Source organism: Eutrema salsugineum, unplaced genomic scaffold (genome assembly GCF_000478725.1).
Source record: "Eutrema salsugineum unplaced genomic scaffold, Eutsalg1_0 scaffold_12, whole genome shotgun sequence".
Taxonomy (NCBI): domain Eukaryota; kingdom Viridiplantae; phylum Streptophyta; class Magnoliopsida; order Brassicales; family Brassicaceae; genus Eutrema; species Eutrema salsugineum.
The window spans coordinates 2,006,672-2,148,826 of record NW_006256895.1 but is presented as its reverse complement, the minus strand read 5'-3'; the positions used below and the strand labels follow the sequence as shown (position 1 = coordinate 2,148,826).

The following is a 142,155-nucleotide window of genomic DNA, read 5'->3' as shown; positions in this document are numbered from 1 at the left end:
AACAATTATTATATTAACATGTTACCAATAATTACACGTTATATATTATTCGTTAACATATTTAACATGATAATAATTATATATGTTAACGTGATAATAATAATATATGATATTTGTAACGTGCTAACAATAATATTCGATAATTATAATGTGATAACAAAAATATCTGATACTTATAACATGTTAATATATAGTAAATCTGAATAGTATTTGTATTAACTTTGTTAAGATAATATTTATGTTAACTTTCAATTTATACAGTATATTTACGAATATAATTGCAAAGTTAACATGATAACATTGTTAGAGGCATTATTAGCACATAGAGACATTATTAGCACATAGAGACGAATGTACTAAAGAGATTCGTGAAAATATGAGATTTGTGGTACTCTTTTTTGTGTTTTATTGATTGTTCTAATCTTAAAGTTTGTAATAGCTCATTTGATGTATTTATTTTCGTTTGTCAGAGAAAAAAAATAGAAAAAGAGATAAAAATAGATATTAAAAAAGAGTATTAAAGATAAAAATAGATATTAAAAAAGAGTATTAAGTAAACTCCCATTTAAAAATACTGTAAAAAATTGTGTCAGAAAGTATCACCTAATTGACATTATCCATGGTCATTGAGTTGAGTGATAATACTCGATAAAAAGAGTGATCACCAAATAAAATCTTCAAAACTAAAGCAATAAACTTTATTCTAAAGCTTGTTGATTACTCTATTAACTTACTATGGTGGTAAAAACAAATAATGGACGGAAGAATAATTGGTGAGACGAATCCTGAAGAACAACTTACAGTTCGTGGCTTCGCCGGCGGTGAGATTGCGGCAAACAGCCTCCTAAACCCTAATAAACAAAAATGCTAAACCAATTGCTCTATCGCTCTCTCACTCCTTCTCTACTCTTCTCGAGACCCTTCTCCTCTACACTTTTCGTCAAAGGTCATTTTCCCTCTCTCTCTGTTAATTTCAGCGACTAGGTCTCTCGGATTATCTGATGCTTACTCCAACGTCCACGAATCTGATTTCCCATTTCTTGATTGCTAATTCCTTGAATCGAGAAATTTCCACTATTTTGATTTGATGTTGTGTATGTATGTACGTGTATATGCTGTAATTACCAATTCTTAGGGATAGAGTTTTTGATTTGATGTTGTTTTTGATGCCACACATTGTCGTACCAATAAGGTTTATCTTGAAGTTTCACACTTTCGATGTAAAAGCATCATCTTTCTCTTTCTTGAGATCTTATGAGCTTTGTCTTCTAATCTTCGTTTCAATGACTTCTTTTGTTACTGTCACTGAATCGAAGGCTTTGTTTTCAAGTTTTAGCCAAAGTTTGCGTCTGGTGAGATTATGCTATAACCATTATTATGATTTGCTATTGGTTTCTGTTGTGTCTGTATGTGTGAATTTGCCTCTTAAGCGCCACACATTATCTTTACCAATCATAAATTTTCAAACTTTAGATGTAAAAGCATCTTCCAGTTGTGAGCAGATCTCATGAGCTTCTTCTTATCTTAGTCTCAGTGAATTTCTTGTGTTACTGTCACTGAATCGAAGGCTTTGTTTTCAATTGTAGTGAAAGTTGCGTCTGGTGAAATTATTGCTTTGTTTTCAATTTTGATTTGGTATTGGTTTCTGATGTGTCTGTATGTGTGAATTTGCCGTTTAAGCGCCCTACATTGTCTTCCCAATCTTTAAGTTTCAAACTTTAGATCTAAAAGCATCCTCGTTTGGGGCAGATCTAATGAGCTTCTTCTCCTTATCTGAGTTTCAGTAATTTCTTGTGTTACTGTCACTGAATCAAAGACTTTTTTTCTTCAATTTAGCGAAAGTTGCGTTTGGTGAGAATAGGCTGTGACCACTATTTTGATTTGGTATTAGTTTCTGCTCTATCTATTTGTGTCGATTTGCCGTTTAAGCGCCCCACATTGTCTTCCCAATCTTAAAAGTTTCAAACTTTAGATGTAAAAGCATCGTTTATTTTTGGGGCAGATCTCCTGAGCTTCTTCTTCTTATCTGAGTTTCAGTGATTTCTTGTTTTAATATCACTAAATCGAAGGCTTTGTTTGTTCTAGGCATATCTTTCTCAAGCACAGAAGAAACATTAACCCAAGCATTTTCTCAATATGGTCAAGTTCTCAGAGGTGAGCCTCTTAATCTCAACGGCAGTTAGTTTTTCACGTTTTGTGACACAGATTCACTTACAAATCTCTTTGTCTTCTTCACCTTTTTGGTTGCTTCAGTGGATGTTATAATGGACAAAGTCAGATGTAGACCAAAAGGGTTTGCTTATGTCACATTCTTTTCTAAAGAAGAAGCCGCAAAGGCTTTATTAGAACTAAACGGCCAGGTATAAACTCCCTTCTCCATTTTATTCCCTCTTTTCAGAATTCTTCATTGTTGTTTAGTCTAAGAATCGTTGTGAATCCTTTCACTGTAAAGTTCTTTCGAACTTATAGCTTTGTGAATCTCCTGGTGGAGCGTTAGAAGAAGATATGACAGAAAATAGAATTATTTGCTTGGAATGACTTCTGAACTCACTGAATCATAAACTCTGTGAATTGGTTATGTTACATAAACTTCATGAAATCTTGTTATTTGGAGCACAGTTGGTAGACGGGCGGGTCGTGATCCTGGACACAACAAAAGCCGTAAAACACAATCGACCAGACAGCAAGCCAGATCAGACAGGTGGTGACAGCTGCTGATACTTCTCTTTTGTCTTACACAACTTGTTAGATGAAATTTTGAGTACACTTCAAATCATGATGCATAATCCTAATTAGCCTTTGTGAGACTGATATGAGTATTTGTATTCAATTTCAGTCATCATGGACCGGTTTATCGAATTGCTAAATTTGTCTTCACTTTTGTTTGACTTAGTGGAAGGAGTTCCAAACAGCCAGAACAAGGTTATTCCAGAGAGTTAGGCGAGAAGATCAGCAACATTATATTGTTTTGCGCGGTAGAAGGAAGAAGAAGAGAAAGCCTCTGACTTATCAAGAGTTTTTTGATCATGTGAAGTTACTCCAGGTCTAGGCTTACTTATGTTATGTGACCTGAGAATATGATTCTTGTAGATGATTATGCTTCTTCTGTCTCCTCAAAATGAATCAGTGTTCTCTTCACAAGTTTCTTCATGTCTTTGGTATCTTCTCCAGATTACATCACTAAAGCACCTTATAGTCTCATAAATCATCTATTGTTCACAACTTTTGAAGCATGCATAACTGACAATCAAATGCAGAAACCACATCAAATGAAAAACTGAAGAATATATGAATCGATAGTCCTTTAATGTTTTTTAGTTTTTAGTCAATTTTTGATTGAATTGCCCATGAAAATCATTTATGGCAGTTTTATTTTTAAATAAATTTGAAAATTTTTGAAAAATTCAGAAAATACCAAAAAAGGAAATAACTATATTTACAAAAAAAATTTTAAGAAAACAAATATTTAAAATAATATTTATGTGGTGATGATTGAGGATTTGTGTTCTGGTTTTCAAGTTTAAGTTTTAAATAGAGGTATAACTTTGTTTGTTGGTACTTGGTAGTATGCAAATCATATGAATGTTTAGATATAATAATCATGTAGGATTTCAGACATTTTTTAAGATTTTTTACCAAAATCGTGCTTGTTTGGTAAGAGCTTTTGATGTTGGTTTTTATTTATGACTTTTGACTTTAAAAATTTTTGACTGTAAAGCTGTCTATTATTTTAAAATTGAAAAAATAATTTTTTTTAAGAATTAGTTTACCCTAGATTTAACAAAGAGTTTTAGATATTCTGAAAAAATATGGTCAAACAATAAGAAATAGATCTTAAAAACAGAAAAAGATAATAATTAATCAATTGAATTTTGTTATGAATAAACTATATAGAAATCTACAAATAGATTTGAATAATTTTGGAGCAAAAAAAAAAGAGAGAAAAAAATAAATACTTTGATTTTGTAAAAGTTTCTCCTACGTAATTTTTGGAAACCAAAGCAAAAAAAGATAAAGTATGACTTTTGAAACTTTAGACTTAATAAAATATAAAAAAGTATGCTTGGTAAAAAAAAAAACTTTAAAAGCTGTTAAATGCTTGAAAAGTCTAGAAAACCGAATGCCTATGAAATAGATAAAAAAACTAATTTTGCAATACATATCTGGGAGAATTGATTTTATAGTGCTAATTGAAACCAAAAATTTCCATTTAGTGTTTTTTAGTTTTTGGTCAATTTTTGTCCAAATTGCCCATAAAAATCATTTATAGCTGTTCTATTTTAAAATAATTTCACAACTATTTTTGAAACATTCAGAAAATACCAAAAAGGAAATAATTATATTTACGAAAATCATTTAAAGAAAATGAGTATTTAAATATTTATGTGGAGATGATTAAGGATTTTTGATCTAGTTTTCGAGTTTAAGTTTTAAATGGAGGTTTAACTTTGTTTGTTGATGGTATTTCTGATGAATGTTTAGGTACAACAATTAGATGGGATTTCAGATATTTTTTAGATTTTTTACCAAAACCGTTTATGAAAAACATGAATAAATTAATTAATTATGCAAATATATATTTAATTACCTCTTTAACATCATTGGTTTCGCTTATAAGCTTCTACTAGATTCTAACCCGCCCATGGGTGGGCGGGGGTGATTTTTTTTTAAAAATATTTAAGAAAATATATATTAGAGTATAGTGCTTAATTTTTTCTTTATGATGTATATATTATATATGTATATAGATATGTGTATAAGTTAGTTGAAATTAAGCAGAAGTACATTCATTTATGGACGGTGATGCCGTGTAATTTTTAAAATTTTCAGATGTTTAAGAGATATTTATTTAGCAGATAGCATAACAAGTTTGAGATTTAAACATCAGTTGATATTTTATATATTATACATATGAGTTTTGATATTTTGAATCACTAAATAGTTTAGTTTATTTATATAATTTGTGATTTGGCTGATAAAAATAACAGGGATCCAGACGTTCAACATATTTTATTGTTCTATATTCGATCAGAACCATTCATAAAAAAAAACAAATATTATTTATAGTATAATGAAGGAAAAAACAGTTTTACGAAAAATATTAAAAACAAACATGGCAGCGGATCTATTACGGAAGACGACTGCCCTAAAACAATCTCGGAGTATGTTTGATGATAAAACACATAAAACTTAACCCTTGGTTTTTAAACAACCACATAGTTCTTGATTCAACTTACGAACATGCCTCCTCTGCCTTAAAGATTTGTTGCTCTAGATGGGCCGCTTTTTTCAGATGCGAGGTTCTTCTTTAATTGAAATTAACCACAGAACATAATTTGAAACTCTACACAAATACAGTAGTTATCAGTTTATATATGTAAAATGTAAAAAAAAAAACAAACCATTATAGATAAAAGAAGAAAATGTAACATAATAATTAAACAGAAAACACACTAAAGAAAGTAAAGATTGAACAAAGAAATGAAGGTCTTTATCAGATCTAAGTGTTTGTGAGTTAGGGTTTATACAGTTTGAGTCGTGTTCATCAGCGCCGCTTCAAATACATAAACCCTAGTTTTCTTAAATCATTAGTGAGAGCTTGCTTGAGTATTCTGCAATGGTAAACATAGACAAGGCTCTAATGGCGTTGTCGCTGGAGGAAGAAGAGGATACCCCTTTTATTATGCCAAAGGATCCGAAATACTGTTCGAGGGAAAGGAATGTAATGAGTATCATGGGCAGAACGTTGAATCCTGATTGTCAAAATATGGCGGATTTAATTTTGGACATGCCGAGGAAGTGGCAAGTGTATGAACAGGTCAAAGGTGTGGCATTAACAAAGGATAAGTTTCAGTTCATCTTCAAATATGAACACGATCTAGAAGAGGTGATGAGGAAGAGAGTTTGGACTTTCAATGAATGGTCGATAGTGATCGACAAATGGATGGAAAATCCTCCGGAAGATTACTTGCAGTTCATGCCGGTGTGGGTTCAGATCCGGAGTATTCCGGTTAACTACTATACGGAGGCGGCTATCTATGATCTGGGGGATCTAATCGGAGAGGTAAAGGAGGTGGCCTTTGATCCTGATAAACCACAAAGTAAAGATTACGTGAGGGTTAAGGTAAATTTTGATGTCTCTAAACCGGTGAGAAGATCAAAAGCTGTGGTACTACCAAATGGGGAGACAACAACTGTGTGGTATGACTTTGAGAGGATTCAAAAAAGATGCTACCACTGTCAAAGGCTAACACACGAGAAGGACAAATGTCCCATCTTAATCAAGTTGCGTATGGACAAGGCTGCAGCTCAAAGACAGAGCATCTTAGAGGCAAAAAATATTCAGGAGCCGGTGCTGAAGGATAATGACCCTCTTTTTGGAGTACTATCCGAGGATCAGGTGGGGATCGATCCATTGACAGGCAGGACTCGGATCAACCCAGAGGTTTTACATGAAATGAGAACATATCTGTTGGCTGAAGAAGGACCTGAAAGGAAAGTAAGAGAGGAACGTGTTAAGAAGTCCATCTTGGATCTGAAAGGTGATCGAAGAAATCAAAACTTGATTTTAAGACTTGAAGCGCCCCTACAAGTCACCACAGATATCGATAAAGGAAAGGGTCCTATATTCCATTACAGCGAGGATAGGAATGATTGTAAGCGGGAGCCTAGTGACTGCAGTGGAGGAAAGTTGATGGGTGCTGCGATTAATGTGGGTTTAGCTATGAGAAGAATGCCATTGATTGATGGTATTGCGTCAGAGAGAGAGCCGCAGCAAACTATGAATCAGAGGGCTCTGTTTTCAGGTCTTTGTCCACGGGATTAAAGATAGGATCCTCTGAAGCAAGTTCGTCAGGAAAGACAGTTATAGCCACTAAGCATCGAAGGAAGCTAACTCTGACAAAAAGAAAGTGCAAAAGGACCTCAAAAGGGAAGACTGGAGGAAGAGGAGTTGTTACCGAGGGTGTATCAGTGGGAGTATCACCACAAAAGAGGAAGGCAGAGGAAAGGAAGGTGGAGTCAACCAAAATCGTTAGGCGTACTAAGAATGAGGCGGTCCCGCATGAGGGACTGCCGAATCCCCAATGAGTATAATGAGCTGGAATTGTCAGGGCTTGGGTCGGGCACAAGATCTGACAATTCCCAGACTAAAGGAAATGCGTCAAAACCATTTTCCTGATGTCTTGTTTTTGATGGAGACAAAGGGTTGTAGAAATGCTTTGGTGGATTTACAAGTTTGGTTGGGGTATGACAGGATCTACACGGTTGATCCTATTGGATGGAGTGGTGGTTTAGCTTTGTTATGGAAAAACGGTGTCACAGTTGATGTGGATTTCGCTGACAAAAGTCTCATCGACGTTAATGTACATATGGGTTCTTTCAAGTTTTATGTGTCTTTCGTATATGATGATCCAGTGGTCAAAGGTCGAACTCGGGTGTGGGAAAAACTAATGAGGATCGGAGCTCAGAGACATAGGAGTTGGTGTATGATGGGAGATTTCAATGCAATCTTACACAATGGTGAGAAGCTCGGGGGCCCCAAGAGGAGTGATGCATCGTTTCAGGATTTTGCTGAGATGTTGAGGACTTGTGATATGACAGAGCTTCCGAGTTGTGGTAATGGATTTACGTGGGCAGGTACCAGAAACACTCACTGGATCCAGTGCAAGCTGGATAAATGTTTTGGGAATAAGGCGTGGATGTCACTCTTCCCGATTGCCAATCAGATTTTCCTGGAAAAATTGGGTTCCGACCACAGTCCTGTTTTGGTTCAACTGATGAATAGACCAACTGTGGGAAGAGGAACCTTTCGGTTTGATAAAAGAATGATCGGAAAACCTCAGGTTAAGGAGACCATAAAGGAAGCTTGGACCGGAGATCATTCCTCTGCTCCTATCTCTCTAATGGACAGAATTGGGAAGTGTAGGAAAGCCTTAGGCAAATGGAAGAGAGAGAATAAACACAACTCTATGGAGCGAATACAGAAGCTACGGGTTGATTTGGAGGCTGAACTCGCGTCTATGAATCCCAGATTTGAGCATATTAGACAACTGAAGATGGATATTGCCAAAGGGTTTCGAGAGGAGGAGGTTTTTTTGCGCCAAAAAAGCAAAGAGAAATGGTTACTGGATGGTGATAAGAATACAAGTTTCTTTCATGCCTCGGTTAAAGCTCAGAGGTCACAAAACAATTTGGAGAAGCTTATCGATAACCAAGGCAGAGAAGTCACGGCAGTGGCTTCGATGGGAGATGTTGCGGGCAGTATTTTAGAGACCTGTTCTCTTCGACGAGAGAGGGTGAACTGGAAAACCTTTTTGATGATTTCCAAGCGAAAGTCAATGATCAGATGAACAACCAGATGATTAGAGAAGTAACTGCTAAGGAAATTCGTGAAGCCGTTTTCTCGATCAGAGCTTCTAGTGCGCCTGGAGGTGATGGCATGAATGGACTATTTTTTCAGACATATTGGGATATCTTAGGGGAAAGTGTGACTAAGGAGGTGCAAGGTTTTTTCAAGACTGGTATTCTACCGACGGAATGGAATTATACACAGATCTGCTTGATTCCGAAGGTAAATAAGCCATCGCTGATGACAGACCTTAGACCTATAAGCCTCTGTACGGTCCTGTACAAAATCGTTTCAAAGGTTCTAGTGGCAAGAATCAAGCCGTGGCTAAATGACATTGTCTCTCCGACTCAATCGGCTTTTGTATCGGATAGGCTTATCTCCGACAACATCATTATCGCGCATGAGCTTGTACATGGCCTGAGAACTCACCCGAGAATTTCAAAAGAAGACATGGCTATTAAAACAGATATGTCAAAGGCTTATGATCGGATTGAATGGAGGTATTTAGAAACTCTGCTGAATGCACTGAGCTTTCATGAGAAAGTTGTTAAATGGATTATGACGTGTGTATCAACGGTGACTTACACTGTCTTGATAAATGGTGAACCCCATGGAATGATCAAGCCGGAGAGAGGCCTACGGCAAGGTGATCCGCTGAGTCCTTTTCTTTTTGACCTGTGCACCAAGGGATTATCTCATCTATTAAGACGAGCTGAAGCTGAAGGAAGAATCCATGGGATAAAGTTCTCAGAGAATGGACCAGCGGTGAATCACTTGCTGTTTGCAGATGATTGTTTAATTCTTTGTCGAGCAAGTGATGAGGAGTGTGCAGTGATATACGATGTTCTCCAGCAGTATGAGAAAATGTCGGGACAAAAGATCAATTTTAACAAATCCTCAATCACTTTTGGAGCTCATGTTCATGCTGATGTCCGAGGAAGTATTCAGGAAAAGCTGGGGATTGTGAATGAAGGTGGTGCTGGGAAATACCTTGGACTTCCGGAGTGTTTTAGTGGTTCTAAAATCGAAATGCTTCAATACATCCAAGAGAAAATGAAGGCTCGATTTCATGGCTGGTATGATCGATTCCTATCGCAAGCGGGGAAAGAAATTCTATTAAAGTCGATAGCCATGGCAATGCCAATCTTTGCAATGTCTGTTTTCAAACTTCCGAAAACAAGATGTGCAAATCTCAGGAGTGCGATGGCGCAATTTTGGTGGAATGCTCAGGAAGGACAGAAGAAAATCCATTGGGTTTCTTGGGAAAAGATGTGCTTAGAAAAAAGATCTGGGTGGAATGGGATTTCGAAATATTGAGCTATTCAATCAGGCGTTACTTGCAAAACAAGTATGGAGGGTTTTGATGTTCCCTGATAGTTTATGTGCTCAGGTGCTTAAAAGTCGATACTTCCCTCACACAGACATCTTGAAGGCGAGACTTGGTCACCGTCCCTCGTATGCGTGGAGAAGCATCTTACATGGCCGCGAACTACTTCAAAAAGGTTTAAAACAGGCCATCGGATCAGGGGAGAGGGTTCATGTATGGCTAGATCCATGGATCTTTGATAAAAGACCAAGAGCCCCTTTTCGGAGGAATCTGTTCTTCAACTTAAACATGAAGGTCAAGGAGTTGATAGATCCTCAAACGAAGACATGGGATAGAGGCAGGTTTGATAACACCGTATTTTGACCACTTTTATGGATCGTTTTGAAATACTTTTTCTATGTTTTTAATTGCTTTTAAGTACTTTTATCACGTTTTTCTAGTATTTGTAGTTCCAAAACTCTTTTCAGGTAACTTAGGGAAAAGCTTAACAAAATGGATAGAAGACCAGATTTCAGCTCAGAGTCAAACCGTCAGAAGTTCACCCCTGATTGAAGGCCTTCTCACCGTCTGATCCAGCTCAAATTTGGAGACCTTAAAGATGGAAGTATCAGCTTTCCAGTATACTTTACAGCTTGGTAATCCAACGGTTCAATCAAAAGATACGCGAAGAGCAAGATGTCTCGTAAACCAGCCGGCAAGCACTTCCACCCGCGGCCAACAAGCAATTTCCCGTGGTCAGGAGCATCCCGACCGCGGCAAACACTCATTCCCCGCGGTCAGAGCACTTCCGACCGCGGCCATCATCCTCCGAGCCCAAAAAGCCCATTTCTGAAGCCCACATTTGGAGAAACCCTAAGTGACGTCCAGAGAGGTCTTGAGCACTATAAATACATGTCTTAGGAACCCTAAACGAAAGACACCATAGAGAACCGAAATATTTACTTCATATTCTTATTGTTTTTGCTTTAGCTTTTAGGGAGAGAGAGATTTGTTCTCTTAAACCCTTGTTCTTTCTTTTTCAATTTCGGTTTCTATTCTACTTCTTAATATTATGTCTTTGATTTCGTTAATTATGTCTGAGTAGTTTTATTGTTGGGATTAAGGGATTTTCGATGGGGATTTATATGTTCGATGAGGATTCCATGAGCTTTTGAGCCGAATCTTAGAACTTTTTCTTCTGAATTCGTTTTTACTGCATGAGAGTAGCGTCATGAACTACAATCTGATCCAGATGCTTGGTGACACGAAAGTGTTCACCAGGTATCAGATCTAGTTTGGGAGAGCAAAACAAACATAGGAGTGGAAACCTACTTATGGGCGATTTGTGAATTAGGACGAGTCTTAAACATAATGCATTTATTCTCTTCCAGGGCCAGAGTGGAAACCTACTGGTCAGGGTTGAGAGAGATAGTTGTCTATGATCACGACAGTGGCGTATTCATACGTCCATGACTCCAGTTCGAAAAGTTTAAGCTAAGATCTTACCAATTTACTCTCTAGCAATGTTTTGAATCGTTCGTACCCATGAGAAAACTTCCCTGAACCCCAACGTTTTCTTTTCCATTGATTACACCGATTTTCTTTCAAGCTTTAGTTCAATATTGCCTTTCCTTTTTAGTTCATTTTCATTTAAGCAATTAGAATATCCGTTTTTCGCATTTTTAGTTATTTTCGTTAAGTTTAGTTATTACGCCATTTAATTCCCGTATTCTCTTTTAATATTTCGTTTTTACATTTTAAACATACCACCAAACCCCTACAAAACCGTTTTGGTTCTAGACTTCCTTACTTTATACAAAGGCTTTTTGCAGGAAAAGATCCTCCTTCCCTGTGGATTCGATCCCTAAGTACTACAATCGATCAGCTGTGCACTTGCGGCTATTGATTTCAATTAGGGTAAAACTTGACAACCCTCGACACCACACATCAAGTCACCACACCATCATCAAGGTTGCAAGAACATTTTGTACCCCATGATGTGGAGATTATTTTGAAGACTAAACCAGCCTTTGGAAGCGATGATAGTTACGAATGGGTACACAATCGCAATGGGAACTATTCAGTGGGTTCAGGATATTGGTTAGGGAGGAAAATTGAGGAATCTGATGTCAGAAGGGAGGCGATGGCAAGCCCCTCTCTGAACCACATTCGAACAAGGGTATGGAATGTACCTGCAGCACCAAAAATCAAGGTCTTTATGTGAAAATGCTTAAGTAATGCGATATCAGTAGGGGAATGTTTGGAAAAACGTGGACTCAAAGCTGATGAGGGGTGCCATATATGTGGAGAACGCGATGAGACTATTAACCATGTGCTTTTCGAATGCACGGTGGCAAGACAGCTTTGGGCACAGATGTGCTTTCCCTTTCCACGTACTGGCTTTGAACCCCGATCAGTCTACGAGAATATTCACTACTTACTTGAATGCGGGGGTAATAAGGATATACCAGAGGAAATGAGAATATGCTTTCCTTGGAACTTGTGGCAATTGTGGAAGAACCGAAATCTGTTTCTCTTTGAGGGGAGACGATTCACGACAATGGAGACCGCAGCAAAGGTATGAGAGGACACAAATGATAACACCGTATTTTGACCACTTTTATGGATCGTTTTAAAATACTTTTTCTATGTTTTTAATTGCTTTTAAGTACTTTTATTACGTTTTTCTAGTATTTGTAGTTCCAAGACTCTTTTCAGGTAACTTAGGGAAAAGTTTAACAAAATGGATAAAAAACCAGATTTCAGCTCAAAGTCAAACCGTCAGAAGTTCACCCCCGATTGAAGGCCTTCTCACCGTCTGATCCAGCTCAAATTTGGAGATCTTAAATATGGAAGTATCAGCTTTCCAGCACACTTTACAGCTTGGCAATCCAACGGTTCAATCAAAAGATACGCGAAGAGCAAGATGTCCCGTAAACCAGCCGGCAAGCGTCTCCACCCGCGGCCAACAGGTCATTCCCCGCGGTCACAACCACCGCGACTGCGGCCAGCCATCCATTCTCCGCGGTCACGCACATCCTGACCGCGGCCAGCTAACTCCGACTTTGAAGGCCCATTTTTGAAGCCCGTATCATTTTCCCAGCCTCAATTCCGGAACCCTAGACACCAGAGAGTATTGGAGACTATAAATACATGTCATTTAGGTCGTTTTTAAGGAGAGAAGAGGTGAGACCAAATACTTTACAGAAATTTTACTTTAAGCTTTGTTTTTAGGTTTTAGGGAGAGAGAGATCTGTCTCTTGAACCCTTGTTCTTTCTTTTTCAATTTCGGTTTCTATTCTACTTTTTAATACTATATTTTTGATTTCGTTTATTATGTCTGAGTAGTTTTATTGTTGGGTCTAAGGGATTTTCGATGGGGTTATATATGTTCGGTGAGGATTCCATGAGCTTTTGAGCCGAATCTTAGAACTTTTTTTTTCTGAATTCGTTTTTACTGCATGAGAGTAGCGTCATGAACTACAATCTGATCCAGATGCTTGGTGACACGAAAGTGTTCATCAGGTGTCAGATCTAGTTTGGGAGAGCAAAACAAACATAGGAGTGGAAACCTACCTATGGGCGATGTGTGAATGCTGACGAGTCTTAAACATAATGCATCTCTTCTTTTCCAGGGCCAGAGTGGAAACCTACTGGTCAGGGTTGAGAGAGATAGTTGTCTATGATCACGATAGTTGCGTATTCATACGTACATGACTCCAGTTCGAAAAGTTTAAGCTAAGATCTTATCAAATTTACTCTCTAGCAATGTTTTGAATCGTTCATACCCCTGAGAAAACTTCCCTGAACCCCATCGCCTCTTTTCTTATAGATTTACACCGATTTTTATTCAAGCTTTAGTCTAGTTTACTTACTCTTTCAATCGATTTTTACTTAGCAATTAGGTTTAGCCGTTTTTCTTGTTTTCACCCGTTTTCGTTAAGTTTAGTTATTAGGTCATTTTAATTCCCGTAGTTTCTCTTTAAAATTTGTTTTTACGTTTTAAACACACCGCCAAAACCCTCACAAAACTCGCCTGGTTCTAGACTTTCTTACTTTATATTTCTTTCGAAGGCTTTTGCAGGAAAGATCCTCCTTCCTTGTGGATTCGATCCCTAAGTACTACAATCGATCAGCTGTGCACTTGCGGCTATTGATTTCATTTAGTGTAAAACTTGACAACCCTCAACACGACAGCACATCAAGTTTTTGGCGCCGTTGCCGGGGAAGGCACACGTTTTCTTTTCTGCAAAACCCTAAGAAAGGTTGGTAAATCGACTCTAGAACCACTTTTTCTGCATATTTCCATTTTTCGGTTATTTTGTTTCCATTTCAGAAGATATGGATCCTATAAATCGAAATCCACACTATGAGGAAGATTTCTATAACACTCCTCAAGCCACCAGACGCAGAGAATAACACCAAGCCCGAGATCTTACCTACATGGATCGATACAGCCAGCCAAATCATCCGTACCACCGGCGCAGAGAGCCTGTTCGACGCCGGAAAGATCCTTATGGTCCTCCTCCGACCTACTTCGAGCCACACGCCTATAATCCTCCAATGCAGAACCCTAGTCACCAAGAGGAAAACTTGAGGATTAGCAGACGTTTGGGACGCCTCGAAGGAATGATAAACCAGTTCCTTGATCAGCAGATTCTCACCGAAAACACCCTGCTTAAGAGAATTGATTCAATCTCTGAAGAGTTCAACAGTAAATTCGATGATCTGGCCAATCATGTTCGAGTTCTGGAAGAACAAACCCACAAGGACGCACAAACACTAGCTGGGATGATCCACCAAGTCGCAACAGAGCAGACAAGACAAGGGTATGACATCATACAAAACTCAAACGATATTGTCGAATCGAAGCAGGAGATTAAAGAAGTCAGAGAATCCGCCTCCTGGTATAGAGAGAAGACAGACGAAGAGTTGCAGGAGATCGAGCACAGGCTGAACAAACTCGAGCTCAAAGCACGGGAGATTGATGCAAGAATGGAACAGATGCCCATCATTGAGCAAATTGAGAGATTTTCTAAGAAATCTCCCAAAGATCCTGATGAAGATGCACAACAACACCCTGGTATGAGTTCATATGATGCTGTTCTACCAAATAAAGAAGCTGGAGAAGTTCGTGTCAAGTACAAGAAGGAAGAAACGGACTATGAGCAAATTATATTCGGAGCCGCGGGTCCGAGCGTTCCGACCGCTGCCAAGGCTCCTTTTCCCGCGGTCGCGACACCTCTGACCGTGGGAGTTGGTCGTTCAGATTCACCTCCAGGATTTGAGAGAAAAATAATACATCTTCTATCCCAACTTCAACCTCCAGCACCTAAAAAAGCAACTCAGGAAGCAGAAAACCAAGTTTCAGATGAAGAAACAGATTGGCAGGAATCATTACCTTGTATGATGGCAAAGGAATGTGTTGAAGATTCAGCTGACTCTTCAATTCAAGAAGGCCCGATATGCAGCAAGATAAAGATGCCATACATCGATTCAATCATTGAATACGACGCTGCAGCTTTTTTTTGTGAATCCTATTCTGCGTTTGAAACACCAACCAACACCTACAGAGAAAGGCAAGTTCGAATTCTCCATAAGGTCAAGACTACATGTCAGTTCCTTATCTCTTGTTCTATTAGAGGAGAAATGTTTAAAAACGTGCTTTGTGATTCTGGAGCTTGTCTTAACATGATATCCAAGGCAATTGCTTTGAGACTTGGTATTAAACACCTGCGCAGGACTAGAGCAAAGATTAGTCTAGCCGATGATTCCAATACAACGCCTCAAGGAATAGCTCATGAAATTCCTTTGAGAATAGGAGATTGCATAGTGCCTGTCGACTTCTACATTGTCGAAACGAGAGACGCAACATATCCAGTGATTCTTGGATGGTCTTTTCTAGCAACTTCCAGAGCTAAAATGGACTGGCCAAACCGGAGGATTTCATTTGCTAATATCGACAAAGATGTCTTCACAGAAGCTGTCCCATACAACAGCAAAGCAGGAAAACGTTCTGCAACAGAAGAGTTTTGGAATGATATAACAAATGAAGGAAGTACCAATGCAACCCAGATGATAGCTCCAAAAAATGGGAAGCGCCAGAGGGGAGTGATCTTAAATGCAATATCGGAGTTTCCTGGTCTAGAAGAACTAATATGGTGGGAGCTGCTTGGATTGTTAGGAACAACAAAGGTGATGCAATGATTCATAGTATAAGGGCGTTTAGCAACATCAGTAGCTTACTTGAAGCAAAGGAAAAGGCTTTATTGTGGTCCATTTAAAGTATGTGTAGTCTCAAAGTAAGGAAGGTTACCTTTGCTTCGGACGCTTCGGAAATGGTTGGAGCTATCCAACGACCAAAGGCTTGGCCAGCTTACCGTGGCATAGTAATTGATCTGCATGAAGCCTTGAAGGGGATTGATGAATGGAACTGGATCTTGGAATCGAAACAGACAAACTGATGTGCATCTCTTATAGCACGAAGTGTAACAACGGATAACAGATGGCAATCGTATGTGGCTCAGGGAGAACCGATGTGGCTAACGGAGATGATATCAGTAGAAAAACCTCTTACCTCGGTGTAAGAGTTGGTTTTTAAATTTATCGCTTGTTTCGTTATGTACGGATTTGGGTAGAACCTTGCTTCAATAAAACTATTCTTTCAGGGAAAAAAATTTGTTAGGTTTGTTATATTAATTAGGAAGATATTTCAGGAAATAATAAATATAAATTTTAAGGAAAAATATTTAAATTTTGATTCTTATGAATAAGAGGGAAGATATCTATTAGGTAATTAGAATATTGTGATTATATTCTCAATTTTTGTTAGATTGTTTTGGTAGTATCTACTTTTGTAAAGATTATGATATTTTGTATTTAACTATTTTACATTTTTGATGTCTTATATAACTATAAAAGAATATATATATATGTTAAATATATATTTAACATATATAAATCATTAGTATATTTATTTGTTCTTGCAAAATTAGATGATTGAATTGACTATTATAATTGGGGAAACGTTGATTGTGTAAAAAAATGATTTCTTTGAATATTCCACTAAATTCCATTGAAATTTTGTAAAACCAGAATTTATTTAATCCAGAATATACATTATTATGTGTGATTTAGTTGTTAATATTTTAACGTTAATTTCAATTATTTTATAATTTTTGGATATACAGATAATATATTGGGACCGATTATATTTGAGCATTAACAAATGTATTAGTGTAACATGGTTGTTGTTTTCTATTAAGAAAAATGATTAAGCTACTTATTTCAAGCACAAATAAATTTGAGAATAAAACCAAAAGAAAGTAGTGCAACAAACCAACCAAATCGTTTGAGAATAAGTTAAAAAAAACAAAAAAAAAAAACAAAATTTTTAAGGAGTGGATCATTTTTTAGTCTTCTCAAATTTCATCTTCTTGGATTTAATCTTCTCACCATCAACCTTTTCATCCTTAATCATCTCAAGCTTGATTGTTTTAGTGGAATGTTTATTCGTTGTGATGTATATCTCAGATGCATCTACAATATATTATGATCTTAACCTGCCAAAGACAATACACAAACGTAGGGTAGAAAAATAGTTATAACTAAATCAGAATCATTTTATATTAATCAATTAGATGACTAAGCAATGGATGTAGATATTAAGTTTGAGATTAGGTTGAATGCAGAATATGGCTGGAGATCAAGTAAAATTACTGATTTTTATCAAATCGAAGTAAGAACTATTACGTCAGAAGTCAGCTATAACTTTCTCAAGGAAAACTTCTCAAGCTATAAGAGCAAGGGCTAAACAGATCCTGGAAATCGAAAATGAAGGAGGAGTAGGCAAATACCTAGGCCTACCTGAGCATTTTGGAAGGAAGAAAAAAGATCTTTTCAGCTCTATTGTGGATCGAATAAGACAGAAAGCAATTGCTAGATCAACAAAACTCCTTTCCAGTGCGGGGAAGATGGTTCTCCTCAAATCTGTCCTATCGTCAATGCCAACCTATGCAATGTCTTGTTTCAAGCTCCCGATCAACCTATGCAACAGAATCCAGTCTGTGTTAACGAGATTCTGGTGGGACGCGGATCCAGATACTAAAAAGATGTGCTGGATCGCCTGGCACAGGCTCGCGAGAAGTAAAAAGGAAGGAGGACTGGGATTTCGAGAGATACAAACCTTTAATGACGCAATGCTAGCTAAATTGAGCTGGAGAATGCTAATGAACCCAGACTGTCTCCTGCACCGAATTCTAAAAGGGAAATACTTCATGAGCTCTAATTTCTTGGAGGCAGATTTGCAAGATGCATCATCACACGGATGGAAAGGAATAATAGTGGGAAGAGACTTACTGAAGAAAAGGCTGGGAAAAGCCATTGGTAATGGCAAAACAACAAGTCTATGAGAAGAAAACTGGATATCCACGTCCCAGCTCCGTAAGCCAATCGGGCCAGCCCTGGAACACGTTTACAATTTGAAAGTCTCAGACCTGATCAACGAAGATACAAAAGAATGGAAAGAAAATATGATCAGGGAGATACTACCCGAGTTTGAAACTGAGATAAAGTGCATCAAGCTAAGCCACACGGACGTGGAAGACAGATTCATCTGGACACCACATCCCTCCGGAAACTACACGACAAGATCGGGATACCATTCATCACTGCCACAACCGATCATGAACACACTCTCAACAGATATAAGAGAAGACTTTGATTGGAATAAGGAGATTTGCAAGAAGCGTGTTCAGAGAAATTAAAGCTGTTTCTATGGAAACTAGTGAAAAGAGCCTTACCGCTAGGAGACAACCTTGTCAAACAAAAGGTTATCTCGGATTCTTCCTGCATTCACTGTGGAGCCTCGGAATCAGAGGTACACCTATTCTTTCATTGTCCCTTTGCTGTGGAAATATGGAACCAGATCCCCACCTCGAGCTCACTTGACACAACCCAGATCCTGGATATCATTTCCGGGATTAGAGCCTCGCGACATCTGATCTGCCTCCCTCCTTCGGGAGTTGGTCGCGGACCTCTTTACCCCTGGATCCTGTGGAATATCTGGACATCACGGAACAGAAGAGTCTTTAATGAGAGAACGTTCACTCCACTAGAAACAATATCCATCATCGTCAAAGGAGCTAGAGAGTGGCAAGAAGCACAACCAGTAAAACAATCAATACCTGAATCAACGAGGAGAGCATGGAGACCACCAATCCCGACGAACTCGATCAGATGTTTTGTCGATGGAGCATGGAACAGTGCATCTCTCGCCGCAGGATTAGGCTGGGTTCTCTAAGACGAACAGGGAAACACCCTCCTCACAGGATCGGAAGTACATGCACCAGTGGGTTCTGCTCTGGTTGCAGAAGGGTTGGCACTCCGAAGGTCGCTTCAATCTGCACTGGATAGAGGCATTCGCCGAATGTGGATCGCTTCGGACTCCGAAAATCTCATCAAGAGCATCAATTTGGAGATCAACATAGCAGAGATCTACGGTGTGTTGCAAGACATCAAAAAGATGAAAAGATCTTTTGATTTTGTGGACTTTGTGTTTATTCCCCGTGAAACTAATTCTTTGGCGGATCGTGTAGCAAAAAACTGTTTGTGGGCCTTTTCTGAGACCCGAGCCACTCTTGGGCCGCTTATGAATTAATCAAATGAAGGAACATTTTGATCAAAAAAAAAAAAATGGATCTAGATCTAAGCCTATGCCAGATGAAATTCTCACCGACTCTCACACTAATAGCTTACTTTTTTATGTTCAAATTATTATTTATAAATAACAGAAAGAGAAAAGATGAAAAAACTGAAGTCACTAAGTCAAAATATATACAAACAATTCTTAGGAAAAGTTATAGTATAAAATACTATAAGAACCGTTGTCAAAAGTCAAAGGAAAGCGTCAATATACTTCTCAAGCAAGGCGTTTCTACTACAAGAAAACACAGTTTTTGTGATTACCTTTTGTGACTCTTTTTTTTAGGTCGCAAAAGGAGAGACGATATTGTGACTATTTGCGACAAATAAGTGACTACTAACAATGCAGAGGGATAATAATCGCAAATTACAAACGAAACGGAGTAGTCAGAAAAGAGTCGCTAATTAGCTACTAATTAAAAACTGATAATCGACTGCATAGTTATGGTCGCAAAACAATCGGAAATTAAGATGAATTAGCGACTCTCATTTAAGTTGTAAAGTGGTGTCGCAAAAGTAGTTCCAAATATGTGACGGATTTGCAACGAAAAATATTTATACATATGTCGAGAAAATATATTTTAAATTTTTTTATAAAAGTCACAAAAATGTCTTAAAATATTCACTAATTTGCAACTGATTTGCGACCAACATCTGAAATTATGACAAATTTGCATCTGTTTAGCAACTCCACGCGACTTTTTATAAAAACTTCATCAATATGGAATTGTAGGTATGTTAATATGTACGTTTTTACATAGATTTGAACTACTATATACATTGAATCATGATCACAGAGAAAAAACTTTAAAATTCCTAAATATTAAACTTATGTTTGCACCTTCTCATGACATGTTAAAAGTGTATATGTGTTTTCTATAGAATGATTTTCAAAAATAGAAAATTTTCAAAATTTACTTACCATATCTTAGTTTACACTTTAAATATAGAGTTTAGTGTTAGAATAAGAATAAAAATTATTGTAAGTCATATTTATATTCTTCTAGGTTCTTAAAGATTATGATTTAGGGTATAGATTTGCGTAGAGTCACAAAACTGTAACACCCCGACCTTGGGTTCCAAAAGAAACCAGGCTAAACTGGTGGTATTAGCTATCCTAACCCAATAAATTCTGAATAACATCTTATTCTTATTCCAAAACCAAACCCAAATCCAAGCTTTACAATTAAAAATGAAATACTAAAAATGAATCCGAATAAAATAGAAAACATTGTTTTAAAAGAAAATATGAAATAGTTCTTAAAATATATCTCTGAAGGCACACCACACTAGAGCTACTCATCTAGTTCTTCCCAAACATCATCACAATCACATTCATTAGACTCACCTGCAATATGGATTTAGAAGAGAGGGGTGAGTAATTTGGGGAAATTACTCAGTGAGAACCAAACCAGGCACTCTTCCCACTCGATCATTTCCAACCAATATGACAAGTATAAACCCAACAAGCAACAAACAAGCACTTTAGAAATGCACAAACAACTATCAAAGAGGCGTCTCCAATCTTGTCAGGTCACACAGACAGGCTCCGCCAGGTCACATAGACAGGCTCTACATTGCCAGGTCACAGAAACAGGCACCGGGTCACACAGACAGGCTCAACATTGCCAGGTCACACAGACAAGCTATGCCAGGTCACAAAGACAGACATGGTGGTTCGTCTAACCACCTGACGATTAATTAATGCCACGGTCACACAGATGGCACTAATCCAGCAATCAATCCGTACCTCGGCACACCTCCACCGAGACGGACACCTGATCTAGCTATTTTTACCAAACACTAACCACAAAGCAGGGTGAACAATCAGCTATGCTGGTGCTTCCTCTAATGAAAATCCTAATTCATATTAATTATATATATATACATGGATCTATCTAGATGCACATGAAAACAACCTAGACTTATCAGATTTAGACTTCCCACACCAGAAGAAGATAAAAGAATAAGAAGAAGAACCTAGATCTAATCCTCACTTTAGCAACAAAGCAGATCTGGACACCCGACACGGAAATAGCGATATCTCCCGACACAGATCTCCGATCCGGATGAACTTAGTCTCTCTAGAAAGAAGACACTTGGGGCTTCACTTTGATAGGTTTTACGTCGCGTGGTTCCTCACGGATCGCGGGGAAATTTTCACACAAGACAGCGGCGGTTTCTCCTTCTTCTCTCTTTCTCTCTTTTCTTTGGGTGGCTAGGGTTTTTAGAAGACAAATGAGGCTCCTTCATTACAAAACATAAAAGCAGATAATTCAGTCTGGTCCAGTAAAGGCTAACTTCCTGCAAATAAAAGAACAAACAAAAACTAGAAAAGCTAACCTAGGTGGTGTTTTTTTTTATTTTTTTTAATCCAAAATTCACTTTTTTTTTGAAAATTAAAATTATTATTATTTTATTTTTAATCCAAAAATATTGGAAAAATATTTGAAAACTTTATTTTTTTAATGTATATATATATATATATATTTGAAATCCGATTCCCAACCCCACTACTCTAGACTTAACACTCTCTCTTTTCCTAGCTCGAACCTAAGCTCTGATACCAATTGTAACACCCTGACCCTGGGTTCCAAAGGAAACCAGGCTAAACCGGTGGTATTAGCTATCCTAAACCAATAAATTCTGAATAACATCTTATTCTTATTCCAAAACCAAACCCAAATCCAAGTCTTACAATTAAAAATGAAATACTAAAAATGAATCCGAATAAAATAGAAAACATTGTTTTAAAAGAAAATACGAAATAGTTCTTAAAATAAATAAAACTTCCTCCATCTCTGAAGGCACACCACACTAGAGCTACTCGTCTAGTTCTTCCCAAACATCATCACAATCACATTCATTAGACTCACCTGCAATATGGATTTAGAAGAGAAGGGTGAGTAATTTGGGGAAATTACTCAGTGAGAACCAAACCAGGCACTCTTCCCACTCGATCATTTCCAACCAATATGACAAGTATAAACCCAACAAGCAACAAACAAGCACTTTAGAAATGCACAAACAACTATCAAAGAGGCGTCTCCAATCTTGCCAGGTCACACAGACAGGCTCCGCCAGGTCACACAGACAGGCTCTACATCGCCAGGTCACAAATACAGGCACCAGGTCACACAGACAGGCTCAACATTGCCAGGTCACACAGACAGGCTATGTCAGGTCACAAAGACTGGCATGGTGGTTCGTCTAACCACCTGACGATGAATTAATGCCACGGTCACACAGACGGCACTAATCCAGCAATCAATTCGTACCTCGGCACACCTCCACCGAGACGGACACCTGATCTAGCTATTTTTACCAAACACTAACCACAAAGCAGGGTGAACAATCAGCTATGCTGGTGCTTCCTCTAATGAGAATCCTAATTCATATTAATTATATATATATATATATATATACATGGATCTATCTAGATGCACATGAAAACAACCTAGACTTATCAGATTTAGACTTCCCACACCAGAAGAAGATAAAAGAATAAGAACAAGAACCTAGATCTAATCCTCACTTTAGCAACAAAGCAGATTTGGACACCCAACACGGAAATAGCGATATCTCCCGGCACAGATCTCCGATCCGGATGAACTTAGTCTCTCTAGAAAGAAGACACTTGGGGCTTCACTTTGATAGGTTTTACGTCGCGTGGTTCCTCACGGATCGCGGGGAAATTTTCACACAAGACAGCGGCGGTTTCTCCTTCTTCTCTCTTTCTCTCTTTTCTTTGGGTGGCTAGGGTTTTTAGAAGACAAATGAGGCTCCTTCATTACAAAACATAAAAGCAGATAATTCAGTCTGGTCCAGTAAAGGCTAACTTCCTGCAAATAAAAGAACAAACAAAAACTAGAAAAGCTAACCTAGGTGGTGTTTTTTTTTATTTTTTTTAATCCAAAATTCACTTTTTTTTTGAAAATTAAAATTATTATTATTTTATTTTTAATCCAAAAATATTGGAAAAATATTTGAAAACTTTATTTTTTTAATGTATATATATATATATATATTTGAAATCCGATTCCCAACCCCACTACTCTAGACTTAACACTCTCTCTTTTCCTAGCTCGAACCTAAGCTCTGATACCAATTGTAACACCCTGACCCTGGGTTCCAAAGGAAACCAGGCTAAACCGGTGGTATTAGCTATCCTAAACCAATAAATTCTGAATAACATCTTATTCTTATTCCAAAACCAAACCCAAATCCAAGTCTTACAATTAAAAATGAAATACTAAAAATGAATCCGAATAAAATAGAAAACATTGTTTTAAAAGAAAATACGAAATAGTTCTTAAAATAAATAAAACTTCCTCCATCTCTGAAGGCACACCACACTAGAGCTACTCGTCTAGTTCTTCCCAAACATCATCACAATCACATTCATTAGACTCACCTGCAATATGGATTTAGAAGAGAAGGGTGAGTAATTTGGGGAAATTACTCAGTGAGAACCAAACCAGGCACTCTTCCCACTCGATCATTTCCAACCAATATGACAAGTATAAACCCAACAAGCAACAAACAAGCACTTTAGAAATGCACAAACAACTATCAAAGAGGCGTCTCCAATCTTGCCAGGTCACACAGACAGGCTCCGCCAGGTCACACAGACAGGCTCTACATCGCCAGGTCACAAATACAGGCACCAGGTCACACAGACAGGCTCAACATTGCCAGGTCACACAGACAGGCTATGTCAGGTCACAAAGACTGGCATGGTGGTTCGTCTAACCACCTGACGATGAATTAATGCCACGGTCACACAGACGGCACTAATCCAGCAATCAATTCGTACCTCGGCACACCTCCACCGAGACGGACACCTGATCTAGCTATTTTTACCAAACACTAACCACAAAGCAGGGTGAACAATCAGCTATGCTGGTGCTTCCTCTAATGAGAATCCTAATTCATATTAATTATATATATATATATATATATACATGGATCTATCTAGATGCACATGAAAACAACCTAGACTTATCAGATTTAGACTTCCCACACCAGAAGAAGATAAAAGAATAAGAACAAGAACCTAGATCTAATCCTCACTTTAGCAACAAAGCAGATTTGGACACCCAACACGGAAATAGCGATATCTCCCGGCACAGATCTCCGATCCGGATGAACTTAGTCTCTCTAGAAAGAAGACACTTGGGGCTTCACTTTGATAGGTTTTACGTCGCGTGGTTCCTCACGGATCGCGTGGTTCCTCACGGATCACTGGGAAATTGTCACACAAGACAGCGGCGGTTTCCCCTTCTTCTCTCTTTCTCTCTTTTATTTGGGTGGCTAGGGTTTTTAGAAGACAAATGAGGCTCCTTTTCATTTAATTTCCTATTTATACTAGGGTTGCTGGAGTGGGCTTGGCATTGATGGGTTTTCCCCAATTGGGCCGAAATTAGGATATTACAAAAACAGTCACAGTTTGTGATTACTTTGATACTGTTTTGCAGCCAAATAATATGAGATGATTTTGCGACCGTATCTTAAACGATTTGGTGAAATGTTACGCGGTAACTTATCCCTCTTTTTAACTATTTGCCACTAATATCTGCGATAATTTGGGACTCTTACAGGTTTTGGAAAATAAGTACTGGAAAATAATAAGTACTGGAAAATAAGTACCTTTTTCCTCAGAGCATCTCCAATTTTTTCCTCCATTTTTATCTCCAAAATGGAGTTGGATTTCTCTCCAATGTATTCCTCCATTTTCAACTCCAAAAAGAATATTTTCAGTATATTTTTCATTTTTATTTTATTGTTAATTATTAATAATGCACTTTATTTATAAAAATTACAAATAAATCCATTTATTTTTTTCAGTTAAAACTTCTATAAATTATAATATTATTTTAAATTCAGCAAATATAATATACAAATAATACTACACACTATTTAAAATAATAAAACAAAGTACATTTTAATTTTATGTATTTCTTATATATTTTTAATTTTATATTATTTCTAGTTTCAGTTAATCTTCTATATTTTTTTTTATTTTCAAATTTTAAATCTATCTATCTTTAATTCTAAATTAAATATATATAATATTAAATATTAAATTATAAATAATATAGTTTTAAGAATTAATGAAAAGTAAAGAACTATTTTGTAAATAAAAAAAGTTCACCTGTAAAATGGAGTTGAAAATGGGGTAAAAAATAACATTTCTCCATTTTACAGGTGAAAATGGAGTAGGGTTAGAGAAAAATTTAAAGAAATGGGGTAGGGTTGGAGATGACCTAAGTGATTCATTCTCTTCTCTCTTCCATCTTTCTCTCGTTCTCTTCTATCTCTCTCGTCTCTGGGATTTTTGTTTTTGTCTCCATTTTTTTCTTCAATCTATTTCTCTTGTTTCCTTTTTTATTTTACGCTCTGATTTCTCTGATTTCTCATCTCTATTCTCTACTTTTCATTCCCGATTCTGCTTTTCTGCTTTTCGATTGCTTCTCTTCTCTTCGTGGCTGTTAGGGCAAAGTCGAGTAGAGGTCGAGACTGAATCTTCCGGTACATTGGTTGATTGAGATTTTGTCATGTTTTTGATGATTTTGTCACAGCATTGATTTGATTATTATTGCAATTGGATTGTTTCTGGTTTATTGAAATCAGATCTGAATAAAGCTAGATTTTTTATTGTTGTGTTTATCTTAAATCTAATTAGAATCTTCTGGGTCAATTTTTCTATGAATTTGGGGAAGAACAGACATTTTTTTCCCGTTTCGGATTGAGATTTTGTGGAAAAATGTATAGATTCGATATTCCTCACAAGGCATAATATTCGATTGTTTTTGTAAGAAATCTCATTTTCCTCTGAACAAAATGATTGCCTATTTTACACATATGAGAAACTCATAAGCTGCTTCTTGTTTTTTCTTAGAAAATTCTTAGCTTGTGGATTTGTAAAACTTCTTCTTTTTTTCTTTAATGATTCTCTCCAAATGGGATTATTCTTGGGATAGTGTATGGTTAAAAGTTTAGTTTCTGTTGGTTTCATGATCCATTTGGTGGTTGTAACTTAAGTTAGAACTTAATGGTTTCTTGTGTTTAGGAGCATCGTGTTAAAACTGTGTGTGGTGTTTTATCCGTCATTGTCTATGGATACCGAGAAAAGCCAGTGTTAATTACTTATCCAGATATGACCCTTAACCGTAAGTCTAAAGAATCTTTACAGCCACTAATAAACGGCTAAATTATAGGATCCTTTTGTCTATTTTTTCCGAACTTCTAAGGTATGTTGCTTCTTCTTCAGATATGTCATGCTTCCAAGGATTATTCTTTTGCGCTGAAGCAGCTTCCTTGCTGCTACATAACTTCGTACTGGGTTTTGCTAAGGAGATCCGAACAAAAGTTTAATGCTCTGATACTGAAGAGGCTTTTCATGAGCAAAGTCAACAAGGCTCTTTCTCTCTATACTTGTCACTTTCATGAAGGGCAAGGTTTGATTCCAAACACTCTCACTCTCTTCCTCTATATACTCGTCTATCCCTATCCTTGGTCATTTTCTAACCCTATTTCTATGAATTCTGTTTTCGTTTGGCAAAGTTAAGTGTTTTGATGTTGCCGTATTATGTTGGTAAATGAGAATAAATGGCCACTCACTATCTTCTTTGATTGCATGATTAGAGTTTGTATTCTCTAGATTGTTTGGTTTTATGAGTACTGAAATGTTACGACTTTTAATTTCAGGAGGGTAAGATTGCTGTGTTGGTTGGTGTTGCTATTGATAACTTCTTGATTATGATGGCCTCAGTCGTTTGAAACAGTTTTTAGCCTTGAACAAGCTCAATCTCCGACAGCATATATGTCTTCTCAAGCACCGGAAACCGCAGCCACCAACGCAGCAGCCACATCAACACTCACAGCAGCAGGCAACGCACCAGGCACCCCACCAGAAACCTTACCATCCACCTCTCCATCTTAAAACTTTCATGTTTGAGATTATACATTTTGGATATTTTGTTTCATGTTTTCGATTTTCTTTGTGTAATAGAAACATATTGACTTTTTGGTTTTGGTATTTGTAGTAAGTTTCGAAAATCGAATCGGATTTAAGGAATTTATTTTTTTTTTCTTTTGTTTATTTACTGGTGGTCGCAAATTAGTCTCTAAATTATTACTGATAGTGGGTGTCACAAATTAGTCGCTCATATAAGACTACATCATAAAGTCATTATGTCGTCGCAAAAGAACGACGATGTTGCGACCAAATTATTTAGCGACGAGAAATTTGCGACTACTTTTTTTGGTCTCGAATTAGTCACAAATGAGTCATTTGCGACCATTTTGGGACTCTTTCGTGAGTCACAAAAACTGTGTGTTTTCTTGTAGAATTCACCACATCAATCTTAGCCACATCAATGAGAGTTTTATTGTCTATGTTTTTCAGAGTACTACAAACGCAAGTAAGACAGACACAAAAAACAGCTGTTAACTCAAATATAGAAACCAATTGGTTTCTGAAGTTCTTTGAAAGAGAGTTATGTTTTGTTGAGAAACTTACACTGCTAGGAAAAGGCTTACACAGTTCTTCCTCCCAGAGTTACCAGAAAAGTACAGGGGTTTGTTGTTGTGTTTATTTGGCATGTGCATTGGCATTTGTTGTTGTGTTTATTTGGCATGTCTCTGCTCCGGAAATTGAAGAACAAAAAAGGTTCGCATCAAGACACATAGTTTTTGCTGTGGAGGTCGAGGTTGCTGGCGATAAAAACTGGTCGTGTATTATCGATGGTGTTGTCGCCGGCGATGAGAGTGACGACGTTAACAGCATCGTGTTTGCAGATGGGTTTGGTACACGCCACGTGTTTTTCCTTAAGTCTCAAATCATTACGCGTGTGAGTACACGTGTTAGTTGTGTGTGTATGCTAAGCCTTTTGCAATTGGGCTTAATTATTATGTATTTTGTATGCTTTTAGCCTTGTGGGCTTAATAAAATGTTGGCCGACAAAAAAAAAAAAAAAAAACTGGTGTTATCGACTAATTTTATAAACTATAAATATGTGAGTTAACTATTTGACCAAAAAAAGATATGTGAGTTAATGTTTTATATTTTTCAAATATTCATTAATTAAATACTTTCCAAAATTTAATATCATTAATTAGTTTCCTAAATCTCAGAGAGAAGAAGATTTCGGAGACAATTAGAAGCATTTAAAATCGAATATAATGGAAATCATATTTAAACCACTTTCCTAAATCTCAGAGAGGAGAAGATCTTGGAGACAATGAAATAATATTTAAATTTAATATCATTTAAACTACTTTTCTAAATTTCAGAGAGAAGAAAATCTCGGAAACAATTAAAAACATTTGAAATTGAATATAATGGAAAAATATTTATTTGCTTTGTAGAGAAAGATTTGTTGGTGTGACCCACATTTATTTCAAATATTTCATAAGCGATTATATTTAAAAAATTAAAAATTGTCGAAAATACAAAACGGGTTAAGATTTAGGATCTGTGTCCTTCTAAACGGATCATTTAAAAGGACACGGATCCTCTTTGGTTTGAGTTTTTTTTTTTTAGGAATACATTTTTATATAATAGCATTCATTGTAATATATCACGTAACACCAAGGTCAATTTCCTAAATGTACTTCTCCTTTAATATTATAAGATACTCTTGGTCCGAGTTTGAATCGCACTCTTAACAAATAACCAATATTTTCAATAGTCTATACAGTTAAATGTATTATATTTGTAACAAATTATTGAATTACCTCTTTAGCATCACTGGTTCTTCCTATAAGCTTCTATATCTTTTGTCCGAATTCAAATCGCACTCTGAGAATCAATTTTTTTTATTAACATTCTATACAGTTAAATGTATCATATCTGGCTCTGCAACAAATTATTGGATTATCTCCTTAGCATCACCAGTTTCGGTTTTAAGCTTCTATACTCTTTGTTTTGGGTTCGAATCCCACCCTTGGCTGAGATTTTTTTTTTTTTTCAAATCCTTCTAAAATAAAAGGGTTCATCGACGAATCAATAAATGCTCTTTTGAAACCCAGAAAATTTAGGAACCCTACTCGTTAGTGAACCCATGAAAAATACCCCTTTTTAATTGACCTCACCTCTGTTTTCTCATCCACAAAGGTAAGTACTGCCGTTTTGGAGATTCCAACACCTACATATGTTTCATCGATTCCATTGTTGATAGAATACGTTAAACTTCTACGATTTGTCTAATTTTGAGATATGTAGGCGATCAGAAACATCTCATCAGGTTCATCATTGAAATTAACAAGAAGGATCTTGAGACAATGTGTTTGTGGAGAAAAAATGATATTACATGTGTCAGTAACAGAGAAGAATCCTAATCGCAAGTTCTATAAATGCGCTGCTGCAAAACAAGGTGAGTACGGTCATGTTTTCAAATGGGGCAAAGAAGCTCAGTTGGAGGAATTCGATATACTATCCAAGAATCAGATGATATTGTTCGAGGACATAACAAATATCATCATTGCAGAGAAGAATTTAATGAATAAATTTTTGAAGATCATGGAGAAAAACCAGAAGTTGGAACATCAGTTAACAGGTCTGAAGTCATCACTAAAAAAATTGTTTTCTTCTCAGTCGTTGTTGTTTGTGGATGTGTTTGTCATTGTACCTTATAGGAGAAGGATGTCCTTGTTTTTGAAGTCACTTCTGAATCAATGGTTAATGAATAATGTTTTACTTTTAAACATGCAGGATTGATCGATCACTTATTTAAATCTTCATCAATATTTATTTTCTCTCTTAATATAAAAAGAGAAGCAAGGGCTATATTAACTAGAAAATATGTAATTTTCTTTGAACATAAAAGTGCTTATAATATTACAAACAAAAATTCATGAATCTTAACAACAAAACTTCAGTGTCGAACATATTCTATTTTGACAACATCTGAGCACTCTAACTTTGGAGGTATATACTTTGACATCTGCTCAATCAAGACTGGGTCATGTACTGCTTTCCAAAGATCATAGGGGATCTTTATCCGTGCCTTGTGAATGTAACTGTCATGGAGAAAAGACAGGTTTAGTCCAAGCGTATGACACTCTATGAATTTTAGCGCATAGACGCCGCAAGCACATAAGCTCACGTTAATCCCAGGCCTCATCAGAGCATACTTCACTGGATAAAGTTTAATAAGCGTATGTTTCTTCTCCTTTTATCCCTGAACTTCGTTCATAATTTGAGGGATGATGTGTGCAAATGCATTGACATACTAGCTGGATCTGCTACCTGAGCAATCAAAAACTTCAACTGATCTCATCTGAAACTTAATGCACATAAATAACCAGTGGTTGTTATGGACATGGACTGGAGTTTATACAGGATCGACGTTGATACCCCAAATTTTGCTTGTTCTTCCATGTGACGGAAGCTCTCCTAATCCATACTGTATGAGCAAGCGGGTCCAACTGGTATTTTTTTTATTCTTTAGCATGTGTTTGCACGCAGCACCAATTTGTACGCTGAACATATATGTCATGAAGCTAACACAATCATGTTGGAAGCAGCCCAAAGAGGTGTACTCTTGAAATAAGTACATAACTCCATCCATTTCCTGCAGAATAAACATCTGATTAACAACATTGTCGAAATTGAACGCTTACTTCTTTTGTAAAAATATAGTCTACTAGATACATACCGGTGTACGCAACCATTTTCTTCTAGTTATGATCCAATCAGCTACGTCAGTGATATACACGAGCGGACGAACCTTTAAGACTTTGAAATAATTAAAAAAATTAAAAAATTAATTATTTTGTCAAAATAACCCAAATGAATAAGTTCACTATTTTCGAAAATGTAAATGTGTACGAGTACTTACTCGCGCCTCTGAGACCACTTATTTACTCATTCCCACTTACTTTCTGTCACACGAACCAAAGGGTAATCTGCATCATGTGGCTGCGTTGGATCATAATCAGCTACAAACGAAGATTGAGAGAGTTTGGCAAGTGTTTGTTTGAGTAAAGCTTCTTTAGGATCCATTTCAAGGTAGATATCTGCATTTTGACTGAGAACATCATAGAGATATTCTCGTTTACTTCTTCCTGCTAATGCATAACAAATAAAAAAGTAGTTCTTGCATCAATAACTTAAATCCAAAGCTAGAAAAAAAAACTAAAGTTATGATATAATAACAAATGTTCCAAATACAGATATATACTTACAAGTTCAAGACAAAAAAAAAATATTACACGTCTCAAACTATGTAGACACACGTATTACATTTTACACGTATTCAATTTTAACAACCATATTATGATAGTATTTAACAAACCACATCATGCCTTAAACAAAGATATTACATCCGACTATTTTGCATCAGGACTTGGAAGTTCTAGGCTTTCTTATCTTTTTTGAAGGGTGAGAAGTGTCCGCCTTGCTTGGAATAGAACCTGCAATCTCGTTGTACTTTTGGGAACACCAACTCTTGACGCTTTAGATGCGTTCCAAACAGTACTTGTAGACGCTTTTGCAGCTAAAGGAATGACAGTGGCTGATGTATCTGCGAGTGTGGGAACAGCACTGGTAGTTGCTTTTGCAGCTAACGGAATGACAGTAGCTGATGGTTTAAAGAGTGTGGGAACAACAGATGATGATGCTTTTGCGGTGGTGGGAGTAGCACTCATAAATCCAACTGTTTGGATGGACTCCATAATCTTATTCTCAAGCATCTCCACTCGATAATCCATTTTCTTTTCAAACATCTCCACTCGGATATCAATCTTTCCGTCAAGTCTCTCTTCCAAAACTTTGAACGAGGCTTGAAAGAGTCCTTGAATAAATGAAATTATGTCTTCATCAATGGCTTTTGCAGCTGTTCACACAACAACCTCTGCTTGCGTAATTCTGCACCAGGATCAGCGATCCTTTTCTGGTCTTAACTCGAACCTGTAATCGAGCTATATATCTAGAGCACTTGGTGTCCTAACCTCGCTTGCAACATCGACATTCTCACACTCTTCCTCTGTTGGTTCCTCATTCCCCTCAGAAGATGCTTGTGTTACTTCACTGTTGATTGCTATATTCAACTATTCGAAGTTGGTCCGGTAATTTGAGTTCGAAAGATCTTAAGTTGATCAGATTTTATTAAGTTCTTAGTTACAGTTCGTTCAGTTCGGAGGATTCTCAGCGAACTCAATACAATGTTCAGGTCTCTATTCTCCGGGTCCGAAAAAGATCCCTTCTACAGTAACAATTCTACTATTTATAGTACACAAGCGAGGAGACGTTCTAGGGCTTCTCGTTCAGCTCTCACCGCCTCTCGTCGCTGGACCTCTCTCTAATGGGCCGCGCTGTCAGGTCAGGCCCACTTCAGCTAAGACCATCGTAAACCGGGGTCAGTTGGGCCGGTCTCGGTCTCTAACCGGTCCGGACCAGGGAGCGGAGCGTACCACCAACAGTATGTCCCCCCTCCCAGTTCGGTAAATGGACCTGACTGACTTTTCCCGAATTAGAGTTAGATCGGTTTTAGGCTGAGGTCGGTGACGTTGAGTCCTCGGCTTACACCCTTCGTCGTCCCTGGTGCCTTGGCAAAGGTAATTAAGTATTTTCGCTTGCGGGGAACTGAAAAGACGCGTCAGTTTAGGCGAGAAATGGCGACGTTACAAGGCGCGGAACTCGAAAAGTCGCAATGATTCGCTTTTTTTCTATAAATAGGGTTCAGCTCTCCCCATTTCCTACTTTCGCTCCTACTGCCAAGGTATTTGCTCTCCTTTCTCTCTAAATTTTCTTCTTTCTCTCTCTAGAGTTTCCGGTCGCCGTCCGCCATGCTCTCTCGTCGACGATCATTCTCTCGAGCTCTCCGACGATGTCTTCCGGCTCTTCTTCTAATTCCGAGGTCGCGATCCTTCCCGAACACCGCAGGGAGGAAACTTCTACCGAGATCTCGAGCTCGGGATCTACGGAGCATTCCTCATATGCTTCTTTGGTTCGGAAGAACTCTCGGGTCGTCGAGGTCGGCTCTGGTAGCCGAGTTCCAATTCGGGCTCCGGAACGGATGGATCCAAATCTCCGCGAGCCTGAGGGCCAAGTTCCTGCTGATTTGGTCCTGGAACGGGAGCCTGACGTGAAGACAGACGAGGACGCTCCGTTGCGCGAGGTCGGGGATGGAGGGGCGCAGGATCCCAATGACGACGATATGATGCCGATCGCGGATCGGCCGTGTATATGTGCCCCGGTAAAATCCACACTGTCATCTCCAGAGACAGTTCGGGCTGCTATGCTGATCGGCGGAGCCCCTCCCGGAATCATTATCCAGGTTCCTGAGCCGGATGAGCGTCCATGGGATGCACCCGAGGACTTCATCTGCGTCTATGAAGCCTATTTTCGCGAGGCCGGGTTTAAATTTCCCCTGCCTCGCTTGTTGTTTGCTTACTGCAATCGTCGCGGGTGCGCGATCTCGCAGCTTCAGCCGGCGTCAATAGTGAATTTTTGTCGGGATTCTCCAGCTCGGGCGCGACATCCGGGCTCACATCAACGTGGCTCAATTCGAGGAGCTCTTTATTATGAAGGTCTCGGCGGCGAAGAGTTGGTTTATGTCGGTGAATTGCAACCCGAAGTTCGACCTGGTGACTGGGAACAAGGCTAGCAAGTTTCCGAACTGGGACCAAAGCTACTTCTTTGTCCGCGTGGATTCGATATCTGCTGAGAATCCGGAGAGCACGTTCCGGACTGGCTGGAGTGTCGATTTTGGTACATATCTCACGGTTAACTCCTCTGTTTTTTGGTCGGTACTAACAACGTTTTTGTGTTTATGCAGATCGCCACGTTCCAGGATTTATTCAGCGCTCCCTCACGTCCGACCTTGCGAAGCAGTTAAGTGCCGCCGGACAGCGCCGTTGGCCACTTGCCTACCGAGAGAAGATTGACCGTCGGATAAAGAGAGCTCAGGACAGAGGTATGAGTTCTCGGATCGTCTCGAATTTGTTATTATTCGGATTATGGTTAACACTTGTCTTCTGTAGCAAAAAATAAGATGGAACCCAGCTCGTCGAGGCCGGAACCGAAGAAGAGGAAAACGAAGAAAGTCAGCAAGTCAAGTCGGAGAAGGATGGCGTTCGACAGGTCAGATATCCCAATAATGGACTTTGGCGCTGATGAGGAAGACGACAACGCCCCAATCGACATCGTCGGTCTCGATGGGAACGAGGCCGGTGACGGTGCTGAAGCTGTTATCGAGGACGAGGTCGATAATGTCCCGGTCGGCACAGTTGACCCCCTGATCCCGGTTGCGGAACCGGAGGGCGATGTGGCGGGAACTAGTGTTCCCGAGGCAACTCCTCAGCCTCAAATGGAAGAGGGGGAAATTGGTGAGCAGGAAGAAGACGAGCTCACCATCGCCGACCGAGCCCGTAGGAAGAAGGGCAAGTCTAAGAAGTCGTCTCGGAAGAGGGATGGCGAGCCCGAGACGGCTGCGAGTGAGGGGACTTTGGTCCTTCGCGACTCGCCTAACGCTTCTCAGGTTCCTCCAGCGGATCCGGCTGCTGAGACCGAGAACCCGAGGTCGTCCAAAAGGCGCCGGACTTCCGACTCGTCCTCTTTCTCGGTCCGACTTAAGTACAACAAGGACCGGTCTTTCTTCGACGACTCGTCGGCCTGCGCCGAGCTCTTCAGGCAGATCGTGTCGGCCTCGTCTCCGATGCCTGAGACGAAAGACCTCTTCCGTCCCAAGTCTTACGCTCGGGTCGCGAAATCTGCCTCTGCTGTAAGTTTTCCTCCGCCTTGAATACTTTAGCTTTTTTATTTTTGAAGTGTTTTGACTTGGGTTCTATTTTCAGCTTGTCTGCGATACCAATGAGCTCATTCGTGAGTACGACTCCGAGGTCGAGAGGCTGAGGAGGATCAATGCTGAGGTCGCTGCTGAGAGGGCGTCTCTGGAAACGTCGTACCGGCACGAAAATGAGAGGTACGAGGCTGCTGTACTGGGCTTTACTGAAAAGGAGAAGGAGAACGCGGCTCTGAAAGAGCAAGTCGAGGCTATGATGAAGCGAACTGTCGAGCTGGAGGGGGACGTGGACGCTCTGTCCAAATCGTTCAAGACAAGCGAGCTCGAGAAGCGGAGGTATCGGGACGCTGAGTCGAAGGGAAGGAAGATGCTGGCCGCCCTTAGAGGCAAGCGCGAGGGGAAGCTCTCCAAGATGAAGGACTTCATGGACAAGTCCGAACTCCGGAAGGCGCCATTCCTCAAACTCAACCAGGCGACCGCTCTAGTCGGCTTCTGCGACTTCCTTAAGCGGGAGCACAACATGATCGTCCCGTCTCACATCGTGGAGACGTATGAGCGCAGGATCAGGAACTGCACAAAGGAGGTCGATGGCATCCCCCTTCCGCGGTTCCAGAACGAAGATTTCCTCCTCCCAAGCGACGGCGACCTCATCCCGAGGATTGTGCTTCCACCGGGGACGCAGGTTCCAGAGGGCTTGGATCAGTTCGGCTCGAACTCCAAGTCGATCTCGGCTGATCGGGCGGCAAGCCTCAAGAGTCCGGCGTCCGTTGCTCGTCAATGAATCATCCTCTCAGTTTTTTTTTTTTTTTTTGATGTTGTAAAGACTTTTCTGCCCGCGTAGCTCGGGTTTTTTACTTAGTGTTTTATTTTGACCGCCGTTTTTAGGCGTTGTATTTGTTGCGGTCTAGTTCGGCAAACTCGGATATCTTTATGAAATGAACATGGTTTCCCTTTATCTCGACTTTTACTTAGAACTTTCTTTTGATATTTCACTGCGGACTGTTGGGAGTTCGGCTTGTTTTAATTAATTTTGGAGTTCGTGATGTTATTGCGACGATGCAGACGAACTCGGGGAACTCTTCGAGCTTGAATCGCGGTCGGCGGATTGCTGTTCGAAAGAGTGAGTGCGAGTTGGGCTCCGGCTTTGAATAGTGGGCACCGTGGGGGTGCGGACGAGACGGATCTCGGCTTTTGAGATCGTATTCATGGGGAATACTTAGTTCGATCTCCTGGCCGGGGAGTCGATTTTTGGAGTTAGTTATAGAAATTAAAAAGGAGGATTTTTATTGGATTTGTAGCTGGACTCGAAATCGAGCTGCCTACGTATCCTTTTGCAAGGGATCAAGCCACTCGTAGTTCAGTTTACAGGGGTGAGTTCGGCCGGAGCCGGACTGGTTTTTTTTTTTTTTTTTTGGGTCTGCGCGCTTGTTGGCTGGGACTTAGTAATAGTATCGCTTGAGATTGGCTGAGTTCCAGGATCGCGGGATCGGCGTTCCGTCGAGCTGCATGAGTTCGTAAACCCTAGGCTTGACGATTCTCATTATCTGATATGGACCTTCCCAGTTCGTTCCCAGTTTTCCTGCATTCAGCTCCTCAGTGTTCTGGAACACTTTGCGTAAGACGAGGTCGCCTTCATCGAAGTGCCGACCTCGGATTTTTTTGTTGTAGTACCGAGCAGCGAGGTTTTGATAGTTCTGAATTCGGAGGAGAGCTAAACAGCGTTGCTCTTCCAAGTTATCGAGGTTGTTGAGCATCATCTGGTCGTTGAAGTCGGGATCCTCGGGGAGCACTGAGTACCCTAGGGTTGGAATACTCACTTCTGCCGGGCAGAGGGCTTTGAGTCCGTACGCTAGGTAAAAAGGTGACTGTCCGGTCGATCGTCTTGGAGTAGTTCGGTGCGACCATAAGACTCCGTCGAGCTCGTCTGCCCAGGTACCTTTCTTAGCATCGAGACGTTTCTTTATGCCGTCCAGGATTGTCTTATTGGTTGCCTCGGCTTGGCCATTGCCTTGCGGATATCGCGGGGTAGAGAAACTAAGGCGGATTTTGAACTTTGCGCACCACTCATTGAACGTCCCTGCAATAAATTGAACTCCGTCTAGTGCGGTAATCTCCGAGTATGCTTCGGCCTCGACCCATTTGGTGAAGTAGTCAGTCATAATCAAGACATACTGCTTTTGATTTGTTGATCGGCATAAAGGGTCAACGATGTCCATAGCCCACCGCATAAATGGGTAAGGGGCCGTACTGGTTTGCAGCAGCTCGGTCGGCACGTTAATCATTGGGCCATGGCGCTGGCACTTATCGCACTTCCTGACAAACTTCTCGCAGTCCGCGTTCATCGTCGGCCAGAAATAGCTAGTTTTTTTTATTTTTAGAGCGAGAGATCGACCTCGGGAATGGTTGCCGCCAGACCCTTCATGGATTTCTCGCATGATTTCGATTGTTTCATTCCCGGAAACGCAGGTCAGGAGTACTCCGGATGCACTCCAACGGAACAGCTTATCTTTATGCATTGTGTAATGGGCAGCCCAGACTTTCAGACAGCGAGCAGCCCATTTGTCTTCGGGGACTTTGCCGTTGAGGAGGTACTCTCGCAGTTCGGCTGTCCAATCTTCGGCGGACTCGCTTTCCTGGCTTTCGCTGGTTGACGGACTGTGGAGTCCTTCGGTTATGTGCTCGAAGTCGTGATCGGCGGCTAGGTCTTCTGGATTGTGCTCGGCGTTTTCTTTAAGTTCCTGCTCGGCATTCTTGTTCGTCCGGGTCGACTTCCTGTTTTGCGTACTTGCCGAGGTCGGATTTTCGTCACAGTTCCGTCGGCGAGTAGCAACATTACATTTCAGTGCGGTTTGGATACTTGGTTCTGAGATACTTTCGACTGGGATCCTTCTCTTCATATGCGGGTCAGAACTGGATGTCAGGGCGGCTAACGCGTCGGCGGACGAGATCTCGCCGCGAGAGATTTTCGTGAGTTCGAACGTCTCAAACTTAGCGATGAGTACCTTAGTCGCTGTTAGATATGCGTCCATTCGTTCGTTCTTGGTCGTGTATTCTCCACTTAACTGGCTTGCGACGAGCTGCGAATCGCAGAAAGAGTGAAGATGTCGTACGCCGAGCTCGACAGCCAATCGTACGCCGTACTCAGATTCGTTGTTAGATGCTGGGAACTCGAGGCGGAACGACTGTTCGAGGATCTCGCCGTTAGGGGACTTGAGGCGGATTCCGACTCCTGATCCCCAGTGAGATGACGATTCGTCGACGTGCAGAATCCATAGTTCGCGAGGCGGCTGTTCGACGACGAACTCTTTGGGAAGTTCGATCAGAAAATCGGCGAGTACCTGGGATTTCGCGCTGGTTCGATTCTTGTACTCTATGTCGTATTCACTTAGTTCGACGGCCCACTTCGCGAGGCGACCTGATTGGCTTGGACTATGTAGTATGGTTCGGAGTGGCTGGTCGGTCAAGACCGTAATTGAATGAGTCTGGAAATATGGCCGAAGTTTCTGAGCAGAAACTACCATTGCAAGTGCCAATTTTTCTAAGGCCGGATACCTGGCCTCGGCGTCACTTAGCGATTTGCTGACATAGAATATTGGACGCTGTTCTCCCCTATCCTCGCGAACTAGAACACTGCTAACTACCGATGTCGAGATAGCGATGTATAAGAAGAGCGTCTCGCCGTGCTTGGGCTTAGCTAGAATGGGGGGGGGGTTGAGAGATACGTTTTCAGCTGCTTGAATGCGTCTTCGCACTCAGCGCTCTAGGTATGATGTTTGTTACCTCGTAACAACTGGTAGAAAGGCAGGCATTTATCCGTCGACCTGGAGATAAATCTGTTCAGGGCGGCGATTCGGCCTGTGAGTTTTTGCACTTCCCTTTTTGAAGTCGGAGAAGGTAGGTCTAGAACTGCGGATATCTGCTTCGGGTTAGCCTCGATGCCGCGCTCGGTGACGATGTAACCCAGGAATTCGCCTGCTGTCACGCCGAAGGTGCACTTGGCGGGGTTGAGTTTCATCCCGTACTCGTTCAGAATGTCGAAACACGTCGATAGGTGTGATATATGGTCCTTAGCGTGCAGGGATTTAACCAGCATGTCGTCGATGTATACTTCCATCGTTTTTCCGAGCTGACTGGCGAACATGCGGTTCACGAGTCTTTGATAGGTGGCTCCCGCGTTCTTGAGGCCGAACGGCATGACCTTATAACAGTAGATCCCTCGATCTGTAATGAACGAAGTCTTTTCCCGATCATCCGGATGCATTAGGATTTGGTTATACCCCGAAAAGGCATCCATGAAAGACAACAGTTCGTTGCCTGTAGTTGCCTCTACCAACCGATCAATGTGTGGCAGTGGGAAGCTATCTTTGGGACAAGCTTTGTTCAAGTCGGTAAAATCGACGCAGATCCTCCACTTTCCATTCTTTTTCTTCACGACTACCGGGTTTGCTAGCCAGTCCGGGTATCGAACCTCTGTGATCGAACCGGCCTTGAGTAACTTTTCGACCTCATCATTTACTGCTCGTGCCTTCTCGGGTCCGAGCTTGCGTCTCTTCTGTTTGATAGGTTTATATGTGGGATGGATGTTTAGCTCGTGGCAAGTGATGTCGGGATTGATTCCGGGCATGTCGCTGATATTCCATGCGAACGTGGAAACGTTTTTCTGGAGGAAACTGATGGGTGCTTCTCGGATACTGTTGTCGAGCTCGGCCCCTACGCCGACACATTTCGTTGGATCTGTTGGGTCAATGCCGACTTGGTCGACCTAGCTCTGCTTGGGTGGACCGAACTGGCTTTCTGCGGCCGTACGACCGTCCTGAAAGGGGCTTATGTCGCATGTCCGTGCCATGCTTAGTTTGCACTCAGTGAGATAGCATAATCGGGACGTGGTCTGGCTTCCTTTGAGTGTGAAAATCTCTGACGGAGTCGGGAACTTGATGCATTGATGGAACGTTGAAGCGACGGCATTCATGTCGAACAGCCAGAGCGTTCCCAAAATCGCATTGTATATCGCCGGTTTGTTGAGGACCAAGAATTTGATCATTCGAGCCGACCCGCCGACGTAGATGGGTATCTTCACTGTTCCTATTGTTCTTGTTTTCTCTCCGGTGAACCCGGTCAATGATTCCATGTAGGGCTTGATCTTGGAGTCCGGAAAATCCATATCCTTTAATGTTTCTTTGAATATGACGTTTACCGAGCTCCCTGTGTCGATTAAGATTCTGCTTACTTCGACATCTCCGAGCTGGAGTTCGACGACGAGGCAATCATTGTGAGGCATGTGCACTCCCCGCAGGTCGGCTTCGGTGAATAACAGTGGTACGGTTGTGACCGTTGTCTGGGATTGTGAACTCGACGCTTGCCGACTGTATTCTTTGAGGGCTCAGGCAGAGTAGTTGCATGATTCGAGGGCTCCCATAATCATATTGACCTTCTTCCTGGTTTTGGGCACGTTCGCCTCTCTATTAGGTGCTTCGCGGTCTCGTTTAGGGGGAGCGACCTGTTCATCATCGGAGTCGGTTGCCTTGGCAGCTTCTTGATTGCCAGGTTTGTTTGGTCGCGGGTTCGGCCGCCGAGGTCCTGGTTTAGGCAAATCCACGGTGTCGATCTCGCCCTTGCGGAACTGTTGAAGTAAGAAATCCCTCAAATATCGGCATTCCTCCGTGCTATGCCCATATCGCTCGTGATACTCGCAAAAACGCTCACTCAGTGGCGTATCGTCGTCCTTGTGCCATGTGTTCCAAGATTTTGGAGGTCGTCCTGTCCTCTGGTTCGACGGTCCTGCTTGGTTTACTACTCCGCGCGGTTTCCCGGGCTGGGCCTTCGTTTCCGAGCTCTCTTTGGGGGTTGGCGTTTGGCCTGACTTTAGGGTTGAATACTGCCGATCCTTGGCGGGTTCTTCTTCTTCTTCCGCGATGAAGATGTTTGACTTATGGAGCGCATCCTCGAGGGTGAGCGGTCTGTTCCTGCGAAGCTCTTTGTGAAAGGGGGATTTATACCACGTTTTCTGATACAAAGCCTCGAGAGCGGCTTCATCGTCCACTGTGCAGTGTGCTACGATCTGCTTGAAACGTGCCATGAAGTCTCGGAGCGACTCATTCTCGCCCTGTGATATCTCCCACAGCTCGGAGTTACGAGTTTTCTGTCCGATGAACATCGAGAAATGCTTTGCGAACTTTGTCGAGAGTTCATTGTAGTTGTCGATGGAGTCGGACTCCAATCTTGAGAACCAGTCTAGAGCAATGCCTTCGAGGTGTTCGACGAACAACTGGCATTGAATCACGTCCTTCTGTTCGGCCGAGGTAAACTTCAGTCGGTTAATTACGATACCGAACGAGGTAAGGAAATGCCTCGGATCGGAGTTCCCCTCGTACGATCGTAGCTTAAACATTTCTAAGTTTGGGACGGGGACGTTGGTGATTCGGGAAGTGAACGGTGTTTTCTGTGCTTCCCGGATTACACGGTCGATTTCGGGTGCCGAGCTGGTGGCTTGGTGAAACTTTGAACTGATCTCTCGCAGTTGAGCCTGCATCCGCTCAATCTCCAGGTCGCGTGCTGTTGGTTGAGCTCGCACGTGCTGAGATGGGCTCTCTGTCTGCTGGTACTGCTGAACTACTGACCGTGCCGCTGTGCATTGCGGGTCTCGCTCCTCTTGGAAGTCACTAATGAGGTTCCGTCTTCTGATTGGACTCTCTTGCTGTAGGCTGGAGATCTGTGCGGTGAGGGTTGCGAACTTCGCGTCGTTGCTTCTGACCAACTCTTGCATCTGTGCGGCGAAGGCGTTCATAAGCGCAGTTGGATCGAAGGCAGCTTGAGCTCGGATTGGTGAGGTCTGGTGCGCCCCGTCGCTTGAGCTCGGCTCCGTCCTGATTTGTTGCGCTTCCGATTGGGGTTGTACGGGGATGCACTCGCATTCCTCCATAGGCCCTCCGACCTGGTCGGCAGGTCCTCCGTCCTGGGTGATTCCATCTGCACAGGTCATCTGACTTCCGACCTGGACTGAGGTCGGTTGTCTATCATCACTTGTCATATCGTCTTGGCCGATTACCGAACCGGCCCCACGGTGGGCACCAATTGTTGATTGTTATATTCAACTATTCGAGGTCGGTCCGGTAATTTGAGTTCGAAAGATCTTAAGTTGATCAGATTTTATTAAGTTCTTAGTTACAGTTCGTTCAGTTCGGAGGATTCTCAGCGAACTCAATACAATGTTCAGGTCTCTATTCTCCGGGTCCGAAAAAGATCCCTTCTACAGTAACAATTCTACTATTTATAGTACACAAGCGAGAAAACGTTCTAGGGCTTCTCGTTTAGCTCTCACCGCCTCTCGTCGCTGGGCCTCTCTCTAATGGGCCGCGCTGTCAGGTCAGGCCCACTTCGGCTAAAACCATCGTAAAATGGGGTCAATTGGGCCGGTTTCGGTCTCTAACCGGTCCGGACCGGGGAGCGGAACGTACCACCAACATTCTTGTAGAGAAAAATGGATATTCTTAGCTCACGGATAACGCTATCGTAAGGATATAATAGCGTTTTTGTTAAACGCTATGACTGGAAGAGCTATAATAGGTCGACATCATACAATAACGTTTGTTTGACATGTTACTGTACGTTTTTTATTATTGTGTTATTCAAATGCTTTAATATATTACAATAACACAAGTTTAATGCTGTAATATATTGTTTTGTAGCAATTTTTTTTATGTATTAGTTCCACTAATAGTTCTTAAGTTCTGCTATTATATATTGTTTGCTATAGTATACCAATATATTTGAATTTTCTAGCATGTAATTAATTTGATATATATTTAAAAATGAGATATTATTCATTAATCACCAAACTTGTCTTACAAAACACAAGTCTTAACTTAAACCAAATTGAACTAACATGGAGACAAAGCAACATTTACTTCATATCCTTTGAACTTGGCAATACTCTCACTAGCTCCATATCAGATGCTCTGTAAATCTAGTGGACACACACAAAAAGAAAAAAAAAAGGGATACCTTCAAAATCATATATACAAAAAAAAGTTATACCTCCAAAAAAACTACTCACTCGATCTTGAACGTCCGGAGTAGCTTATTTTTTCAAAAGAAGACTAATCACTCCTTCATTTTGTAGATTCTATAGTGTTATGTAAAGAGTAAAGACTAGAAACCAGATTTGGCGACACCTGTATCTTATATATAAAAGTTGCTCAACTTTTTCTATATGCTTGACACATCAGCATTGGAGAAATTGACACATGTCACTTAAATTTTAATTAATAAAAATTTAATATTAAATTTTAAAACATTTAAAGAATATAAAAAGTTTGTTTTATTAATTAACTCTTAACTAATATTTATATTAATATTATACAAAAAATTTTGTTATAACTAATTAAAAATATTGATAGATATGTATTTCATTTTTATATAACTGTAAATTACTTAATAATATTCAATATATATTTTAAATTATTTTTTAAAGATTATTTATAATAAAATACTAATAAGTAACAAATGAAATGATGATTCTATTAATTTATTTTTTTTATTAATTGATTATTTTTTAATATTTGTGTAAATGTTAAACAAAATTTTATGTTATAACTAATTAAAAATATTGATGATATTTATTAATTTTAATATAACTCTAAATTATTAAATAATATTTAATTTTTTATTTTTTTTTGAATAAAATATTAACAAATAAAGAAATAACAAGTGATGATTATATTAATTTAATAAAAATATAAAAAAAATTGAAAAAATTGAAAATAAAAACCCGCACGTAATGTGCGGGTATTCACCTAGTGTTTTAAAAACAAAGCTAGAGTTTGCTCAAACTAGGCTACAAAGTCAACAACTTGCAATATTTGTTACGGTTTTAGCACAGCTTAAACTAACCCAGATTTGAAAAATACTTTAATACCTACCCTTCTCAACAGCCATAGTATGTCACTAAAACTTCATAAGTTTTAGAGAGGTAACGTGTAACATCACAACCCCGGGTCTTATGTGATAACCGAAAATCGGGCCTATTAGGTTGATGGTATAACCGCATTCGGTTAATCATCTGGTTTGGTCTAGTGATGAGCAGCAGGGATGTCAGGATGGAAAACGCTCGTGTAGCAACAATCACATTAGATAATAGTTCCAATGATAACTTGAAAGGAAAGAGGAGAGGTGAGTAATTGAATTACCCAGTAAGATGAACCATAGGAGGCTTATTATCACTTCCGTCATAAAATAACATAAAGATTAAGAAAAGTCTAATCCTAAAATAAGCTCAAACAGGACTCAATCCTATTACTCTAAAACAGCAAGAAACAATCATCCGGTTTACTAAATTTATTTTTCCGTCAATTCGCCTTTAACTCATCATCATTTAACTCATCATCATGGTACTAGCCATGACAAACTCCTTCATGCTCCAAGGCATGGCACAACTCCCGTCAGTTCTCCTCATCATGGTATTGGCCATGGCAAACTCTATGCATCTTTTAAGTTATTCAAACAAGCACTTTAATTCCCAAAAAAGAGCAAAGCTCTGTAGAGGATAGTATCCTATCTCGAGGAATCGGACTGAATCGGACTGCCATCCATGATATGCTGAATCAGACATATCACCAATTGGTCACACAGACATGCAGGTTACAAAGAGTTTGAGGAAATCGACACTAGACACAAGCCAAGAATAACATCAAGCAAAACAAAACACAAGAATGTTCAATGCTGGCGGCAAAGGAGGTTGCTTACCATGACAATTTCAGAACTCATGGCGGCAAATGCGTTTGGCCTTATCTCTGCCAATAAATCCGGCTACACCCAAACAAGCACCAAATGAAATTGAGATTAGAGAACCTCAGAATCAAAATTAGAAAATCCAAGAATCGAGCATGCAAAGGAGAATACACCATCAAACATTTTTTTATTTACCGGAAGAATTAGCCGGCAACGATAAACGGCGATGCAAGGAAGCGAGGAGGAAACTGTAAATCAACAAAAATCTGGCTGCACCAAAAAATAAAACCCCAAATCAATTGGGGATTTGTAAAACCTAGAATCAAAAATTGAATAAAAATATGGGAAGAAAAAGTGAACAACGCAAGCAGACGGAGGAGGAGGAGGAACAACGGCATTTTAGTTACCACAAGTAGTTGCCGGTAATCGAAGATGTGACGGAGGAGATGCGGTGAGGAGAAAATTGTCTGGGAAAAAGACCAGTTGTTGTGTCGTGTGTTGTGTAGAATTTGTTTTCTATTTTTTCTATTATATATAATAGAAATAATTTAATTTCTTATTTAGTTTTAATTTTACTAAAATATATAATAATAATCAATAATTTGTAAATTAGGGGATAAAACTGGATTATTATTATAAATATTAAAGGGATAAAAAGAACTAATATAATTTTAATTAGCATTATAAAAGCAATTCTCCTTACATATCCTTTTTTCATTAAATTAGAGTAATTTTAAACTTTCCAAGTCCAGACTAATCTGTAGCATAACAGCCGGAGTATACACCAAAAAATTCTCAAGCGTATTATGGTGGCCAAGCAAAATCGAACCCAGAGTTAGAAGAGGGTAAGCATATACTCAACTTTTTCCTAAATCACTGCTTGGTGGTCTCTCTACATATCCTTAGAAATGGTAAGTTTGGTAGGTTTTAAATCTCACTGCAACTTTTTTTAAAAAAAATTCTTTGTAAATTCAATAAAACTCTATGCAAATTCAACAAAATTCTATGTAAATTTAACAAAAATTACTACTTTTAAAATCAATCAACTCTATCTAAATTCAACTTGTGATTTTGGAAGTAGTAAAATGTTAAATGACATAAAATGAGAGCTTAGAGTTAGAGTAGAGTTCTATGTGTTGAAGTTAGGTTAGTAGACTATGGAATTTTAAGGAACAAAAAGGGAGCTTTAGTGATATACATTAGTCTACAATAAGGCCTAACTTTTCTTCTTTTTTTTTGTTTTGGAATTGACTAACTTATCTTTTCTTAATTAAGACCCAACATTAAATTCTTTGTATTTTCCTTTTAATCATTCTTCAGTTATCTTTATTTTCATGAAAAATATTTCTATCAAGGAAAAAATAATAAAAGATTTGATGAAACGACGAAGAAAAAGGAGAGTGTGCCGACAAAACAAAACAAAAAAGAAGATAATATGTTTGTCTATCAACATTAAAGGGTTGGTAGACTTTAGGTGTGTTTGGAAAAGCACATGATTAGAGACATATGGATAAGGACTGCATTTTTCATATGTTTCTTATTTGGCTCCTTATGTTTTGTCTAAATTTTCTTCCTTTTAATAATTATTTATTCTTCACTTCTCTACTTACCCCCCTATTTGCATTCTTGTCAATTATTTTTTTTGGATTTCTAAATATATTTAGCCGCTGAAATAATGTCATAAGAGAATATATTCACCATAGAAAAAACAGTAGAGATTAGAAACGGATAATTACTCGCCATCACTACATTAATTCATCGACCCATAAGCCATAACGAATATCACACTTAACCTAACCTTCTAAAAACTAACCTTCTAACACGAAACTAACACGAAAATAACAGCTCACTTACTACTAATCACTAATTACTATTTCAAAGCGAAACTGGCTTACGCTATGTCTACTTACTAATTACTATATTGCCTAACTATTACGTCAACGACGTATATAATTCAGAGGAGAATTTAAAAAAATAAAAAATATGTATTAGTAATGGAGCGAAAGTTTCTAGGATAGAAATAAATCTGCTGATTCTTAAAATATCCGAAAACTAAAGTTTGTGAATATCAAAACTTTTATTAAAAAACTTTTTTAAAAAAGTGTTAAAAACTGAATATAATAAAAGATCTAACGATTTATTTATAATGAATTTCAAAATTTTGAAACCTATAAAATTTAAAATAATCTTAATTAAATAAATAAAAGATAATAAGATGATATTTAAAAATATTTCAAATATCTCGCTGGGGTGTGTTTCTATATAAGAAAAGGAATTCATATTTTTATGTTTTTTTTTAAATATGTATATTTACTGTTTGGTGTAAATATCATTACTTTAAATATGCAAATGGCTACATCATACTTACAATATGCAAATGGTTAATATATTAAGTGGGATTGACTATTAGATTCTTTTAAAACCGTACCATTAAGTGTAATTGGATCCCACAAAAATATAGAAATTAAATAAGTCTAATTCCATTAGAAATTGTTACTCTACAAAATAAAAGAGGACTTCTGTAGAAAAAATATAGAGGAAAAATGTCTAATTCTACTCATTTTATTTATTTATTTATCACTCCTCTTATTCATTTTCATTCCTCTTCCTCACCATCATTTGCATCCAAAGTTTAGCAATCATTTTTACCGGCACAATTATAAATACATATATATTTTCACCTTTTCCGAATGAATACATATTTTGTCAAAATAATATAATTTCTACATAATGAAGTCAATACATCAATATAAGTTAGGCGATTATAAGTCCAATTTATGTGTGAGTTATTCTACTATAAAGTACCATGATGGCCTAATACATTATTCCTCAACTTACCTGTTGACCAACAAAAAAGGTTAGAACTACTAATTAGACCGCCGGGTGTGACTGGGCGGAGATCAAAAATAAGTCGGCTAAAAGCTTTTAACCGAACATGAGAAACTAAGTGTTTTGCGCAACTTTTTTGGTGTTAATTGTATCCACGCAACTTCCTCATATATGATATACCAATACCAGAAAACTTGAAAAGTCAACCCACTAATAAAGTAACGTGGAAAATATGAAATTTCTTTGCAGAGATTACGTGATCTCTGTACTAAGATAAGTTTCTTTATTCATTGAAAACAATAGAAACCCAATAAAAGGTGTAAAGACAGTGGTAGTGATATAAATAAATAATGTTTTTTGGCCAAAATACATATTAGAAAGGTTAAAATCTTTGAATGAGGGAAACAATTACGAATATGAGAGTCAAGTGTCTTTTGGTTCTTGAAGCAACTACAAAGTGTAAATTTTATTTGGCATTTAAAAACCCATTTGATCCTTTTTTATTAGAATATAAAATTTATTATTCAACATCAAAATAAATATTTACATCATAGGTTTTGATTTAATTTGACATAGTGTAAAAAGATAAAAATTCTCAGATTCTTATATATACTTGATTCTCAAACTATTTTAAAGTAAGTTGTGAAGTTGAAGTATCATAGTACAATTGCGGTTTGCCTTGTCTACGATCAAGCTGAGCAATGGTTTGAGCTGGTTTCAAATGGCCTTTATCATTTTATACTATATATACTTTGTTTTTATTCGTTTTAAAAAATTATACAGTTTATCCGTATTTTTTTTGTCGTCTATAGAGTTTATCCGTATAATATATGTTAAAGTGACACTCTTTTTTTAAAATGGTTATGAAATGAAAATGTTTTAATTCCAAGATCGTAATTATATTTTTGATGTCAGATTAAGTTTGTTGTTTCTTTAACCCAAAAAAGGAAAAACATTGGATGTCTATTTTTTCTTCCTTCTCGACAAAAAGAACCTTTTATCCTATGATAAAAAAAATCAAAGAGTACATAAAAAGAAAAGAAACCTTACAAACATAAGTGTTGAATAGAGCTGTGATGATAAGAAAAAGAAAATGTAGCCGTGTGTGTACGCGTGTGAATCCATTATCTAGAAAAACTAAAAAAAATCAAGAAGAATCATGCACCTTGAATTAGAATAGTCTAAAAGAGCAACGGTTGACTGAAACGTCGCCTTCTTTTTAATATCCATTTCTTTCATCAATTATTAATTCATTCATTCATTATATATATCTATCTCCCTAATTTCTTAATCATCTTGTTATAGTTTCTTTTTCACACACCAAAAAAAAAAAAAATTCATTCATTTTCCATGGCATCAAGAAACGTTGATTCAATCTCAACCCTTCATCCTGACATCATCCAAACCCAAATCTTGACCCGGCTCGACGGTCCGACGCTAGCCTCCACCGCATCAACCTCCTCTTATCTCCAAACTCTCTGCACGGAACAGAAACTCTGGCGCGAACTCTCCACCGCCACGTGGCCTTCTATCAATGATTCACGTGTGGTTCAAGCCATCTCATCTTTCCCTTCCGGTTACCGTTCCTTCTTCGCTGACTCGTACCCGTTCACTGAACACACGTGGCAGTCTGAAAATCAAGATCCACCAACGGCTGGATTAATCTCAGCCGTCGATCTTTATTACAGAGGAGAGCTAATCTACTCCAAGGTTCAAGAGATGGAAACAGAGGGATGGATTTTATCCACTCCGTTTCGGGTCGATATGCTCGACCTGAAAGAGTCTGTTCAAACCCGGATTCGATATCCGGGTGGGGATTACGAAGCGTGGGTTAAAGATATGGAAGAGAGCATGAAGCTTAACTGGATAGTGATCGATCCGATCAAGAAACGTGCTGCTAATATATCTAGCAGAAAGGCGGTGTCGGCAAAGCGGAACTGGCTGACGGGAGATTTAGAGATAAGATTTTCGACGGTGGCGGCAGCGATAGGGAAGAACGCGGTGGAAGTGGCGGCGGTTGTGTCGTGTGGATCGGCAGAGGCGTGGAAAGAGGTGGACGAGGAAGTGGGAGGAGAAGTGCACGTGAGGGACGTGAGGTTGCAAGTAGAGGACATAGAAGGAAAATGTTTGAAAGGGAGGGATAGTTTGGTAATTTTACAAGGGTTGTTGGAAGGGAAGAGATGTTGTAAAGATGGTGAGGAGAGAAGAAGAAGAAGAGGTAAAGAAAGGTATGAGGAATACGTGGAGATGAAGACACGGTGGAGAGAGAAGAAAGAGAGGATAGAGAAAGCTCAAGACACGGTTTGTATGGTCTTTGGTTTCTCTCTGTTTGTGCTTTTGTGGAGTTTTATTTTGTTAAGGTAAACACTTAAATAAGGTGAAACACAATAAAAAGAGAGACTATACACACACACTTACACTTCTTGGTCATCAAATGTTTTTTTTTTTTTTTGTTTCTCTTACTTTGTCATCTATTGATTTTATTAATAATCAAACATTGAGAAGTACAAATTCCGTTAGAATTCTTTATCGAAGACTAGGCCAACGAGTTTATAAAGTTTTCGGAGACAAAAACTTGTAAAAACAAACTTGACAATACACAAAATCTAAAAGCCAAACACCAAACTAAACTAGGAAACACAACTGCAACTCAAATTAGACCCAACATAAAAAAAAAACAGAAAAAAAAAACAAAAAATCATTAAAGTCTAAAGTTGAAATGCTTGACCAAAACGCTCTCACGACCAAACCAAGAAAATGCTGACATCGAAGTTGAGCCGAAAACTATAAAGCCTCGAAAAGAATAAAACTGTACAGAGTGACCTGAAGACCCAATAGTATATACAATAATATATAATCGAAACTTGTGTAAAAAGTTTGCAGAGACTCCAGAGGAAAAAACAAGAATAAAATGTGAGAGAACTTCAAGGCTGGGTTTAGTTTCTATAACCAATAATATAAAACCACAATCATCATTTTTGTCCACTCATTACACTCTTCCGTTATTCGTCATTTCCACACAATCATCCACACGTCATCATTTTCCCTTTGAAGCCGCCAAATATCAAAAACACAAACCTTTGCACGAAGCAAAGTACCTGCTCTTTTTCTCGCATTAATACTCTCCTCTGCTTTAGCATGTTTGAAAAGCAAAAGCATTTTTCGAAGTTCTTGAGGAAAAAAAAAAAAAACCAAGAAAATGTCAAAGGAAGCTGAGATGTCGATCGCTGTATCGGCGTTGTTCCCTGGATTCAAATTCTCTCCCACCGATGTCGAACTCATTTCTTATTACCTACGCCGTAAAATTGATGGCGACGAAGACTCAGTCGCCGTCATCGCAGAGGCCGAGATTTACAAGTTCGAACCGTGGGACTTGCCAGGTTTCTTCACCATTTTCTCATTCTTTATATAATATAGTCATGGAAAAAAAAATTATACATATTCTTTTTTGTCGTCGAAATAATACATATTTATCTTGATAATTCTAATTATGCGTTATATTAGAAATTTGGAATAGGTTAAATGGGAAAAAGAAATAATACATATTTATCTTAATAATTTGAACTCTGTGTTCAATAAAAGAAAAAGAGCATATGAAATGGGAAAAAAGTTTTGTTATTGTCATCGTTCTTTTTTTTTTTTAATGATTGTTATTGTTATTGTTATTGAATTGTTCTGTTTTGGATCGATCTAAAGTATTTTGGTGTAACTTCAAGCCAAATCATAATTTATTTCAACGGGTTACTCTAATACACTAAACAGAGGAATCAAAACTGAAATCGGAGAACGAGTGGTTCTACTTCTGCGCAAGGGGAAGGAAATATCCACACGGGTCACAAAGCCGGCGAGCCACACAACTTGGTTACTGGAAAGCTACTGGTAAAGAGAGAAGCGTGAAATCGGGGAACCAAATTGTAGGAACCAAGAGAACACTTGTTTTTCACATTGGTCGGGCTCCTCGGGGTGAGCGAACCGAGTGGATTATGCACGAATATTGTATTCATAACGCACCACAGGTCAAGTTTTGATTCGTTTTAATCTTTTGGTTTTGATTGTTATTGAGGGTACCAAAAATGTTGAAATTTGGATTTTCACAGGACGCATTAGTGGTATGCCGATTAAGAAAAAATACCGATTTTCGAGCTTGTTCGAACCAAAGACCAATGGATAATGGTCATGTTCAAACTGATGAGTACGTTGACCAAACTAGTGGTTTGGAGACGGAGGAGAAATCTTTTTCGGTTTATGAACCTGAGCTTCAGATATCAAATGGTGACATTGCAGAATCATCAAATGCTGTTGAGGTCAGCCTTCTATATATGATCTCTCAAACCAATATTCAATATGGTTAAAAATGGATATTATACGAAATAAAATAAAAACGAATAAGAACAACTAACCAATTTAGTGAAAAATTGATTAGTACGTCACCAGTTCATACAAATCAGAGCCGTGCTTGAGCACAGATTAATGAAGCATGTACTTCAGGACCGGAGGAGTTAAATATTTTTTTGAGGCCAATTTTCCAAAGTTTAAGTTAGTTCAGTTGGTTTCTGAATAGGTGAATGCGTGTTATGATTGAGGTTTGCATTAAGAAAAAATTTATTTTAGGGGACCAATTTTTTTCTCTCGCTTGTAATTAGAGAAATCTCAGGCACGGCTCTGCATACAATATTTGGTTTTTATTGTTAGAGTTGAACAACACTAGTTTTCTTTTATTGTTCTTTTTTTTTAAAAAAATTGGTCCATGTAGATTTGCAGTTGCATTAAAAAAAATTTTATTTTAGGGGGCCAATTTTTTTCTCTCACTTGTAATTAGAAAAATCTCAGACACAGCCCTGCATACAATATTTGGTTTTTATTGTTAGAGTTGAACAACACTAGTTTTCTTTTTATTGTAAAGATTAGAGTTTGTAACGAAATAGATCTCTTTCTTTATAGTGCAGGATCGTGCCAACACCGATGATGATTGCTATGCAGAGATTTTGAACGATGATATAATAAAACTTGATGAGGAGGCAGACTGTAGTATAAGGAAAGAATCAAAGCAAACAATGAACTGTAATTACGCTTTGTTCAGGATGAAGAACGTTGCTACGGGAACCGCCTCCACGGACTGGAGAATCCCAAATCCATTCCACATGAAGAAAGATGATAGCCAGAGATTGATAAAGAACATTCTAGCTACTACTGCTTTCTTGACTATCTTAATTTCTGTCTTTTTCACTATGTTAACAACTAGGGACTATAGTTAGTTATGTGTTATGTCTTCTTCTGACTCGCACTTATTTGTACTACAAAACCTTAATACATGGATAGAGTAACTTCACGTGTTTTTAATGTTTTTCTTATTTCTCTATGTTTTTGGGGGACCAAGTAACTAATTTAGTGTTTGTAGATGTTGCGATTATTCCTATGTTTCAATAACTCTTGGTTCTCTTACTCAGCTTGCAATTGAATTGAATCACAAATCGAACCTAACAATCACTTTGTGTTAAGTGAATTGATCGGTTGATTAAACACCATGATAAAGAAAACAGTCAAAGATAGAGGAAGAAGATGACACGGAATTGTTTCCCCAGTTCAGGTCTCGCAAGAGAATCCTACGTCTGGGGCTTGATGGCATAATCAAAGAATCCACTAGAAACTTCAATATACAACGAGATTCACAAGAGAATCGCTCACAAACACCATGAACAACACTCACAGATCATTTCTACACTGGTCTTCTCTAACAATTTTGTTTCCTGCTAATAACGACAAACTTGACTTTCTTCTTCTTATGAATTGAAGAAGCCTGTAATACTTGATCTAAACCAGATCCAAATAACCACCTGTTATTCACCAATTTAACCTTGTACCAGAGCTAAACCCTTCTAGTTTAAAAGCTTCACAACCTGTGTTGAGTGTCACCGATATAACAATCTCCATCTTGACATCAACACACCAAGTTTGTCTTTTGCACCGTCAAGCATAGCCAATTCTCTAGTACCTGGCTACTTTGAGCAGAGCCAAATCCTACTTCAATCTTCTGAACGGAATCACCTTCGTTAACATATCAGCCAGATTCCTTGATGTTGGAATTTTCTGAACTTTCACAAACCCATCTTTGTTCATCAGAAGGCATTGTTTTTGGCAAGAAAAATAGCACTTTGAGAGTCACACTAAACATCAATAGAGTCTTGCTCAAAATCCAGGTCCTCTGCTAAACCTTTCATCCATATTCTTTTTTTGATAGCCTCTTACAAAGCTATGTATTCTGCTTCTGTTGTTGACAAAGCTACCACAGGTTGTAAATCTGATTTCCAACTATCCACGTTTCCACCTGCTGTAAAAACATATCCAGTAAACAATCTCCTGTGATCCAAGTCGGCTGCAAAATCAGAATCTGAAAAACCTTCAACTCTGAAACCTGAGCCTTTAGTGAATACTAGCTTCTTATCCTTTGCTCCCTTTCAATACTTGAGAATCCATTGTACTGCCGTTCAGTGAATTGAACCAGGATTACTCATGAATCTATTGATTAAAACCAACAGCATATGCCACATCTGGTCTTATCCCTATCATACATTATTGATCCAACTGCATTGGTACCTCTCCCGCAGCTTCCTCATTATCCTTGAATTGAAAATGAGCTCCAATGGGTGTAGACACAGCCTTTGCCTCATCCATTCTAAAAACCTAAAGAAATTTCTTGATATAAGCAGATTGAGACAGTGTAAGTACTCCACCTTCACGGTCTCTGTCAATATCCATGCCCAAATTCCTCTTTGCCAGACCCAGATCCTTCATGTCGAACTCACTAGTCAACAAATCCTTAACCTTCCTGATCTCTGTAATACTTTTCGAAGCAAGCAGCATGTCGTTGACATACAAAAATAATTAAACGAATCCATCCTCAAGTTTCATGAAGTAAACACAATGATCATACTCACTTTTCACAAAATCATGCTTAACCATGAACTGATCAAAGCACTTGATCTATTGCCTTGGAGCTTTTTTAGATATAAAAATTTCTTCAGGTGGCAAAAATAGTCTTCTTTTCCCTTCCCCTCAAAATCTTTTGGTTAATCCATGAAGATGTCCTTCTCCAGATTATCACGTAATAAGGCTGTCTTCACCTCAAGTTGTTCCAGTTCCGACATGTCTAACTTCTAGAGAAAAGATTTCTTGAAACTCTATACCATCTCTTTGAGAATACCTTTTTGCCACTAAACTTGCCTTGAACCTTGGCTTTTCAACATCTGGTATACCTGGCTTTCTTTTCAATACCTACCTGAAACCAATTACTTTCTGATTATTTGGTCTTTTAACTAAATCCCAGGTGTGATTCTTTTTGAGTTAACCCATTTCGTCTTCAAATGCTCTTTCCCATTTAACTCAGTTTTATTGTTTAATCCTTCCTGATAGTTTTTAGGCTCTTCTGAGTCTAAATCTTCAGCTACAGACAGAGCAAATGCCAGTACTTAGTATTCATCAATGTATTTTGCTGGTGGTTGAATTGTTCTTCGTGTTCTATCCCAAGCCAGTTGATAGTTTATTAAATCTTCAGACTCATTCTCTGAGCCTTTCACACTCTTTTTATTACCTCACCAGCTCCACCTTCACATCTTGTTTTTCTTACTCAGAACTCCCATCAAACTCCAGAATTATCGTAACAATTCAGATTTTCCTTTTCCTGCAATCTCAATCCGAGACGCCTCTGAATTATTTTCTTGAGACAGATTTTTGTAAAGTTTATCTTCTTTAAAGATTGAATTCCTGCTGATTACACATTTCTTATCATCCAAGAGCCATACTTTGTAACTCCATAAGGGTAGCCGATGAAAATTCCTTTCAGAGCTCTTGGCTTTAGCTTCCCTTGATCTATATGCACATAGACCACAGAACCAAATCTTCTCAAGTGTGCATAACCTGGTTCTTTAATTTCTAAGCCAAACTTGTTCTGATATATTTCCATTAATTGCAGATGATGGAGTTCGGTTAATAAAGTAGACAGATGTTGCTACTGCCCCGCCCAGAATTTTTCTTTGAAGCCTGATTCATTCAAAAGATACCTCACTTTCTCCATGATTGTCATGTTCATACGTTCAGCAATACCGTTCTGTTTTGGTGTGTATGAACAAGTTATATGACTTTCAATACCATCCTTCTTACAGAATCCATTAAATTCAGAATTGCAAAACTCTAAACCATTATCAGTCTGATATACTCATATTTTGTCATGTTTAGGATTGCATTTTTGTCCAAATATTGAGTCTCATGCATACATTTAGGTAGTTTTACATATATTTGTCTTTGCTTTTGTCTTTAGTTAGGAATTGCATTAGGTCCTAGAGAGTTTTGCACTTTTGGAGTGTTTACAAGTCATTTGGGGCTAATTGGGAGCAATTGGGACAAAAGCCATGGAGAGACCATCACCTTATGTGCATCAGACTCGGACAAGTGTTATGGAGCCGACAATCCCTCAACTTTATCACCTGAGAACGAGGACTTGCACCAGGATTCAGCCTCTGTAGTCTTCATACCTAATCAAGAGGGTCGAGTCTAGTTTCCAGAACACTTGATATCTTCCTATTTGGAGTTGTGAGCTGAAAGGTACGGCGATAAGAAGCAGTACATGTCTTGGCGCGGATAAACGACCAAAGCAACGCACATCAAAGAACCGGTGGAACGGAGCCCTTTCCGACGTCATCTGAACCCGAACCCTTCACAAATATTGGAGCTGAAGGAGCCATCTGGCTCATGGAGTTGACCGATCAAGGTTTGGACCACTGAGCAAGGAGTTATGAAGGATTTGGTGCAAGCGGTCTACATTCATATCGAGAAGGAGTACCGACCAAAATCAGATCGGTATTACCTTGGAACCTTGACGATTTTGGCTGGCTTTTGGAAGCCAAAATGCCGAAGAAATATTGACGTCCTGCACCGACTGAATCCTGCTCGGTATTGATCCCCTGAAGCTATCCTTAACGCCGCACCGAGGTGAGTTCAGCCGGTGTAGTGCCTCGGTGTAACCACTCTCAAATTGCCGAAGAAATATCGACCTCCTGCACCGACTGAAATCTGGTCGATACATTATCAAACCAGGACATTTTTATGGGCCTTTTTGGGACCAATACCTAGTTTGTTCTAGGTTGGCCCATCAAAAAACTCTAGCTATATATATGTTTTAGTCATTATCTAGCAGACTAAGCTTTATTCTCTTTTTTTCTTTGCCTCTTTTGTGAAAACCCAGATTTTGTTAAAAGATATCTCAAGGATTTAATCAATCTTAATCTGTTTCTTATCATCTTTTCTTCTTATCTTTGCTTCTAATCATGTTTAACATCACCTCTTGCAAAAGATTAGGTGTGTTAAGCATGATTAGTGAGTAGTCATCTTTTAAGCTTCTAGGTGTGTAGATTAGGGTGCTTAGATGTTTAATTTATGATGTTTAGGTTTTAGATTCTCATTTCCTTTCCTTAGTTAGCTGTCCCTAATGCCTTATTTCCTTGAGAAAGTGAAATCTGGGTTCATAGGCATTTCATGCACCAAAGGTGTTTGATGAAATGCCTGAATGAGCTAACTTAAGGGTTTATGTTTTGAATGCCATGAGAATGTTTGTTTGAAGCATAAATAACATAATAGAACTGTTTATTAATGCATATTGATCATCATTACCACTAATGAGAGTTAGGTTTGAATGCTGATTAATATAGTGGTCATTGTCTTGGAAAAGAAATGATCTTGCTTTGAGTTCTAAGTTGATTGGAATTTGAGATCATGTGATGCTTGCTTTATCTTTCTGTATAAGATTCAGTCTTTCTTAGCTCTTATTTTGATGCACAAAGAGGCTGTCTGGTCATATTAGACTTGGAACCTTATGCTTGTTGATTGCTTATTCACTAATGGGAATTAGTCTTGATTAAGTAATTTGCAAAGGGATTTCTGTCATGGGAATGAATTAATCTATTTTGGAAGTCTAGACTAAAGAATTGCAAGTGTTGTATTGTTTGCTTAGCATCATGAATTAAGTATTGAAAGCACCCTGATCAATGATCACATCTAGAGGTTTAGTTTTATCTTTATTTGAATTTGAGCCTTTGCTTTGTTGTCTTGCTTGTTTAGTTCTTAATTACTGCTTGTTTGTTCTTGCTTGTTTTATTAGATGCTTTTAGATAATCTTGGTTACCAACTCATCTGTTTAGTTAGACTTGGATTAAGAATTGATCCTCATAGTCTTAGTGTCTAGAATCTCTCCATTTGGATTGATACCTCAAGTGCTACAATGACATGAGTAGTTGAGGAATTGATCAAGGATTGAAAAAGTCATGCTATCACAGTCCTAAGATATTTCACCTTCTTATTAACCTGATTCTCCAAAAGTAATTTCAATTCACCAAATTTGCTAAATGCCTCATCTTTAGTGGCTAAGAAATAAACATATACCTTCCGTGAATGATCATTTATGATCGATAGAAAGTATTGCTTCTTATACAGTGCGAGATGAACATTTGGGAAGCCCCACAAATCTGCATGTACATACTTGAGAATTTCCTTTGTATCATGCTTACCAGTACAGAAACTCAGCCTCTTATTCTTCCCTATTATACAGCTCGCACAGAAATCTGGATCACTAATCCTCTTGTTATCAAGAATCCCCTTCTCAACCAGAATTCCGAGATTCTTCATGCTCATATAACCCAGACTACAGTGCCATAATGGAGTATCATTCTTAGACGCTTCAGCATTAGCCTCTGATATTACAGTTTCACCATCAAGCAAGTAGAGACTACCACACAGAGTACCTTGAAGTACTAATGTCCCATTCTTGTAAAATCTGGTTATACCATCTCCACCTTCATGCCTATAGCCCTGCAAATCAAGAGAACTAACAGAGATTAGATTTCTTTTAAGGCTAGGAACCTACCTGACATTGATGAGCTGCTTAATTGTTCCTCCTTTGATGTTGACTCTGATAGAGCCAATCCTTTTTACCATAACACTTCTGTCATCTGCTAAGAGAACCTGTCCTCCAGTAATTTCCTTGAAGTCATCAAACCATTCCCTTCTCGACATCATATGAAACAAGCAGCCATATTCAATCACTCATCTATCCTTAGGGTTATGATCAGAAATAGACAATGCATCTATTTCCTGCAGCTTACCAACCATCACAACAGTCATTCTTTAAATGTCCCTCCTTCTTGCAGTACCACCCCTAGACGAGATCGACAAACACGAAAGAGAACTTCGGAGACTCATACGAAGAACGCTCAAGATGAACGATCCAAACGCCCATCGGGAAAATCCTTTAAACCGTGATCAAGATGGTCACAACGGAGATGATGATGATGATTTCATTCACGAAGATGACCAAGAGGCTGCTCATGAAGCAGAAGGCCAGCCATAACTCGATGGATTGGGAAATCAACTCCCTAGACTTGCTGCTGATAACTAAAGGAGGCAAGACCAGACCGATCCCGAAGAGCAAATGGATGATGAAAACATTGTTCCACCTAATGGAAGAGGCGGAAATTGACCTATACAACTTGTCAATCCTGCGAGAATACAGCCCTGCAATAGACTAAATGCCGATTTTGATGCACTGCACCAACACTTTCAAAATAGATCAGCTATTCAAATACCTGTGCCAGCAAAGGTGATTTCGAGATAAAACCTCAAATTGTCTTCCTGGTGAAGCAAAATCAATTCCATGAAAACTCAACTGAGCATCCTATGGATCACATAGATCTGTTTGAAGAAATATGTGGCATGGTTAGAACCACTCCAGGTTCTACAGATTATATGAAGTGTAAGATTTTTCCTTTCTCTTTAAGTGATAAAGCATTTAGATGGTTGAAGTCTATGCCATCTGGCTCTATTACTTCATGGGAAGAATGCAAGTCAGCTTTCTTGAACCACTTTTACACCAAGTCAAGATCGAACCAGTTGAGAAAAAAGATCTAAAGTTTCCAACAAGGCCCCGTCGAATCATTCTACGAGGCATGGGAGCAATTCAAGGAGTATGAGAGACTGCCCTCATCATGGTTTCACTTCATCAGAAGAATCAACTTTCTCTTGATACTGCCAGCAATGAAGATTTCAGTTCAAATACTGTGACACAAGGGAGAGCACTCATCGGAAATCTATCTGTAGCCAATAGCAACAACAATCCCGAGTATGACAGATCAAAGAAGACTATCATTAGTCATGAGTCAAGAGAGATTTCTGAGCTAAAAAGCATGGTAAGTCAACTTCTTTAATTTCAAAATAAGAATGTACATGCTTGTGACACTGCTGTAGGTAATGAAAAAGATGGAGGATATGAAGATGATGGCATATATTCTCAAGAAGAGGAGGTGAATTTCGTTGGAGTACAAGGGATATATCAGAACCAATTCAATCCAGCTTTCAACCAAAATTTCAGGAATACCAACTTCAACAATCTTTCATACCGAAGTAAGGAGCTGAGAACCCCCAGAACCAACCTTATCTGCAGCAACAGAGGAATTTTCCAAACAAATTCCAAAACGGGAACTATGGAGGAGGAAATTTCCAACAAAGACCACATTTCAATCCTCAACAGGCGCATACCAGCTCATTAGAAGCAACCCTCTCTCAGCTGAGAAATCAAGAGAAATTGCTTGAACAAAACGTGATGCAGACATCTCAGAGCAATGAGAAAAATCGTTTAGAGAAATGGGAGTAAGGATCGATTGTTTGTAAAATGACTTGAATGAGAAGTTTGAATCTCTTGCAATCCATGTCAAGAAGTTGAAACTACAAATAGGTCAGACTGCAGATTCTATGAAAAGGCAGCCAGAAGTTTTGCCAAGAACAGTGCAGGATAATCCAAAGAAGTTCTGCAATGCCATGACAGCAGTCACTGAAAAAGAACCAGGCGCAGACTCTAAGGAGAATTCAAGCCATGAAACCCTCATGAAAGATGCAGAAACCGAGCATGAAGGAGGTCAGAACATCAGCAAGAAGAAGGAAGAAAACCTTGAAGGAATTGCTGAGAGTTAAAAACATGTACTCAAGGATGCAAAAATCTTTGAGAGATAAAAGGAGATTGCGATTCAAGATGAATGAGATCCAAAGTTCAAGCTCAAGAGGACTCCAAGGACTCTTATTTCAAGAGATCCTGTTTCTTCTTCTCAATCCTGATCCCACCAAGAGTCTAGCTAAAAGATTTTAAACAAAAGCGCTTGATGGGAGGGTATGTTTTTCTTTTCTTTTATTTCTTTTATATTTAATTTTTTTCTTTTTATGCATTTCAGGCTTTCATAAAACCCAAAAAAAACAAAAAAATTAAAAAAAACTAGAAAAATGCAAAAATATAGGAGGAAGAAACCGGAAACCGGAAACCGGAAACCGGAAACCGGAAAGAAGCAGGACTGAGCCGAAGCCATTTGTCGCGGCCGCAATCACCTCAACCGCGGCCAGGCCATGTTTTACCGCGGTACACGTCTCCAACCCGTGGCAAATTCATTTTTTCCGTGGCCGCGCACACTTGACCCGCGACTGAGCTCGTTTTTGCTTCCCGACTTGTTTTTCCTGATTTCCTGTAAAACGGAGCTTAAAAATCCGGATTCATCCCGAGATTAAACCGGAAATTCCCAGAATAACTTTTCCGTGCCCAACACGCCAAGGTAAGTCCTTAAAACCTTTTAAACTAATTTTTTCTTAGGAAAAACACTTTTTAAAAAGAAAAAAAAAAGAATTTCAGAGATCAAAAGGCACATTTTCATAATCTTCTCCAACAAACTTAGAAATTTTGAGAAAGTACAAGATTTCAAACTTTACAAATACCTTTCAAATTTTTGATTCTGTCTCACTTTTTTTTAAAGGAGATTCCAAATCTATCATCACATCACACTCTCATCAAGGTATAGATCCAAATTCTTCACTTTTTCAAATGAACTCAAAATTTAGGGTGTCTTAGAATCAGTGGGAATTCACCTAGAGATGATAGGCGATTGTCTTTGAGCTCAAGACTAGACTTCTCGGTAGTTTAATTACATGATTTAACACCTAGACTCTATAGATTTTTAATTTTTGAAATCTGAGATTTAAACACTTGAGAAAATCGAATTTGAAGAACTGTTTGGTTTAGCATTAGCAAATCTACATTAGTGGATTACTGTTGATAGATAATATGATTAGATTACATATGAATGAGCATTTGCATCATCTTATTTTGGAAATCATATGTAGAACATCATTATCCCGAAATCGATCAGGAACTCCCAAATTTTTCCATGTTCAATGCAATTATAGTTTGTTTGTAGTTTGAATGTGTTTGTGATAGCTGTATGAACATCTTAGCTCATAAAAATCGATTCAACATGCAGCTTCATTCATTCTTTGTCTCGAGAATTCTATTTTGCAGGTCATGGAATTTTGCCGAGCATGTCTCATTCGCACGAAGCATAGCCCGCATGCGAAGAATCCTCATTCCAAAGAGATATATGATACCTTGAACAAGACACAGCTGAGCGATAATGAGACCTTTTCCGCTTTCATATCTACGCAGAGGAGAATCTTTTCAGGACAGATCGATAGAGCCCTCACTCGAAAATCAGTACCTCGGAGAGCCAAGTCTTCATCTAGACCGAAAGTGAAGTTTATTGGTCAGGCCATTGATCCAGACATCAACTACTTGGAGAACTTTAAGAATCTGAAGATCAAACCAACTCCAGCAATCGATTACTCTACTCTCGAGATGCTTGGAATCAGAGAGGATGTGATATGGTACCTTGATAAGCTTAGGATCTGATCATTCATGGGGCAGAGTTTCCCAACTTATGAGAGTCACTCCAGAGAGTTCCTAGCATCAATGAAATTGTGCTACAAGAAGAGAACTACTCCTAGAGCTCTAGATTACACACTTTCTTTCTCTATTGGAGGACATCTCTATTCTCTCACCATTTTAGAGATGTGTGAAGCCTTGAAGCTGCCATACTATGATGAGATCGCTTTGGAGAAAGATCCAGATGAGGATTTATGGAGATTGATGGATCATGGAGTATATGACAAAGGAAGATCCAAAGCCTCACTTCTCTCTCACCCTACAGTTTGATATGTGCATAAGTTGTTGGCACACACTATGTTTTCCAGAGCCAACCAGGAAAATGTGCTCAAACCCGAGCTGGTGACACTTCAACTACCTTTCACAGATCATCCAGAGTTTCCTTGCTTTGCATGCATCATTAGCAAGAACCTAGTGAAGGTTAACCTAGAGATGATTACTTCAGAGTGCCAAGACTTCTCACCAGCCTTTGGGAGCATCATTACATTGCTTATGATTGCAGCAGGAGTGGACTTTTCAGCTGAGACCCCTTTTAAGAAAGATTGGTTTGATCTATCCCAGTTTTCTAGAGTCAAGACTATTTCTATAGCCAAGATGGATCCCATCGGAATTGCTTACAAGTTTTGTACAAGTACATTTGCGTACAAAGTTTTCTTACCATCAGATTCAGTGCCTCAAATCCGAGACAGAGCAGACCCAGGATAGAGATCAGAGACTCACGACTTCTTGCCATCTGTTCCACTCCTCCCTTTGACTATGAAGCAATTTCTGGCTACAAAAGCTAAGAGAGAGGCAGCTGCAACCAGCAGGAGACTTCAGCCTGCACCATCATCATCCCGAGCCAGCTCCTCTCAAACCAGAGCATCTACTAGGAGTGATCCAGACTTTTCAGCCTTGAAGAAGAAGCTCGACCAGCAGGAGAAGATTAACAGGCGCATGAAGAAGTTCCTGAAGAAGAACCACATGTTTGATGATGATTTCTCTGCTACAGAGCCAGACAGCAGCCACGAGGCATAGGCTCTTATCCATCACCTCGCCATACCCACGGTTCTAGCATCATTTTCTTTTCTTTTATTTTAGACTCTTATGCTTTTATTTACCATCTTCTCACAAACTTTTACACACTGGGGACAGTGTGATTTAAGTCTGGGGGAGAATGTCTATCTTTCTGATTTATTTTCTTTGTTTCTTATCTTTTTCTTGCAATTTTTAAAATTTTTGATGCTTATTAAAACATCTTTAGTGTTTTTCATGAATGTTTGACACAAAACTATGATGAGTAAGACCCATGTGCTTCTAGACTCTACATGCTAGTTTCTTTTTGTGATTTACTAGACTAGGCGGTAGTTAGAGTACTTGCACTACGAACTCCCACCAGAGGACTTCTATTTATGGAGATTGTTTCTGACATGATATACTAGCTCATTTTACTTAGACTTAATCTTGACATTTAATTTTCTCATCATTGGTTTTAGGAAGGCATCATGATATACATCTAGGACATTTTTATCCTATTTCACCACTCTTTGTGTCCTAGATTGCCAGTTCATCTTTAGCTGGTACCACACCTTTTACCCAGACCTTTATGTTTGAGCCTCATGCATTCTTTTTTAAGTTTTTATCGGCAGATATGTGCAAAAATGTCGGAGAGGGGGGATCAACATAGTTTTCAATCACTCAAGAGAAAGACTGGAAGAAATTGGGAAAGGGGAGTAACAGGAATCCTATCAAGCTTAATGGTGCTTCAAAGATCTCATTCTTAATGGTAAATTTTGTGCTCCCTAAGACTCTATGTCAAAAGGTGGTTTCTCTTTTCAAAAAAAAAAATGAAAGGAAAGGAAACCAAAAGAGTATTAGAAGCCAAAATTATTTGAGCCAAGGCTACAAGTATTCATCTATGGAGTTATGGCTTACAAACCTAGACAAAAATCTAAATCTGGGGGAGTCATGAGGAGAACCTGAATAAAGGAGATAAAAAATCTTAAGGCAAGAAGAATGTGACTGGAAACTGTGGACATCAACTGCTCCATCCTTTCTTGCTGTTTTGCATAATATCTTGTCTCTCCAGAAAAAAGTAACCCTAAACCACCCCTAAAAAGCTATTTTGAATACCTAGCTTGATTGCTTTGCTAAATTCCTTTTGATGAGAACCAATGCAACTTTTAAATGAATGTAAAGAGCTAGTTGACTGTAAGATAGGTCTAAGTGTGTAAATTTTTGCATGACGATTCAATGACTAGTTATTCTTGTATTTCGGTGATAATTTTCTAGACTATTCCCGATTTGAGCATAATGATTGAATTTAGTTTAGAAGCATGGTCTCTGAGATTTTGTTAGTTCATACGATTTTCAAACCTCTTTTCTGGAATTAGATCTATTGTTTTGTTTGAGGACAAAAAAGGTTGAAGTCTGGGGAGTTGATAACACCTAGTTTTGACTATTTTTATGGATCACTTTCAATATATTATGCAGGTGTTTTCACTCAGTTTTATAAGCGTTTTCCATATTTTTGAGTTTTAAAATATTTTTCAGGAAACTTGGATTATTGTATTACATTTTAGAGCAAAAGTACATTTTTGGATAAATTCAGGCCGTCAGAAGTTTGACAACCAAAGAAGACTTTCTCACTGTCTGATTATCCCAAAATTTGGAGGCATTATAGAGGAGACAACCAGATTTCCAACACACTTGGAATCAATGAAATTAAATGGTTAGATCTCCAGATATCATCAATGCACTAAAGGCTTATCAACTCAGTCCAGGAAGGGACATGAGTTTTCATCCGCGACAAAACACCTCCCCACCGCAGCTCAGGAGTTCTCACCCGCGGTGGAACTCTATCCGAGCCTCAGAAGCCCAACTAAGGCCCTATACACTTTCTGCACTCATTTTACAAGTTCTAGATGCCCAGAAGGAAAGAAACACTATAAATACTCATTTTTAGGTCTTTTGTAACGAAGCCTATTTTATCTCTTTGAGAGAGAACTTCATCTTAGCTTTAGGTTTTATTTTTTATCTTGTAGAGGCTTTTTCATCGCCAAATATTGTCTTCAATCAGAGAAGTTTTATATGTACTACTACGATTTAAGAGAAAAATCTTACTTTGCTGGTGTAGTGGTTTTTGAAAAACGGTTGACCATAAATCAATATTGAGCCAATGAACATTGATTTACGGGTGAAAATAGATTGAGAGAAGTGGCCGGACTAAGCTGTCTTGTGGCCCATGAAAAGTCCACATGAAGTTGTCTTTTGGATTTATTTTTTTTATATATAAAAATAGTTGCACATGTAGAACCAAAAGAGAAAAAAGTTAATATATATAAATTTTATGACGCCTGACCAAGAATAAGTATTAAATGCTTTCAGAACCTATTTCTTTCAGGTGTAGTGGCACTTTTGTCCTTAATTAATAATTCGTTCATAGTATATATCTAAGATGTCAGACGGATCTGTCCGGATCCAATAAGCTCAGCCGCGATAATTTTTTTTCTGAGACTGTATGGGCCGGTCTGCTATGACCGCAATAAAAATATCTATATCCAGACCCATTTCACTAAATAAAAATAACATATCTTAAATTTTTAAATATATTTATCTATTATTAAATTTTTTTGATCCTTTTTAAATATATTATTTTTATATTTTATTCAGTTTGAACTTTATTATTATATAAATAAAACTAAATCAATCAACAAATACCATCATAACTTCTTTTCCAAATCTGGTTTAAATGGTATTGACAAGCTAATGACTAGCTAACATATACCAATATTAATTATATTTTACTCAACTTATAAATACTTCCAACCCAAAATATTATCATTAACAGATAATAAAAATTAAAAAAAATATAAAAATAAATAATAATAAAAATAAAAGACTGTTTATCTCAATCTAATTAGTTAATGTGATTTGAAACGCACATATAGATATATAATAAATATAATAGTTTTATATTTATTGTTGAATTAAATGGTATATTCAAATTATTTTTTATATATCATTTTTATATTACTTTTAAATCCAATATATTGTTAGGCATTATAGTTAATCATTTGTTTAGTATATATTTATATATACATAAAACCATGTCAATACATACATAAAATATATATTTGTTTATAAAAATGTATTAAATAATGTAAGTTAATGTAAAACAAATAGTATTAAATCATATATTTATAGGTATATTTTTTAAAAAAACTAAAAATAATAAAAGTAGGTGTGTATTTTTTTTTAAAAAAGCAGGCTGATCCTCAAGTCCGCAAAAATGTAACGGTTCAGCCCATTTAACCTGCGAATTGCAGCGAGCCAATCCGCAAAAGTCACTTTTTGATGGACAAAAATTATGATGTTTTGATATGCGTTTATTAGGGCCTTAATGGGTTTGGTCCACGGGATAGAAGCCTGTTTGACATCTGTTGTAGGTGGGCTGAGCACAGCCCCCTTTTTGTAATTTCGTTCAGGCCCATTAACGAAGTGAAAGCCCAATAAGATCAACAAGCCCGTGCGCGAAGAGTAAAACGAGGTCGTTCAAATAGGTAACCTTTTTGTATCTAAGGAGCAGCTCGCCACCTCCTCATGGATGGGACAGCTCGCCACGTCGACATGGATGAAGCAGTTCGCCACCTCGATACGGATGGGACAGCTCGCCACGTCGACATAGATGAAACAGCTCGCCAGCACAACGCTCCGATAGACGGTCGGTCAGGTCTATCTGCCCGGCCGCCCAAGCTACTCTGACCGAGATGTAACTTAATTTAAGCACTATAAATAGCCCTGTAACTTCATTTATTACGCGATCCGTAATCTGAAACAAAGATAAGAATACTGTAGACTTATAATCAAACTCTTACCTCGCAAGCTAACATCACTTAATTTACCTCGTCCAAACAACCTCGAAACATTCACCTCGAGATCACCTCTATTTAATCAAGAATCTCCGAGCTCCACTTAGACAAATTTACTGAAGTAACCTCGTGTGCGGATACAATACAACAATTGGCGCCCACCGTGGGGCCAAGAGATTTCTTTCTACGCAAAGAGGGGCTCGATAATGTCAGGAGTTCAAATCAATGAGACGACTAGTCTACCCATCTCAACTACAGCCGAGGAGGGACTTCACACGTCACCGGTTAACAATCCAGAGACCTCGAATAGGCAGTCACCAACGATAAATCCCGTGGAAATCGCAACTTCGCTCCCAGAAGCGCAAGCTGCAAATCAAAGCACGCCAGCTCCTACCGACGTCGCAACGTTATTCGCAACAATGATGGCACGAATGGAAGAGCTGAATCATTAGACAAGCGCTCGCCTGAACGAGCTCGCCGTGGCACAACTTTCTTGTCAAGATCAAGTCAACACATTACACTCGTCAGAGACCCAAGCTCCAGAAAGACGTGCCCAAGAAATTCAACGAGTACAGCGCGCCTTATTCGGAGATTCGCCCGCACCACCAACGACAGAAAATCACCCGGCCTCGAACTACGATGAGGTGAACATCGGAGCTCCCGAACACGAAACGCGTCGACCTCAGATAAGAAACTCACAGCAAGACGAAGAAATGCTCGAGATGAGGGCCAAATTGCGAGCCATGACTTTGCTTGTACATCAAGCCACTAGCTCGGCACCCGAGATCGACCGTGTGTTGAAAGAAAGCCAAAGCACGCCGTTCACGACCCGAATCACCGACTTCCCGATTAGAACTCAAGTGAAGTTCAATCTCCCGACGTATACAGGCAACTCGGACCCAAGCCAATTCATGACCGCGTTAAGCATTCAAATGGGCCGAGCACGATTCACCCCCGAGGAAAAAGATGCAGGCTTCTGCCAACTGTTCGTTGAAAACCTCGGCGGTGCGGCCCTCGTTTGGTTCTCCAAGTTAAAAGTAAACTCGATTGACAGCTACCAAGCGTTGTCGACCGCATTCCTCAAGAGGTACATGATGTATATCCAAGGCGCAGTTTCCAGCGCTGACCTCTACCAGATCAAACAAGGCGAAAAAGAATCCCTTCGGTCTTTTATCAGCAGGTTCAATGCGATGGTTTCTCGGATCACCGTGACTGACGAAGCATCGCTGCCAGCTCTTCGGAATGCCCTGCGAATCGATTCGAAGTTTCGGGACAGCCTCAAGTTCAGCAAACCCCGAACTCTCGAAGACGCGCTTCACCGTGCCACTTTATACATCGAAGACGAAGAAGAAAAAGAGACCGCGTCGCCAGCAAAAGCGACACCGAAGCAGCAACCTCACAAAGATACCCCCAAACAAGATTATCAGGAACCTCGACAACACCTCGACAATAACTATCGAGGTGACAATCGCCGAGGAGCGACGTACAACATTAGCACTCAACAGCAGCAAAATCGCCCGTACCAAAACCAATCAAACACCTGGCAGCGAGGAGATCGTGGAGAGACACGACCCTTCTGCGATTATCACAACAAGTATGGTCACCCGACTGCGATGTGTCGTGAACTACAGGCCTATTTGCTCGCCAAATATCGCAAGGGGGAGATCGCATTAGCAAACCAGCCCCAACACACCACGCCGCAAAACAGCGGGGCTCGACCAACGGATTCCGCCGAACAGCTTCCACCTCCTCCTCCAACGAACGATCAATCTAACGACGACGTCGCGAAGAGAGACCGTGGAAACCAACCTCGATGTGACACTCCTCCGGCATCTCGAAAGAAGGTGTTCTTTATCATGGGAGGCCTATCGACGTGCAACGATTCCGTCAGGTCGATAAAAAGTACGGCCGCCAGGTCATGCTCGCACAAAAATGGCAAGTTAAAAGATGCGATCACTTTCACCGAGGCCGACACGGAAAGGGTCGACATGCCACATAACGATCCGCTTGTGGTCGAGCTGCGGATCGCAGATTGTGAAGTATCTCGAATACTGGTCGATACAGGAAGCTCGGTCGACCTGATCTTCAAAGAAACGCTAGACAAAATGGAACTGACTAACCATTACCTCAAGTCATCGGTTAAGCCACTCACGGGATTCGATGGAGACACAGTCTACTCGATCGGAAACGATCAGGCTTCCAGTCTACGCGGCAAAGACGACTCGCCTCGTCAAATTCGTCGTCGTCGACAAACCCGCCATCTATAACGTAATTTTGGGAACGCCCTGGCTGCAATCCATGAAAGCGGTACCATCGACCTATCATCAATGCCTCAAATTCCCTACCACCTTCGGGGTAAAAACCATCCGAGGTTCTCAGGAGATATCCAGACTCTGCTTCGCCGCAGAGCACAAGCTCCGATCCAAATCCGCGATTCCAGCCAAGGCGTGTCTTACGATTCTACCCGTAACTCAAGTCGATTTGCCAACTCAAGAAAGACCGAAGCAGGAGCTCGTCGTCCAAGTCAACATCGACGAAAGCGACTCCGAACGATGCGTAGGGATCGGAGCCGATATAAAGGAGGAGATCAAGGTTGAGCTCGTACGACTTCTTCGCCGAAATGCAACGACATTCGCCTGGTCAGTAAGCGATATGCCCGGGATCGATCCCTCAATCACAAGTCATGAGCTTAACATCGATCCTACGTTTAAACCGATCAAGCAGAAGCGGAGGAAGTTAGGTCCAGAAAAGGCACAAGCCGTCAATGATGAGGTCGAACGTTTGTCAAAGGCTGGATCGATCATCGAGGTCAAATATCCAGAATGGCTGGCAAACCCCGTTGTCGTCAAAAAGAAGAACGGCAAATGGCGAATCTGCGTAGACTTCACCAACCTCAATAAAGCATGCCCCAAGGATAGTTTCCCCTTGCCGCACATCGATAGAATCGTCGAGGCGACTGCAGGCAATGAGCTCTTATCATTCATGGACGCCTTCTCCGGGTACAATCAGATCACGATGCATCCCGAGGATCGTGAGAAGACATCCTTCATCACCGATCGAGGAACCTATTGCTATAAGGTAATGCCGTTCGGCTTAAAGAACGCGGGCCCAACATACCAACGACTAGTCAACCAATTGGGACGAACGATGGAGGTTTACATCGACGATATGCTAGTAAAGTCGCTCACCGCCGGCGATCACATTGGCCATCTGCAAGCTTGCTTCACCGTTCTAAATCAATACCAGATGAAGCTCAATCCAACTAAGTGTACCTTCGGGGTAACTTCCGGAGAATTCCTAGGCTACATCGTCACAAAACGAGGAATCGAGGCAAATCCGAAGCAGATTGATGCCCTAATCAATCTCCCATCACCTCGCAACACTCGCGAAGTCCAACGTCTTACCGGCCGAATTGCAGCGCTCAACCGATTCATCTCGCGATCCACAGATAAGTGTCTTCCGTTCTATCAACTTCTCCGAGGCAGCAAACGTTTCGAGTGGGACGGTAAATGTGAGGAAGCCTTCCAACAGCTCAAGAGATACCTCGCCAGCCCTCCAATTTTAGCCAAACCTGAAACAGGCGAAACCCTCTACCTCTATATCGCTGTATCGAGCTCGGCAGTAAGCGGCGTTTTAGTCAAAGAAGATCGAGTCGAGCAGAAACCGATTTTCTACGTTAGTAAAACTCTGGACGACGCAGAAAAGCGGTATCCGACTTTGGAGAAACTCGCACTCGCGGTCATCATGTCTGCCAGAAAGCTACGACCCTACTTTCAATCCCATTCGATCATCGTCTTGACCAATCAACCACTTCGAACCATACTGCACAGCCCGAGCCAGTCAGGTCGCATGGCAAAGTGGGCTGTCGAGCTGACAGAATATGATATTGAATATCGCAATAAGACAAGTGCCAAATCGCAAGTCCTCGCAGATTTTCTGGTAGAGCTTCCGCCAGAGCTAATTCAGACCGACCTACCTGACGAGAAGTGGTCCTTGTACGTCCTCCTCATCCCGAGGCGCAGGTATCGGCATCCGCCTAGAATCTCCGACGAAAGAGATATTGGAGCAATCGTTCCGGCTCGAATTTCCAGCCTCCAATAATGAAGCGGAGTACGAGGCTTTACTCGCAGGACTACGTCTAGCGCAAGGAATCGGGGTCAAAAAAATCGAAGCTTTCTGCGACTCCCAGCTCGTTGCTAGTAGCGGCGATTACGACACCAGAAACGACCGGATGGATTTGTATCTTAAAGCCGTCAAAAACCTCGTTGATCGCTTTGAACTTTTCTCACTCACCAGAATTCCGAGGAGTCACAACACCTCAGCAGATGCACTAGCCGCCCTCGCATCGACGTCTGAACCACATCAAAGGCGCGTAATCCCGGTTGAAAGCATCGATTCCCCCAGCATTGTCTTACCTCGAGGAGTATGCGCGGTTCGAGAACTCGAAGCGAACAGATTGGACGCCATCGAGTTACCTCCCCCCGAGGTCATCGATGAACCTGACGAACAAGAGCCAGCAACCGAACATTGGAGGATCGAAATCTTGCTCTACATTACAGACGGCCAAGTTCCACCCGATCGATGGGCAGCGAGGCTCTTAAAAAATCGAAGCGCTAAATACATTCAGTCACACGGCAACCTCTATCGTTGGAGCTCGACGGGCGCCCTGCTCAATCGTCTTCACGGCGAAGAGACACTCGATGTCATGCGGGAAACACATGAAGAGGCGTGTGGAAATCACTCCAACGGTCGAGCTCTCGCTCTAAAAATCAAGAACCACGGTCATTTTTGGCCAACAATGCTTACCGATTGCGATCGATTCGTAGCTCGCGGCGAGCAATGCCAACGACATGCGCCAATGATCCACGCACCAGCCGAGCTTCTGGCTGCTTCCTCGCCACCTTATCCCTTCATGCGATGGGCGATGGACATCGTCGGTCCACTTCCTCGATCCCGACAAAAATGATTCATGCTTATCATCACCGATTACTTTACGAAATGGGTCGAGGCCGAGTCCTACACCAAAATCAAAGCAACCGAGGTTGAAGAACTTCGTCTGGAAAAATATCATATGCCGTCACGGATTGCCCTACGAGATCGTCACCGATAATGGTTCCCAGTTCGTCTCCGATGTATTCGAGGACTTCTGTGCCAAATGGAAAATACGACTTAGCAAGTCAACACCACGATACCCACAGGGAAACGGACAGGCCGAGGCAACCAACAAAACCATCCTCGACGGCATCAAAAAAAGACTCGAAGATAAGAAAGACTTATGGGCGGACGAGCTGGACGGAGTCCTATGGTCACATTGAACTACACCGCGCAGATCGACGAATAAAACCCCTTTCTCGTTGTCTCACGGCATGGAAGCCTTAGCCCCCACCGAGGTCGGTCTACCAACCATACGTAGAACGATGTTGACACAAGACGGTAAAAAGAACGGAAGAATGATGAAGGATAGCCTCGACATGCTCGAGGAGGAGCGAGACCACGCCCTGTTACGTATGCAAAATTATCAGCAGCAAATCTCACGATACTACAACAAACGCGTGAAAGGAAGGCACTTCGAAGCCGGCGACCTCGTCCTTCGAAAGGTGTTCGAGAATACCGAAGAATACCGCGCCGGAAAACTAGATGCAAAGTGGGAAGGCCCCTACCAAATCACTAACGTTGTTAAACCTGGTGGTTACGAGCTGATGACGATGGACGGCGAGATGATACCTCGATCTTGGAACTCGATGAACATCAAGCAGTACTACTACTAAAAAAAAAAAAAAAAAAAAAAAAAAAACTTTCACTTCGACATCTTTCACTTCGACATCTTTCACTCGGTCGAGCTATATCTCAAATGTGAACTACAATCGGCTTGATCCCAGTTTGTTGGGTACGTAGGCAACCTCTCACGAGGTACAGCTATTAATAAAATTTTATTTATACAAACTTTCACTTCGACATCTTTCACTTCGACATCTTTCACATCGACATCCTAGCTAGATGTTCGATCCCCTAATACGCATTTTCCTACAATGCAAACTCTTAATCAATCCTAAGGAACAAAAACCTTACGATTGTGAGAGAATAAGCCGGGACCAGTCCCGCATCCTTTCTTAAATCAGCCGAATAACTACGTCAAGATCATTCTCACTATTCGGACACGATTAATGAAATAAAACAGGGTAAGCCGAGTCATACCTCGCGCCTATTGTCCCCTTAAGTCGAGTTTCACCTCGCACCTATTTTTCCCTCAAGCCGAGTTTTATCTCGCACCTATTATTTCACTCATACCTGTTATTTTACTAAGTTTTATCTCGCATCTCGTACCTCGCATCCATTATTTTCGTAGGTCAAGTCTCGCGCCTATCGTTCGAGAGTGTTGTTCCAATAAGTAAGTTCTCACTTCGTTCCAATCTTTTTTAACCAATTTTCACATCGTATCAAGCATTTCATCTCGAATCTATTGTCATCTTAATTACGAGCTAAAACTAAGAATACCCCCGTTTATCGCTTTGCTTTGCTTAAATATACCTTGTATTTATTATCTTCTTACAATTCAAGACGCGAGCCGATACTTGTATTAAAAAAAAAGCATTCATTGATGAAATTGAGTCGAGTCATTAAAATCGAGGCAACATAACAAAATAATATTAAGTAAAAAGAAAAAAGGTGATAGCATATAAGGGAAAGACAGGTGAGATCTACTCGTCAGGCTGATTGCCACCCTCGTGGTCCTCTTCATCCTCGCGATGCTCCTGATCTTCAGCCTCGTCATGATTTGAACCACCGTCCCGAGTCTCGGGATATTGCGGGGGCATGTCGCCTTCCTGAAGATCAGATAGCCGAAGTCTCTCGAGTTTCAGCTCGCAGTCGCGCATGGTCGCCTCGAGATCAGCCCGCAACTCGACCTCGGTCATCTCTTTGTCCTTCAAGAGATCGAGGCATTCGAGAGTACCTCGAGCCTGAACAAGTTCTAGCTTCACCTTCACGATGGCCTCCTGTTCAGCGATAAAGGTCCTCAATCGATCTATGCGACCCGAGAACTTGTTCTCCGCATCTACCCAAATCCGAGTAGTCTCGGATTCTATCTTCTCCTCGGCATGACGTTTGACGCGAGCCACTTCGGACGCGACCACTTTCTCAGCCTGGAGCTTCGCTTCATTGACCGTTTGCAGGTTGCTGATCAGATCCTGATTTTCCGCTTTCAGTTCTTCGATCTTGTCAGTCAGCGTCTTCATGCTTCTTCCAATTGCTTGGAGCGTCTTTTTTCGACCTGCCACTTCTCCTCAGCTGACTTTCGCCGAGCAATCGCAGCGTCCCGCTCTTCCATGGCTCTCTGCCCAACGGACTGAGTATTACTAAGCTTCGTAGCAGCAGCTCGCGATAAACTGATAAAACTTAAGTCAGATTGAGATCGAAGCAGAGGTAAAACTTAAGCCATAAATATGAAACAAAGATCACAACATACCTTGAAGGCGTAGCCCGCCATGTCTTTGAAGACCGCGTCATCAGCAGCGGGAACCTCGGAGGTAGATCCCTTTATCAATCCGAAGAGCTCTGCGCATTTGTCAGCATTGTTGACAAGGGGCACCCCGGACTCGGGGTAATCAAACTTGAAGCTCCAATCGATTTCCGGAGCCCTACCGTCGCCAGTGGGATCAACCTACGACCTCTTTCCCGGCTCCTCGCGATCACCACCTGCAACCACCTCGCCGGAGGTTCTCTTCCTTGATCCCTCCTTCGCTGCCGACTCATCAACCTCGGGTTGGTTCGCCCCCTCGGTAAGCTGGGTGGTCTCGACCTCATCCTTGTCCTTTTTCTTCTTCTCTTTTCTTTTTAGCTTCTTCGCCTCCTTCCTAGATCGCCTCGCAGTTTCATCAGGCCCCTCGGCAACTGCCTGACCTTCCTCTTGAGCCCCCGCCTCAGGCTCAACCGTTTGGGCGCGATCCTCAACGAGATCACTGTCTTGACGAGCTTCGACCTCGTTGACAATTTGAGGTGCCGTCGCTTGGGTCGAACGATCTGACTGAGCGAGAGATTCCCGACTTTTATTCCCCCCACTACTGCGATTGGCCCTGAGCCTCGCAGCAAGACTAGGCGCGTTCACTTGAATCGGAGACATCGCGATCGCTCTCTCCCTTAATTGGTTTTCTCTCCTCCAGCTAGCTGTAACAAACCAATATGTTAAACGACGTAAATCAAAAAATTCTGAAGACATCGAACTTACCGTTCGTAATACGGGTAATGGCAGCCTCGACTCTTCGGCGATGGATGTCAGGCCAGTGTTGAATCCCGACTGCTCTGATCTTCTGGATGTTCTCGTGGAAGTTCTCCGGGAAAGCTCCGAGCTGAACGTTGCGATCTGCAAAAGACGAAAACACATTAATAAGAGATAAGGAAAGACTCGAGACACGACCAGACTAGCGATCTACCGATGCTGTCGCTCCACTCGTTCCTAAAATTCCTGGAGGTGTCGACAACCAGCGTCTCATCCACCTTCGCAAAAAAAAGGACGCCTCCCAGCTCGGCGTCCTGTTAACAGGGTAGACTAAAGAGCAGTCCTTCCTCGCTTTTATTGTGTATGTCCCCGGGATCGAATTGTTCTTTTGGACGTTGGTCATCTCCTCGAAGAAACGCCAATCGACATTGACCCCAGCCTCGCTCCCAAATAGCAGAGCCGCGACCATAAATCGAATTCCCGCAGGGAGAATTTGCGAGAACGCAATGCCTCGACGATCTACATAATCCGCAGCAGCCTCGGAAGAGGCACCCAGAGGTGGCAAAGGCCGAACCACGCCTCGTAGAGCGTGATCCAACCTTCTGGAGCATACCACGGACGATCTTCAGGCCCCGGCGCCATCAGCTCGCCTCGAAAGCTGTATCGAAGCTGAAATTCCTCGAGGCGTTGAGCCGTCATCTGAGACGGAATGTCAACTAGTCGATTTTTGATAGCTCCCTTGCGTTTGGAGCCCTTCCGTCGATGTCCGACTTCCTCACCTTGTTCTTCCCCCTCTCCCTGTTCATTTTCTTCCTCCCCCCCTTCGTCGACCTCGTCCTCGACATGCTCTGAAGCCTCCCCATCATATCGATCCTCCTCGAAGGGAACTATCCGAAGGTCCGTTTCACCTCGCGGAGACGCCCCTTCAGAGCGGACTCGATCCACTAATTCAGCAGATGGAGACTGTTCTCGATCCGACTGAGTATCAGACCTCGAAGATATTTCAGGAGAAGAGCTCGCACTCTCGGAAGACTCCCTATCAGATCTAGAGCCAGATTCTAAGCTCGACTCGATACGCTGACCCCCCGAAGTCATCACTCAACGACGAATAACAATAAAAAGTTCACGATAAACGGAAAAGCCACGCCGAAAGAGAACAAATCCAAGAGAGAAAAATTCTAGAGAGAAGAGAGAGCAAGATTACCTTTTGTAAGCGGAGAAGAAAATGAGAAGAAGAGGAGGAGAGCAGAATATATAAGTGAGAAAAGTGGCGGTTACCGAGAAAAGTAATGATGATCAGGACGCTTCCCAATATCTTATTTGGATACGGATTCCACGCGCTTCCACTCGCGACTCCTCATTACCTAAGTCGACCGTTGCTTTTTGCGACTCATCGCTTCCCAAGAATCACGCGTCCATTCGCGACTCTTAATTACCTAAGACAGCCGTTGGCCATTTGCAACTCCTCATTCCCCAAAGTATCACCTCGACCCCGAAGACTTCGCATCAATGTCGAAACCCAAGGAAACGAAATTTCTCCACCTCGACGCGTTGAATATCGAAGTAACATCTCCATCAACGGACTGGGGGGACAATTGTTGTAGGTGGGCTGAGCACAGCCCCCTTTTTGTAATTTTGTTCAGGCCCATTAACGAAGTGAAAGCCCAATAAGATCAATAAGCCTGTGCGCGAAGAGTAAAACGAGGTCGTTCAAATAGGTAACCTTTTTGTATCTAAGGAGCAGCTCGCCACCTCCTCATGGATGGGACAGCTCGCCACGTCGACATGGATGAAGCAGTTCGCCACCTCGATACAGATGGGACAGCTCGCCACATCGACATAGATGAAACAACTCGCCAGCACGACGCTCCGATAGACGGTCGGTCAGGTCTATCTGCCCGGCCGCCCAAGCTACTCTGACCGAGATGTAACTTAATTTAAGCACTATAAATAGCCCTGTAACTTCATTTATTACGGGATCCGTAATCTGAAACAAAGATAAGAATACTGTAGACTTATAATCAAACTCTTACCTCGCAAGCTAACATCGCTTAATTTACCTCGTTCAAACAACCTCGAAACATTCACCTCGAGATCATCTCTATTTAATCAAGAATCTCCGAGCTCCACTTAGACAAATTTACTGAAATAACCTCGTGTACGGATACAATACAACAACATTTCTATTAAAGATCTGACTAGTTTAACCAATCAACACCTAATAAGTATCTTGTTTTTGAGGAGAAAATATAGAACCTCAAATCTTAGAAGAAGGTGTTCCGTCCAATAATATACCCGCTTAACTCTATCCAATAATATAATCTTCAAGTCCGGGTTTAGTTTCTATATATATCCAATAAGGCAATAAATATCTAACTTCAACGCTGGGTTTATTCGTCCTTTCCACTAGAATCTGCCACGTCAGTCTTTTGTCTTTTTTTTTTTTTTTTGTCGTCAGTCTTTTGTCTTTTAAAGCTGCATAATATCAAATTCATCCAATAAATATCTAACTTCAACGCTGGGTTTATTCGTCCTTTCCGCATAGAATCTGCCATGTCATTCTTTTTGCCTTTTAAAGCTGCTTAATATCATCAAATTTAAAACCTTTACCCGAGGGAACGTCGCTGCTCTTATACTAAATATCTTCTCTGCTTTTGTCTTTTAAAAGGTAAAAATTAAAATCATTTTGAGTTCTGAGGGTAACACAAAAAGAAGAAAATGTCAGAAGACGCTGAGAAGTTGATCTTCATATCGGCGTTGTTCCCTGGATTCAGATTCTCTCCCACCGACGTCGAACTCATCTCTTACTACTTACGCCGTAAAATCGGCGGCGACGATAACTCTGTAGCCGTGATCGCCGAGGTCGAGATTTACAAGTTCGAGCCGTGGGATTTGCCAGGTTTCTTCACCATTTTCCCATTCTTTATATTATAGTCATAAAAATAAGATAATACATAATTATCTTAATGATTTTAATTATCTGCTATATTGCAGTAATGAAAATGGCAAAGAGTTTTGTAAAGATGTTATGAGTTCATTGCAGAAAATAGCATTTTTTGAATTACTAATTACAGAAATAACACTTTAGGACATCATAGCACTTATTGTTATTGTTATTGTTATCAAATTGTTCGGTTATGGAGGCTCTTAAGTATTTTTTTAATGTGTAACATCAAACCAAGTCTTATTTTATTTTAAAACTTTAATAACGAAACAGGGGAATCGAAATTAAAATCTGAGAACGAGTGGTTTTACTTCTGCGCAAGGGGAAAGAATGGGTCACAAAGCCGGAGAGTCACACAGCTTGGTTACTGGAAATCTACTGGTCAAGTGCGAAGCGTGAAATCGGGGAACCAAATTGTTGGAACCAAGAGAATGCTTGTTTTTCACACCGGTCGGGCTCATCGAAACGAGAGAACAGAATGGTTTATGCATGAATATTGCATCCATGGAGCAACACAGGTCAAAATATTTGAATTTAGAATTTTGATTGTTGTGAGAAAATAAATGCTGAAATAGGCGGATTTCACAGGACGCATTAGTGGTGTGCCGGTTAAAGAAAAATACCGATTTTCGAGCTAGTTCGAGCCAAACACCAATGGATAATGGTCATGTGCAAGATGATGAATACGTTGGCCAAACTGGTGGTTCGGAGATGCAGAACAATTCTTATTCGGTTTATGAACCTGAGCTTCATATACCAAATGGTGACATCGTAGAATCATCAAATGTTGTTGAGGTTAGATCTTTTTTCTAATAAGATATGTTTTTGTTTTTCAAGATTTTTTTTTTGGTAATTTTAGAGTTTATAATTTGTAACTGAAGTTGAACTCTTTTCTTTGGAGTGTAGGATCAAGCCGACACCGATGATGATTGCTACGCCGAGATTATGAACGATGATATAATAAACCTTGACGAGGAGGTATTGAAAGCTAGCCTAGCATTTCGACCAAATTATCAACAAACAATATCCAGCGAGGCCTCATCGAGTAGGAAAAGGTTAGAATGTGGTTCAAATAAAAAACCAAAGCAAACAATGGACGTTGCCGAAACCGCCTCCTTCGGTTGGAGAATACCGAACCCGTTCCGAATCAAGAAAAATGATAACCAGAGGTCGATGACTGGCTATCTAGCTACTACTGCTTTACTGGCTATCTTAATTTCTGTATTTTTTACTATCTTAACAACTAGGGGAGATAGTTAGCTTTGTGTTATGCAGTGTGACTTATGTTTTTTCTTCTGACTCGCACTTGTTAGTATTTGTACTACGACTCTACGATACATGATTACATCAATAGAGTCACTTCACGACTTTTGTATATTTTTTCTCTCTGTTTTGTTGGGGACCGAGTAGTTAATTTAATGTCTGAAAATGTTTTCTATAGCCCGCATGACTGTGGTCTAGTAGTAAGAAGGACTGTGTGGGATGTTACACCACTTCATCCGATCCTCTTAGAAACAGAAACACATTTGTGTGGAAAGTTTGGACTTAGTTTACACACTACTAACAGATAATTTGACATTAGTCGAAAAGCATTTCAAATTTGGAATAAGCAGTATGGTAATTCACTGAATCTCATAGGTCTCATGACCTGTTGACCTAAGTGCACTCAAAACTCTTTGTTGAACCGTTTGAACGTGGATAATCAGTCTTTGTAATATTTCGTTGTGTTCCTACCAAGACTGACCGGAACAGCAAAATGTTATTGGAAATAAGATTCTTCCAAAATAATTCAAAATAATTCACAATCGTGGATTGTGAAAACTAATAATTGACCAAAGTCATAAAAAAATTTATTGAATTAGTAGAACATTTCCAATTTAAAAAAATTCTAAAAATATTTAAAAATACATATGATTACAAGTTTTTAGTCATCTCACACTAAATTTTTATTTATTTGGTCAACAGCATAAATACTTTAAAACAGTTTAAAAATACAAACTAGTAATATCGAGTTTATATATACAATATCATCAGAGTTGATATGAGCATTTCATGCTAACTTATGGTAGAATTTTCAAATGTTGTTGAAGGCACAAAAGCTTGGATAAAAAACAGAATAGGTAGAAATCTATAAGGAGGAACTGGGAAGTACCTTAGACTTCTTGAATGCTTGAGCGGTTCGAAAAAGCAACTTTTTGTCCAAATTAAAGATAACGTACGTACAAGGGATATTGGTATGCAAAAAAAAAAAATGTCCCAAGGAGGTAAAGAAGTTCTTTCCAAGTAACTAGCGATGGCAATACCGGTGTATCATATATGTCATGGCTTGAGTCAAACTTCCAGTGGATCTGTGTAAGAAGATCATAAGTGCGATGATGGAGTTTTGGTGGAGCTCAAAGGAAAAATAAAAAGAAGATCTATTGGGTTAGATGGGAAAAACTCACTTTACCTTAGAAGTTTAGAGGTCTCAGTTTCAAGGATCTAATCGCTTATAATAAGCCTTGTTACCAAAAGAAGCTTGGAGACTCATTCATGATCCGACAAGTCACTTTGGTATGTTTTTCAAGAGCCGATAGTTTTCCAACACGTAGTTCTTAAGTGCTCTGAAGGGAGTTCGACCGTCCTACACATGGAGAAATATTCTCTTAGCAGGCCCGTGCCTATGTTAATCAATAAGAAGCATTGGCCTACGAGCCCTACTTTTATAAAAAAAATCTAAGGTCCAAAATACTAACATAGGTAGTAGCAATAGATTTTAGTTAAATATTGGATTCAATTTTTAACTATTAAAAAATTAGGGTAATGAAATGGTAATTTAGTTGACCGCTTATTAACATATACAATGTTTATTATTTTTTTTATAAAAAAAATCCCACATTGGTAAGATGTTAGCATAACTAAAGTTTTGTAATATTATATATACCTCTCTATAATTTATTCTCACTATTCACAATACATTATTATCAGAACAATAGTCTTTAGATATTTGTTTCTATCTTGGAAAAGTTGAGATTTAGTTTAAAGAATTAAGTATCGTAATTTTTATATATTTCTCAGCTTTTTCGGCCTTTTGGCTAAGATCAAGTATAATATATATTCTTATCATTTTAATATATGATTTCATGATATTAACTCTATCATAATTTTGTTTCTTTTGCTAATTTTTTGTAATTCTTTTTTTTCTTCTAGATATCTCTAAACAACTTTAAAAAACCATTAAGTGGATATGATAAAAGAAAACTTAAACAAAAAAGAGAAGAAAAAGACAATTCTCAAGCAAATGTGTTTTAAATTTTGTTAACTTTGTTTTTTTAGGATTATAATTTTTATTTTTGGTTTTATATAAATTGAGATGATGATTTATTATTTATTCAATACGATTTGGATTGATTTTATATGGATTTGCGATGATGAAGATCTTTTTTTTAAGTTTGCTTACGGGCTTCATATCTCTGGGAACGGCTCTGTCTCTTAGGGAGAGAGCTTCTAGCCAAAGGTTTAGAACGTTCTAGAATGGTAGAAAGACATTAGTGTGGGACTGTGGGTGGACAATTGGCTTCATGACAGGTTACCAAGCCGACTAGCTAGGAGGGAGACATTCTTTGATGAATATAGGCTTGACATTAGCGGAGTTGATTGATACTTACACAAAAAAATTGGAATATCCAAATGATTTATGATCAGTGACAAGAGGAAATCACTTTGAATTGCTCACAGAGACCTTTCCCGTGAAGAGAAGATGGATATATTTGGGTTGAGTCGAGAAATGGCATATACTTTCTGCATTGGGTATGAATTAATTTATCAGTTCGAAGAAGCATAAGACGCTATTTATTCATGTCACAGCAGCACCATTAGTGAGAACAACTCCTCAAATCAAGCTATTTCTGTGGAAAGTTCTCATTGATTCGCTGGTAGTAACATAACGATTACAAACCAGAGGAGTTAAGTGTGATTTGGGATGTTTATTACTCTGATGAAAAGACCAAAAAGTTAGAAATGGGCTCTAGAAAGTATGAAGAGTCTCATTTTGATGAATATCACCTTTGCGGCTTCATCTATGGAAGTTATCAAAGCCTTGCACAAACCTTACTTTTGTTTTGTTTTAGGGAGGGAAGCAAATTGCCGCGGTGTGATTGTTGCTTCTTTTTCCTCTGTTTTATCTTGTTATTTCGACTGATTATGTGGCATTCTGGTTTTTCTCAAGTAGCACATAGAGTAATATAGAGTGAGTTCTTGAGCTTGTGTGGCTTGCTTACTCTCTACGTACGTAGCAGTCAAAATGTAGGAAATTGTTATACAAAACAAAAGTTAAATCCTAGATATAATTGTTAAAAATGCTGAGAAAGAAATCCAAACATACTTGAGGCCGACATTGACATTATTAAAAGAATAACATGAAGATTAATATAACTATAGATAAATAATACGAGCCTAGATTGTGCACATAATCTTTGCTTTTAGAACCTTTAGCAAATATAAAACACATACTTAGGTTAGTAAAAACGAATCAGACTTGTGTTAATATTATTAATAGATTACAACAATAATTTAAGCCTCTGTAAATTAAATGAGAGAGAAGTACTTCAACTCTGGGTTTAAGATATAACTTCAACGCTGGGTTTATTCGTCCTTTCCACACAGCATCTGCCACGTCATCCTTTACTCTGTTGAAACCGCCAAATAATCAAAATTCAAAACCTTTAAGTCTCTGCTTTTGCATGTCTATAAATCAAAAGCATTTTGAGTTCTAAGCAAGAAAAAGAAAAGAAGAAAAATGTCAGAAGAAGTTGACAAGTTGATCGTTTTATCGGCGTTGTTCCCTGGATTCAGATTCTCTCCCTCCGACATCGAACTCATATCGTACTACCTACGCCGTAAAATCTACGGTGACGAGAATTCTGTAGCCGTAATCGCCGAGGTCGAGATTTACAAGTTCGAGCCATGGGACTTACCAGGTTTCTTTACCATTTTCCAACCTCTTTATCGTAATAATACATATTTATCTTAATAATTCTTGAACTACATCAAGAAGAAAGGAGAAAAAGTTTTGTTACTGTTGTTTAATTGCTCTATTACATAAACTTATAAGTATTTTGGTGTAACATCAAACCAAGTCTTAATTTATTTTAACCGGTTACTTTAACCAGGGGAATCGAAATTAAAATCGGAGAACGAGTGGTTTTACTTCTGTGCAAGGGGAAAGAAATATCCTCATGGGTCACAGAGTGGGCGAGCCACACAAGTTGGTTACTGGAAAGCTACCGGTAAAGTGCGAACCGTGAAAGTAGGGAACCAAACTGTTGGAACCAAGAGAACACTTGTTTTTCACATTGGTCGGGCTCCTAGAAGCGAGAGAACCGAGTGGATTATGCATGAATATTGCATCCATGGAGCCCCAACGGTAAAATTTTGTGGATTTTAGAATTTTGATTGTTGTGAGAAACATATGTTGAAAATCTTGAGCAGGATGCATTAGTGGTTTGCCGGTTGAGGATAAATACCGGTTTTCAAGCTAGTTTGAGCCAAAGACAAGTGGAGAATGGTTATGTGCAAGATGATGAATACGTTGGCCAAAATGGTTGTTCGGAGATGCAGAACAACTATGAACCTGAGTTTGAGATATCATATGATGACATCGCAGAATCATCAAATGTTGTTGAGGTCAGATTTTTTTTGTTTAGATATGTTTTTCTTTTTAAAGAATTGTTTTTTTTTTTAATTGTAGAGCATATTTTGTAACTGAAGTTGAACTCTTTCTTTGGCGTGTAGGGTCAAGCCGACACTGATGATGATTGCTTCGCCGAGATTATGAACGATGATATAATAAAGCTTGACGAGGAGGCGCTGAAAGCTAGCCAATTATTTCAACCAAATTATCCGACTCAACAAGACATAGTATTTAGCGAGGCATCATCAAGTAAAAAGAGGTCAAAACGTGGTATAAGAAAGAACCAAAGCAAACAATGAATTGTTATGCTTTGTTCAGGATCACGAACGTTGCCGAAACCACCTCCTCGGGCCAAGAGAATGCGGAATCAGTTCCTTGTCAAGAAAGATGATAGCCAGAGATTGATGAAGAATGTTCTAGCTACTACTTCTTTCTTGGGTATCTTCTTAATTTCTGTTTTTTTGTTATTGTCTTAACAACTAGGAATTATAGTTAGTCATGTGTTATGTTTTCTTCTATCTCGCACTTATTTGTACTACGTAAACCGTTTTTCTTCATTTTTCTTTGTTGTCTGCTGTTTTTTGTTAGGTTTGTCATTAGTTTCTTTTCGATTAATCTGCTATCTTTATAATCTTTATAACGTTTGTCAAAAATCATATAATTATTACATTTTTACAAAAAAAAATTCACGTGTTTTGTATTTTGTTTTTCTCTGTTTTGTTGAGGGGACCGAGTAAGTAATTTATGTGCTTGTAGATATTTGATATTAGACGCGTTATAAATGAATGGATAAGAATAAGATACGTGTGTCAAAACTCAAAACTCAAAACAACCACATCCTCTTAACTTTTTTTTACCCATGGATAAGAATCATAAGATAGACTTCCATTTTTTGGTATATCGTTATTAATTTTCAGATGATTAGCTTAGCAACTTGGTTAACACTAATTCAAACTACAACAAATTGATATATAATATATATATGTATAATTAAGTTGGTCAAAATTAATTCAACTACATAATCCGCATTAGACAAATTCAAATGCAATATCCTTTTTGTTGCTGAAACAATGGCGATGATTCTGCAAATCCCTCCTTCTTCCTTGTTGAACCCTAGAATCCGATTCCACTCTTCAATTCGAACTTCGTCTGAGTCTAATACCAAGAAATTCAGATGCAGAGCCGTCCGAGAGAAAGCCGAAGAGATTGAGAAAGAGAACACTTCGTCTTCTTCTTCTTCTTCGTCTCCTTCTTCTTCTTCAGCCGAGGAAGTCACGAAGAAATATGGACTCGAAATTGGTCTATGGAAGGTCTTTCTTCCTCCATATTCGTTTTTTCTACTTCAATTTTCTGGGTTTTCGCTTTCGTTCTTTACATATATCAAACGAATCGAAATTGGTAAAAAGGAATTCGTAATCTGAATGATAATTTGATAGTTTCGTGGGTCATTAATTATCCCTATATGCAACGATTTTGACAAATTTTTGGTTCTAATGAATATATGAGTAGATATTGAGCTCAAAGGATGAAGAAATTGATGGAGAGAAGAAGAAGAAATCAAAGACAGATGAAGCTAAGGAGTTACTTGCTAAGTATGGTGGTGCTTATCTTGCTACATCCATTACTCTTTCGCTTATTTCATTCTCACTCTGCTACGCACTCGTCACTTCCGGTGTTGATGTTCAAGCTCTTCTTCTCAAGGTTTCATTCACTTCTTGTTCATACTTAAAGTTGTGTTTTTTCTTGAGGGGGTTGATGCTCTTTGGGGATACTTTGTGGGTTTTATGCTTGAAACTATTCTTCTCAAGGTTTCATCCTCTTCATGTACATACTTAAAGTTATGTTTTTTCTTGAGGGGTTTGATGATCTTTGGGGATATTTTTTGGCTTTTGTGTTTGAAGCTCTTCCCCCCAAGGTTTCATTCTATTCATGTACATACTTAAAGTTATGTTTTTTCTTGAGGGGTTTGATGATCTTTTGGGATATTTTGTGGGTTTTGTGTTTGAAGCTCTTCTTCTCATGGTTTCATTCACTTCTTGATTATACTTAAAGTTATGGTTTTTTCTTGAGGGGTTTGATGATCTTTGGGGATATTTTGTGGGTTATGTATTCGAAGCTCTTCTTCTCAAGGTTTCATTCACTTCTTGTACATACTTAAACTTGTGTTTTTTCCTTGACGTGATTGAGTAAAAGCTGAATTGGGTGTATTGAAGTTGATAATCTTGGTTATTGGAGTGAAAACTAATTTGGGTATTTCTGGTGTTTGAAGGTTGGGATTTCGACGAATGAGACAGGAGAAAAAGTAGGAGCCTTTGCTCTGGCTTACGCGGCGCATAAAGCTGCATCGCCGATAAGGTTTCCGCCTACGGTGGCACTTACTCCTATTGTAGCAAATTGGATTGGGAAGAAAGTGGAGAAGGAGAAGGATGATTAGTGTTTTCCCTTAGCTTATTTGGAGGTATTAAAATGTAAATGTTATAATCACTATATACAGATACTAGACATTGGAAACATTCCTGAATCCTCACTTTCTCTCTACCTTTTATGTACAAAAATTTAAGCATCCGAGTATGATGATGAGTGAGTTAGAAAGATAAGTTCATACGACACAGAACCAAAGAGTGGGAAGAATCCAAGTTGTGAGATAGCTTTTAAACTTGTCCATGTGAGATCTGGTTGGTCTTGTTAGGCATCTGATAGAGGCAGTAGTAGTAGTAGTCTTCATCCACCTGAATTGTCTTACATGAAAATGGTTAGGAAGGATCTCTGTGATTCAGCATATGACTTGGATGCAGTTTGACAAACCGACGAATAAAAAGTAAGCTAAAAACTTGGAAATGGATCGGTTAAAGTTATGAAATCATCTAATGGTGTGGAAAGAAAAAAAAAGGCAATTTATACTCCATCTTGTGGTCAAAGATACACAGCATTGCCCAAATTAGAGTCTCCAAGACTTAGTCCACGAAATTCTGTTGTCCTTAATGCTAAATTGCTCATCTTGCTTTCTTTGATATTGATATTGTATGGTCTTTTGATGGCTTGCTCTCTCGAGCGTTACACTTTTATGCTTGTGCATGATTTACAATGTCTAGATGCTTTAGGTCCAAGCATTAGCACAAATTTTCATTTCGAACTTTCTGAATAAATTACATAAGCCATGCAAAATTTCAAGTGAATCTGAATTCTGAACTATCTGATAGTCAAGGTATGATAAAATGGATGGCGAAAAGAATTTTTCTAATGCCGATTGGATTATTGAAAATGCTCAATTTTGTATAATTGTATCGCATACATTCAAAAATCGTATTACTTAGTTACTGTCCCGCATCGTGGGCAATGAGTATCATAGTTTGGAAATGTCCAATAGCTTAAGGAGGCTCCCAAGTCCAAACAACTTCAGCTTTGAGAAGTTTCAAAGAGAATCGTTGAGAGGTAATAAGACCTCTTGGATTATATCGAGTAGAATCAGAGTCGGTGCTGATGTAACAAACAAATATATTTTAGTCTTAAAATTTAGAACAAAAGAAAATTGTTTACGAAAAATAGTTTCCACACTATGATACACATTGCCCACGATGCGGGACAGAATATTATATATCAATATATCATCATGCAGATTCTAAAAAAAAAGTCTGCCCCTTTTTATGTGATTGAAGAAACTTTGGGTTTGGTTGATATTTGCGATTCTCAGACTCTACAGTTTGTCTGGAATTGCGATTCTCAGACTCTACACTTTGAGAGGTCTCTAATAAAATGTATCACTATACTTTAAAGAAAAAAGACTCTCAAAAGAAAAACAAAACTTAGCTATAAATTAGGTTTCAAATGTTTTTATAGAAAATAAAGATTAACCGAATCTATCTGAGACAAACAGAGTCGATTTGGGCTTTTGAATCTCATGTTGCATGTATTGTCATCTACGCATAACGATTTCGTCAACTGTTAAGAGAAATGTATAGTTTTATTTCATTTAACGAAGAAATACAGATTGAGATAGGTCTGAAACTCTCAGATACTGATTCAACCTGAAAAATTTGATTCACAAGAACAGATTCTTGTAATCGCAAAGTTGCAGAGACAATGAGCTCTAACAACTCCTAATAATCAAAATACAATTCGATAATCCAAAACAGATTAATAAACAGTTCACTCGATACTATTCTATCTCCTTTTTCACTGCTTCTGTTGACTGTTGACCCTTTCACTTGTCCATGTCAGCTTCTTCACACTAATCAGTTATTCGTTTCCTTCTGATCTTCTTCACAACTCTCCTCTTTTGCTTAGTATATACTTTTAGTGGCTTATCAATACCCGTCTCGCTAAGACGAAGCTTGTCCTCAAGCTTCAGATGTCGAAATTGATGAATTAACATTAAAGCTTTTTCCCATGAAGTTTCATGTGATGGTAGGCCAGTCCAACTGATCAAAGCTTCCAAATGACCATCCTCATCATAGCGAGTATCCAATATCTCAGCCGGTTCCATTACTAATTCATCATTCACATATAAAGTCTCAAGAAGTTCAGTCACCAAATGATTTTGACCCAAGACTGGTTTTAACTGTGAAACATGGAATACATCATGGATCTTCGAGTCTTCCAGAAGTTTAAGACGATAAGCAACAGCTCCCACACGAGCCACAATCTCAAGCGGGCCATAATAGTGTGCAGCCAGCTTCTGACATATACGGCGAGAGACAGATTGTTGTCTGTACGGTCGCAGCTTCAAGAAAACTCGATCTCCCACGTTGAACTCCAACTTCCTTCTGTGCTTGTCAGCATTGTTCTTCATTCTGACCTGAGCTAAGCCCAAATGAGCCTTTATTTGTGTTAACATCGAATCTCTCTCACGTAGCATTGCGTCTAATCAAAGTTGGATGTTGAACCATGTTCGAACTTAAGCAAACTCGGAGGGGCTCTTCCATAGACAAGTTGGAATGGTGTTGTTTCTAATGCCGTATGATGATTAGTGTTATTTTGCCCAAGTTTTAGAAGTGCAGATGCAAAGCATCGCAAATAGGTTTCCAGACAACGATTTAGGACCTCTGTTTGTCCATCTGAGTGTGGATGATATGCAGTACTAAATTTCAGCTGTGTACCAGCTTGCTTGAACAATTCCTTCCAGAATGAACTTAAGAACACTTTATCTCTGTCAGAAACAATGGTGGCTGGGAATCCATGTAGCCTTACCACTTTCTGAATGAACTTTAATACCATATCTTCAGCTGTAAAAGGATGCTTGAGCCCAATGAAATGAGCAAATTTTCTCAGTCGATCAACGACCACCAATATCACATTGAAGTTCTGAGATAGTGGTAATCCCTCAATAAAATCCATTGAGATGTCCTCCCAAAATGAATTCGAAATAGGTAGGGGCTGCAGTAGACCCGGTGGTGATAGTGTTAAATATTTGTTCTTCTGGCAACACTGCATTCAGCCACATATTTTTGAATATCTGCAGTCATTTTCTTCCAGTAAAAAACCTGTTGGATTCTCCTTGTTGTCCACCAACTACTTCATCATGGTATAGTTGTAAGATTAAAGGGATATGAGCTGATTTCCTCGGTAACACCAGTCTCCCTTTATATAGTAACTTGGTATCAATTACCGCACGATCTGGATAGTCTGCAAGTTTGGCTAGCATGAGAGATTTCAGGTTCTGAATGTCTTCATCTGTCTCAATTTTTCATTGATTCAGTCTTTGCCAGATCTGTTGCTACACCTCGAGCTGATATAACATGATCCAGATATTCTACCTGCCCTTGTCCAAATAAACACTTCTTCTTATTTGCCAACAGTTGTTGTTCCACAAACATCCAAAACAGTTTGTAAGTATTGGACGTGTTCTTCAACATATGCACTGAACACCAAAATATCATCAAAAAAAACAAACGAATTGTCCCAAGAATAATCTGAACAACTCATTCATTAATGCCTGATAACATTTCGGAGCATAACTTAACCCGAATGTCATTACCAGAAATTCGTAATGGCCATTAAATGATCTGAAAGCAGTCTTTTCGATATCTCTCTCTTCCATTATGATTTGGTGGTATTCTGATCGAAGGTCCAATTTCAAAAATACTTTTGCTCCATTTAGCTCATCTAATAATTAGTCGATCATGGGTATAGGGAACTTGTCAGGTATCATGATTTTTTTCAGAGCCCTGTAATCTATACAAAAACGCCAACTCACATCTTTCTTTTTCACCAGCAATACTGGACTTAAGTATGGACTCCTGCTCGGTCGAATGATACCATCAGATAGCATTTTTGTAACCAATTTTTCCATCTTTTCTTCATAGGCTTGTGGGTACCTATAGGGCCTAACACTTATTGGTCCAGCTCCAGCTATTTGGTTAATAGCATGTTCGTGTCCACGAATAGGAGGGAGTTGAGTAGTTTCTGCAAAATTTTCATATATTTTCCCAATAAGTGCTCAATTGGTTCTGGAACTACCATTTCTTCTACTTTCTTTTCTGCATAAAACTGTTCCATGTCGAATCCAATTGATTTCTGCATAAACTTTAGGGAATTATTAGTGTCATGGAGAGAAGGATCACCAATGAGTTTCACAGTCACTCCTCTATGATTGAACGAAATCTCGTGGTTCTCCCACTCCATTTCACACTTCCTAAGCGTCCTTAACCACTATACTTCTAAGATAATATCATTGTTTCTCAACTCCAATACAATGAAATCGACTTGAAACTCATTAGATTGCAAAGTGAATGGTATCTGTTTGCAAACACTTGAGCCTCTTGCAGTGATTCCTGTGCCCAAAAGGATATCTAAATTGTTGTACTGCTTCAGGTTTATCTTAGCTTTTGCCACCACTGATGTATCAATAAAGTTTTGGTTTGCTCCACTATCAACATAACTACAATATAACTTCATAGTTTAGTTGTCCTTGGTCAAGGCCGTGCCTATGAAGTAGAAAAAAAAACATTCACCTACGGGTCTACTTGTTTTTTCAAAAATAAAGTGCCCAATTTTCTAATTAAATATATTAATTGTTAGTAGTAGAAAAAAATTCTTTGTAGAAAATTAATGATTATGTAAAAATAGATAACTTATTAAAAAATATTTTAACAACACAATAAAAATATTAAGTCGACACATATAGTAATTTAAACAATTAGAAAATTAAAAATTTATTGTTTTTTTCTTAATTGAAATCTTACGCAACTCACTTATTCTTTTCACAATAACAAAATAATCAATTAATATGTTCTAATTGCTAAATATTTTTTTATTACAATTTTGTTTTATCTAATTTAAATTTAATTTGATTTATGATTTATACTAAATTTAAAGAAAAACTCAAATAATTGGTTAATTTATCAACTTCAAAAAAATATGATTTAGATTTTAGATTGGAATATGTTTAAAATTGTAGATATGTATTATAGTTTTATGAATTTTGAAAATAATAATGTTATATTATTTATATGTATTATTAGTTTTATTTGAACTTGGAAAATTAATGATTATTATTTGTTTTATATGAATTAAATTGATTTTCTATAAATTAGGGACAATGATATATAGATTAATAGGGCTCCCAAACTCTGGGCACGGCTCTGTCCTTGGTGTGATGATAATCCCAAGAATGAGAACAGTGATAACTCTATGAGTTCGGTCACTCGGCCTTCTTTATCTTCGAAAGTATTTACGAGTTTTGAATCTACTAATTCCACTTCTCTATCTTCCAACACAGTAAGAACCCTCAATTCTTTATTTGGACGCTTATATGTTTTAGACCAGCGTTCTCTACACTTGTAGCACAGCCCTTGACGCCTCAATTCTTCATATTCAGTTTGGCTTAGTTTCTGAAAGCCTGTGGTGTTCAGTGTTTTCCATGGAGGTTTGTATTGATGGTGTTGGACTTGATGTGGTGTCGGTGTGTCGAGGGTTGTCAAGTTTTACCCTAATAGCCGCAAGTACACAGCTGATCGATTGTAGTACTTAGGGATCGAATCCACAGGGAAGGAGGATCTTTTCCTGCAAAAAGCCTTTGAAATAAGTTAAAGTAAGGAAGTCTAGAACAAAAACGGTTTTGTGGGGGTTTGGTAGTGTGTTTAAAATGTAAAAACGAAATATTAAAAGAGAATACGGGAATTAAATGACGTAATAACTAAACTTAATGAAAATGACTAAAAATGATAAAAACGGATATTCTAATGCTTAAATGAAAATGAACTAAAAAGGAAAGACAATATTGAACTAAAGCTTTAAAGAAAAACGGTGTAAATCAATAAGAAAGAAGGCGTTGGGGTTCAGGGAAGTTTTCTCAGGGGTACGAACGATTCAAAACATTGCTAGAGAGGAAATTTTGTAAGATCTTAGCTTAAACTTTTCGAACTGGAGTCACGGACGTATAAATACGCCACTGTCGTGATCATAGACAACTATCTCTCTCAATCCTGACCAGTAGGTTTCCACTCTGGCCTTGGAAGAGAAGAGATGCATTATGTTTAAGACTCGTCCTAATTCACAAATCGCCCATAGGTAGGTTTCCACTCCTATGTTTGTTTTGCTCTCCCAAACTAGATCTGATATCTGATGAACACTTTCGTGTCACCAAGCATCTGGATCAGATTGTAGTTCATGACGCTACCCTCATGCAGTAAAAACGAATTCAGAAGAAAAAGTTCTAAGATTCAGCTCAAAAGCCAATGGAATCCTCACCGAACATATAAATCCCCATCGAAAATCCCTTAATCCCAACAATAAAACTACTCAGACATGATGAACGAAATTAAAGACATAATATTAAGAAGTAGAATAGAAACCGAAATTGAAAAAGAAAGAACAAGGGTTCAAGAGAACAAATCTCTCTCTCCCTAAAAGCTAAAGCAAAAACAATGAAAGTATGAAGTAAATAATTCGGTTCTCTAAGGTTACACGATTTCTAGGGCTCGTAAGACATGTATTTATAGTGCTCAAGACCTCTCTAGACGTCACTTAGGGTTTCTCCAAATGTGGGTTTCAGAAATGGGCTTTTTGGGCTCGGAGGTTGAAGGCCGCGGTCGGGAGTGCTCTGACCGCGGGGAATGTATGGTTTGCCGCGGTCGGGATGCTCCTGACCGCGGGAAATTGCTTGTTGGCCGCGGGTGGAAGTGCTTGCCGGCTGGTTTACGGGATATCTTGCTCTTCGCGTATCTTTTGATTTAACCGTTGGATTGCCAAGCTGTAAAGTGCACTGGAAAGCTGATACTTCCATCTTTAAGGTCTCCAAATTTGAGCTGGATCAGACGGTGAGAAGGCCTTCAATCAGGGGTGAACTTCTGACAGTTTGACTCTGAGCTGAAATATGGTTTTCTATCAATTTTGTTAAGCTTTTCCCTAAGTTACCTGAAAAGAGTCTTGGAACTACAAATACTATAAAAACGTAATAAAATTACTTAAAAGCAATTAAAAACATAGAAAAAGTATTTCAAAACGATCCATAAAAGTGGTCAAAATACGGTGTTATCATGTATGTCGTATTTGGCTTAGTTTTCTGAGCTGTGACTTGGTTACTACATTGTCCTCTCATTCTTTCTTTACTGTTTTCTTGAATTATAAATGGTGAAGTTGATTTCAGGATGTTGAACTGCGAGGAAGAATGTAGAGGTACATACATTGTTCATCTTTGTTGGTTTTGCTGTGAAACACTTGCCAAATTTGTAAAAAATGCACTATCTTCCATACGAATCACTGCGTGAAAATGTTTGGTTAGAGTCTTTGGTTTCTTCAGCTTAATGACCTCCTAGAACTCTGGCCTTAATCCAAGATAAAAGACATGAGTCTTATTGGCCTCATGAACTCCTTTCACTATGGTTGTAGCTCTTCAAATTCGTTGACATAGTCCACAATTGATCCCATCTCTTTCATACTGAATAGTCTCTTTGCATGATTCTCTTCCAATTTCAAGCTGAACCTGGCAGTTAACCTTTCTTTGAACTGATTCCAACTTCAAAACTCCTGAATCTCAGTTTCCCGGTTATACCAATTCAACACAGGTCCTTAAAGACTGATAGACATCAAATCGAGTTTCTCTGCATCTGTATACTTTCAAAAGAATATCTCGGCCAACACAATCCATCTATTCGGTCTATTTCCATCACATACAGGTAGTTCAATATTCCTCAACATACCATTTCTAGTCTCAAGAACATTATGGATTCCCCGATAACCTAGCTGTTGATCATCGCAACTATCAGAAGTTTCTAATGTATGTGAAATCGAGCTTAATGTTTAATCGACAGACTTGATCTTCTTCTCCATCGTTGTTACATGCATCGTAATCTCTGAATGTGCTTTCGTTAGCAATTCCCAATCTCCGCAGATGATTCCGACCTCATTGTTCAATTCCGCCATCGAAATGTGTATTTCAACCGACATCTGCTTGATTTCTGCCATTCAAGTCATCGCAATCACTGGTTCACCGCACCACTTTTTATGAAAAATGTATAGTTTTATTTCACTTAATGAAGGAATACATGATTGAGACAGGTCTGAGAATCTCAGATACTGAATCAACCTGAGAATTCGATTCACAAGAACAGATTCTTGTAATCGCCAAGTTGCAGAGACAATGAGCTCTAACAACTCCTAAGAATAAAAATACAATTCGATAATCCCAAACAGAATAACAAAAAATTCACTATATACGATTCTATCTCCTTCTTCACCGCTTCTGTTGACCGTTGACCCTCTCACTTGTCCACGTCAGCTTGAACTTTTCACACTAATCAGTTCTTCATTCCCTTATGATCCTCTTCATAAAATCTCCTCTTTTGCTTAGTATATATTCTTAGTGGCTTATTAATACCCGCCTTGCTAAGACGAAACTTGCTTCAGATGTGGAAATTGATGAATTAGTATCGAAGCTTTTTTCCCATGAAGTTTCATGTGATGGTAGGCCAGTCCAATAAAAAAAGACTCTTAGAAGTATACTGAAAATGCAACCGCTGCCAAAACTGCTGGCAATAGGCTTTCATGCACGAAGCCAAAGTCATTGATTTGATGTGTATACTTGGTATACAAGAGCAGATAATCTAGTTCAGTCGAGACCAAAACGATGTGAGTACTATACAATGGTCTATGCTGTTAAGTTTGTAACCTCGCTCTCAATCTCCTATAACACCAAAGTAGAAGAACGTACAGAGAATCTTTATTGATAAAAAAAATTGAAAATTATGAACACCGATCTCATGGCGATCGCTTATCAGAAACTCATAGCATCTCACCAAGTTTGTAACAAACAACTTTGATGGTGTACTCACAATCCGAGCTCTCTAGGTATTTAAACGAAGAAGAAAACAATACACAACTACAATTTTAAAAAGAATCAAAGCTTCTTTCTGAAAATAAGTCTTCAAAGTTAACTCTCCGTGTTGATGGGCTCTGTTCCTCCTTCATTAGCCTCTGATCTTCTCTTCCTCATGTATACTCGTTTAATCTTATCAATACCCCGTCAATGAAACAGCAGGATACTGATTATCGAACTCCGATGTGAGAAACCAAGTACTCTCATGCTCAGGAAAGTTCTTCCAACGAACAAGCACCTCCAAGTACCCTTCTCTGTTGTAACAATGAGCGATGACTGCATCCAATTCCAGAATAATCTCTCCCACATCTGAAAATGAATTAAGTAATAGAATAGGCTGGACAGTACTTGATGTGATCATGGAACCAGAGACAGCAAAAGAGGTTCTAGAAGAAGCTTTGATCATTCCGGAAGAACCAATGACACATTCCAAGGCCTTGAGGCTTGTAGAAGCTGTCCGGAAGCTGCTTAATGAAGTCAGGAACATGGAAGTTCAAGTCCGGATCGACGAGGAACAACTTACACAGCCAGTCCTTACTTCAGTTCAAGTTGAGGCATCTATTTGAGGTTTGGCCGATGGATTAAGTCTATTGTAATATTTTTCCTGCTCTCAGTTTTGTCCCTATGGGTTTTCAGGGAGAAGGTTTTAATGAGGCAATGGGCTTACATCTCATTCTTGGCCCAAATCTCAAGTAGAATATCAAGGATAATCGCGGAGTAAAAGCTTAAGGGTCATCTTTAACTAAGGAGTACAAGAGTCATTCAACAAAGAAGTCAAAGAGTTATTCAACTTTAATTAATTATTTTACATTTCCATGGATGACTCTTAGCGTACTTCCTCCCCTATATAAACTTGTGTAAGATCATTTGATCAGACATCTTTCATTTTTATAAAATCGTTTTCTTTGAGAGAAGTTTTCTCTTTTGCTCTTTGTACACTTTTTTTCTGATTTCTTGGTAGATTTAGTTTATATAATTGACACAGCCATTCTTTAGTTGTCTCATGGAAGCGTTATAAGTCGAGATCGGGGCTCAAGAATTTTCGGAAACAAGTTTCTCACGCCTTGACATTCATCTCGCGAATTCTATCAGCCAGCATTGTCACCGCCTTGTTTCTTTGCTCGTTGTGAGTTTGGGGCCTAAGGATTTTTGAGTTAACACTCACGCCTTAGCATCCGGCTTCGTGATCCATTGGAGTCAAATGTTATCCGACTATTGCCAACCATAGAACGTGATTTCTTTGGGAAGATCGTATCAGTACTCTCCACCACTGCCTTCAGCTGTGAAACATGAAACACATGCTGCATTTGTGATGAATCTGGAAGCTTCAGCCTGTAAGCTACATTCCCTATCTTCTCCAAATCTCAAATATTAAATTCTGATACACGCGCTTAGTTACTGAATTTTGGCGATATAGCCGCAATTTCAAGTAATAGAATAGACTGGACAGTACTCTCCACCACTGCCTTCAGCTGTGAAACATGAAACACATGATGGATTTGTGATGACTCTGGAAGCTTCAGCTTGTAAGCTACATTTCCTATCTTCTCCAAAATCTCAAATGGTCCATAAAATTGGGCAGCTAAATTCTGACACACGCGCTTAGTCACTGAATGTTGACGATACAGCCGTAATTTCAAGAAAACCATATCAGCAACTTCAAAAGAGACATCACGAATGATGCTTATCAGCGTATTCCTTCATAAATTGGTGAGCCTGAGAAAGATAGCCTTTTAGGTTTATCTGTTGCAACATAGAATCACGTTCTTTTAACATTTGTTCCAACTCAAAGTTCTAAGTCCACCCTTCTTCGAACTGAACCAAACTTGGAGGATCATGTCCATAAATGACCCAAAATAGTGTAGTCTTCAGAGCAGTGTGAAAGCTTGTATTGAACCAAAACTTTGTCCAGTGTAAGTATGTGAATTATGTCTTAAGGTGTCCTGATGCGAAACATCGCAGATAAGTTTCTAATCAGGGGGTGGTTACCTTAGTTTATCCATCGGTCTGTGGATGAAATGTTGAGCTAAACTTCAACGACGTACTGGCTAGCCGGAAGCATTCTTTCCAAAATTTACTCAAAATATCCAATCTCTATCTGATACAATCTCTATCCAATATCCAATCTCTATCGGATACAATTGTAGAGACTGAGTCTATCCACCATTACAAAGATGACATTAATACCACCTGAAGAAGACAGACCCTCAACAAGTTCATACTTATGTCACTCCAAACTTGAGTAGGGATTGAAAGAGGTTGTAAGAGTCATGCAGGAGAAATAATAGAGTACTTGTGTGTTTGACAAACACCACAAGCTGAGATATATTGTTGAATCGTTTTCCTCATCTATTTCTAGTATAAAAATTATCTGAATTCTCTTCAGTGTTTTCAGGACTCCCTAATATCCACCCATAAACCCATCATGATATTCTTTTAATATCACCAGTACAAAATGCTGATTTCTGTGGTCTCACCAGGCATCTCTTATACAATAATTTCCCATTATTGACCACATAACCTTGCTTCAATGTCTCACTTTTCAATAGTTTTTGTATCAAAATATGTATGCCTGTGTCTTGAGCAATCTTTGCATATACATCCTCCAATTGAATCACCCGAGGAATAGTTAGTGTATTGAATAACATTTTCTCGCTTGAAATTGAGATTTTGCCCATGCATGAAAGACTATCAGCAGCTTTATTGTCAATGCCAGATTTATATACAATGTCAAACTGAAAACCAATGAGTTTGGTAAACCATTTCTGATATTCCATGGATACCCCCTTCTGATCCAATAGAAACTTTAAACTCTTCTGATCAGTATTCACAATGAATCTTCTACCAATCAAATAATGTTTCCACTTCAAAACAACCATCACAATTGCCACCAATTCCTTTTCATATATCGTCTTTAGTTTTGCTCTTAGAGTCAAGCCTTTACTGAAATAGGTGATAGGTCGCTTATTTTGCATTAGAACAGCACCTAAACTAAAGCCTGAAGCATCAATCTCAACTACAAATACTTCGTTAAAAGTAGGAAGTGTCAATACCGGTGCTGTGATCATAGCGGTTTTCAGCTTGTTGAAATATTGTTGAGCTCTATCATACTACTCGAATGAATCATTCTTCAACAGTTCGGTCAATGGTCTTGCTAGGATCTCATATTCTTGTACAAACCATCGGTAGTAACACGTGAGACCAAGAAAATCACGTAGCTCTTTAACAGACTTAGGTGACGGCCATTTCTATATTACCTTTATTTTAGCTGGATCAGTTGAAACTCCTTTTTCCGAAACGATGTGTCCCAAATAATCGACTTTGCCTTGACAAAAAAACACTTCGTCTTATTGGCGTACAGTTTATGTTCTTCAAAAATATGCAACACAACTTGTAAATGTCGACAATGGTCTTCGAGAGAATAACTGAAAATTAGGAAATCATTAAAGAAACCAACACAAACTTCCGCAGATAAGGACAAAGTATCTGATTCATCAGCCCTTGGAATGTAGCAGGAGGGTTAGTTGACTTACATGACATGACTAAAAACTCGTAATGACCCTCATGCATCCCAAAGGCAGTTTTTCTGAAGTCTTCTTCTCTCATTCCGATTTGGTGGTAACCAGACCTCAAGTCGAGTTTAGAAAATACCGATGTACCATGAAGCTCATCCAAGAATTAACCGATCATAGGAATGGAGTATATATCGGGTATGGTAGCTTGGTAGTCGACACAAAACCTCCAACTCTGATATTTCTTCCTCACCAGTAGCACCATACTTGAGATTGGGCTCTTGCTAGGCCTGATGATCCCAGTTTGTAACATCTCAGTGACTAATTTCTCCATAGTCTCCTTACTGGCGTGAGGATACCTATAAGGTCGAACAACTACTGAAGTCACCCTATGTATCAATGAAATAATGTATTCACAGCCTCTGATTGGAGGAAGACCGGATGGAAGAGAAAACACACTATCAAATTTATTAAGAACCTCTGTAATAACCGTAGGAATCTGTGAATCAAGTGGTACTTGATGACTGTTGAACTTAATCTGAAATCCCTTAGCATTGACAGAGTATGCGGGTGCAATAGATTTGAAGGATAGTCTTTGTTCATGAAGCTCTGTATCCCCGGTCAGTTTAATTTTCTTTCCTTCATAGTTAAACGTCCATTCATGCAAATCTCAATTAACTTCACACTTGCCTAAAGTCCTCAACCATTGAACCCCCCAATATCACATCTGGTCCACAACTCCAATGAAATAAAATCTGAAACAAAGTCTAACCCTTACTTCGAAAAGGCCACTTGTTTACAGATTAATGATCCTTTTGCTAGAATACGAGTACCAAGCTTGATGTGAAGATTTTTCAATTTGAATATGTGCAGCTTAAGTTTCTTCACCACTTGAGGAGCCAAAAAATTGTGTGTTGCTCCACTGTCAATCATAAAGATGCCTGTGAGTTTGCCTATAGTACCTCTTAGCTTTGTTTTGGTTGGTGAATACAATCCCATAAATGTATTAAATGATAATTTCATCATGACTCAACCCCCTCGAGCTCTTCTTCACATATCCCCACTCCATTCACCATGGTTAATGCCTGGAATCTCTTTTAGGATACACTTCTTTGTGGCATGGACTTCCCATCACACTTGAAACAAATATTATTTCTTCTCTTCTCATCCAACTCCGCATCAGAAAATACTTGTCTTAGACGAGGGTTCTTTGTAGCAGATTGTCTATTTTCAGTGTTTTTCCTTTTCGACACAGGCGGTTGAGCAGACTGTACTGCTGGATATCTTTGTGAATTTTAATTCGATGAAGAGCAAAAAGGATGATACAATATTTTATGCTTAGGTCGTTCTACGGCGTTGTAAACTTCACTCACCACTTTACAAAACGTACTTGTCTCCATCTTCAAGACCGCTGCCTTATGATTTCTCAATCCTTTAGGTTCTTTCATTCAGATCACTTCCTTCATTTCTGGTTTCAATCCATTTAAAATATATTGATCAAGTTCTTCTCATCGATCCACACCACGAACTTGGCCAGAAAGTTCTTCAAACTCGGTCACATACTCTACAATGGATCCTTTTTGCTTGATACTACAAAGTTTTTTTGACTGGTTCATCCTCCAAAGACTCAGCAAACCTATTTAATTATGTCTTTGAAATTTTCCCATCCCTAGAAATCCGAGTCAATAATCGTCCAATTATACCAGTTAAGTACCGTGTCTTCTAAAGTCAAGGATATCAAATTCAACTTCTCATCATCCAAGTATTCTCCCAACCTGAAGAAACGCTCAACTCTATATATCCAAGCATATAACAAACAACCAGCAAACACCAATAATTCCAATTTCCATTACATCGATTCACGATTTGCTAAGGTTTCCCGATAACCTAACTGTGAATCTCTCTGGTCAGGGTTAGAATTCCGTACCTGAGTTGGAAAATCTGATGAAGACTCGATACTTTGCCATTCGGTTTTGAAACTTTCAAATTTTCCTTGATATGAGCTAATATCTCTCCCATCAGCTCAAATTGTTTCGATTGCATCTCCAGTTGCTTCTCAATGGTGTTAAATCTGTTCGACTTCTCCACCATTTCGTCAAAACGTTGATTCGATTTCTCCACTATGTCTTTGAGTTCATCAATTTTAACCTGCGTATCTTGCACAGATCCTTCAATTAACTTGAATTTCTTTGTTGGATCCACCATCGCTTCAATCGCTCAGCTCGACACGTCATGACACACCAATTTGTTAAGTTTATAATCTCGTTCTAAATCTCCTATAACACCAAAGTAGAAGAATATAGAATCTTTATTGATAACAAAATCGAGAATTACAAACACCAATACGATCTCATGTCGATCGCGTATCAAATACTCATAGCGTCTCACCAAGTTTGTAACAAACAACTTCGATGATACTCACAATTCAAGCTCTTGAGGTATTTAAACAAAGAAAAAAACAATACGCAACTAATTTTTTTAAAAACAATCAAAGCCTCTTTTTCTGAAAAGAAATCTTCAAAGTCAACTCTCCTTCATTAGCCTCCGATCTTCTCTTCCTCACGTATACTCGTTTGATCCTATCATATGCACATAATGGGAAAACTGTACTTGAAAACTTTAGAAAGAGATGACAGATGCATATATACTCTCACCAACGTTTCCCATATGAAGATTTTTACAGAGGTGTCCAAGTATAATACCAGTTAGCATGAGAACCAATCAACACCTAAATTTTAAAAGTTCTCAAAGAAATTATCCCTTTTCATGTGATACCGGCTTTAACCTGCTTCATTGAAGATGGACAATTCTAATTGACATATCTTATAAAAATCAGTTACCAAGGCAGAGTGTAACACCCGTGTTCTGTAGAAAAATATGTCTAGCTCGGAAAAAAGATGTGTAGACGTAGAAAATCAAGTATTAGGTGATTGCTAAGATAAGAGCATCTCCAGTGTATAACTCTATATTTTATTCCATTTTTGAGTAACTCCAAAATGGAATTTTGTTTTACTCCAACCTTACTCTATTTTCCAAAAAAATAGACTCATGACTAAAAACATGGAGTAACTCTACTTTTTACTCCATATTTAGAGTAACTCTATTTTTTACTATATTTTGGAGTGAAATATAGATTATGGTTGGAGAGAATTTTGCTTCAAACTCTATTCTGAAGTTAAATTTAGTGTAGGATTATAGATGGTCTAAATGAGTATTACCCTAGCTAAAATGGGTACTGCCCGAGATTTTCGCTAAGTCTGGGCGTTTATTCAGACATGCAGAGATTTTCTGGAGTTTGTTCGAAATTCAAACAAGTTTGGTCAGAATCAGACAAAATTGGTAAGCGATTATTAGGAGAAGTTGATAATCCGCGGAGAAAAACTGAACGGAGACAGTTATGTGGTAAATGCGCTCGAGAAAAAGTGTGGGTACGGTTATCTGATTTTGACCAAACACGTGTTTGCGCATGAACTATTACTCTCAGAAAATATGACGTGCATGAGCGGTTTTAGCCGAGCAAATAAGGGAAACGGTTTCTGGGTGGTTTTCTTTGGAGAAAACGATGATCGCCTATTTACCAAGGCAGAGTGTTTCTGAAAAAGAGTGTTTAGCAAATAATTTTTTTTTCTAAAGAGTATTAACCGAGCTAAAATTGAGTTTGTCCGAGATCTTCGCTAAGTCTAGGCATTTATTCAGACATGCAGAGATTTTCGGGAGTTGGTCAGGATTCACACAGGTTTGACAATGTTGGTAAGCGATTGTCGGGAGAAGTTGATAATCCACCAAGAAATGTTGAGTGGGAACGATTATGTGGTAAGAGCGCTCGAGAAAAAGTGTGGGAATAGTTATCTGATTTTGACGGAGAAATATTGCGCGCGAATGGTTACTTTTAGAAAAAATGACGCGCGTGAGCAGTTTTAGCCGAGCGAGCAAAAAGAATGGATGATCGCCTATTTAAGAAGGATTTTCGGCTCATTCTTCTCTTTCGCATGAGCAAAAACTCTGAAAGATTGGGAGAAAAAATGTAAAAGAAAATACCCAAGAGAATTCGTTTGTAACTGAGAGAAATTCGATTCTTGCAGAGGGATTGATATTTTACCCGAGTGTGGTAAGAATCTAGGTAAGCGATCGAGAATATGTATTAACAATCAGAGAATCTGTACCACGAGGAAAGCTAAGGTAAGTGTGTGATCGTGGCTTGTGTTGGATCATTTCTTGTCTAGATTATGTTAGTCTGTTTGTGTGGTTGGTTTTTGTGTTTGTCATGGTATATTCTACTGGCTAACCGTAATAGCTGATCCAGATCAAGCAATACACTTGCGATTATGATGCTCTTTGAGGTTTCTTTGATTGCAGAATGATTGACTTGTAAGCATGGGTGACTATGCACGGCTAGTTTTCTGTTATGAAAAGCGTTCTTGGCTATCTGATCCATGTATGATGCAATTTGTAATATTGCTCAGTGAGATGGAATGACTGTTCTCACTAAGCATTTCTATAATGTATACCTTTTTTAATGGATACAGGTGATAAAGATGTTTATCAGCTCACGTGGACAAAGGCTATGAAGGCAGATCCATCCCAAAGATGGTGGATAAAAATGCGATGGTCCGAAATCTTTATCTTTAAAATATCATTCTAAAAAGAGCCAATTTTTTTTTGTTTTTAAATGAGAAATGACTCTTTTTTTGTCTATAAAAATCAGAAATAGTTTATCTAGTTATTGACTGAAAATATATATGAAATAATTATCAGATATATTATAAAATTAAAATGATAAAGAAACATAAATAAAGACACTATTTATAAAGATAGTTAATTATAAGGACCAAAATGCAATAGAAAAGATGAATCTTCAAATTTGAAGATCTGAATAGTAAAACTTCAAATATAGAGTGTCACTGTTCAGATCTTCAAAATTTGAAGATTTGAAATCTCTCTTAGAGTGCATAAAACTTTAAATTTGAAGATATGAAGTCTCTCTTGGAGATGCTCTTAGAAAAATAGGTACAAATAGTAAATATTTAAATATTTTTGTCCAGTACACTTGATATGTATTGGGTCGCACCTGTGTAAAGAAAGAAATGATATGATGTATGATAATTGGTCTAGATCAATGTAATAACTTATATGCGAACTGAATCATTGTATTATAACTTCTTTTATGATTCAAGTATTATGTTGAATTTACTTATGGTTGTCTATTTAACTAATGCGTAAAAATATTAAGTATAATCCAGATAATTTTAATAAGTATTAGTTTTAAAAAATTCGGATTAGAGTGCCATACTGTCTTTAACTGATGAAATAAAAAGTAAATATTTAAAATATTTTTTTACAATAAATATTGTTAAAGTTTTTTTACACATTAACTAATTAAACATATTAAAAACGTTTATCATACCTCTAAAATATGTTAACTATTAGTATTTTCACTAGATTAATTTGAGGTGGAATTAGGTATTTGTTACCAAGTATAAATTGACAAAACAAAAACAAAATTCTTGAACGACACCTTTACACACATAAATCACTAATACTATTATATATGTATCTCAACAACATATTTAACATTTATGTATCAAACAAAGTTACCCGCCGACATTATATGGATATAATAATCCATAGGAATATATTATATATGTAGTAATACGATTCACAATTTTCAGTGAACCTACTAATCTTATGATGAGTTCATATCATAACCAGAGTAAATCGACCTTGATTTGGTCCAAGATTAAATGGAGATATGGCATCATGTGTTCTCCTATATTAATGGGATTGTTTTCGACTTAGTCACGTTTTCTACTTGTTTAGTTGGCAGTTAATTTCTTTACATCTTTCTTGTATATTTAAGAGACTATTGTATTTGGTTTGTCATGTCCTATGGGCATCACTATCTCGCTGCAGATTTATATACTAATTATTGTTTATGCTTTAAAATTAGATATAGAACAATGATTTGTATTTTATTATTATTTATATTAGGTTATAATACCAGCCAAGTATTTTGTAGAAATATGTTAAACATTCTCTAGAGAGAGTTAGTATATTTTCATATATATGAAATCTATTTTAATCATATAAAATCAATTTGTGTTGGCTTATTAGTCCACCAAAATTAATTTTTTTATATACTATGTGTACGTTCTAGTTGTTATTAATTTTGAAATTAGAAAAAAAAATTTAACAAAATAAGCAAAACAGAAGGAAAAAAATATGCAAAAAATGACTAAATGTAAAAAGCATAGATTTAGATTGGAGACAATAAAAACAAAAAGATTATTCTTAATTCCCAAGCACCAAAGAATGTAATAGTCCAATTTAAAACTGCAAAAATTCAATTCAAAAAAGTGTTTTTATTCGATAGCTTATCAAATTTAACAATGGATCTAATAATATGACTTTAAATTTACTATATACTAGATTTTACCCCGTGAAATTTATCAAATTTTATAATGTAATTTATGATTTTTTATAAATTTAATTTTTTTAATAAGTGATAAAGATTCATTTTTTGTTTATATATGTAATTTATATTTAAAATTTTCTGTTAGTATTCGGACATAAAAACACAGTTATAACCTGATCATTCTAATAATCGAAGAAAGACAGTTATTATAAAAACATAATTTTAATTCATTCATTCTATTAATCCGAAAAGAACAGTGGTTATAAAAACATAATTTTTACCCATCTGTTCATATTACTATATAATAATATATTTACTAATTTTGAAATATTTTTAACTTAATATATTGTATATTTTGATAACTTAACCCGCATAAGACCACAATTATAAAAAAATCTAACATGTCTCATCAATTTACCGTATAATAAATATTTATCAATCTTCCATATATAAATTTTTTGACTGATTGATTATGATTAAAAAAATACAATAGCATATTTGTTAATCATATGTTTATTATAAAAATATTATTTAATTTCAAATGTTAAATTAAATCTAAATTATATTTAAAGAAGTTTAAAGTAATTTAACTTATATCAAGAAAATCTTTAATTATTTAAATTAATATCTAATTTTCGGAATTAATTTTTATATAAAAGAAAATGTATTTTTTAAAATAATATCGCAACAAAATAGGATAATCTTAAAACAGTTTTCAAATAATTATTTTTAAATAAAACTTTGGGAATGTTTGGATGCAAGTACTAAAAGTGCTTCTGTTTTAATATAATAGATATATTTGTTATCATCGAATGTGGCCTAGGAGAAACACCATAATTAGATGCACAAAATAAATAGTGGCTTTTATATCGATCTTCAGATAGACCACTCAACCAATACAAGTACAAATTATTAATTTTATGTCTTTTTTGTGTATATTATATTTATAACTGTACTTAGGTTAATATGTTAAGATCTCTTAGATCTTTTTGGTACGTTGAAATCCAAGATTCAATTACTTTAATTTCTTTCTCTCGTTGCATCACCAACCACTCCGGATCTTCTTTGCTCTTCAGGCTAATGTCTTGACAATGTGAACCTGCTCATATGTTATAAGTTTATCGAAATTATGCGAGAGTTCATCTCTTAAACGATTTGTCGAATAAAATGCTTAATTAAAACTGAAAATTTTACCATTTTTTGTCGTGATGGCAACTACACTATCTGATATATCCTCCAAAACTCTGAAAATATATGAAAAGTTTTTAAACCTATACAAACAGTTATGAACAAATTGTTCTGTTTTAACTACCCGCCGACGCTGTAAGGATCTGACAATCCATTAGAGGATATAATGTTGCTCCCAAATCTTCGGAGAACTAACTTGATATCCTGCACAATATATAACATTTGACACTAAGTTCTAGCTAATTAATTTTAGAAAGAATTAAAAATATAGGAAAAAAAACTTAACTATTGTGTACTTAATATTTATATAAAATAATTTGTCCCCTTAAGACTTCTACAAATATTTTAACCTCTTCTATCTTTTTAATTTAAATTTAACCATAAAAATATAAAATTTAGAATACAAAATTTAAACATAGTAAATTAAATTCTTAAAAAGTAAAAAAAAATATTTACACTTACATTATCCTTTGTAGAAGCCGCCTCCTACCATCATCATCTTCTTCATCGTGAAAAAAAAAAGTTCAGGGATTCTGTTCGCCGGTATTCTGTTCGCCGGAACTTATTCTCTATCTCCGGTAAGTCTAAATAAACCGCCGTCCTCCTCTTCTCTTGTCTGCTTACTCTTTATTTGCAATTTCGTTTTAATAGATTGTGATGTTAGGGTTTGTTTAATCCCAAATCGATTTGGGTTTTCTGTGTGTAGGGATAGTGATTCTCAGGCTTAAAGAACTCCATCGCTGCTGTCTCATCTGATAATCTGAAGGTAATGTGTCTCTTGACAGTGTTCTATTGGTCATAAATTGCAGAATCTAAATTTCGAAATTGTTTAAAATTTGTTTTCTTCTTCTCTTTGTTAGCTTCCCATGATTTTTTGTGATTCAATTTCGAATTTTACATGAGAGATTTTGTAGTTGTGGATCCTTGAACTGAATATTTTTTTCTTTTCTCTGCTGCAATAGCTTCTAAGGCGAGTTCTGTTTGCTTTGATTGTAGACTTATGTTTTACTGATAAGCTCTAGGTAATTGAATTGAGTTTTAAGAGTGGTCGAACTTTGATTGGTTTTTTCTCTCTCTATCTCCCTCCCTTGCTCTTGCAAATCTCCGGCTCTTTGAGCCAATCGAGTTTATGAGTTTTCGTGGCTTTGTGTTTAGTTAACGTTCCGGTCTCAAGATCTCCTCCATCATCGCTTACCCTCCTCCGGTTTCTTAGGGTTTCTTTTGCACAGCTTCTTTGAATTGGGATTCCTCTCAATCTTTATCCATATTGGTTTCTTGTAAGTTCGTTTCTTTGTCGTCAATTTCTTCTGGATTTGATTTATTTTTTGTTTCCTTGTCCATGGAATTTCGTGGTTTGGATTTGTCTGTTACTGATCTCTGATTGTATAGAGATCGATCCCTTTGCCTTTCATTCTGTGAAAAAATCTTTTCTGTTTAGGAAACTGATCTTCGTGTTTGTGCAACCTGTCTTATCTCTTTTACATCCTCTGTTCTGTCTCTTCTTTGATCTTCTGGTGTACTCTGTGACATAATGGGGTTGTGTGCTTATGTGAGAGAATGTGTTTGTGACTTTGTGTGCTTACGCTAGATTCAAAATGAGTTTGAAATCATATGTGATCTTTTGTTTTATTTTGCGAGCATTCTAATTCCATTCTTATTACAACTTTAAAAACTTACAAATCCTTTTGTTTTATTCGTTTTGATCCTTGTTTCGGTTTGTCTACTTTTCCTCTGTTGTTTTATTTTTGCACTCTCGTTTTTATGGTTTATGTCATCATTGTCTTTGAGTGCTTGAGAAATAGGAGCAACATGATTTGATATTTTTTGGACAATGTATGCTTTGACTCTCTCTCTGCTGTCGCCGCCGATTATTAAATAAACTAAACTCTGCTTAACACGGTGTTTGTTTATGTGCTCTATTAATAAAACGAAACTCATCATGACTTTTACTTCATTCTGTTTTTTTTGGTTCAACAAAAAGTTTAATGCATTCTGTTTTTTCCTTTTGATTTGATAAAGCAAATTTATAAGCAGCATCGGAAGTATGAGCAAACAAAATTCAACGTAGATTAGTTAGATAACCTTTTGTTTCATGATGAAAAACGTTGAACATAGTTAATTACCTTTCTTTTATCATTGTCTTTGATTGCTACTCATTAATCTCGTTTATGTGATGTTGTATGTATGAAGATAGCTACTCATTTCCGTAATCTTTTATTTCTTATTCGCAGGATTGGATATGGACTTGCCTAAACGATTTTTTACGCCAGGAAGTGTACCGGAAATTGATAAAATTAACAACCGCTGCACATTGTCGATTCTTAGCCTCGTTAAGCAGTACCTGGAAGCAGAGTATAAGATAGTTTTGCAAGATCCAGTTTTTGGGTCGATTGTGAAGATGCATGAAAATGGTCTTGGGTATTCGGCGAGGCTGATCCACAGCATTCTCTGCAAACAGCTTATGACAGACAAGAAGCACGAACTGTGGTTCATTTTCGGACAGAGACCTGTTCGATTCTCCATGCAAGAGTATTATGCAGTTACTGATTTCAGGTTCCGGGAGACGAAGAACGAGAACTGGGATACATGGGAGAAAGATGGTGGATTCTGGAGCAATCTGTTAGAGAGTAATGCAGGAATAACCCTGAAGATGATAAAGGATGTTCACATCAAGACTGCTAACAAATGGAGTCGCGATGATAGGTTGAGGTTGGTCTACGTGTGTATTATTGCGGGTTTGGTTATGGCGCAGAGTATTTACATTCATATCCCGCACAAATATATTATGTTGGTGATGGATTTGGAGAGGCTGCATAGATACCCATGGGGTCTTAAGTCATTCGACTTTCTGGTGGCAAACATTAACAAGAGTAGTGCGGGGCTGCGAGAAGGGAAGTCATATACTCTGGATGGATTTTCTCTAGCTCTTCAGATCTGGTTAATGGAAGCAATGCCTGTTTTGGGGACAATGATGAGCACAAAAGTAAAAGATGCGCCAGTTACCATTCATAGATGCACTAATTGGAGTGGATTTAGTGCTTTATCATTCGGAGATATTTCCCGGCTAGAAAGCACCTTCAGAAATATTGTGAGTATTGTATTTATTAAATTCATTTGTTTGGTTGATTTACTTATATTTACACCATCTCCATAGTGGTCTAACTTTATTTTTTTTAACAAATTATAACAGGATGACATATACCCGTTTATCTCTTGTACTGGGGATTTCGACGTTGTTGATTCCGCCGAATATGTTAGAGATGATGAGATGACAGATGGGAGAGTAGATTGCTTGAAAAACATGATCAGCCATGGAAAAGATTGGAGTACACATGTTTGGGAAATTGATGGAGCTGGTAGCACATCTTGTACAGCTCGTGCGGAAACATTGGCCACCAATGGCGATACCGCATGCGAAGCCCGTTTACTTTAAGCTGAGACACCGATTTGCGTAGCAGGTTACATCTTTGTTTAAAACTCTATCTAGTGCCTTTGAGGTTGATTTGTTATATTTTTTGTTGATTCTTTTTTCTTCCAAATGCAGGTGACGAATCTGTTCCAAACCGCGGCAAAAAAAGGGTGCGTGATCCTGGTTCAGAAGCACGAAAAAAATAGATGTTGTGGGAACGAGCTGTAACAAAGGAAAGTCATATCGATGATGGTTTACAATCCTTTATTCGAGATTTGTTTCAGAGTGCACTCAAACCTTTGGAAGAGAAGATCGATAATCTTCAAGGGAAAACTGAGGGTTTAGAGACTTCTGTTGCTGCGTTGACAATCAAGATAGGAGAACCGGCTCCAAGTGCCCCACCCATCAATGCAACAAGATCAGAGGAACCATCTACAAGTGCTTTACCCACCAATCCCAAAACTGTTCCGCTTCCAAAAACGGTACGAAAGACAAGAAACTCTAAGCGATGATTTACTAGTCTACCGAATATAATTCTGGTTTTGAGATTTCCTTTGTATTGTTATATCTATAACTGAACAATTATTTAAAATGTAATATCTATGTTGTCTTGTAAAAGTTGTATGTGACATATTGTATTTATGTTTTGTAAAATATTTGGTTATGTGTTATTTTTGTCTGTTTTTTGTTGTTGATTAGGTCGAATTTTTGTTTGTATTGACAGACCGTTATAAACGATGGGCCTTTGGCGGATCTCCATGATGTCCAGTTGACTCAGTTATCAGACATTGATTTAGGATTGGGTACCCAAGAGTTCCTTGAAAAGACGTCATGCCATCTATCTCAAGATTCGTTTGTTAACGGGTTTGATCTAACACCGGCTTCGCAGCGAGTAGAACATACACTGCCGGTACCCACCGTCAAGAAGTCGTCGACTTCTAGGAGAAAAAAATTCAAAATACCCTCATTTCCAAATAATGAGATGATCTTGATTACAGTTTAGTTTTTGTTCCTGAATCACGCTTCGAGAAACTACAACAGTGGTTAATGGATCAATCAAAGTAAGTATTTTTTTTTTTACATAACGTTGAGTAATAGTGTTCTGAAATTCACTTGAATTAAAAGAAAATTGAGAGATTTTTTAACAATTTTTCAGTTCATTGTTACGACCGTGTGGTTTTTGTGGATTGTTATTTCGCTGTCGTACTCGAGGGTGCTTACAAAAAATTGTTGGAGGGTAAAAGGACCTTTGAATTCAACAAATGGCTCTTACATTACGGCATCGGGGAGTAACCATCCCATGGGAGAACAAAGAAGATTTTCGACGTTGATGTCGACAGACTTTACGCACCGGTTAACATGAATGGTAATCATTAGATCTCTTTGTGCGTAAATTTTGTTCAAAAAACTGTTGAAGTCTTTGATTGTAATGGATTCAAGTATGGAAAGTTGGTAGAAGCATTCTCAGTTCTCATGGCTCGACTAGTGAAGGAAGTGCAGTCTCCTAAGAACAAGAAACAGTTGAATGTGAAGCCCTATGGGATCCAATATGCTTAGGTGAAACGGGGAAGTAATAAAACTCAATGTGATTGTGGAGTGTATGCTTTGAAATACATTGAGTGTCACGCACGCGGGCTGGACTTGTCTTTGATGCATGATGACAACATTAACACTGCTCGTATGAAGATAGCATGTGATCTTTTTGATGCTGCAAACGATCCTGTCTTCATTGACCGAATGTCTAGGTATGAAACTACTTGCTTGATTTGTTTTTTGTTTTTGTTTAACTTATTTGTGGAATTCCTCATATGACCAAGTATAACAGTTGTTACGCTTCTTATATGACCTAGGTATGAATCTATCAGCTGGGAAACGGAGGAGATTGACCTTGATCCAGATCTCTGAGAAACTACTTCGTATTATTTGTTTTTTTCCGTTAACTTACTTTATGATGTACGACATTTTTATATAACTTTTTACATGTTTTCTGCTATATCTATGACATTAGTTTGATAAATGAGGAACGTTAAGCAAGTTGAAAATGCAGCAAAATAGTAAATCAATCACGGCTGAAACATATCACACCACGTTGTTGGTTTAAAAACAACTCTACCTAAGGACCCGAGTTCGAACCCCACCGTATGGTGGGTTGGTTTTTTAATTAAAAATCATTTCAAGCTAACCTTAAATAAATTTATCTATACACATATATTGACTTCCGATTTAGCATTACTGGTTTCGCATTCACATCTCACTTCATAAAGGATCAGTGTTTGATCCCTGGTGAGAGCTTAATTTTTTTTTTCTTTAAGATTTACATCGCAATTGCAGATAGGTTCGTCGACAAGTATAAAAACCCAGCGAATTTGGGGAACCCTATTCCGTCAAAATTCTACAAAAATCTATTTTTGACTCAATCTCGCATAACTTTTAGCAGCTGCATTGCAAATAGAATTCTAAAAAAAAACAATGTCAACCAGTTCAAACAACTAGAGAAAAGAAATGCAAACACGTCCAAAAACTAAAAAGAGATGTCTAGATAGGCATGTCACATGTCCCTCTCTTGTGTCCTTCCAAACCACAACGACTACACTTATGTTTTTTAGTCTGCTGTGATCCCTGTGAATTACGTATTACGTCTTCCACCGTCTCATATCTTCGCTTGCGTCGTCTACCAGCTGCTCTCCGTGTTTCTGGTGCAAGAACTTTGAAATTTTTAATGTCCAATGGGACGACCCATGCATCCTCGGGAACGGCTATTGGATTAATGCTTTTTTCGTAAGCTATTCTCCATACGGCAGTGGTATACCTAGAATGCAATGTATTTTCAATGTAAGAGAAAAAAATCGAATATTGTAAAAGGAGATTAAGATTGCTATAGTAAACCTTGCATCAGTAAGTGTGTGTGGTTCCTTGTTCACCGAAAAACCAGCTTTGATGGCATGTCTGCAAGGGATTTTTAACAGTGTGTACTTCCCACAAGTACACGTCCTTAGCTCCAAGTCAACTACACAATCGAAATTGTCTCCTCTAACCAAAAATCGATTCAAGCTAACTGGATGAACCCGAAGTGATTTACCCTTCTCAATCCTCCTGTCAATTTTTTTTCGATCTCAATAGTTAATGGGGCATTATGCTTTGAGCTTACTCTTCTTCGATCATAAAACCATTTGGTTAACATTTCTCTGATGCTGTCCAACAAAGGAATGACAGGAAACTCTCTGGGTGCTAACAGAACAGAATTCAGCGACTCAGCTGGGTTAGTGGTTCGAATGTCATATCTGAATCCAGAAAACTTACATCGCGCCCACTTTTCCACACCAGCCTCCATCAAGTATTTTGCAACGAGCGGACTAATGTTGCGAATATCATTGAATCGCCTCTCAAATTCAGAAACCCTATATTCTTTAGACGCTTTTTCAATTAAACCAACCAAACCCTTTGTCTTGAAATAGGATGCCACATTACTCAACAAATGATGTATGCAAATTCCATGTGAAGAGTGCGGATAAACTCTAGCAAGTGCTTTAGTAACAGACAAATTTCTATCTGACACAAAAGCTACACCTTGCCCATCAGCTATAACGACCAATAGCTGCCTGAAAACCACTCCCAAGACCGATCATTCTCAGAATCAACAACCCCAAATGCTATTGGATACAAGCTGGAGTCACCATCTAAAGCTGTAGCAACAAGAAGCACACCTTTGTATTTGTTTTTCAAAAATGTGCCATCAACAACAATAACCCTACACATGGCTCTATAGAAACCTCTAATCGACTGGCCAAAAGCAATAAATATATATTTGAATCTATTATCGGAATCAGTTTCGAAATGAGTATGTGTACCCGGATTAGCTTGTTTCAACATGTGCAAATATTTGGGAATTTTGCCATAACCTTTTTCTGGAATTCCTCTAGCAACACTAACTGCATATTCATGCGCATCCCAAGCATGTTGGTAGGAGATCTCGCATCCATACTCACGTCGCATAAATTCCATGATTTCCCAAGGTATTGGCCCTTCTTTAACACCTTCAAACCTATGCATAATCTGTAGTCCAATTGTTTTCGCTGAAGCTGTTCTACCGATTTTTGTTTTTTTCGATGGAGCACATGTATGTTTAGCAACATACTTGTTTATTTTGAAATAGTTTGAGCCTTCTAAACATTCTGCACGAACGCTCCAGTTGCACACTCTATCTTTGCAGCGTACTGACCAGAATTTTTTTGTAGATTTCTTCACATCATAATCAAAGTTGTGCTGCATTGCACATATTTCCAATGTCGCTTTCAAATAGTTTTTTCTTTTGAAAAGTTGCCCCTTCTTGACAGCGTCTACCAACCAACACCAAGATTCTGAGTGAATTTTTTCTTCCTCCTCACCAAACAAAATATCTTCACCATCCTCGCCAAGACCTTCTAGCTTACGAGTTCCTGTTGTGCAGCCATCATTTTGCCGCTGTAAGACTAAAGCTTCAGTTTTTTCCTGCTGTTTCTCATCGCTGCCTGAGTCAGATGGCTCTTTATTCAAATCAATGTTGACGTTCTAATTGCAGATGGACCTGTCAGTGTCACACAGAGCCGAACAGAAGGGTTTTTTTTTGCATATCCAACAAAAATTTTAACTTGACGGTCATTTGTGATAATGACTGGAGGAAACCCTGATTTATCAGTCAAATCACTATGTAGATAACTGATTTGAACATGTTGATCGACGATACCATAGTCCTCCTGCACCATCATTTTTAACTCCTCAAAACTTGTACTCGATTCCAGAGTTATCAATCTTCCTCCTTTCTCTTCATCGACAATAAAATCCCACTCTCTCTTCAAACCAGAAGTCCATAATCCACATGTTACGTAGGTTTGTAACATATTTTAAGGTAGTTGGTACAAAAAAACAAGGAGAAGACGTAAAAATTATGAAGAAAACGTGAAAGTTTGTAGGTTGAAGGAGGAGAAAAAACGCTAAGTTGAGGAGGAGAAGAAAAAAAATGGCGATAGAATTTTGTAAATTGAAAAAAAAAGATTTAAAAAAATTAATTATGAAATGAAATATTATGAAAAGGAAAGTAATATATTCTCTAGATCTGCTCCTAGATTTTCGGAAATTCATTTAACTGAATTGTAGAATAGGTATTCTATAATTGTAGAACAAATGGTTTCCGTAGAAATAAAATTCTACTAAATTGTAGAACAAAGAGTTTCCGTAGAAATGCAATTCTACTAAGATGTAGAGCAAATAGTGAACTATTGAAATATAATTCTACTAAACTGTAGAACAATGGAAAATTTATAGAATACGGTTTCAGTAGAACATAGAAGAAATGTAGAAAACTAATTCTATATTTTTAGTAGAAAACTAATGAAATAGTAGAAAGCCTATTCTATAATTTATAGATTTATAGAATGCATTGTCTACTAATTCGGAAAATATTTGTAAATCAAATGTTTTAATTTTTTTTTAAAAAATATTATGTTACGGAATGTCTTTGTAATTCCCTTTTTGATTTTTCCAAAATTTTTCAGACTATAAAACTATTTTTTTTAATTTTCGTAATTCTATAAAAAGATATTTATATTCAAAAGTGGCCAAATTTAAAAAAGTCTTAAGGGGACAATAATACAGTTTTTTGTCCTATAAATATAATTGCCCCTAAATATAATTGCCCCTTAATTTTAAGAAGCCCTTCAACATTATCATTCAAGATAATGGATATTCAAAAAGCAATATGAAAATTTACGATCTTTTTTCGTTTTCTTATCTAAACACTAAAGAGTGTAACTATGCGAGGGATTCCAGAGTTTATAAATTATCACACATTGATTTAATAAGATTACAAAAATTATATAAATTATGATTATCACACATTGATTTAATAAGATAAATTATCACACATTGATTTAATAAGATAATTGAAAATTGGAAATAGCACAACTATTTCTTACAACTATTATATAATTTATAATAAAACCAAATTAATATAATTTTTGTAATTTTATGAATTTTTTTATAAAAAAAAATCTCCTAAAAAAGTTTAGATAAATCTCACTTTGCACAGGGCACAAGTTACAACCTAATTTATTAATTAATATATGGAAGATTTGGTTCCATGATGTTATAATTTAATATTTTGTAATCTGTGATATTATAGACATCGATACACAATCACCCACATGTAGAAAAACCTATAGTAGTAATTGTTTTTTTTTTTGTTTTGATTCTATTATTGGTTTCCAATGAAATTTTATCACACCGTCTATATATTTAGTTTTTCAAATTTGTATTTATATAATATTACTATTCTTATATTTATTTTTTTTTAAATCTTGAAAGATTTATTTTATATCTATCTTTTTAATTATATTTGATTTTTATTTTCTTTTTTCAAAACGCTTTTATTATTTTATCCAACTGAAAAATGCTTCTTACATGTATAAAAAAATCTGATTGATTGACTAACACCTGTTGCGATCATATTAATTACTCATTTTGAGAAATTAACTTTACATAATAAGATATACCTGAATGCCAAAGTACGTCATGATCCAATGTGGTCGAGGAGGGACACCATAATAAGATTGACACCCCTCAATGAAACTGCTCATATTATATGGCGCTGGTTGGAACATCGTGTCTTGTTTGTCATATCCTATCGGCATCACTATCTCAGTGCAGCTCTATATAACGATCATTTCATGTAATTTGATTCATATAAGATTAGACGAATTAAAAATCAAGTACAATACGTTAAGTATATGTTCTATTGAGTTTTCAACGAAAACATGCCTGCCAGCTCCATGCGATGTGATTGTTTTTTTCATTCCATGCGATGTTATTTTTTGTGGGTTGCAAAAGCATATTGGTACCGTAGCAAGTTTGGTTGCGTTTCAAAGCGACAACGCCTGCGAAAATCCGATCAAGTAAATCATTTTTCCGGTTTGGTGGGTCTGCATTGATTGCGTTGCACATGTTAGTCACCCAATCCCGATTGTATTGAACAGCTTCCGCGTATATTGTACCCAAGAAGTCTTTGATATCGGAGCTTTCGTTCAATGGACTGAAAAAATATTGTTAAGGAAGAAACTAAGTATAAAGCATAAATTATTTTAACTTTAACAAAAACAAAAAACACAATTAAGATATATCTCCTTACCTGCATGTTTTGAATTTTTGGCTGAGGATTAAGAGACCATTGGGTTTGGCAGCAACTCTATCGATTTCTTTCCAAGATTTACGAATTGTGTTATAACATCTCTCACTCGTTTCCTTGTGGAATATATATAACGAAAGATGTAATAATATTAGTTAGACTTGTTAGCCATGTAACAACAGACGTTATTGAAGAACGGAATAATTGAAATGGAATAATTGTGATAGAAAACAAAAACTCTTATGTATGATTGATATGGTCTAATAGTAATAGTTGAAAAAGTAACGGATCGGATTTACCTTGATAACCTTGGTTACAATATAATAATAACCAAATTTAGGACGAGTATCTTCGAAGTAGAGAAGAGGAGCTGAAGATGCTAATGCTCCAAGTGCTATGTGCGGATATTTTAGCCTGAACCATGCCGCTAACACTTTGTGTATCATGAAATATAAAAGAAAATGATTATTCCAATTGCTTTTTATTAATACAGTGCAATATAATATCATCAAGAGTAAGCGAGATCATGAGTAAGATACACATATAATCCACTCCAAACATGATTTCCATCAACTAATCGTAGTACAATGTTCAAGGCTATGATTTCCATCTTTAAATACGATGATGACAAATTTGGTATTTTATATGTATTTTTGTAAAATTCTATATTATTTAGTATGATTGGGTATATATAGACTACATCAAAGATTAGATCATTAGAACAGAAAAACAACTGAAGAACTGATAGGTTCGGTACCGAATGGGTTTTCAACTGTTACGGATCGGAACAACTCATAACCGAATATGAACTGAAAACCAAAAACTGAAAACCTCGGTTTGGTTGATATTCAAAGGCCTATAATATATTTAATGGTTAACATGGACTTACTTCCACCATATGATCCTCCTATGACAATGATAGGGCTATGTTTGGTTGAGTACTTTTCCTTAATGTGCAAGAGAATTGCCGCATAGTCTGCTAGGGCTTGTGCCGAGTTCAAATATCCCAAGGTACTCGCGTTCTTCAATGCTTCTTCTGCCGATCCAAATGGCATCGATTTCCCATAATACCTATGCTGCATTATATATCGTAATATGCATTTACAAACAAACAATGGAAATGATAAATCTAACCGCAAACTTATATATAGACATACACACCTCTATGTACACGAGAAGCGCTTTTAAACGAGGACCGTTGTCACCAAGAAAACCGACGACAGCCAAATCGTGATCTAACGACGCTTCCTCTCCAAGAAACGCTAAGATTGGTGCGTTGGCTTTAGCACCAGCCCAATGCTTGAAATCAATAGCGTATCTTTGTTGAAAGGTCATGTAGCTTTTCGGTGTGAATGTGAAATGATCGAGATCTTGATTAAAGTAAAAGATTTCATGATCAGATTTATCTACCTTTTGCGTCAGTGCATCATGTGCATTCTTTAGCTGTGTTGGGGAAAACCCAAAACGAGGGATTTTGGAGTGTGCAAGAGAGATGGAATAAGATGACGATGTTGAGAATACTAATAGAACGAGAATTGCAAACATAAGACACATGTTTGAGAGTGTTTTGTTACCAACAAAAAAAAGATGGAATTCCCTAGGTCATACACCTTTATATAGATAGCAAAAGTTATAATGCACTTTATTATATACTAGATGAGGCCTTTTGTGCAAATTGTTTTCTATATAATTCAATTTTATACTCTGAATAGTTTTTAAAAAATATTTTTGTAATGAAATAATGTATAATAATTGCTAATTAAAGTTTTTTTTCTAAATGTAATATTTTCAAAATTTTTATGATTGAAAATAAAAACATTTATAGTAAGAAATATTGCAAAATCTCAAATAGATTTTGTTATAAATATATATAGATTGCTAATTATTAATAATATATAAAAATTAATATCATAATAATTAAAAATAAACTAGCTAACGGGTCCGCACCGTGTGCGGACTACAAACACTTCATAAATATGAATGTTAAAATTTCAAGTACTTTTATTTAATATTATATTTATATTTTGTTATAATTTCCCTTTTTATTGATTTACTAAACTAAATATTGATTATATTTATCGTCAAATAGTAAATTTATAATCGATATTCATTCATAGATAATGTGAAATCTATTTATTAATGCAATCTCTAACATAATCAAATATGAATTGAAGTTGATTATCATTATTTAAAACATTATCAATGCTTTTTGATGTTTATATTTTTTCTTGAAACTTCTTACGAAAACTCAATCCATAGTTTCATCACTAAATACACTTTCTACATCTGCAAAAAGAACTTATCTGCTCCCCTTGACTTATATATCATGCGAGTCAAGCAATGAATAAATATTTGTATAATTATAAATTTTTAATAGTTCAGCAATGATAAACTTAATATCAAACACAAATTGTAGTTGCACTTCAAAACAAAAGAAATAGTTAAATTTTTCATATGTGTATTTAAGCATATTCATGTCGGTAATTAGGATGAGATATTGCAGAAAAAAGACGAGAACATGTATTTCAGATATTGAAAAACATTATTCAGTTTTTTACAAAAAAAAAAAAAAAAAAAAAGAAAAACATTATTCAGTTGTGAGATAACTCTGACAACCAAAACATAAAGCGAAATATTGTGTTATCGATAATTATAGATTGACAAAACAGTTTGGAGTTGATATAGATCCACAGATTATATTAAAAATAGCGGAAACATAAGTGGCTTTATGGGAGGAAGCGCAAAGGTGTGAACCAAATGAAATTCTCATAGACAATTACAACTTCCCGGCCTACTCAATAACTGGGACTTATGGAGGTTGGTGGTGCTATATTGATGGTTCTTGGAAGATATGGATTCATACTCTTTTTCCCTTAACAGAGTTTTGTCCCACGTGGTTTTCTCTGTTAAGGTTTTTAATGAGGTGATGCTCATGGGTCTTCAAGCTTAGCTCTCTAAGATCTCTATGCGACTTTGAGTACTAAGCTTGAGGGGGAGTATTGATCAGGTTTAGGCCTTTGTGGGTTTCTACAAGGCCAGAATAATGTTAGAGGCCTGAACATGTTGAGAGGCCCAAGAAGAGTCTCCAAATCTCGGCCTAGAAGAGAGCTCGTCCGTACGGTGGTCCCCTCCAGGGTCACGGGTCGATTTAAGGTCAAGATGACCGTTGGAAGCTGTCACGATCATCTCCGGGATCAGCGAAACCTTAGCCTTATTCCTGCACGTGATTATAGAGAATGTAACCACCTGTTTGTCTCTTCTTTGTAAAACCTAGACCTAGGACTCATCTTGTCTCTCTATAAATGTAATGTAGCCGCCATATGAATGATAATACTTTTGGAGACTTATTCTCTCTTGTTCTTCATTGTTCATCATTTCTCTCTTAACAATTCTCTTTATTCCGCTTAAATAAATTCTAACAGACAGTAGCTTTTGCAACGAACTATTTGGAGTTGGTGAAGATGGTGTATTCATCCGAAGAATGGCCAGCGTTTGCTTTAAATTTGGAGGAGATCGTGAAGATGAAGGAGAAATTCAACCCTTTTTCTATATCACATATCCCACGCGCAAAGAACTCGAAGGCAGACAACTTAGCAATAAATTCTTGTGTTAACCCTCAAATCGATATTTATGTAAACTCGGTACCACTGATTTGGATAACTGAACCGTTCTAGATACTTAAGCTTTTGACTAAATAAATAAATAAAGATTGACAAAACAATGAAAGGTTTTACCTAATAAATTGATTAGATAAAGGCCAAATATTGCGTTATTCCACTAAAAAACTTGCCAAAAGGCTGCATATTCCAGAGTAGACATGTCTAGGCGATAGTATCAAGATTCTGACACAAGTTATGGAGATGTATATGAAGAGCATGTTCATTTGAGATTTGTTTCTCGTCCCGACTCATACCCGTCTGGAATTTTCCCTCCCATTCTTAATCTCATTTTAAAAAAAATCATTTGGAACTATTTATGTTATTCAAATTGTACGAAAATGGTATGAGAAAAGGTACCCGAATGACTTATTTTAGAATGAAAAGTTAAAAAAAAAAAATCTACTTGAAATTATCTAAAATTTTCCAACATTTTCTGAAATTTTGAGTTTGTGAAATTATTTTAGCTACCAGAGTTTCTCAAACTCACCCTGTTACCCTAATTTCCCGTATCGTTTCTTTATCAAAAACACTTTGTGTAATGTTTTTGAACACACTAATAACATGTTTTCATCCTGTTGCTGTGATTTTCAGTCTCGATTTCTGAAATGAACATCCCTATTATTGGCATTCTAAGAACTTGTTTATCGCCACCTAATTGATAAACAAATGTTTAGATGAATAAAAATAACATAGAAACACATATAAATATTTTAAACAAACAATCAGTAATAAGACCTCAAAACTATATAACACACCAAACTAAAACATTAACAGGAAATTAGAGATACCAGAACTATTAAAAAAAAAAACCACAAAAAAATGAAAATACCAGAACTATTAGAATTACCTTAATGATTCAGCTTGTTTGCTTACAACTCCTTACTTTCTTAAGTTTCAAGATAATCTTCTACATCATCATATCATTAAATAAGATACAATCAATCCTGCTAAAAAAAAACTAAAAATTAAGATACCGTCACTAGATTTAGCAAATCAACCGAAAGTAAACGTATAAGAACAAAGAATGAAGCATTGAACAAATGGAAAAAAAAAACAGAATAAAAGTTAATCTATATTGGATTAGCTTTTTGAATTTATGTAACATTAAAGAGAACAGGTTTAGAACATTAGAACATCCCCATTGGAAATATCTCAATGGGTATCTTAAACTAAAATACAATAAAAAAAAATTTAAACAATTTATAGAAAAAAAATGTTGAGGATCGATCCTCAAATGAGAAATTTTTAGAACCCTTTACTTAAGACACATGCCAATTTCTTATTGATTCATACACTTATGTAATTAATCAAATATCCAACATTTAAAATATCAATTAAATAGTTTATATGTTATTATTTTTTTATAAATCATAAAATAAATAAATCTTTCAATCAAGTTCCATTAAGCATATGCTTAAATTATATTTTAAATGATTTTTAATTGATATTAGTTAAAGTTTAAATTTAAATTTAACGTAAGTTTAAAGTTCAAATTTAAATTATATATTAAAATGATTTCCATTAAGCATATGTTTAAATTTAACCTAAGTTTTCAATATTAACTACACTTAAATATAAATATTTAAAAAATTATATAGATAAGATACTTTAGTGTGTATCTCACCAATGGAACCAAAAAATTGTGATGGGGTTCTCAAAAATTGTCTTCTCAAAATATTAGTATTGTTTTCATTGTATCGTATATCGTATATTATATCAACATAAATATATGAATAATATTAAAATAGTTATTTTAATATAACATAATAATAAAAATGGAGATAGATGTGTACCAAAGAAAGAGAGAGAGATTTTGTATTTGATTTTTTGGCGTATCTTACAATGGACGAATGCATGCTATATATAGAAGAAAATCAGACAAATATTACTCTAAGAGATAAGTAAATGGGCTCCATCATCAAATTCTTACGCAAAGTTTTGACTTTGCAACACTCCCTCTTGGAGTCCATTTGTCATTCTTATCTCTTGGGATTCATCTTCAGTTGCCTCGTTAAAAACCTTTTTAGAGAAAGCCCAGTAGGAAAAACTATAGTAAAGGTAAAAAGAGTACAACCTCACATGCTCCCCCTCGAGTGACTAGAAACGTTTTATAGATCTCGTTAATGACGCATCCCAATGTTGTGGACATATTTTCGAACATCGAAGTAGGTAATGACTTTGTGAAAAGGTCTGCAACATTGTTAGATGATCGAACATATTTCACTTCAACTTCTTTATTATTCTCAAGCTCTTGGGTATATAAGAAAAAATTTGGTGAAATATGTTTGGTCTTGTCGCTTTTGATATATCCTTCCTTTGTTTGGGCAACACATGCAGTATTATCCTCATATAAGATGGTCGGTTCTGTACTAACGCAAAGTCCACTACTTGATTTGATATGCTGGCTCATTGATCTAAGCCATACACTTTTTCTACTTGCCTCGTGGAGGGCAATGATTTCAGCATGGTTTGAAGAAGTAGCCACAAGTGTTTGTTTCTGAGAGCGCCATGATATAGCAGTTCCCCCGACTATGAAAACATATCCAGTTTGTGAACGAGCTTTGTGAGGATCAGATAGATACCCTGCATCAGCAAAGCCAATCATTTGTCCATTTGAACTTTTAGGATAAAATAATCCTAAATCAACTGTCCCTTGAAGATAACGAAAAACATGTTTAATTCCATTCCAATGTCTCTGTGTAGGAGATGAGCTGAATCTAGCCAAAAGCTTAATGGCAAATGATATATCAGGTCGAGTGCAATTTGCGAGATACATAAGAGCTGCAATTGCACTTAAATATGGTACTTCAGGACCGAGTAAGTCTTCATTTTCTTCATGTGTTTGGAAAGGATCCTTTTTAACACTAAGTGATCTAACGACCATAGGAGTACTAAGTTAAAACGTTTTAACACTCTTTAAGTGTATGTAGATTGATGTACAAATATACCTTTTTGGGAATGCTCAATTTGTAAACCAAGACAATATTTTGTCTGTCCGAGATCTTTCATCTCAAATTCTCCTTTTAAGTAATTTGATGCTACCTGTATTTCCTCCTTAGTTCCAATAATGTTTAGATCATCAACATATACCGCAATAGTTACAAATCCGGATATTGTTTTCTTGATAAAAACACATGGTCATATAGGATTGTTCACGTATCCTTCTTTTGTTAAGTACTCACTGAGACGATTATACCATATGCGTCCAGACTGCTTTAATCCATATAATGATATTTGCAATTTATTGCACATAACTCTTTTGGTTTGGAAGTTAATGCTTTTGGCATCTTAAATCCTTCAGGAATTCTCATATAAATATCATTATCTAATGATCCATATTAGTATGCTGTAACGACATCCATAAGATGCATCTCCAGATTTTCACTAGCCGCTAGACTCATTAAAAATCTGAATGTGATCGTATCCATAACTGGAGAATAAGTTTCCTCGTAATCGATCCCATATCTTTGAGAAAAGCCCTGAGCTACGAGACGAGCCTTGTATCTCATAACCTCATTTTTCTCATTTCGTTTCCGAACAAAAACCCATTTGTATCCTACTGGTCTTACAGCTTTCGGTGTGAGTACAATTGGTCTGAATACTTCTCGTTTATTAAGTGAATCAAGTTCGACTTGAATCGTACTTTTCCATTTTATCCAGTCATGTCTCTTTTGACATTCTAATACAGACTTAGGTTCTGGATCTTCAGTCTCTTCTTCTATTTCCTTTGATACAAGGTATGAGAAAAAATCATCAACATCATCCATATAATTTCGATTCCATATCTTTCCATTATGAATGTAGTTAATAGAAATCTCATGATTTTATTCGGATTCATATTGTTCGACATTATTTTCTGATTCATGATTTGTTTCTTCTAGAACATATTCTATTATTTTAGGATCATTATGTTTCTCAACTACCTTTTGTTTTCTAGGATTTTTGTCTTCGGAATGAAGAGGTCTACCAAGCTTCAAACGTGTTCTAGACTCACGTGTATCATCTGCTCTTTCACGTTCCTGTGGTATTTCTAGACGAGCAGGAACATTTGCGGCTGGTATATGTGATTTTGTCACCGTTTTGGTATCCACAAATGCATCAGGTAGTTGATTAGCTATACTTTGTAAATACATAATTCGTCGAACTTCTAGTTCTGAATGTTTAGAAGGGGGATCAAGGTGTAACAGATATGGTACACTCCATTTGATATCTCTTTATATTTTTTTTTCCCTCCCTAGAACCGGGAATACTTTTTCATCAAAATGATAATCTGCCAACCGTGCCGTAAAGACGTCACCAGTTTGCGGTTCTAAGTATTGTATGATTGATGGAGAATCATAACCAACATATATCCCTAACCTTCTTTGTGGTCCCATCTTTGTACGTTATGGTGGTGCTATTGGTACATATACCACACAACCAAAAATTCTTAGATGGGAAATATTTGGTTCTCGACCTAATGCCAACTGTAATGGGGAATATTTATGATATGCACTTGGCTTTACCCGAATAAGTGCTTCTGCATACAAAAATAGCATGTCCCCATACAGAGGTCGGGAGTTTTGATCTCATGATCAATTGTCTTGCAATAAGTTGCAAACGTTTTATTAATGATTCTGCCAAGCCATTCTGTGTGTGAACATGAGCTACAGGATGTTCAACATCGATTCCAGTTACCATACAATAATCATTAAATGATTGGGATGTAAATTCAACAGCGTTGTCTAGTCTAACTCTCTTTATTGAATAATCAGGGAATTGAGCTCTTAGTTTGATTATTTGAGTTAGAAATCTCGCAAATGTCATATTTCGAGATGATAATAGACAAACATGTTAGCATCTACTTGACGCGTCAATCATTACCATAAAATAGTAGAATAGTCCACATGATGGATGTATAGATCCACAAATATCACATTGAATCCGTTCAAGGAATTTTGGTAACTCTTTATCAATTTTTGTGGGCGATGGTCTTATGGTCAATTTTCCGAGAGAGCACGCAGCACAAGTCATTCTTTTTCCTTGACAAATCTTCTGGATTTTCAATGAATGTCCATGTGAATGTTCTATGATTTTTCGCATCATAGTGGTGCCTGGATGACCAAGACGATCATGCCATAGTGTGAAATCTTTAGAATTTTTCTTGATCACAAGGTTTGATTATATCACATTTATGTATGTATGATGTAAATCAGAAGAGAGTTCTAGTAACTTTTCTAATACATGCCTCTTTCCCAATTTTTCAGAAGTTATGTACATATATTTCTTCCCATTTTCAGTTGCAGACTGAGTATCAAAACCTTGAAGATATATATCTTAAAACTCAAAAAATTCCTTTTTTAATTTGGAGAAAATAGTGCATGATTTATCGAGAACTTTGTCCCATTAGGTAATGCAAAATTAACCTTACCAGTCCCTTCAATCAGATCTGCAGGACCTGATATTGTGTTGACAACAATTTTGGCCGGTCTCAAATCCGAGAAATATCTTCTGTGTTTCAGAATAGTATGTGTTGTTCCACTATCTGGTATAAAAATATCTTTAATATATGTCTTGGATGAAGTTTCGTTTGTATCGTAGTCCAATTCTGTAATAAATAAAAATAATTAATAATAATAAGTTATTTTTATTCATAAAGCAAATATCATGCAATAATTATACATTAATAAGAAAATATCACACAATAATTATACATAATTAGGTAATGCAAGCAACACTAATAATACATTATATTTTAGATAAGCGATAATTATTTATGGCACATTTGTTGGAACTTCAAGAGTCACATGGTGGATATTTCAGACTTCCGTAAGGGCGGTTTTGTCAAAATCATCTGCAAAGTCAAAATCGAGGTGCGTTGTACCCTCAGAATGCTCCGCAAGATTGACTTCCTTTCCCTTGCCTTTGGCATATTCTTTGTACAATGTTCAAAGATGGGCAGGAGTATGACACACACGAGACCAATGTCCCTTGGTACCACATCGGAAACAAGCATCCTCTCACTTCTGTGAGGTATTTCCTTGGTGTTCATTTCCCTTCGGGGGGTTGTTCAGAACGAGTCCACTAGAATGACTTCTTATTCTGTGGGTTGTAATTTCTCCCACGTCTGCGGTAGTTTCGACGGCCACATCCTCAAGATGCTTTGTTCTCTTTAACTGGATTCTTAACATCCAATGCGTTCGCTTCAGGGAACGCTTTACATCCAGTAGGTCGTGTCATGTGATTCTTAATAAGGAGCTCGTTATTCTTCTCAGCTATCAAGAGTGCCACAATCAAATCCAAAAATTTGGTATATCCACGCAACCGGTATTGTTGTTGCAGAGTGATGTGGTTTTTATGGAATGTGGTGTATGTTTTCACAAGCATTTGAGACTCCGTAATGGTTTCACCACAATACCTTAATTTAGCTACAATTCCTAACACTGCAGAATTGTAGTTCATCACTTTTTCAAAGTCTTGAAACCTCAGATTTCTCCACTCATCCCGAGCAAGTGGAAGTGTTATGTCCTTTTGATGATCAAAACGATCTTTAAGGGACTTTCAAAGCTCTTGGGGATCTCTCATGTGTGAGTAATCATAGATGGTACTTTCATCTAGGTGTCTTCTAAGGAAGATCATCGATTTCGCCTTTTATTGGGCCATTGAGGTATTCTTCTCTTTGATGGTTTCCGTTAAACTTAGAGATTCGAGGTGAAGTTCAACGTTGGTGGTCCAAGATATGTAATTAGCACCAGTGATGTCTAAAGCCGGGAATTGGAGATTCTCAACGTTTGCCATTGGATTTTCTAAAATAAAATAACAGAAATAATTATTAGAAAAATAATTTTTATTAAAATATGCGAGGTGGTGAAATACATAAGGAGATTACAAGAAATAAAAATGCATAAAAGCCTAAAATAAAAATCATCACATATTTTTCCGGAGAGAATTCTCCAAAAAGTAAACTATAAAAAACAACAAGTATATAACCTATTACAAAAACTAAAGAAGGATGAATCATTTTTTTTCTTGGAAAGAAATTCAATAGGGAATGAAAGATTTGAGTGAAATGAATGATAGATAAGTATATTTATAGATTGTATAATACTGTTCATTAGCCGTTATGTAGCCGTTTGAAAAATATTTTTCTAAAAAAAAATTGTTTTGTTAATGACCGTTGGAAGCAAAGAAAATAAGGTAAAATCATACTAATAATTTAAACAATGAATATAAAATAATTTACTAGTTTATATATATATATATATCTCTATAATTATACATCAGTGGTATACATTTATTTATAATTATAGTATAAATGTTAATTTAAAGATAAATATATGATGACTATATCATCTATATTTAAACAGTAAATAAATAAATAATAGTGACTTAAGTCATCCATATGAGCATGGTAAATAAATGTATGGTGACTGAGTTATCCATATCAAAACAATAAATAAATAAATTATGATGACTTAAATCATCCATATAAACATAATAATTAAACAGTGCGAGTAAATATATATATGGTGACAGAATCATCCATATAAAATAAGATAAATTATTTAGACGGTTAAACCGTCCATTATGGTGCGTTAAGCAACCATGATTAAAAAATAGTAAATAATGAAAGCAGTAAATAATAATGGGGCGGCAGAGCCGCACTCTAATTATAATAATTATATAATTAAAATTATAAAGTATAGATGTAGAGTGATTGTGCCGATAACATGTTTTAATTATATCGTATATCATATATTACATCAGTATAAATATGTGAATAATATTAATATAGTTATTTTAATAGAACGTAATAATAAATATGGAGATAGATGTGTACCAAAGAGGGAGAAAGAGATTTAATTTGTTATTAATTTTTTAGTGTATCTTACAATGGACGAGTGTATGCTACATATAGGAGAAAATCAGACATATATTACTGTAAGAGATAAGTAAATGGAGTCCATCATCAAATCCTTATGCAAAGTTTTGACTTTGCAACAAGTATTATATTTTTGAGATACCCTTAGAATATCTCACCAATAGAGATGTTCTTAGGTTTACCAAATTAGACCAAAATAATAATGAACAAACCATTCAAGAGAACATAACGACTCTCTTCTACTTTTCATTAAACCAAAACACATTAAGATTAATCAAGACACTAAACATTTCAAATAGGATGATGGATATATCCCTATATAGTAATCCAAGTAAGCATTAGTTATTAAACTAAGCGGCAATTATGGTTATGATTAAACACTTCAAGAAAATACACTGTTACCATCGATTCTTTCTGATGATTTAAATTCGTCGTTAATTAGCAATGAATTAACAATAATTTCCCGACGATTATATTAATCATCGTTAAGTCATCGTTAATTAGCGATAGAATGAAATAATCGTTAATTAGTTGGTATTTACCCACGACTTAACGACGATTATGTTATTCGTCGGAAAATTTTAGTTAATTACCGATAATTTATTTTCGTAGGCACTTACCAACAATTTATCAACGAATTTTGAGTTAGGTGGACATATTTAATTTTCTTGGTGCACCAGTTTTATTTTTGATGCTAAATCATCGGAAATTTCAAATTTGTTGTAAATCCAATGTTAAAATTCGTTGCTAATTCGATGGGAAGCAAATTAAAAATCTATATATAGTGGCCACCTTTCACAATTATTTTTACAACACTCCCAAATGTGATTGAATTGATCACTGAGAAAGAAGTATAAGATTTAAAAACAGACTTCACTTATTTAAGAGGTGATAGTGAATATATATATATGTATATATATATATATATGAAATGTCAATTTACGAAATTCCTAAGTGGATGTATAATCGTATGATTCGGAGAGATCATTAACAAAAGAGTTCAGTGAGGGGTGGAAGAATTCATGCATGAGGCAGAAAAATTTACAAAGACTATTACTAGTCGTATGATGTTTTGCCCTTGTCCTAAATGCATGAATAGAATATTGTGAAAATTCCTCAGACTAACCTTTAAGGTGGCGTAAATGACAAATATAACCTAAAATATTTTGAACCTTACTAGACTAACCTTACAAAGTTGGTCTTATACCATTTTATCCAAATGTTGAATACTATTACGAAAATGCCATTATAGTTAATAAAAAATAAATTAATAAAATCAAACAATTTTATTCTAATGTTTTATGTTATTACAAAAATGCCATTTTGATTTTTTTCGGAAAACTTTTTTTTTGAAAAAAATTCGAATTTATTTTTTTGTGGAAAAAAATATTTTTAAAACAAAAAAATTAAATTAAAAAAATAATACAAAACCAAAAAAAAAGAGAAAACCCTAATTCGTCTTGTTCTCTCTCTCCAACGGCGCTGTTCTTCTTCTTCTCCTTCTTTCTCTTCTTCTTAACCTTCGATTCCTCTCTTGCTCTCCTCTTTCTATTTTTTTTTGTTAAATTTTGTTGCATGAATAGTTACTCTCTAAGAACTTCAAAGCATCGATGTTTTAGATCGAGAAAAAGAGGCCTAGCCCTACCGATTTTTTGTACCAAGGTGCCTCCAACGTTTCCAAGCTCGGAGATCTAGATCTTTCCATGGCTTCTACAATTCGTTCTATTATTACGTGAGTTTTCTTTCTTAATTTTTGAGTTCTTTTATTTTTTTTTCTAGATCTGGGTTTTTGGATTTAGTATCGATGATAAACTAAGGAGATGCGGTAGTTGGCGGTGACAAGAAAACTTAATTTTTGTTGTTGTTGCATATAACTTGTTTAATATGTGGTTCTCTTCGACGAAACAAGATTTTAGTGAAAGAAAAACATTTTCTGATGGATGATAGATATTTTTGTTGTAAAGTTTGTAACATGTGATGGTAGATTTATTTTATAAATAATAAGTGGTTTGATAGATTTATTAGTTATTTGACGGTAGATTTATTTGATAAAATGATATGTGGTTTGGTAGATTTATTTGATAAAACGATATGTGGTTTGGTAGATTTATTAGTTATTTGATGGTGAATTATTTTAAAAACGATATGGTGGTTTGGTAGATTTATTAGTTATTTGATGGTAAATTACTTAAAAACGATGTCGTTTGGTAGATTTATTAGTCATCTGATGATAGACTTATTTGTAAAATAATGTGGTTTGGTAGATTTATTAGTTATTTGATGGTAACTTATTTGAAAAAATGATATATGTTTGGTACTTTTATTAGTTATTTATGGTAGATTTATCAGTCATATATAGATATGAATTTTATATATGAATGATGGCATTTGTTTGTTTTTTCTAACAGATTATGAGCTTTGCAATGGCGAACAAGTCTTTGATGGGATATCCAGCATCGACCCGACGTGTTCTACTATGAATTGTATATTTGCATTTGGTAGATTTGTTTTGAAATGATGGTAGATTTATTATTGAATTGATGGTTATCTATTTGAATTTGTACAAATGATATTTATATTTTAAATGATGATATCTTTGTTTTGAAATTATATTTGTTGCAAAACATTGACCCAAACATTTCATATTTTTACCACATTTGCTAGTAATGTTATTACTCAATTCTATTTATTTTCTTTACTTTCACTATGATGTATATCCTAAGAATGAAATTTTAACCAAAACACATGATTAAAGTAATTTGACATTGTGATGTTCAAGGGTTTATATAAATAGAGTTAAATGTAACAAAATATTCACAAATAAGAATCAAAAGATCATAAGTTAAGACATGGTTATTACAGACAAAAACAAAAAAGGACATAAGATAAATGTTTAAGTGAACTAATAGGACATATGTTCAAGACCTTGAAAATATTAAAAGCAAAGTTATATTAGAGGAAAGATATAGTGATCATAGAAAAAAGATTCATGCAATAAATTTTTGACCATTGATTGTAGCGTCTATACCATAAAGACCAATAATCATTTGTGATCGAATCACAGTTTACCGGCATAATCTAAGCAAACTCGTGCAAAGAAAACGTCAATGATAACAAAACCAACTCAAAAATAACCATAGAACAAGTCTACCATACATATGGAACCTGTTTAACATACGACACCCCTAAACAAGTCTACCACACCTCTAGTTTTTTCGTAGATTGCTGAATACCTTTAGGGCAAATAAGTAATTTCAATTGAAAAAGTCAAATGTCTGCCAAAAACAATGTAACTAAGTCTACCACAAGCAATGTAAATAACTATATCATAAGAAAAAGTCTACCATCAAGCATCAAATATGTCTACCAGATCGAGGTTATCTGAATAAATACCAAAGTTATTTAATCTACAACATGAATCTTAATAGAAGTCTACCATACATGCAATAAATCTACCAATTGATTGAAAAACTACTACAATAACAAAAAAACCTACCAACATTTTATAAGTCTACCTCATGTAACAGTAAATCTTACCACTCAACGGAATGAAATCACCAAATTTTTACTTGAATTTAAATCTACCATATTACTTATAAATCTATCACAAGAGCAATAAATCTATCCACAAGATATAACTCTAGCAATTTCATAACTAATCTACCACAATAGAGATAAATCTACCACCACATTATCTTAAATTTTGGTGAATAAATCTGCCACCAAAAGAAATAAGTCTACCAATTCGGTTATTAAATTTATCCTCATTATCAACAAATCTATCAACAAAGTCAACTATGCGAGAGAGTCAACGAATTTCTTAATAAGTCTACCAACATTTTAATAAGTGTGCCATACATGACAACAAATCTACCGAGACTTAACAAATCTACAATGTCATTTTCAAAACTCTACCAAGAAAAGTCTACTAACATTTTACAAATCTACCAATTCTCGAACAAATCTACCATGTCCTAACAAAGCTGTCATCCAAAAAATTGCATTGACCAACATCTGATAAGTCCACCGTCAAAGACCGGTAGACTTATCATTTTTTAAGCATATTTTTTTGCATACGTGGTACAAAAAAAGTAATGGCATTTTTGTAATTAGGTTTTTTCATTAAAGGCAAAAAATGTATTTTCGGTATTCTAGGTTAGCTTTATAATAAAAATAAAAGTATGTCAAACAAACAATAAACATGCATTTAAAAGTTAGTATAGTAATCTTCCCTAGAAAATTTACCAATATCTCGAAGGTGTGGTCGCATTTATTAAATAAAGGGTTTATGCCGCATTAGTTTATATGGTTTTACCATGGAGGTCATAAAAACAGTGCAGCTAGTAGTAGTAGCAATTATCAAGCATTAACATCGATCATTTCCCGACGATTTTGATTTCATCGCTAAATTGAAGGTAAGTCTGATTAACAACGATTTTACAATGTTTTCTGTGATCGTAAAAGTGGTGTCTTCTTGTAGTGAAAACATTATGTGTTCTAACCATAATTGCATGATCTTTGTCGTTGTTTCTCCATCCATTGGGATTTTTTTTTCTTATCTTATGTATTGTACCGATGGGTTTTGCTTGTTTATTTAGGGATGTATTTTGTTATTAATATTATTGATATGGAAATATTTAAACCATCGAAAGTTTGCCTTCATGGTTTTCTCTTTATAGGTAAATGTGTAAAGCCACGCTAATAAAATCGGATTCGGTTTATAAAATTTTCATAAACCACAAAAATTTAGAATGGTATGTTTTAAGTGAATTTTAGACATTTTCAAATAAGAGATCAATAAAAAAATTACACATCTACGAATTAAAAATAATGGTGTAAACATCATTTCACAGCCGAAACTTGCTGAGAATGTGATATGTAAGCAAATCACTGCACTAATAGATAGTGAATATCTTCTTGATCTCCAAAAGATGAAATAGTTTCCATAATATTTTTAATAAATTGTGAAAGTTTGTATATGATATTTTATTTCAGTGATCTTTTCTTATTTATTAAGGCATGGTATGTAATACCTTATAAAAGAAAGTTCATTTGCTTAAATATATTTAAACTAGGATTGAATCCAAGCTATAACGCTAGGTAATTTTCTTAAAATTTATTTTGATATTAAACTAATTTTATATTATATCTAATTAATTGTTAAAAATATAATTTTCAAACTAGACTAAACTAGGATTGAATCAAGTCGGGGGCGAATGACCCCAATAAAATTTTAAAAATCGGTGTAATTTATCAAATTCTAATAGTAATGTCTCCACTCATAAAACCAGATACACTCCTAATCATATTTTTATGCCCCTAATGTAAAAAAATTCTGGCTCCGCCACTGTTGCTTCCTCTTGAGATCCTTTTGCTCTTCTTCGTTCTTCATTCTTCTTTCTTCTCATTAATTTCTCCTTTCTATATTGTAGGATTTAATCAAGGATCAATCTTCAACAGCCTAACTAACTCATCTATAATATTATACTAATATAAACCATATGGCAGTATTATATAATTTTTATACAATTTACATTTTTGTTAGATAACAAACAGTGCTATCATTTAAAGTCACAAAAATCACATTAATCATAAAAAATTTCAAAATTAAAATCAGATTATTTTCGTTAGTGTTTAGCCTACGTAAAATATTTTGTATACAAAAGGTTGTGCATCGAGAAAGAAAAGAAGAAGACGAAGATTGAAGTCAACAAATGTCAAAGGAGACTTTGGGCAAATTTACCTAGGCCTACGTTTTCTACTAAATCCCAAGAGTGAACCAGAAATTAGTTTGGTTTTAGCTAACTAAGTTATGTTAGACTTAGATGGGTTTAGGAGATGTTAGAAGTGGTAAAGAGTTGTTAGAGTTCTTGATGTTTGAAGTAAGGTTGCTTGTACAACTAGTCTAGCTAGTATTAGAGGTATGGACTAGGAGAAGTGGTTAAGACTAGAGTCCAAGTGCTAGAGTTGTATCAAGTATATAAGTATGCATGTGTTGTGTTGTTGAACAATGATCTTTAGATCGCATATATGAAATGTAGTCTTTAAAGTTTATCTTTCTCTTCTTGTTTTCACTTAGAACAACCAACCAAAACAATGAGTGAAACTGAGCAAGAGTTAGAGAGTTACGGAAGAAAGAGAGGAAGGAGAAACAAAAGTGAGTGAGAACAAGAAAGTTTCTCAAACAAACTTAGTGTTCCAACAAAAGAGAGATAGTTCAAAATAAGTAAATTCTATACAATTACAATTGTAAAACTTGGTTATTATGTGTATTAGTACTCATATATAAGTGTTAAAATGGATTAACTAATTCTTTTAATATTCTTCGAATCAATCCACTATTTTGTATATTTTGACAAACTAACCTGTAAAAGACAGTGATTATAAGAACATGATATGTTCATATTATAATATAAATATTTACTAATTTCGAATATTCGAATCAGTCCACTATTTTATATGTTTGGATAAACTAACTCAAAAAGACAACAATTATAAAACATGATCCTAACCTGTCTGTTCATTATATTATATCGTATAATATAAATATTTATTAATTTTGAATGTTTAAAAATATAATTTAACCCATTTGTTTATATTATTTATATATTTTAAATATTATTAGGTTGAATATACAATAATATATTATTTCATCATTTTTATTAAAAATATTATTTAAATTTGAATATTAAATTAAATTTAAATTCATATTAGATTTATTATTTTTGTAAAAATATAATAATAACTTATTTTAATGATTGTTGATAAATAATATAATCTATATATAAGGAAATCTATTAAAAACTAAATTTAAATTTAAAATAAATTTTCGGATTTATATTGAAATATAAATTAAAAATATAATATTTTATTAATATTAACTGAATTTACTTGTTTGGTTATATAAATAACAGATATCTAAAAACAGAATAGTAGAAAACAAAGTAAATTCTGTTTGGACACAAAACATGATTCCCTTTTAATAGTATAGATATACAATAAAATACATTTTTATTAAAATTTCATTAAATTGATTTGGCTGGTGACTGGAATAGATTTTATCCAGAAAAAAGATATCTGATACAAGCACAGAGCTGTCAATGACTTATATAATTTCGGATAAACAGATCTTCAAGCAGCGGATTGATAGAACGATGATGGTGGATCGAAGAATGCCTCTCAAGGATGTGAAAGTCCTTGTGATGAGTTCACAAACATAGTCTCAAGGAATCTCACACAAAACACATAGATTTAATGTTTACTAAGTAAAGGAACCCCACCTAACTTAGATAAACAAAAACAAAACCTAAGCTTTAGAGAGAAAACTCTTTCTTTTTATTTTCCCAAAAATTTGTATATATATTTACAATGACAAATGATGAGCTTTTATAGGCTCATTTACTAGACCTTCAAAGTCAAAGTAATTAATTACAAGAGAAAATTATGCACAATAAAAAGAGGAGAAAAATTAGCTAAATTAAACTTATGGTCTTCTTCCACCAATTTAGCCAGCAGATTTAATGGAGATTAATTCTTTGTATCTAGAAACTTCGTGATATATCCTTGATCTGATTTTCTTCTAGAAACTTCTTGAGATTCTGAGCTTGATTTGAATTGGATCATTTATTGATAGACCATTATCATGGTTGCATCATTTTCTCCTTCTTCGAAAGGTTTTGTCCTCAAAACCGTTTCAACTTGGTAATGTTGTGGACTTGGTTTTGACATTTTTTTTAAATTAAGAAAACAGAGTGAAATAATTATAACAAAACTTTTTTTTAGGATAAAATAATTTTAAAATAGTTGGAAAAAATTATTTTTGTTTTTTTTTTTGAATTTAAAAAAAACGAAACAAAGTGAAAATAATTTTTTTGGAATTTTAGTTTTTTAAAACCAAATAAATAAATAAACTGAAAATTTCTTTTTTTCGAATTTTCAAATGAAAAAAGTATTAGGAAAATAAATCAAAACAATTTTGTCGATTTAAAAAAAAAAAATAGAACAAAAGAAAAAGAAAATAATAAAGGTTGGAAAAACACCAAAAATTATATAAACACAAGGCTGAGACAAGGTTTATATGATTTAGATGAATAAATCTTCAAACCTCTGATAGATAGATAAATCAGATTGGATGAATACAATCTGATGGATATGAGCTTTTAGCTCCGATACCAAAATGATACAAGCACAGAGCTGTCAATGACTTATATGACTTCGGATAAACAGATTTTCAAGCAGCGGATTGATAGAACGATGATGATGGATCAAAGAACGCCACTCAAGGGTGTGAAAGTCCTTGTGATGAGTTCACAAACCTAGTCTCAAGGAATCTCACACAAAAGACATAGATTTAATGTTTACTAAGTAAAGGAATCCCACCTAACTTAGATAAACAAAAACAAAACCTAAGCTTTAGAGAGAAAACTCTTTCTTTCTATTTTTCCAAAAATCTGTATATATTTTTACAATGACAAATGATGAGCTTCTATAGGCTCATTTACAAGACCTTCAAGGTCAAAGAAATTAATTATAAGAGAAAATTATGCACAATAAAAAGAGGAGAAAAATTAGCTAAATTAAACTTATGGTCTTCCTCCACCAATTTAGCCATCAGATTTAATGCAGATTAATTCTTTGTATCTAGACAACTTCGTAATATATCCATGATCTGATTTTCTTCTAGAAACTTCTTGTGATTCTGAACTTGATTTGAATTGGATTATTTGTTGATAGATCATTATCATGGTTGCATCAATATTCTAATATGAAGTATTTCTTGTTAAATTTAATATTAAATTAGCTTTTGAACAGAATTATATAAAAAAAAAGAAACATATGGAGTGTTTGGATGTAGAAACAAAAAAAAATTCCCTTTTAATAGCATAGATATATATTAACTAACTGGAAGTCTCTGATAATATAATTTATATCTTGTCATAAGTTTTCCTATTCAGTTATAACTTATAACATGTACAAACTCGGAATTTTCTCGTTTTCATGTGTTACTGCCACATACTTCATTCTCATTCTGCATTTCATTTTATAACAGTATATATTTAAAATGGTGTCATAAGTAGAGTAAATATTTGGGGAAAGAAATAAACTATATATAAAGAGTATTTATTCAATTAACCTAAAAGAAAATAAAGGTTACATCTTCTTTTTTTTGTCAAACTTTAAACTTTATTAAATCAATCAACAGTGTTCAAGAGAGCTCGAAGAGCTTCTTTGGCAACAGAATCCGCCTCGGCATTAAGATTCCAGGGGATAAATATGAAAGAAACATAAAAGAAAGATAGCGTCAAAAGACGGATATCTGCTACAATTGCGTGGATCTCAGTATGAGTTTCCTGAGACTGAAGAGTATTCACAAGGGACAAACAGTCCGAGTGCATTTGAATCTCTTCACAGTCTCTGTCGCGAGCAATGATGAGGGCTTCTCAAGTTGTCCAAGCTTCAGCTGCGAGGGGCGAGGCCACATCGCGTCGAGAGCTTGAGAAGCTGATAGTTCTTCCTTCCTCTTGAAAATGGAATATCATCCCCATTCCACAGGACTGCGACTCAGCTTGCCAAGCTGCATCAATGTTGCAGCTGACTCTAGCTGGAGCAATTACTGGGATCGAGGCAGGCGAAGATTGAGGCGTAGTACCCTTTTGCTTCTGCGCTTCTTGCCAAATTCTAGCATCCACTAGAGACTTCAGCATGACTTCCTGTTCAGAGAACACAGAATCGGAGAAGAGTCTGTGGTTGCGAGCTGTCCATAGATTCCAGCAAATCCAGGACGGGAGAAAATCCAAATAAAGACCGGTAGGAGGAAAGCTCACCAGGGAAGCAGTCCGAGACAGGAAGTCGAGGATATGCACGATGCCAAGGTGGCTCTGATCTCGGAACCTACCACATTTTCCGTTTGTCCAGTTTATCATCCCACCAGAATCGCGTGAGGACTGACAGAATCTGCTTGCAGAGGGATTTAATGAGTTTAAAGCAGGGCATGGAGTATGAAAGCATAGTCGAGAGAACCGACTTGAGCAAAACTTGCTTCCCAGCAGCAGAGAGAAAGTGGGAGGCCCAGCTGTGAGAGCGTTGTCTGATTCTGTCCACCTGACTTACGAAAATATCTCTCTTTTTTTTCCCAAAGTTTTCTGGGAGTCCTAAATACTTCCCTGCACCACCCTCGTTTTGGATACATAAAATCTGTTTGGCTGTATCTTGCAGGTACCGAGGATTCTTTGCTGAGAACGTAATCGAGGATTTGGAGAGGTTGATGCATTGACCCGAGGTAACCTTATATCGTCGGAGGATCGAGGCAAGGATCGAGCAGCTGGTAGGGTCAGATCTGCAGAAAACATAGTGTCATCCTCGAACAGAAGGTGGTTGACTTGCGGGCTGTTTTTAGACATGCGAATCCCAATCAAAAATCCGTCATTTTGAGCCTTCCGACATAATCTTGAAAACACTTCGGTGCAGAAAATAAAAAGATATGATGATAATGGATCCCCCTGACGAAGGTCTCTAGACGGGATCACTCGCCCTTATGGGCCGCCATTGATTAGAAATGAGTATGACACTGTGGTGATGCACTCCATAAAGGTTACATCATATTAATGTTTTTTGGGGTAAAAATTACACCATATTAATGTTGTCATGTTGGTAAAGGTTGAGCGTGCGAAGCGATGATCACGCATGTTCATTGCAAATTTTGCTATTGGCACCACAGATATACATCCTTGCTTCATGAATCTACTATCGTTTCTTTATTTCTTTTATGTATAATTATAAACTCCATATGTTATATATATATATATATATATATATATATTTAACAAATGGGTCAAGATTTCGGGGCAGTAAACTAAACCCAATAAACAAATGGTAACAAGAACGGATATGTGAATGTTGATGAATAACCAAACTAAAACTCACTTAAGTAAGTTTACGGTTAAAAGAGAATGAATGCCAATCTGTCACGCAATCCCGGAACGATCGAAACCTTGTTCAAACTGGTGAATTTGAGACACTTGAATGTAACAGCTGAATCCATTGAATTATTGTTTTTTCATAGCGAATTAAGCAGAGTAAATGAAAACATTAAACATAGATTCTGAATATAAAAGCAAGAGCATGGTAAGGAGCAAAAGACAACTTTTTCCACTAACACGTAGCACTTTGCTCAAACACTAATGATTCTTTATTTTTGTTCTTGTAAACATTCATTGCTGCATTTTGTGTTTAAATCCACATTTGATCCGCTCAGCGTACTCCATGCAATAATCTTTCTGTTTGTTACACGAAAGCCATCGATTTTTCTGTTATTAATTAAAGACAAGCCAAGACAAATACTATTTACAAATTTGGACAATAATGAGATGCACTAAATATACTGGCTTTTATATCGATGTTCATAGACCACTCAACCAATACAAGTACAAATTATTGATTTATATATGTTTTGCATATATTATAACAAAACTTAGATTAATATATTTAAATCTCTTAGATCTTTTTGGTACATTGAAATCCAAGATTCAATTATTTTAAATTCTTTCTCTCGTTGCATCACCAACCACTCCGGATCTCCTTTCCTCTTCAGGCTAATGTCTTGACAATGTGAACCTGCTCATATGTTGAATTTTTTATCGAAATTATGTATGAGTTCATCATATTCTTAAAGGACTTCTTGAATAAATGCTTAATTAAAACTGAAAATTTTTACCATTTTTTGTCTTGATGGCGACTATGCTATCTGAAATATCCTCTAAAACTCTGGAAATATATGAAAAATATCATTTTAAACCTTGTATTCTACATTATATATCACTATCGATCCTATTCAAACGGTTATGAACAAATTTTATGTTTTAATTACCCGCCGACGCTGTAAGGATCTGACAATCCATTAGAGAATATAATATTGCTCCCAAATCTTTTAAGAATTAACTTGATATCCTGCACATTATATAACAGTTACCATTAAGTTCTAGCTAATTAATATTAGCAACTTTTAACATAATCAGTCCAGATAACGGACATTCCATACGATTTTAAAATTTACGATCTTTCTTTTTTTCTTATCCAAACACTAAGATGAATGTAACTATATGATGGTCCAGAAATTTCAATTTTAAAACATTTTTATATAAAAGATGGTTTAGGTGGCTTGTGCCACAAACCGGACATCATGACAAGTAATATATGTATATACCTGAGTGCCAAAGTACGTCATGATCCAATGTGGTCGAGGAGGGACACCGTAATAAGATTTACACCCCTCAATGAAACTGGTCATGTTAAACGGCGCCAGTTGAAACATCGTGTCTTGCTTGTCATAACCTATCGGCATCACTATCTCGCTGCAGCTCTATTTAAGATCGGTTGATGTAGTTTGATCCATATATCAATTAGACGAATTAAAATCAAATAAAATAATTCAATTTGCAAGTATATGTTCTAAGAAATTTGTAATACGTTTTACATGCCTGCCATCTCCATGCAATGCTGTTGTTTGTGGGCTGCGAAAACATATTGGTATCATAGCATGTTCGGTTGCCTATTAAAGCGACAGCGCCTGCGAAAACCCGATTGAGTAAATCATTTTTATGGGTTGGTGGGTTGGCATCGATTGCATGGCACACGCTGGTCACCCAATAACTTGGACCCCGATTGTATTGAACAGCTTCTGCGTATATCGTACCCAAGAAGTCTTTGATATCAGAGCTTCCGTTCAATGGACTGAATAAATATTTGTAAGGAAGAAATTAAGTATAAAGCATAAATTATTTAATTTTGACAAAAAAAAAAATATGAACACAACTAAGATAAATCATTCTTACCCGCATGTTTTGAATTTTTGGCTGAGGATTAAGAGGCCATTGGGTTTGGCAGCAACTCTATCGATTTCTTTCCAAGATTTACAAATTGTGTTATAACATTTCTCACTCGTTTCCTTGTGGAATATATGTAAGGAAATATAAAAAGGTATATTATTAGTTAAGACTTGTCAGCCTTGTAACAACAGAAATTAGTGAAGAACGGAATAGTTGAAATGGAAAATTTGTGATAGAAAACAAAAACTCTGATGTATTGATATGGTCTAATAGTAATAGTTCAAGAAGTATTAGGGCTTTACCTTGATAACCTTGGTTACAATATAATAATAACCAAATTTAGGACGAGTATCTTCGAAGTAGAGAAGAGGAGCTGAAGATGCTAATGCCCCAAGTGCTATGTGCGGATATTTTAGCCTGAACCATGCCGCTAACACTGTGTACCATAAATATAAAAGAAATGATTATTCCAATTGCTTTTTATTAATGCAATGCAATTTAATATCATCAAGAGTAAGCGAGATCATGAGGTAGAATATATACTCCACTCCAAACATAATTTCCATAACTAATCGTAGTACAATGTTCAAGGGTAACTATATCTCATAAGCTATTGCTATGATTTGCATCTCTCTAAAGTATTATTTAAAGAGACATTTAAGAAAATGAACTTTATTT

At 37.2% G+C, this 142,155-nt stretch overlaps 14 protein-coding genes, 3 long non-coding RNA genes, 1 other non-coding gene and 2 pseudogenes across 19 annotated transcripts in view; 11 read left to right on the top strand and 9 right to left on the bottom strand.

Moving 5' to 3' along the window:
• Positions 1–727: 727 nt before the first annotated feature.
• Positions 728–3,136, top strand: LOC18025446 (small RNA-binding protein 11, chloroplastic). The gene is made up of 5 exons (XM_024160310.1): positions 728–946; positions 2,086–2,154; positions 2,254–2,360; positions 2,620–2,701; positions 2,894–3,136. The coding sequence occupies exons 1-5, from the start codon at positions 865–867 to the stop codon at positions 2,938–2,940; spliced, it is 387 nt and encodes a 128-aa protein (XP_024016078.1). The 5' UTR covers positions 728–864; the 3' UTR covers positions 2,941–3,136.
• A 2,481-nt stretch (positions 3,137–5,617) lies between these two features.
• Positions 5,618–6,826, top strand: LOC112089097. Its single transcript, XM_024160070.1, has one exon. The coding sequence runs from the start codon at positions 5,618–5,620 to the stop codon at positions 6,824–6,826; it is 1,209 nt and encodes a 402-aa protein (XP_024015838.1).
• A 10,236-nt stretch (positions 6,827–17,062) lies between these two features.
• Positions 17,063–18,697, bottom strand: LOC112089282. Its single transcript, XR_002900932.1, has 5 exons — positions 18,458–18,697; positions 18,015–18,325; positions 17,842–17,914; positions 17,523–17,701; positions 17,063–17,218 (listed from the first exon to the last, which is right to left on the bottom strand). It is a non-coding gene; the product is annotated as an uncharacterized LOC112089282 (long non-coding RNA).
• Positions 18,698–25,593: 6,896 nt separating this feature from the next.
• Positions 25,594–27,462, top strand: LOC112089236. The gene is made up of 4 exons (XR_002900891.1): positions 25,594–25,889; positions 26,431–26,530; positions 26,632–26,818; positions 27,069–27,462. It is a non-coding gene; the product is annotated as an uncharacterized LOC112089236 (long non-coding RNA).
• A 5,731-nt stretch (positions 27,463–33,193) lies between these two features.
• Positions 33,194–35,891, top strand: LOC112089096 (meiosis-specific protein ASY2-like). Its single transcript, XM_024160069.1, has 5 exons — positions 33,194–33,718; positions 33,834–34,077; positions 34,145–34,282; positions 34,350–35,089; positions 35,163–35,891. Exons 1-5 carry the CDS (start codon positions 33,194–33,196, stop codon positions 35,889–35,891), a joined length of 2,376 nt encoding a protein of 791 aa, XP_024015837.1.
• Positions 35,892–36,549: 658 nt separating this feature from the next.
• On the bottom strand, positions 36,550–39,734 carry LOC112089095. The gene is made up of 2 exons (XM_024160068.1): positions 38,891–39,734; positions 36,550–38,804 (listed from the first exon to the last, which is right to left on the bottom strand). The coding sequence occupies exons 1-2, from the start codon at positions 39,732–39,734 to the stop codon at positions 36,550–36,552; spliced, it is 3,099 nt and encodes a 1,032-aa protein (XP_024015836.1).
• Positions 39,735–40,490: 756 nt separating this feature from the next.
• Positions 40,491–42,137, bottom strand: LOC112089094. The gene has a single exon (XM_024160067.1). The coding sequence runs from the start codon at positions 42,135–42,137 to the stop codon at positions 40,491–40,493; it is 1,647 nt and encodes a 548-aa protein (XP_024015835.1).
• Positions 42,138–42,940: 803 nt separating this feature from the next.
• LOC112089247 lies at positions 42,941–45,336 on the bottom strand. Of its 2 annotated transcripts, none has more exons than XR_002900919.1 (4): positions 45,244–45,336; positions 45,032–45,106; positions 44,852–44,914; positions 42,941–43,073 (listed from the first exon to the last, which is right to left on the bottom strand). It is a non-coding gene; the product is annotated as an uncharacterized LOC112089247 (long non-coding RNA). The 2 variants fall into 2 exon arrangements; XR_002900918.1 differs by lacking the exon at positions 42,941–43,073 and adding an exon at positions 44,059–44,704.
• Positions 45,337–48,756: 3,420 nt separating this feature from the next.
• Positions 48,757–50,095, top strand: LOC18025443 (F-box protein At2g27310). The gene has a single exon (XM_006408641.2). It carries the CDS (start codon positions 49,016–49,018, stop codon positions 50,027–50,029), a length of 1,014 nt encoding a protein of 337 aa, XP_006408704.1. The 5' UTR covers positions 48,757–49,015; the 3' UTR covers positions 50,030–50,095.
• Positions 50,096–50,856: 761 nt separating this feature from the next.
• LOC18025442 (NAC domain-containing protein 40) lies at positions 50,857–52,990 on the top strand. The gene is made up of 4 exons (XM_024160315.1): positions 50,857–51,045; positions 51,428–51,681; positions 51,763–51,969; positions 52,612–52,990. Exons 1-4 carry the CDS (start codon positions 50,865–50,867, stop codon positions 52,918–52,920), a joined length of 951 nt encoding a protein of 316 aa, XP_024016083.1. The 5' UTR covers positions 50,857–50,864; the 3' UTR covers positions 52,921–52,990.
• Positions 52,991–59,597: 6,607 nt separating this feature from the next.
• On the bottom strand, positions 59,598–59,701 carry LOC112089565. The gene has a single exon (XR_002901201.1). It is a non-coding gene; the product is annotated as a small nucleolar RNA R71 (small nucleolar RNA).
• Positions 59,702–67,070: 7,369 nt separating this feature from the next.
• Positions 67,071–69,579, top strand: LOC112089093. The gene is made up of 2 exons (XM_024160066.1): positions 67,071–67,173; positions 67,841–69,579. The coding sequence occupies exons 1-2, from the start codon at positions 67,071–67,073 to the stop codon at positions 69,577–69,579; spliced, it is 1,842 nt and encodes a 613-aa protein (XP_024015834.1).
• Positions 69,580–74,543: 4,964 nt separating this feature from the next.
• Positions 74,544–76,622, bottom strand: LOC112089092 (caldesmon-like). The gene is made up of 5 exons (XM_024160065.1): positions 76,127–76,622; positions 75,537–75,671; positions 75,008–75,475; positions 74,778–74,866; positions 74,544–74,672 (listed from the first exon to the last, which is right to left on the bottom strand). Exons 1-5 carry the CDS (start codon positions 76,620–76,622, stop codon positions 74,544–74,546), a joined length of 1,317 nt encoding a protein of 438 aa, XP_024015833.1.
• A 1,522-nt stretch (positions 76,623–78,144) lies between these two features.
• Positions 78,145–79,831, top strand: LOC18025441 (NAC domain-containing protein 40). Its single transcript, XM_006408639.2, has 4 exons — positions 78,145–78,426; positions 78,745–78,989; positions 79,060–79,266; positions 79,378–79,831. Exons 1-4 carry the CDS (start codon positions 78,246–78,248, stop codon positions 79,729–79,731), a joined length of 987 nt encoding a protein of 328 aa, XP_006408702.1. The 5' UTR covers positions 78,145–78,245; the 3' UTR covers positions 79,732–79,831.
• Positions 79,832–81,524: 1,693 nt separating this feature from the next.
• Positions 81,525–81,609, top strand: LOC112089319 (annotated as a pseudogene).
• A 1,639-nt stretch (positions 81,610–83,248) lies between these two features.
• LOC18025440 lies at positions 83,249–84,618 on the top strand (annotated as a pseudogene).
• A 507-nt stretch (positions 84,619–85,125) lies between these two features.
• LOC18025439 lies at positions 85,126–86,705 on the top strand. The gene is made up of 3 exons (XM_006408637.2): positions 85,126–85,452; positions 85,652–85,843; positions 86,412–86,705. Exons 1-3 carry the CDS (start codon positions 85,213–85,215, stop codon positions 86,574–86,576), a joined length of 597 nt encoding a protein of 198 aa, XP_006408700.1. The 5' UTR covers positions 85,126–85,212; the 3' UTR covers positions 86,577–86,705.
• A 19,631-nt stretch (positions 86,706–106,336) lies between these two features.
• LOC18025409 (lysosomal Pro-X carboxypeptidase) lies at positions 106,337–118,687 on the bottom strand. Its single transcript, XM_006408634.2, has 9 exons — positions 118,295–118,687; positions 118,023–118,209; positions 117,433–117,566; positions 117,137–117,249; positions 116,770–117,040; positions 116,505–116,660; positions 106,693–106,772; positions 106,575–106,624; positions 106,337–106,479 (listed from the first exon to the last, which is right to left on the bottom strand). The coding sequence occupies exons 1-9, from the start codon at positions 118,685–118,687 to the stop codon at positions 106,337–106,339; spliced, it is 1,527 nt and encodes a 508-aa protein (XP_006408697.2).
• A 19,406-nt stretch (positions 118,688–138,093) lies between these two features.
• On the bottom strand, positions 138,094–138,576 carry LOC18025408. Its single transcript, XM_024160064.1, has one exon. It carries the CDS (start codon positions 138,574–138,576, stop codon positions 138,094–138,096), a length of 483 nt encoding a protein of 160 aa, XP_024015832.1.
• A 1,442-nt stretch (positions 138,577–140,018) lies between these two features.
• LOC18025407 (lysosomal Pro-X carboxypeptidase) overlaps positions 140,019–142,155 on the bottom strand; it is a 4,455-nt gene continuing 2,318 nt past the window's right edge. Inside the window, exons 3-9 of the mRNA XM_006408632.2 lie at positions 141,780–141,913; positions 141,484–141,596; positions 141,130–141,382; positions 140,856–141,011; positions 140,520–140,599; positions 140,367–140,416; positions 140,019–140,266 (exon numbers count right to left, since the gene is read on the bottom strand). Of these exons, the coding sequence (XP_006408695.1) occupies positions 140,124–140,266; positions 140,367–140,416; positions 140,520–140,599; positions 140,856–141,011; positions 141,130–141,382; positions 141,484–141,596; positions 141,780–141,913 (929 nt within the window). The 3' untranslated portion in view covers positions 140,019–140,123. The remainder of the gene's footprint in view (positions 140,267–140,366; positions 140,417–140,519; positions 140,600–140,855; positions 141,012–141,129; positions 141,383–141,483; positions 141,597–141,779; positions 141,914–142,155) is intronic.

What these genes read in the sequence shown, in the direction of transcription:
- LOC18025408 (XM_024160064.1), bottom strand. Translation starts at nt 138,576, where the DNA reads ATGATAAACTGGACAAACGGAAAATGTGGTAGGTTCCGAGATCAGAGC.
- LOC18025409 (XM_006408634.2), bottom strand. Translation starts at nt 118,687, where the DNA reads ATGTGTCTTATGTTTGCAATTCTCGTTCTATTAGTATTCTCAACATCG. An exon ending in TTGTAACCAAGGTTATCAAG is followed by an intron (nt 117,250 to 117,432) that starts GTAAATCCGATC and finishes ATATTCCACAAG; the next exon opens with GAAACGAGTGAGAGATGTTA. An exon ending in CAAAAATTCAAAACATGCAG is followed by an intron (nt 117,041 to 117,136) that starts GTAAGGAGATAT and finishes ATATTTTTTCAG; the next exon opens with TCCATTGAACGAAAGCTCCG.
- LOC112089093 (XM_024160066.1), top strand. Translation starts at nt 67,071, where the DNA reads ATGGATGAAGCAGTTCGCCACCTCGATACGGATGGGACAGCTCGCCAC. An exon ending in TCCGATAGACGGTCGGTCAG is followed by an intron (nt 67,174 to 67,840) that starts GTCTATCTGCCC and finishes TACACTCGTCAG; the next exon opens with AGACCCAAGCTCCAGAAAGA.
- LOC18025443 (XM_006408641.2), top strand. Translation starts at nt 49,016, where the DNA reads ATGGCATCAAGAAACGTTGATTCAATCTCAACCCTTCATCCTGACATC.
- LOC112089092 (XM_024160065.1), bottom strand. Translation starts at nt 76,622, where the DNA reads ATGACTTCGGGGGGTCAGCGTATCGAGTCGAGCTTAGAATCTGGCTCT. An exon ending in CATTACCCGTATTACGAACG is followed by an intron (nt 75,476 to 75,536) that starts GTAAGTTCGATG and finishes GGTTTGTTACAG; the next exon opens with CTAGCTGGAGGAGAGAAAAC. An exon ending in CTCCGGCGAGGTGGTTGCAG is followed by an intron (nt 74,867 to 75,007) that starts GTGGTGATCGCG and finishes ACAAATGCGCAG; the next exon opens with AGCTCTTCGGATTGATAAAG.
- LOC18025442 (XM_024160315.1), top strand. Translation starts at nt 50,865, where the DNA reads ATGTCAAAGGAAGCTGAGATGTCGATCGCTGTATCGGCGTTGTTCCCT. An exon ending in GTATTCATAACGCACCACAG is followed by an intron (nt 51,682 to 51,762) that starts GTCAAGTTTTGA and finishes GGATTTTCACAG; the next exon opens with GACGCATTAGTGGTATGCCG. An exon ending in AATCATCAAATGCTGTTGAG is followed by an intron (nt 51,970 to 52,611) that starts GTCAGCCTTCTA and finishes TTTATAGTGCAG; the next exon opens with GATCGTGCCAACACCGATGA.
- LOC112089096 (XM_024160069.1), top strand. Translation starts at nt 33,194, where the DNA reads ATGTCTTCCGGCTCTTCTTCTAATTCCGAGGTCGCGATCCTTCCCGAA. An exon ending in AAAGAGAGCTCAGGACAGAG is followed by an intron (nt 34,283 to 34,349) that starts GTATGAGTTCTC and finishes TGTCTTCTGTAG; the next exon opens with CAAAAAATAAGATGGAACCC. An exon ending in TCGCGAAATCTGCCTCTGCT is followed by an intron (nt 35,090 to 35,162) that starts GTAAGTTTTCCT and finishes TTCTATTTTCAG; the next exon opens with CTTGTCTGCGATACCAATGA.
- LOC18025446 (XM_024160310.1), top strand. Translation starts at nt 865, where the DNA reads ATGCTAAACCAATTGCTCTATCGCTCTCTCACTCCTTCTCTACTCTTC. An exon ending in ATATGGTCAAGTTCTCAGAG is followed by an intron (nt 2,155 to 2,253) that starts GTGAGCCTCTTA and finishes TGGTTGCTTCAG; the next exon opens with TGGATGTTATAATGGACAAA. An exon ending in TATTAGAACTAAACGGCCAG is followed by an intron (nt 2,361 to 2,619) that starts GTATAAACTCCC and finishes TTTGGAGCACAG; the next exon opens with TTGGTAGACGGGCGGGTCGT.
- LOC18025439 (XM_006408637.2), top strand. Translation starts at nt 85,213, where the DNA reads ATGGCGATGATTCTGCAAATCCCTCCTTCTTCCTTGTTGAACCCTAGA. An exon ending in TCGAAATTGGTCTATGGAAG is followed by an intron (nt 85,453 to 85,651) that starts GTCTTTCTTCCT and finishes ATATATGAGTAG; the next exon opens with ATATTGAGCTCAAAGGATGA. An exon ending in TTCAAGCTCTTCTTCTCAAG is followed by an intron (nt 85,844 to 86,411) that starts GTTTCATTCACT and finishes TGGTGTTTGAAG; the next exon opens with GTTGGGATTTCGACGAATGA.
- LOC112089095 (XM_024160068.1), bottom strand. Translation starts at nt 39,734, where the DNA reads ATGCCCGGAATCAATCCCGACATCACTTGCCACGAGCTAAACATCCAT. An exon ending in TTTCTACCAGTTGTTACGAG is followed by an intron (nt 38,805 to 38,890) that starts GTAACAAACATC and finishes CCCCCATTCTAG; the next exon opens with CTAAGCCCAAGCACGGCGAG.
- LOC112089097 (XM_024160070.1), top strand. Translation starts at nt 5,618, where the DNA reads ATGGTAAACATAGACAAGGCTCTAATGGCGTTGTCGCTGGAGGAAGAA.
- LOC18025441 (XM_006408639.2), top strand. Translation starts at nt 78,246, where the DNA reads ATGTCAGAAGACGCTGAGAAGTTGATCTTCATATCGGCGTTGTTCCCT. An exon ending in CGAGCCGTGGGATTTGCCAG is followed by an intron (nt 78,427 to 78,744) that starts GTTTCTTCACCA and finishes ATAACGAAACAG; the next exon opens with GGGAATCGAAATTAAAATCT. An exon ending in GCATCCATGGAGCAACACAG is followed by an intron (nt 78,990 to 79,059) that starts GTCAAAATATTT and finishes CGGATTTCACAG; the next exon opens with GACGCATTAGTGGTGTGCCG.
- LOC112089094 (XM_024160067.1), bottom strand. Translation starts at nt 42,137, where the DNA reads ATGACAAGTGATGATAGACAACCGACCTCAGTCCAGGTCGGAAGTCAG.